The sequence below is a fragment of the Mandrillus leucophaeus genome, unplaced genomic scaffold, assembly GCF_000951045.1.
Source record: "Mandrillus leucophaeus isolate KB7577 unplaced genomic scaffold, Mleu.le_1.0 Scaffold108, whole genome shotgun sequence".
NCBI classification, from domain to species: Eukaryota; Metazoa; Chordata; class Mammalia; order Primates; family Cercopithecidae; genus Mandrillus; species Mandrillus leucophaeus.
Genome location: NW_012098987.1, coordinates 1170933 through 1306649, shown reverse-complemented (window position 1 = coordinate 1306649; position 135717 = coordinate 1170933). Strand labels below are relative to the sequence as shown.

Below are 135717 nucleotides of genomic sequence, written 5' to 3'. Positions count from 1 at the left end.
GCCAGGATGGTCTCGATCTCCTGACCTCGTGATCCGCCCGTCTCGGCCTCCCAAAGTGCTGGGATTACAGGCTTGAGCCACCGCGCCCAGCCTGACCCTGTTCTTTTTTATCGCTGAATACTATTCTATTGTGTGAATATACTACATTTTGTTTATCTCTTTACCTGATAATTGACATTTCGGTTGTTTCTAGTTTGGGACTATTGCAAATAAAGTTACTATGAAAATTTGTGTACAAGTCATTGTGTAGACATATGTTTTTGTTTCCCATGGGTAAGTATCTGACAGAATGGCTTATTATGGGTGAAACTGAGCATTTTAAATGCTCATTAAATGTCATTTTTTAATGTCATTTAAAATGTCATTTTTCTATCTTTTGTGATTATCCATTCATGTGTTTTGTCCATTTTCCTTTTTTTTTTTTGGAAACACTTTTTTTTCCAATTTTAGATTCAGGGGATGCATGCATAGGTTTATTACCTGGGTATACTGCATGATACTGAGGTGTGGGGTACATTTGATCCTGTCATTCAGGTAGTGAGCATAGTATTTAACAGTTACTTTTTCAGCTCTTGTCCTTATCCTTCCCTGCCCCTAGTAGTTCCCAGTTTCTACTGCTGTCATCTCTATGTCCATGAGTACCCCAATCTTTGGCTCCTACTTATAAATGAGAACATGTGGCATTTGGTTTTCTGTTCCTGCATTGATTTACTTAGGATAATGGCTTCCAGCTGCATCCATGTTGCTGCAAAGGACATGATTTTGCTCTCTTTTGATGGCTGTGTGGTATTACATGGTGTATAAGTACCACATTTTCTTTATCCAACTCATTTGTTGTTAGGCACCTAGGTTGACTCTGTATCTTTGCTATTGTGAACAGTGCCATGATGAACATGTGAGTGCATGTGTCTTTTTGGTAGGAAGATTTTTCATTTGGATATATACCTTATAAGAGGATTTCTGGGTTGAATAGTGGTTCTAAGTTCTTTGATAAATCTCCATAAGTGCTTTCCACAGTGGCTGAACTTATTTGCATTCCCGCCAACAGTGTATAAGAGTTCCCTTTTCTCTACAGCCTTGCCAGCATCTGTTGTTCTTTGACTTTTTAATAGACATTCAGACTGGTATGAAATGGTATCTCCTATAAAATCTTGTGATTTTGACTTGCATTTCTCTGATTAGTGATGTGGAGCATTTTTTCATGTGTTTGTTATTTTTCTGTAAGATTTTTCATCTTCTCTTTTTTAAAATTTATTTTTTTAGTTGAGAAGAGGTCTTGCTATGTGGCCCAGGCTGCTCTTAAACTCCTGGCCTCAAGTGATCCTCCCACATTGGCCCCGGTCTTCTCTATTTTTAAAACTCTTTCTGTATTAGGAACATTAGATCTTTATCTTGAAATGGTACAGATATTTTCCCCCAATTTTTCATTTGTATGTTAATTTTACTTAAAGTGTTTTTATGCACAATTTTAAATTCATTTGATGGCAAATGTATTGTTCTTAATGGTATCTGAATTTTCAATCATAGTTAGGAATCTTTTCCTTTTTTTTTTTTTTTTTGAGTGACAAGGCTGTTTATTTCATATTAATTAGGAATCCTTTCCTTCGGCCCACATTATGGAGAAATTTGCCTGTTTTCTTCTATTAGTATAGTTTTACCTTTTATGTTTAGATTTCTGATCATTTGAAGTTTACTCTGTGTATTATGAAGAAAGGATCTAATTTATCCTTTCTAAATGGGTAGCCGGTTGTACTGAGATCTCAAACGTTTATTTTTGTCCTAGTGATTGAAGAAATCACCTCTATGATTTACATATATATATACTGGAGACAGGGTCTCGTTCTGTTGCCCATGCTGGAGTGCAGTGGCACCGTTACAGCTTATTGCAACCTTGGACTCCTGGGCTCAAGTGATTCTCTTGCCTCAGCTTCTCAAGTAGCTGGCATTACAGGCTTATGCCACCATGCCTGGTTAATGTTATACTTTGTAGAGACAGGGCTCAAGCTATCCTCCCACCTTGGCCTCCTGAAGTGCTGGGATTACAGGCGTGAGCCACCAGGTCTGGCCATATGCCATATTACTATATGTTCTTTTTCTATTATATTTTATTTGTTGGTCTACTTCATGTTTTAGTACAACCTTGTTTTAAGTATAGAGGCTTTGTTGTATATTTTAATTATGTGGTAGGACTAGTCTCTCTCCCCTTCCCCTCAGTTCATCTTCCTTTTCACATTTTTAAGGTATTCTTGTATGTTTTTTTCTCTATATTAACTTTATCAACCTGTCTAGCTCCAAAAAAAATCTTGTTAGTATTTTTATTGAGATCATGTTAAATTTATAAGTTAACTTAGGGAGAACTGACATTTTGATGATTCGGTATTCTAACCAAGAACAAGGGATATCCTTCCATTTGTTAAAGTCTTCTTTTGTTAAATATATGTTGAGGTAAATATATTAAAAAACTGAACCAGAAATTACTTCCATGAGAGAGGTAAAAAACAAGTCGTTTATTTTGTTTGCTTTCCAATAAAGGAAAGCAACAACTTAAAAACAATAATAACATACTGCTTAATTATCTTTAATTGTGCTGAGGAATTACAGACATCTTGGTCTGCAGCATTCAAGTTTACTAGACAGCACTTCCTTAAGTGTGCTCTAGATAAATATGAAGGGTAGTTGCTTCTAGGTATAAAAAGCCTAGTCACAACAAGGCTTTTTTTGAAGTGGTCTTGGATCCTGTTGAGAACCTGAAAGCTATGGTTTGAAGTGTCTTGGATCCTGTTGAGAACCTGAAAGCTATGGACGATTTCCCTCAAAATACATAAGCTTACAATATTTTTTGCAGGGGAGCAGAGGGGGCAGAGACCCCCCCTTGAAACCAATACTTCGATACTAGTTTTGAACTCCTACACTGTGGGTTATATATTACAGTCTTATAAACCTAGAGAAGGGTAGGCAATAACTTTACACATGGACAATAATACATATTATTCATGCCTCCCTATTTCTTTTGAGGGGTTCGTAACCTAAATTTGTTGACAAGCAAATTTTAATTTGGTATGTAAAGTTTCACCAAGAAGATCATAGAGTTGTTCCTATAAAGAAAAAAAAAGTAGTAGAAAAGGGAATTAGCATCTACCTTCTTCCTCCAGTGATGGTCAATCTTTTCAGTTAATTTCATGTTAACAATCTAAATTTTAGATTTGAAAAACATATACATTGAAAATACAGTAGTTGATGGCATACCCATGCATATTCTGAGCATTAAGGAAAAAGAAGCTGTGTTATGATTAATCTTCAGGTTTGGAAATCTCACTCTAGAGCTGAAAAATCTAAGAGACAAAGGCAAGAAGGCAGAAGACTGAATTGCTGCTGATGCCACTAGTATCCTTCAGATTTCCGCAAGCACTAAATCCGAATGCTACAGTAAGGGCCAACAGTAAGACACGGGCATGGTGCTCCTCTGCAGGCTAACCTGGGCACATTCCCACTTGATATCACATTCTGAGGACTTGCACAGGATGCCTGCTGGGGAGATAAGGCTGGAGGGGGCAATATGTGTGGACAGATTATAAAAGGCCCTGTTTACTACCACAGAGTTTAGATTCTCCGAGACAAAAGGAACCCTCAAAATGGAATGGTATGATAAGATCTGGTTTTTCTGAATGAGTTACTCTGTTGGAGAGTGAAATGGGAGGGTGAAGAGGCCTTCTGAGGCAAGAAGACTTACTCAGGAAGCTGTACAAGAACAATAAAGGCCTTAAAAGGCTGTGCAGGCACAAGATAGGATTAAAAGGATTTGGAGATTGGACCAGGAGCAGGACCCATCAAGGATGACCACATTTACTTAACAAGGATGTGGGAATGTTGGAACTTGGAGGTCCCTTTCCTTCTAGCCAAATAATCTCCTTCAAAGCCATTTTTCCATCTCCTGCCTGACTACAACAGGAATAAAATGTTCTTCAGTCCCAACTGCCACCACTGTGAAGGCACAGACAAGAAAGAGGAGAGGAAGTAGAAAGTAGATAGTAAACAAAACAGGTACTGATGGTTAGGAGGCTAACCTTGTCACGGTACTCAGTGATTTCTGAGCCATTAGTGGCTTAACCTAGGTTTTTATTGGTCCGAGGCTGGGGCAAGCTTATGCTAGCACTGTGCATTTATGCAGTGCTTTTATTTCCAGTATCTGTACTTCTATTTTCATTCTCCATTTTATTCATCCAATAATAACTTTCTTATTTTCACTGAGTCAACTGGCAGTATGTTCTGGACTATATTAAAACCGTTTTCCAAAGTTTTGCCATGGCTCGAGTTTCCAAAATCACCACCACTTCAGCAAATTTGGCCACGTTTATTTATATTGTTTAGTGAGTAACAACATACAAATGGTAAATGAAGACAGTACAGTAATCTTAAGTGTGTAGCTTGAATTTTTACTTATGTATACATCTGTATAACCACCCTCTAGATAAAATTATACAACATTTTCTGTACTGCATGAGATTCTCTTGTGTACTTTTCAGTCTGTTCCTTGAAAGGTTAATCACTATTCTGACTTCTATAAACATCTTTTCGTTGTGCTTATTCTTAAACTTTGTATAAATGAGTCACACACTAGAACTTGTTTGTGTCTGATTTCTTTCACTCAACATGGTATCTCTATGTGATTTCTTCAACTTGTTGGAGCTGATTTTTTTTAATGTGCAATATTCCATTATGTAAATCTATTACAATTTATTTGAGCATTTGGATTGTTTCATCTTTTGGATATTATGAACAAAGCTGCTGTGAATATAATGTACAAATGAGAGAACATAGCACTAATTTCTTTTGAGTATAAAGAATGGAATTGCTGGATCATAAAGCAGATGCATGTTATCTCTAGTAGAAACTCAGTGGTTTTTCAAAACAATTGTATTATTGTGCATGTTCCCCCAGCTACGAATAAGAGTTCTACATCCTTGGGCCAGGCACGGTGGCTCATGCCTGTAATCCCAGCACTGTGGGAGGCCGAGGCAGGCGGATCACGAGCTCAGGAGATCGAGACCACCCTAGCTAACACAGTGAAACCCCATCTCTAATAAAAATAGAAAAGAAAATTAACCAGGTTGGGTGGCACATGCCTGTAGTCCCAGCTACTTGGGAAGCTGAGGCAAGAGAATCACTTGAATCCAGGAGGCAGAGGTTGCAGTGAGCCAAGATCACGCCATTGCACTCCAGCCTGGGCAACAGAGTGAGACTCCATCTCAAAAAAAAAAAAAGACAGAAAGAAAGAAAAGAATTCTACATCCTTGAAAACACTTAGGATTGTCAATCTTTTAAATTTGAGCCTTTCTGGGAGTGGTGGTAGTGGTTTCTTGTTGTGATTTTTAACTTGCGTCATCCTGACGAGTCATATGAAGCCCTGGTGAGCTTTATTTCATTATTTTGACCATTTGGATATCTATCTTTTCCAAGTTTCTGTTCAAGTCTTTGTCTAATTTTTTATTGGGCTGGTTGTCTTTTTCTTAATAATTTATAGAAATCTTTTTTTTTTTTTTTGTAATGGTAGTTCCGAATTGTTTGTTAGATATATGTATTGCAAGTATCCTCTAGTCTGGTTTGCAAACATTTATTTATAAGCAAATGTAACATTATGTTCTTAACCTAAAGGTTATAAGAAGACTGGGGAAAAAATTCTAAGGTATATTTTGTCATATTCTTGTGCATTAAGGAAGTGAGTCATGTTTCAGATAAATTTTTTAAAAAAGTATTTAGTTCATTTCAACTAGCCATTTATGAAGCATCTGTTCACATCTTCTAAGGATTCCAAGATATGTAAGATAGGTCCTCCCATGAGGTGTTACTGTGGAGAAAGAGAGGCAAGTGGGCAACCAAGACTGCTATAAGATGTGAAAAGCGGCGTATAACATGCTATAGGAGCAAGGATGAGGGAGAAACTCATTTGGCCTGAGACGGCAGTATTGGAAGAAGGGAAGTCTTTGAAGATGGAGCAAGAGTTTCCATGGTTGTTCAGGCTTTGCAGGAAAAGGGAACATAAGAAACAAATGCCCAGAGGAATGAAAGGGCCATATGCCAAGGAGCAGCGGGTGTGGTGGTCAGAACATAGGATAGGAGAAAGAAGGAATGATTTGTAACAAAGCAGAAAAAGCCAAGTGAAGATGGGAGAACCTTATTAGCATTGTTAGAATTTCAGACTTTTATCCTGTATGCTAGCCAGACACCTCAGGATTTTCAAATTATGGAAGTAATAAGATCAGGTCTGAATAGATTAAATATGATTAGAACATGGGTTTTTCATCTTTTCTGGCCTTGAACCCCTTTGGCTATCTGATAAGGCCCATGAATCCCTCAGAATATAATTTATATTAGGCTAAATATCATATATTTAATCTTTGTATAAATTAAAATACATAGGAATTAAAAGGAATTCAATAATTTTGAAATATAAAATAGTTCTTAATCGTGATACTTGCTCAATTATTAGCACATTTAAAAGAATCTAGGGGTAGGTCTAATCATAATTTCAAAGTAATGCATATAAATGATACCTTGAGATATGTGTCAACTTTAATCATGTTATGAAAATATCTAATTTCTGTTGGTGACAGTCACTGGTACTGCGGTTTGTTGCTTATGTTTATAAGCATAAAGGAAATGCTAAATTTCAGTTGGATGTAAATGAAAATAAAAGCAAACTTTTCTAGAATTCACAAGGTCACAGACCCAGTGAATCCTATGCATATATGCCAAGCTAGGACCCTCTGTAATGAGAAGGACACCCCAGCTGATAGGATAGACTGGAAGAGGGGGTAAGTGAAAGGCAGGGAGGCCAATTAGGAAGCTATTTCAATGATCCAGATAAGCCTGAATGGAGGCTGTTGTGGTTGGGTAGAGGGCAGTGGCTAGTATTTGGAAATAGAATCCAGGTGTGTATATTGCAGGGTGTGTAGGGGAATGGGTGGGGAAGCGGGAGGGAGGAATGGCTAGAGGAGTTCACTGAGGTTTCTAGCTTGGGTAAGACAGAGGATGGCACACTAAGCCACACTAGCTCTTACCTGGGTTGCAGGAATAGCCTACTGTTAGTTAGTTTCCATGTGTCTGCTCTTGCCCCACTATCATCTAATTTCAACAGAGCAGTCAGAGTGAACGTTTTAAACATAAGTAAGACCACATAATGTCTCTGCTCAAAGCCCTACAATGACCAGTCCTTATGATAGTCCCTAAAACCCCATGTAATCTAGGCCTCCATCCCCTCTCCAACCTCATTTTCTACTGTCTCCCCACCCACATTCATTGAGTTCCAGCTGCAATTGCTCTTCACAAGCATATAAGGGAATGCTCCTGCCTTGAGCCTTTGTGCTGACTGTCCCTTGGCCTGGAACAGTCTTCCTCTAGATAGCCACATGCTAACTCCCTTAACTCCTTCATGTCTTTGCTCAAACCTCTTCAAGTCTTTTCTCCCTTAACCTCCTTCCAATGATGCCTACCCTGACAACCCTATCTGGAAATGCCTTTCCCCAAATCCCACTTACTCTGCTCAATTTTTTCCTGCCTCTCATATCTCATACCATTTATTCATTTATTGTCCCTCTCAGTCTACATAGCAAATATGAGTCCCTGCACACTCATAGGTGCATGAGGACAAGATTATTTTTGTTCACTGTTCCAAATATCAACAACAGTGACTGGTGCAAAGTAGGTGCTCAATAGATATAGTAAGAATGAATAGGGAGGATTTTAATCACAAAGGAAGAAAAGGCAGGAGAGAAGTAGAAGCTCTCAGGGAAGAAAGAGAATGTTGTTGATTTAATATTGATTTGGAAGGATCTGTCAGTCATCCTGTAGATGTAGACAGCTGGGTAGCCTGGAGGGCAGGAAAGGATGGTTTATGCTAGAAATGTAGATTTGGAAGCTGATTGGCACAAGGGAGACAGATAAAGCGTGGACTTGTTCAGAGAGTACTTTAGCCTGAGCAATTTGGTGGTAAAATTAATATTTAAAAAGTAGTCAGGGCCAGGCATGGTGGCTCACATTTGTAATCCCAGCACTTTAGGAGACCAAGGTGGGTGGATTGCTTGAGACCAGGAGTTCAAGACCAGCCTGGCCAATGCTGTGAAACCCCATCTCTACTAAAAACACAAAAATTAGCCAGGCATGGTGATGCACACCTGTAATCCCAGCTTCTTGGGAGGCCGAGGCATGAGAATTGCCTGAACTCAGGAGGCAGAGGTTGCAGTGAGCCGGGATCACACCACTACACTCCAGCCTGGCCACAGGGTGAGACCCTGTCTCAAAAAAAACAAAACAAAAAACAGGAAAAAAAAAAAAAAAGAAAAAAAAAAAAACAAAGAATAATGGGGACAGTATGGTGATTGTCCCTGGGAAATCAGTGAGACAAAACATATTTTAAATTTAAATTTTAAAATGTGTAATAGATTTTTTTCTTAGTACTCTGGCAGCAGTGCTATTGTAAAACAGTGGAGTTCTATGTATATCACAAACATTCTATTTTGGCATTGTGTGTATTTTGTATTTTCTAGCTTATCTGATAATAGGGCATGAGGTCGAATTTTCATGAGTTCTTTTTTTTTAATTAAAAAACTAGAGATGGGGTCTGTCTATAGTCCAACTCCTGGGCTCAAGCAATTCTCTCACCTCGGCCTCCCAAAGTGGTGGGATTATGGTCGTGAGCCACCACACCCAGCAAATTTTGAGAAATTCTTGAGTCTCAAAGTAGAAATGGTAATTATTTGTTTTAATTCTGAGCAATCATATATTAAAATATACTCAGCAGGCCAGGAGCAGTGGCTCACGCCTGTAGTCCCAGCACTTTGGGAGGCCGAGGAGGGCAGATCACTAGAGTTCAGGAGTTTGAGACCAGCCTGACCAACATGGAGAAACCCCGTCTCTACTAAACATACAGAATTAGCCAGATGTGGTGGTGCATGCCTGTAATCCCAGCTACTCGGGAGGCTGAGACAGGAGAATCGTTTGAACCCAGGAGGTGGAGGTTGCAGTGAGCGGAGATCGTGCCATTGCACCCCAGCCTGGGCAACAAGAGCGAAACTTCATCTCGAAAAACAAACAAACAAAAACTCTCTCTCTCTCTCTATACACACACACACACACACACACACACACACACACTCAGCTGAGGGATTAAGTGGACCATGTAAAGAGATTCACATGAAACATTACAAAATTCTATGTTGTATATTTGGAGGAAATGTATAAAAATGCAAAGCAGTCACACCTTATGGTGCGCTTAACCCATTAATTTAGAGAACTTGAGCAAAAGAGAAGAGAGAGCGAGGTATCAGAGAGAACAATTTAAGTAGTTCAGACACACATATCTGCCATTCCACTCAACTATTGTCTTCTACATAAGTATGAGATGCAAGGCTAGAAGTGGTTTTTCTATTAAGTTGGTATTAGTTTTTATCTGTCTCTCTTAGAGTAAGCATTTCACTGTGCCAAGTGGAATTCTAGTATTCCACATAAATTTTTGGAATTAATTTGTTAAACTCCATTAGAAAATATTTTGGAAATCTTAACTGAGATTACGTTGACTTTATGGATTGAGAAAGGACAGACAAGATCTGTCTTCCAATTTATTTAGATCTTTTATGCCATTTTTCACAGGTCTTTAATGTTTTTTAATTAGGTTTATTTCTAAGTGATAGTATGGTTTTGTTTTTGTGAATAGACCCCATCCCTTAACATTTTCTACCCTGTGATGATATACTAGAAGCTATTAATTTGTAAAATGTTGGTCATATATCCAACCGCAGTACTAAATTCTATTAGTTCTGCTAATTTAACTATATTCTCCAAAATAGTTTTTTTTGTTTTGTTTTTTTGTTTTTTTTTTTTTGTTTTGTTTTGAGATAGAGTCTTGCTCTGTCACCCAGGCCGGAGTGAAGGAGCGTGATCTCGGCTCACTGCAACCTCTGCCTCCTGGGTTCAAGCAGTTCTCCTGCCTCAGCCTCCCGAGTAGCTGAGATTACAGGCATGCACCACCACGCCCGGCTAATTTTTGTAGTTTTGGTAGAGACAGGGTTTCTCCATGTTGGCCAGGCTGGTCTCAAACTCCTGACCTCAAGTGATCCACCCACCTCGGCCTCCCAAAGTGCTGAGATTACAGGGGTGAGCCACTGCACCATGCCCGAAATAGTTTTGTTTCAATCTTTCCATTTGTATGTCTCTTTTGCTGTTTTAGCATATTGACTAAAACCTAAAGTGGCAAAAGATATTCTTGTTCTTGACTTTCAAGAAATGCTTGCTTTGAATGTTTCACTATTAGGCGTGATATTTACTATAAGGTTTGGTAAATGCTCTATAAGAGAGTTTTGTGCCAGGCATGGTGGCTCATGTTTGCAATCCCAAGGTATGGGAGGCCAAAGCATAAGGATCACTTGAGGCCAGGAGTGCAAGGCCAGCCTGGTCAACAGAGTAAGACTCTATCTCTTAAAAAAAAAAATAAAGGCCCTGTGCTGTAACTCACACCTCAGGAGGCTGAGACAGGAGGATTGTTTGAGTCCAGGGGTTCCAAACTGCAGTGAGCCTGATTAAGCCACTGCACTCCAGCCTGATCAACAGAGTGAGACCCCATCTCTAAGAAGAAAAAGAGAAAGTTTTCAGGCTGGGTGCAGTGGCTTGTGCCTGTAATCCCAGCACTTTGGGGCCAAAGCAGGACAATGGCTTGAGCTCAGGAGTTTGAGACCAGCCTGGGCAATATGGTGAAACCATGTCGCTACAAAAAATACAAAAATTAGCTGGGCGTGGTTGTGCGTACCTAAAATCGCACTTACTCAGGAGGCTGAGGCGGGAGGGTTGCCTGAGTCTGGGAAGCAGAGGTTGCAGTGAGCAGGGATCACGCCACTGCACTCCAGTCTGGGTGATGGAGCAAAACCCTGTGTCAAAAGTTTTCCTTTCTTCTTAGCTCTCAAAAACATCTTAATAGGAATGAATATTAAATTTTGTCAAGTGTAGATTTTGGCATAAAACAATCATTTGCTTTCTATTTTCTTCACTCAGATAGTATGGCAATTTGTATTAATACATTTTATAATTTTGAAGCAGTCCTACATTCCTAGGATAAACTCTTGGTCATGATGTAATATTCCTTTAATACACTGCTGGATTCTGTGCTGATATTTCGTATTTTTCTTTCTATGTTTATAGTTGAGATTTATTTCTTATGTTTTTGGGGGGATGGAGGACTACTTTTCATTTTGGTTTATTAGGATTATGTTGATCTAAAATGAAATGGGAGACTCTTTATCCTTTTCCTTTGCTCTGGTCAGCTTATTTTAAAAAAAAAAGGCAAGATCTGCTCTTTGATGGTTTAGTAGAACTTTCTCAAACTCTTCTGGGCCTGGTATCTCTTCTTGGAGCAGATCTTTGACTCATTTTTCAATTTCTTTTTCTTTTCTTATTTATTTATTTTTGACACAGGTCTTGCTCTGTCTCCCAGGTTGGAGTACAGTGGCGTGATTAAGTCTCACTGCAGCCTTGACCACCCGGGCTCAAGTGATCCTCCCACCTCAGCCTCCTGAGTAGCTGGGACTACAGGTATGCACCACCATGCCTGGCTAATTTTTTAACTTGTTGTAGAGACGGAGTCTCACTATATTGCCTAGGCTGGTCTTGAAACCCTGGGCTCAAGCTACTCTCCTGTCTCAGCCTCCCAAATCTTTTCAGTTTCTTAGATGATGATCAATCTATTTGGGTTCTCTACCTATTCTTGATTCCATTTAATAGTTTATAGTTTCCTTAAGGCCATCTATTCATTTTAGTTTTCAAATTTGAATGTATAAAATTACATATAAACCTGATAATTAAAAGTTACCTGCTGTAGCCACAGTTATCTTTCTAATTTCCAATGTTGTTTGTGTTCCCAGAGAGTTGCAGACATTTAAACTGCAGCCTATTTAATTGAAGACAAGAAGAGAATTTCCACAGCAGTACTATAGCAACCAATAAGACTAAGTCTTGTAAAGCAATTAGAAGTTCAGGTGTTTAGGGATTTTGGGGTATCTTGGAAAGAAAGCCTAAAATGTTTGAATGATAAAATATAAGAGCATTTTTAGTCTCCTGATGCTCCACTAAAATAATAACTAAAGAGTCCTAGATGGATAAGCAGAGATTGACTAGGTAAAAAAAAAAAAAAAAGCCCTAGAAACTCAGAAGCGTTTAACAGGGCTCCCTCAACTCTCCACTCCCCCTGGGCCATCTTATCTCTACTGGGAAAGACATTCATTCTTAATTTTAGTTGGTCTAAGAAATATAACATTAAAATCCTTTGCTTGACTATTGAGTTACCAGCAGGATCATCACAGAATGCATCAATGTCAATTCCTTGACATTTCAATTTCACCAAGCCTCAGATTCTATCTTCTCCATTTTTCTTCATCTAGTTTAATGAATCACCTGTATCTTTATTTTCAGTCTGTTATCTTGGGCAATCCATGCCATTAATTTTCAGTTTATCTTTTACTTAGGATGAGGAAAAATGGCCAGCCTTTTTATTCCAGGATTCACTCCATTTACAGGTGGCACATTACCCCTGTTGCAAAATGCTAGCATATCAATGTCATCATTTTCTCCTCTTCTTCTGTTGGATTCTGCAAGTCTCATCTTGTTACAGTACTATACTTCTGGCTCTACTTAGGGGCCATGTTCTACTTAACAGTTTATGGTTTTGTCAACCTTCTTTCTGTTGTTCACTTTGTTTCAGATGTGCTAAATTTTAGAAAGCTCTGAACTAAGCTGTACTTTGATATAAATATCCTTAGATTAAAATGTTAACACATGGGTTTTAATGTTACATCCTTATTCATGTAATATATTCGGAAACCATGAATATTTAAAATGAAAGCAAACAAATGTAAATCACATGCTTCTGACATACATTAAGTTTAGGTTTCTCCGTATGTATTAAGACCCAAGGAGTCTAAATATTCCAGACTAGGCCATAGCACAATCCAGGCAGGAGTCATGTCAATCTTGTTCACTACTAAATTCCTAATGCTAGTACATGTCTGGCACATAGTAGGTTATCAGTACTTATTATTGATTAAGTAACTGACATAGATATAGGGAATCTAATTCAATAACGCATTAACTTCTTCACTCATGATTTGAAAGTGATGTAAAATTGTATTAGATATTTTCAAGTTTCAAGTATCAGAGATGTTTAGGTTGCCTTTGTTACAAACTTGTTTATTGGAAAGATTCACGGAGCCTTAAAAGGAACACAAAAAAATCTCAACAGGTATACAGTCAAGTTTCACAGAAAAATGGACCATCATTGCCATCATTCAGGACTGGCAGTACCTCCAGCAGCCTAACTATAGCTTTTGGCCTAGGAGTACTTGGTATCCATTCAGAACCCTCTGTTGTTCCTTTCTCCATTGCTCATTGTTAGGGAGGCTTCTGTGTCTGCTCCAGCTGCCACTAACTCTGCATGTCTGATGCACATCAGTACCCTCCCATCAGCACCATCATAAAGAATATGATTGGCCAATCACTAACCATTAGAATGTACTTCTTCCGTTGGGCTCAGTTCTCTAGCACTGAGCAACTTTGTAGGCTGCTTGCCAGCCTATAGAGTGTTGCCTTCAGGTCAGGTATCGATTGCTGGTTCAGCCACTTCTAGCAAGGGGAGTTAGGGTCACATGGCCAAAAGGGAGCCACAAATGAGGCAGGTACACTGAGGCACCTTTCATGGCCTAGTGCTACCTTACTATTAAAGGTAATAACCAGGGGCTGTCTTGTGTCAATAGCTAATCATCCAAATAGCTATACTGATTTTATTTCATATTCATGTTTCCATGTCTTCATAACATCTTTGCTATGTGAATTTCATTGGCTAGACAAGACATCAATACCCAGTCACGTTTCCAAGAATCATGGTACATTCTGATGAAGAGACAGAAATGAGCCATGATTTACTGAGAGGAAAATGTCATGTATATAGCACACTGCAAAGAAATTCAATACATGTATATTTTTGAATAAGAGCTAGGGACATTTTTTAGTTTTTCACATGTGACTGCCTACAAATCAAACATTTCTGAAGTATATTACTCTCAGAAAAACAATTTCTGCAAAACCTCTGCATGTTGGATTTTGCTGGCACACATCGAGATCATGGACAATGTTTTTTGGGGGGATATACTACAAACGATGTTGAATTCCCAAAATATGTGCCTGGGATAAAAACTAACTATTCTCAGAATTATATGTATCATAATAACCTGGTATGAAGTAAGGATTTGATTCAAAGCAATGGCACTGTGAATTTCCCAACTGTGGGTTATTTTCTGAACACACAGTGAGTTCAACTGGGCCCAGGCTACCTTTCTCCATCTGTAAAGTGTTTCAAAATTGTTCCTTCTCTTTTGGGTGACATGATTGCCAGATCAAAAAGATATTTCTCAGTCCTTGTCTTATTCGACTTTTCCACAACAGCCAACATAGCTAAACGCCCTTTCCTTCCTGATAGACCATGACACCAATATGTTCATCTACTCCCATGCAGCAGCCACCGTTTACAGGCTGATGGCTTCTGAGTACTATACCTTCAAATGAGACCTCATCCTGAAATCCCAGAGCAGAATCTTTTTCTGTCTTCAGAATGTCTGTCTAGATGCTATGGGTTTTCCAAACAAAATGCATCTGAAACTAAGTTCTTTTGGTCCTTTTCTCCCCCACCCCCATCTCTCAGTGGCCAATCTGATCATTCTCTTGTATTTTCTATCTTAAAGTACATGGTGACCTACCAACTATTCTGAGGAGGATTGATGACTGACCTCTCTTTCCCTACAGCCAGTCACCACCAGAGTTCTATCAATTCTACCTCCTAAAACTCTCTCCAGTCCATCTTCTCTGCTCCATCCTGCTGCCATTGCTTTAGTTCACATTTACATGAGCTTGAGGTTGGATCACTGGAATAACTTCTTTGCTACCACCTCCCCCACCATTCTCTTCCCATCTCCATCTTCTGTTGTTGAAGCAATCTTTCTGAAACAATCTATTTGTTAACCTTTTATAGCTTTCTGTCATCTACAAGAAATTCCAAATTCACTACTATAGTTACTTTGGTTTGCTGTTGCTGCAACAATGATGCATAACAAACCCTTCCAGAAATTAGCAGCTTTAAACAATAACTTATTCTTATGAATCTATGGGTCAGCCATGATGGTTCTGCTAATCAAAGTTGGGTTGATGTGTGAGTCAGTTCCAGTCCCTTCCATGTGTCTTATTCTCCTGGGAACAGCAGGTTAGCCCAGGCATCTGCTTTTCATGGTAATGGCAGAGACAACAACAGAGGAAATAGGCAAGATTTCTTAAGATTTAGCTCAGAGCTAGTATACTGTCCCTTCAGCCTCATTCTCTTCATTAGAGCAATTTATGTGGCTGAACCAAGAGCTGGGACATATACTCTGACCTATTAGTGGGAGGGACTGCAGTTACCTGCCAAAGGCATGGATGTGGGGAGGAATGAAGACTGGGGCTAATGCCAAAACACACACACACACACACACACACACACGCAAGTAAAACCTCTCTCTAATGCTGTACCTATTGCTTATGTTTAACCTTCTTGAAACTGACCTTCCAAAACGGCATCTTGATATGTTCTAACATGCCTCAGTGACATGCTGTTTCATCTGTGAAGAATAGCTTCCACCATCCTACCCCACTTTGCCTGTCAACCTCACTCTTTATTCTCCAAAATATAGTTAATATGTTCTTTTCTTTCCTTAGCAGCCTCCTCTCCTAGAGAGAATTAACTTTTCCTTCTTTGTGCCACGTGTTTTCCTTATGCATGAATATTTTTGCTGTTATCAAACGAAACTGCAATTATTTATTAACATGACTGCCTCCCTTCTAGATTGATAGAGCTTTTTGGGGTAAACACTTCCTTTTCTAGTCTCTGTATTTCTAGGGCCCAGCAAAGTATTTGCCATACAAAGTTCAATGAATACGGAATTGAATTAAACTTATATTATACAGAAATGACATTTTGGAAATAAAGACCAATTATTTTGAATTGCAGGTAAAGAATTTGCCTGTGCAATTTGAAATAAGAAGGCTAATGTTCTCTTTTCTCTGAAGCATGGCAGCATGAAATTATTGAGAGCCAGGCATAGCAGAGCTTGCCTTTAACCACGGCTACTAGGGAGGCTGAGGTAGGAGGACTGATTGAGCTCCCAGGAGTTAGAGACCAGTCTGGGAAACACTGCAAGACCCCATCTGAAAATGCAAAAGGAAAACTGAGATATATACAATCAGCAAATAAAGGAATAGCTCCTAGAATTCTCTATGCCTAATTGAGCTTTGAGGTTCTGATAGAAGCAGCAGAAACTGGATTTATCAAAAAGGTGCTACAGGTTGTTTTATCATGCTCTACTACATGTGAAGACTTTAGTCTCAATTATGAGTTTTCCCATTTGTGAAAAGGGGTTAGGGAATTTCTGTAGTTTTTATGCATTCTTACAAACCTTTTTCTTTTTTAAATTGAGACAGTAACCTTAGAAAATATTTCTCTTACAAATCTTTTTGAAGGGTAGAACTCTGTTCAAAAATCCTTTTCTGAAATACCTGATCAGTTTATATTGCACTTTTTGAAATGGAGATCACTGTTGCTGTTTATATCTACTTTTCAAGTCCAATGTATGAAATCTTTTTAACCATGGAAAGTACTATTGTGGAATTCTCATTAGGATGCAATGAACTGATATATTCTGATGAAAAGATGTAAAGGATCAGTAACTTCATTTATAATAAACAATATCTCTACCAGCTCATGAAGAGTGAAGCTGCTTAGAGTGAAGCCTGCCCATCACTGCTTCTGAAAATAGCTCACACTGTTTGGGTAGGTAGTTCTGTGTGGGACCCTCTAACAAGTATGAAGAGAAAATTAGTTTCTATGAAAACTCTACTGAACCTAAAGTGGGTGCTGTGGCTCATTTGTGTAATCCCGTGGGAGGCTGAGGTGGGAAGATCACTTGAGTGAGTCCAGGAGTTTGAGACCAGCCTGGGCAACATAGCAAGAACTCCTCTGCCCTACCCTGGCAAATAAGTTAAAAAATGAGCGGGCACAGTGGTGATGGTGGTGGGTGGCTATAGGCCTACCTCCTCCAGAGGCTGAGGCAGAAGGATAATTTGCCCACAGGAGTCCAAGGTTACAATGAGCTAAGATATTCCACTGCACTCCAGCCTGGGTGAGAGAGTGAGACCCTGTCTCTAAAAAACAAACACCTGTAATCCCAGCACTTTGTGAGGCCAAGGCCAGGCAGATCACTTGAGCCCAGCAGTTCAAGACCAGCCTGGGCAACATGGCAAAACTCCTTTTCAACAAAATACATAAAAATTAGCTGGGTGTGGTGGCATGTACCTTTAGTCCCAGCTACTCAGGAGGCTGAGGCAGGAGGATCATTTAAGCCTGGAAGGCAGAGGTTGCAGCAAGCCAGGATCATACCACTGCACTCCAGCCTGGGCAACAGAACAAGACGCTGTCTTAGAAAAACCAAAAAAAAAAACTCTACTGAATCTAGCCTGTTTTCAGAAGGGCTGTTCACCATTGTTCCTACTATATCTAGGTTGTGCCCTTACCATTTTGTGATGCATTCAAGTCTCATTAGGGTGCGCTGAACCCTTGATAAGATAGGGCAATTAAATGCCACATGACACATTTAAAAAAAAAAAAAAGAAGAAGAAAAGATTAGGTTAAGCAGCAAGTTTCCTTAGCCCAGAATTTGTACCATAAAAGGCATCACTTGGTTGAGGAACATGGCTGATTTTCACATAACTTCTGAGATGCTGGGTAAGCCACTGAGTCCCACAGCAAATAGAAATATTATGTAAGCTACATATGTAACTTTAAATTTTCCATTAGCCACATTTTGAAAAATTAAAAATAAAATATTTTTAATTTTTTGAATTATGAATTTGAATAATGAAAAATTAAAAAATAAATAAATTAATTAAAAATATTTCAAGTACTACCGTTTCAACATGTGATCAATATTTTGAAAGTATCAATAGGGATATTATACATTTTTTTCACACTGTCTTTGAAATCTGCTATATATTTTATACTCACAGCACATTTCAATTTGTAGGTTCAGTTCTCATTAGAAATACCTGATGTGGAGCTAGGCACAGTGGCTCCTGCCTATAATAACAACACTTTGGGAGGCGGAGGCAGGAGCTCTGCTTGAGCTAGGATCACACCACTGCACTCTAGCCCGAGTAACAGAGCAAGACCCTGTCTCTTGGAAGAACTTTAAAAATCTGGGGAAAAAAGAAAACCTGATCTGTATTTAGATTTCCTAAAATCTGCAGTTAAAAAATTAGATTCACTTCTTGGCCTTTTGGCTGAGATCAAGTGTAAAAAAAATTAGATTCATATACTCAGTTGTTCCAAGCATACTTAGCTTTAAAAATGAGTTCAATTATTGAAAATTTGTTTGTTTGTTTTTAGAGACAGGATCTTGCAGTGTTGCCTAGGTTGGAGTGCAGGGGCACAATCATAGCTCACTGCAGTCTTGAACTCCTGGGCTCAAGTGATCCTCCTGCCTCAGCTTCCTGAGTAGCTAGGACTACAGGCTCATGCCATCATGCCTGGCTAGCTTTCTAACATTTTTATAGAGACAATGGTCTCCCTATGTTGCCCAGGATGGTCTCAAATTCCTGACCTCAAGCAAGCCTCCCACCTGGGCCTCCTAAAGTGCCAGAATTACAGCCATGAGCTACCATGCCCAGCTGAAAAGTTATATTTAAATTAATTAAAATTAACAATTCAGTTTCTCAGTTTCACTAGTCACATTTCAAGCACTCAATAACCACAGATGACTATAGTTACTGTATAGGCCAGGGCAGTTCTAGAGAATAGTGACAGCCTTGAATCTTTGTGCCTAGGCTGGTGCTATTCAACAAGACAAAGGATTTGGAAGTCAGTCCATCTGCCCTTAAAATATAAAAGGAATATGCAGTTTTAAGATCATAAATATGTGTTCAGAAAAAAGACAGATGGTGTGTGTGAGTGTATGGGTTCTAAAAGACATTGTGAGGTGAGACTTTGGGCCCTGAAAGTCCAGAAGGGTTTCCATAGTAGTTGGGGGTGGGGATCTCGTGTAGGGCAGAAGCCCAGTGTCAGGAAGGTGCAGGGTTTGGGTGGAAAATGAAACTAAGAGACCTGTAACAAATAGTGGGTAAGAACATATGCTCTCAAGTCATGCTCACTAGGTATGAATCCTGACTCTGCTACTGCCTAACTGCTTAAACTTGGGCAAATTATTTAACTTGCCCTTTCCTGTTTATTTGGTTATAAAATAGGGATAATATTTCATAGGGATGTTGTATTAAATGGACTAATAAATATATAAATCATTCAGAATAGTGCTTATGACTTAAGTACAGCTGCTATTATCTGAGGATGACCATTTGCTCTTTGGGGTGTACATATAACAAACTAACCAGAGCTATTTGATTTAGAACTTATATCTTAAAGCACTAAGCCTAAGTGTATAGCAACCAATTTAAATTCTAAATGCAGAACCATTTCTCAACATTTCTGAGCCATAATTTACCCACTTGAAAATTTTGAAAATTATTTAACTTCTTTCAGAATATTATAGTAGAAATTAAATGAGCCTATTCAGGAAGCAGTTGCCTTCTACTTATTATGTATAGCTTTGGGAAAGTTACTTGTTTCTCTGAGCCTCAATTTCCTAATCTGAGAAATAGTTATCACCCTCTTTGGATCAAATACATAATATATGTAAAATGCTGAGCACAGTTACTGTCATGAAAAACGGCCATTATTATTCTTTAAAAAGACATTAAGTCTTGGTGGCTTAGAGACCTCCAGAAGCTTAGCAAAATGGTCAGATTAATTAAAGGTTTATCCACCTTGAAGTTTAGAGGCCCTTGTGTTTCTAAGCCCTAAGACACTTATGCAGGCTGGGACCAGAAAGAATACATTTTTACTTCCTTATACCTGTGGTTTTAGAGGGTAGACAAACAGGAACCTCAAAAAAGAATAAGCCAGACAACCAACTTATGTGAAGGTAGAGGGTTGTTTACAGAAGCCAATGCCTTAGCAATGACTCCATGATTTTTCTCTCTTAGAAATTAACTGTACTGAATTTAAGCGGATAATGAGAAACAATTTAGATATGGAAAAGATAGCTTGCATTTCATCTTGTTTCAACAGGTACTAAAAGTACACAGTTTGTTTTTTTATCTTTGCAAGAACAGATTTATTTATACATTTTAATTCTACTCATCTTTATTTCTACAAAATTTCATGGTGAATAAGATGTACTGATTACCATCTTTAAAATAATGTATCTTCATTTGATTCTCAACCACTTATTCATGATTATTCTCTAGCTGTGGGTCATAGAGTTGTTCTTTTAAGATACTAGAGAGATCTTAACACTTTTCACTCATTTACTGTAACTTTTACAGAATTAAAGATCTTCATGTTTGTGTAACCATTCAGAACCTCCATTCTCTTTCTTAGTCACATGGTCATCTTCCCTGTGTGTCTTCTGCCTTCAAACCTCTCCTTATCAGGACACTAGTCAATGGATTTGGAATCTACCCTAATGATCCACCTCATCTTAACTTCATTACTGTACATATATCTAAGTTTACATTCACAGATGGGGGATGAGAGTAGGACTGCAACATATCTTTTTTTTTTTTTTTTTTTTTTTTGAGGGGAGAACACATTTCAACCCACAATGGGTTGCTACTATTATGAGACAACATATAATGTATACATTGCCACATTGCCTCAAAAGTATAATGAAAATGTATCATTTACAAATGAAATTTGTGCTACCCACCAATTTCTCACCTCTAGCTTTATCCCACTAGGGAGAAAATGCCAGCCAGTATTAGACGTGCAGAAGATAGGCATGCACAAGAAAAGCATATTGGAGAATACAAAGGTTAACACTGAGCTCCTACTTTATATCCAGTTCTTTGGTAAGTGCTAGGGATACAAGAAAGAAAAAGGTACCAATCCCTGCTCTGGGGGAGCTCATCCTGGTAGTCTGGACTGGTTCCATGACTTTGGTCATAGTAACAGCCTTGTATTCATAAAGTGAGCAAACCAGTTATCCTCATCACCTTAATAAGTAAAAGAACTTAGAGACAGTCATTACAGATTGATCATACACCACCCATTTCAACAAAATCTGTAAAAGTTGAGGGGATGAGGATGAGTTGCCGAAGATGAATTAAGGTTTTTTGAAGTTAGTTACTCATATATGGCTTCGGAACCCTAGGGGAAAGCAAAATGGAAAGCAAATCAGATGAAAAGAGGGTAAGGTTCTTGCCAGCTATCTTGATTCCCTTGCTTACCCTTACCCTTCACCAACATTTGTTCTGCTTACGTGCTCTGAGGTGTGAACAGAGCACCTTAGAGTGAATTGCCATTTCAAGTCATTATTTCCAAACATTCTGAACATGTGTTACATAATCATAAGATAAAAGAAAGCAATAACTATTGTCAGAGTCTAAACACCTCAATTTTATAGGTGAAACAAAGATTTTAGAATATGACTCGATTAGGGCCATGTAACTGTAATAGTACTGTAAGCTCCTTGAGAGTAGTGACCCTATCTGGTTTTGGTGACGTTTATATTCTCAGAGACTTGTATGTGCCTAGCAGGTAGTATTCAGTAAATGCATATAATGGAATGAAACAATTTGAATAATGAGTCAGAAATACACCTTTTAAATACTTTTTCTACTGCCATGATGATTTCACATTTTTGAACAGGTTTAAGATTCTAAATTTTAAAAAAACTTCAGGTTAGTCTAAGAAATGTTGACATCATCATTTACACACGTGCTGTTAAAAATTATTTAAGAGAGAATAGTTTGTGCTACACACTAATAGTCTTGGCTTCTGCTCTCAACATTTCCTGATCTTTTTACCTCTTTTGCATTAGATAGAGGAAGAAAGAAGCTAAACCAGATTTTGCTGCCTGTTCACCCAGTAAGCCTTTTACAATAGCTGTTATTTGGTCCCAGCTGTTGTGCTAAATTTAGGTTTTTGGCTTATCTGTAACTGTTCTGTCTCCCATTACCAAGGTTAATTGCAAAGTGATTGTAGAACAAGTAAAACTTCAGTTCATTTTTTAAAAACTACATAATACAGTATTCAATAATATCAAAGTCAAATCCACTGGGATTTAATATTTGTAGCATTTTATAGATTAAAGAACTGTTGCCATTTGTCAGTTTCATCTTCATGATGCCAGAACATTTCAGAGAAAATGAAATGTTACCCTCCTGAATGTTCTCTCTGCTCTGATTAGATACAATCGTGGAGTTAAGGTTAACAATTTCAGTTGTACATGTTATTTTACTGTACATATCTAAGCAGTAGAAAATGTTGCTTTTTAAATATTTCATGCTTTTTTCATAAGAACTTTATCTGAGGCCCCCAAAAAAATAGAACTGTCAATCTTGCACTTTATAAAACTCTTCTGATGTGAAAATAATAGGCTCATTGTTAAAAAAAAAAAAAAAAAAGAAAGGCACAAATAAAATTGCCTTAGACTTGTCCTAGTACTTTCCTGTTGTGATCCTTTTATGCAAAATTATATCTAAAAAAAAACTTTTTCTAATGAAACCAAAGAGCCTTGCAAATTTTTACCTGTCTCCATTTGGGCTCATGCCCCAGATGTACTTTGTCTACAGATTGAGTAGCTAATAGCTGCAGCGCTTGTTAAGATTGGGTTTTTTTAAGTACAGCAGATTCTTGTCATCTGTTTGTGTTTAAATGACGACAACATCACAACACGAAATGTCATCATGTCACATTGCTATAGCACAACAACAAAATTACAGCTCCCCAACAATAACATGCTGTCAAAGTGTCCTCCTGCCCATGAGTCAGTGTTTTAGAAGTTATGAAGATTATTTTTAGCACAGCCAGTGTCTTGGAAGCTTGGGTTCTGAATCCTACTAAAATCCTTAGTGATTTGGGAAAATCTAGGGTGGGGGTGGGCTTCCTGTTCTTAAATTATCCCACTCCCTGACCCGCATAGCTGCCCACCCTCCTGTCCCGGCCACATTACACCCGGGTTCCATTATGCGCTGCAATCCACTTGGGGCTCGATCACAACTCTGCGCCAGCATCCCGTGTGGAGGAGGAGGAGGAGGAGACTATAATTATCCTCCACGTCTGGGGCAGGCCCTTGGATGACATCTCCCCAGTTACCCTGCGCTCTAATAGCGCAGCTCCTCCGATTCCTAGTCTCAGAATCCAGGCGCGCCTGGGCCGGCTGGGGGAGCAGCCGAAGTGCCTGGGACCTCTCAGGCTTCCCGTATTCCGCCGGTGCCTCCCGGCCGCCATCTCCAGCGCCGTCGCACCCGCCGAGCACCTGCACCGAAAACCCGGTCCCAAACTAGCGCCCCGGGGCGAGCGGCGGCATTGCCATAGCAACTGGGCGCCAGGGCCGCGGAGGCCGCCGGGGAGGAAGTGACGAGCGGAGTGGGTTGGCTGTTGTCGGGACACGTGACCCAGGCAGTGTTTTGACAGGGCAAACAGCAGAGAAAGAACTGGCCGAGCGAGGGGGACGGGGAGCCCGGGCGCCAGAGCTAGAGACAGCGGGCGGGCAAGGAGCTGGCAGAAGCTCTGGGCAAGAGGGCCGGCTGGAGATACGGGCGGGGGAAGCCCGGGGGCCGCGGGGCTCCGGTGCCAGTCAGGCAGGGCGAGGGGCTGAGCGTAGGGAGCGGAGCGAGGCGGTGGCTGAGGCGCGGGTGGATGGCCACAGGGGCGCCGGGGAGCCGCTTCGGGCTGGTCGTCTCGGGTCCCCACGGTCCCCTGAGGCAGCCCCTGGGGCCGCTGCGCTCCACACTCCGCTCCCGCCGGCCCTGCGCCTCTCGGAGCCTGAGGTCTGAGGTGGGAGTGTGATGTGAGCCGCTGGGCGAGCGGTGGAGAGAAGTGCCAAGAGGAGGCGGGATTGGGACGAGAGAGGAGAGCGAGTTAGTCAGCAGAGGTCGGCCGAGGGAGCCGAGGAGCCGGCCAGCCCGAGAGCGCCATGAAAACAACTCTCCGGCAGGGAGAGGGGCAGGCGCGGCGCTCGGTGCGGCGGGGCTGAAGGAAATCCGGGGCCGCGGCGGGACGGAAGGGGCTGCGCAGAGCAGGGGGCAAGCCCCCGGCTGTAAACACCTCCCCCGGAGCCGGCCGCGGAGGACTGGTTGGGAGTTGGTAGGGTCGCCCCGGGACAGCCCGGAAGAGTTCGTTTGGGGCTGGGGGCTGGGCAGGAGGAGGTGACTCGGGTTTCTGTGTAAACTTGGCCGCGGTTGCCGCAGGAAGGCTAGCCAGAGGGTAATTACACAGGTGAGGCCCGGCGGGGCGGGCGGAGCGCTCGGGAGGCGCAGGGGACTGGAAGAGTTGGCTGCGCCCAGGCACCAGGTGGAAGAATTTCCATACCAGCCCTGCGGAGGTGCCTCTGTTGCCAGAGGCGTTTTTGTACGAAGGGGTTAGTTTGTGTTGCTCGAATCTTTTTCTTCTTCTTGCCTGTACCTCCAGGTTATAAATAGATCCCGCTTTGGTTCAGAGACTGTGTGTCAGAGGACACATTGGCCTGGAGAGCACAGAGGCAGGGAAGAGGGTGCTCGATCCGGAGGAGATGGGGGAGGCGGTGCAAAGAGAGTTTTGCTTTTTTCAGACCAGCCGAGGGTGCTGTCACCGCAGTTGGTGCCAGGAAGAGGCCTAACTTAACAGTAGTTTACTTGCAAGGTCCGGGTATTAGAATAGGGCCAGATTAATTTTATTTTTATCTCTTTCAGCATTTTGAAAACGAAGCAGAAGCCGTAGAATCAGCGGCGAGCCTGTTGAAAGAACCCACACGTGCATTTCACAGCACTTTGGGTGAAAATTGGTTGTGAAAATGAAGCCAGACCGAGGTAAATTATTTAAGTAGGGCTTGTTCCCCCACCCCCTTCTTTTCTATGCCTCAATTTAGAAGTGTTAACCTAATTCTGCAGTAGGATCAACTATTTCTGTATCATATGTGATTATCTGTTTTTGTGACAGATTCCAGCTGGTGAGGTAGAGAAAGGCATATGGAAGAGAAGGTTAAGCTTTTTTAACAAAAGTGCTTCTGAAACCGTAGCTTCAAGAGAGATTCTAGTGTATCTCAAAATGAAAGTAAAGAACGGTATTTGTATCTGTTGCCACAATACAGGTATTTTAGAGTTGTACTTGCTCGTTTTTAGGCAGTCAATTAACTTCAGCTTTCAAGAAGTTCATAAGCTTTTTAAACTTGAATGTGAACTTGATAAAATGAAGAGAAAACTTAAGATTTTGAGTTGATAAGTATTATTTTATTACTACTTTGATTAGTTGATTTTTGTGCTTTAAGCAAACTCCAAAAGTTTGCAGAGTACTCCAGTATTCAGTATACCAGCATATGGACAGTTTGGGCCACTGAAATCCCTAGTGATAAGTAAATGTCACTTCCTTTTTAAACCTGTATTTTCAGGATTTGTAAGAATATTATATACACTGTTTTTCAAGGATTTCAAGGTAATTGTTTAATCAGTCTTCTGATTAATGGCAAGAACCAATTTTAGAAAATGTTAATATAATAATGGTTAGTAGTGAGAGCTTTTCCGTCAGATATGAGTTTGATTCCAAGGAACACTGTGAAGTGGGGATTATTTTATTTGGTAGGGGGCTGGACTAGATGACAGATTTCCTTCCAAATCCAAGTCTTTAGGATTGCAAATATTAATTTATCCAACGAATTAGATGCTTATTTTAAAATTTATATATATTAAACTGGTTATTTTTCCATATATTTTTTCAAAGTAATTACAAATTCTCTGGGTAAAATAGGTCTATTGAAATGCACCAGAAGGAATTGGAGAAAACCGTACTTAATTTAGTGAGTTAAATTAGTTTTAGGTGTTGGCTATGATATACAATTAGGCAGCAGCTATGTGTGTATCAAGTATTAGTAAGTGTATTGCTCATGAGCAGGTTCCTTGTGTAGAATATACCAAGTTTAGATTTTTAGATTACATCAATGACTTTGGAAAAATGGCACCAAGGTTAGTAATTGAATCTCAGAATAAACAAGCAAATAAAATCAAAGTCACTATTTATTTTGAATTGTTTTGAAAAGTTGCTTTACAGTCATAAGCAGTTTTTGAAATAGTATTTGCAGCCAAAACGAGTGTTAAACACAATAAAATGTTTAGTTGTGTACTGATACAGATTTTTAGGGCAAACAAATTTATTCATCAAGATTTCCAAAGAAGTTTTCACCTTAAAAATTATAGCTTTCTTTAGCATTCTCAGGTAAAGATGATGGGATTGTGAGTTTAGTATTGTGATTATATTCCATAATAATAACATAAACCTTTAGACCCATGGCTTTTTTTTTTCTTTTACTAAGACCTGTGTAAGTAATCTTTTACTTAGCAAACTAGTACAGAAATACTGAAATAAGCTTTTCACAAATGTACTTACCCTTACTGTGCGCAATGTAGTGTTGTATTTTCTATTCTGTTTTACGTTTTGAAAAATTGCTGCCACCACCCATTGAATTGATTTCTTCACCAATTAATGGGTCATGATGACCTGCAATTTGAAAGGCACAGTTATGGACAACTCTTAACAAGAAAACAGTTATACTTCATTTTTTTTTTTTAAACTACATTGGTATCTAAAGAACTATCCTATAGAAATTACTTTTCTGGATAATTGAAACTTTTTAAACGTCAAAATATTTTCAGTTGTAATCATGATATATGGAGACATTTTAAAAATGTTCATGCTTCTGGTTTGAGATTTTTTTTTGTCTCTAGTTTAAACTATCTCAGCCTATCTTTTTTATTCTGATTTTTATGTTCCCTGGATGTCAATAGTTTTTGTTAATATATTTATCCTTGCCACCTTTTAATTTTCCTGCTTTTAGTCTCTAAGCTAGAGAATTAGATAACTATACTTAACACTAAGTTTTCTATAAGATGAACATAAATAGGAGAACTTCTCAGCTACTCATTCAGAATGTGAGTAAAGTGTGAATTTTAATGTAGCGACTCAGATACTAGTTTCGTGGGACACAGCTGTACCTCAAAGAGTTAAAGTTTCTAAATAAATACAATAGCCTCTTATCCTACATGATTGAGTGTTATAGTTGGTTGGCTAACAGTAAAAGTCTAAGGTGGGGGTCAGGAAAAAAAGCTTAATTCTTTTTCTATTGACTGTCTGTTTTTATGGAAGGTATGGGGAGCATTGGTCAATTCTGCTCTCTATACCCTCCATAAAAACAAACTGATAGCCAATAGAAAAAATTATCTGAAGATCAGGAGTTTCTACTATATTTTCAAATAAGATGTTATGGTATAGCATGATAGCTACATTTCACAATAGTCAATAGTATTTCACTGTAAAGGTAAAAAATTTAATTTTAAACAATAATATAACATTACTTGGGTAACACTGCCAAAGATGAGTCTTAGATGTTGTCATTAGCACAAGCTTTTGTGTTTTTATCCTTGTTCCATTATTTGCTTGCTCTCTAATCTTCATCACATAACCTCTAAGGGTCTCAGTTTCCTTATCTGTAAAATGGGAATAATTCCAACTTCTCACAGTTAGAATGAAATATGACAGTGCTTGGCACATAGCAGATATTAAATAAATAATAGCATTTATTATGCTAAATAAACACTATAGATGCTTATATATTGGTCAGTTATAAGATACACTCAACAGAAGAAATAATGAAATGTTTAATAACCTAACGCTATTTTGTTTTGTTTTGCATTCATAGTGTTCAACCTGCTAAGGCTCGAGCAGATTAATAATTTTTCAATATATAGTTATCTGAGAAAATATAAAAGCTACAGAAGGATACTTGCAGTATATGTATAATGTGTTTCTTTATATTGTCATTTGCTATTACAGTTATGACTTCTATATGTCAAGGATGACATGGGTGGACTAAGCTTTCTGGAATAATTAGATTTTTAAGTGATGTTAACAGCTGACTAGAGCTGGGCAGCTGGAAAATTTAATGTTATTCCACCTTTGACTCAGGGATGTACAAGTTTGGACCTGGTTCTAGATCTGTGTGTATATTGAATAGCTGGTGTTTCAAGAGAAGTCTAAAGTGTGGTCCATGGCCTGTTGCGGTGACTCATGCCTGTAATCCCAGCACTTTGGGAGGCTGAGGCGGGTTGATAGCTTGAGCTTGAGACCGAGACCACCTTGAGTTCAAGACCACCCTGGGCAACATAACAAGACCCTATCTCTATTTAAAAATAAATGTGGTCTTAGTGTAGAAGTAATTAAAAACATATTAGGTTATGTTGTAAATGTATTTCTAATTTTGTATTTTTGATAGCTGAGCTTATCAAAACTGCTGTGAAGGATTAAGACCTGTAAAATAAATCATCAATAAATTAGTAATTTAAATCTACTGTTACAATTCATATTCAAAAACATTGTAGGCTATTGATCTTTAAGTTAAAACTATTAGTACAAAATGTGTTCCACAAACAAAACACCACACTATTTTGGGGTTTTTGTTTTTGAGGTTAAAACAGAGAAGTGCTTAGTTTTTTCCTCCATATTGGCTATATTACAAATTTAGACATTAGCGTTAGAATTCCAGTGGTTTATGAACTTAACTGTAGCATAATGCAACCCTGTTAACCTCAAACAATTCACTCCTAGGCAGGTGAAATAAGAGGAAAGAAGTGTTAAGGACTAGAAAAATGTAGCAAAGCAATTAGGTGCATTGCTTGCTAAGTATAGTTCATTGTTAGTTGATGTAAGTCAAACAAAAGAAATGGCAGATGTTGGAGAAGAAATATTGACTAGATTAAATAAAGCAGCCTTTTGCTAAATTCCCAGGTAGAGGTGGTGGTGATAGTATGAATAACAATAGCTAATACTTGTTCATACTATGTGCCAGGCACTGTCTTAAGTACTTCACATATATAACTCATTTAATCCTCACAGATACTCAAGGAAATAGATGCTGTTGTCATCTCTGTTTTATGGATAAATGAAACTGAGTCACAGAGAGAAGTTTGTTAACTTACCCAAGGTTACACAGCTAATAAAAGGGCATGCTCAGATGTGAAGTGAACTTGAGCATATGCTCTTAAGCTCCCTGACTGGTAGCAGTAACTAATGTTAAAATACTGTAAGATTTTGGGACCAAAGTGGTTTAAAAATACTTGAGGAAAACTCAAAACAGGTATTTGGTAAGTATTGTGATCTTGGAAAGCTGCGTATCCTCTCTGCCTCAGCTTTTATCTTTACAATAGGGAAAGTAATAGTACCTCAGCTCATGGTTATTTTGAGGATTAAATTAATGTATGTGATGTGCTTAAAACAGTGGCTGACACTTAGCATTCAAATATAAACTATTATTTTTGGACATTTTCTAAAGAAGAAGCCAGTCAGTTAGTGAAAGCTGAGGAAGACAAAAGAAGGGGGCTAATTCAGCTGCATGTTTTGTATATTCACTGTGATCTCAAGTTAAAAGCTGGCTACTGTTGGTCTTTCATCCATTTATGTTGATGAGTCTTGACATCAGTAGCTGTCAAATAATCACTGGCTTGATACAACTTCTGAGATTCAGATACTAAAGGGGTTGACATAGAAATACCCCGTCTGTGTTTTTGCCTGTCATCCAGTAAGAAGGAAATGATTCAGTGGACTAAACTCTGTCATTTCTTTGAAGAATGAGAAAAAAAGATAATTGGAAGGCAGAACTGAGAGGCAAATGTGTATATAAGGAGAGTGACTTAAAAATTGATTTTCTCTTCAAGAACTGAAGAAACCCATGGGGTCTGAGCATTCTGCGTTGTGAACAAATGTAGAAAAAAATTAGTTGTTAAAGAATATTTATATTTATTCTTTTGCCTTTCTCGCCTTTGGATCTAATTATGAAAATGTTTTCACCCTTTTTGAGGCTGGGGATTTTAAAAACTGGAAATATTAAACTCAGACTAATAATACTGATTTTTTTTTTCGATAATGAAAAGGCAAAATTGTAGTACTTGGGAACAGTACTTCTTAGTAGGTAAACCAAAGTCAATTTGTTAATAGTTAATTCTGTCTTGGCTCAAATAGGTGAAAAATCAGAATAGCTCTTCACGTAAGACTTTTTCTTTTTCATGAGGCAGGGTCTTACTCTGTCACTCAGACTGGAGTACAGTGGTGCAATCATAATTCACTGTAGCCTCCAACTCCTGGGATCAAGAGATCATCCTGCTTAAACCTCCAGAGTAGCTGGGACTACAGGTGCACACCACTATGCCTGGCTAATTGTCTTATTATTTATTTATTTATTTATTTATTTATTTAGAGAGATGGGGTCTCACTATGTTGCCCAGGCTGTTCTCACTCTTATGGGCTCAAGCAATCCTCCTGCCTTGGCCTCTCAAAGTGCTGGGATTACAGGTGTGTGGCATTGCACCTGGCCCAGACTCTTACTTAAGTAAAACAGGATGGAATAGGTAAAAAATGCCAGTTGATAATCAAAAATATTAGACTAAGAGCCCGTGTGTAATACCACAATTCCTAGTAATGATTTGAGTTGAGATTTCTCATATTTCCCTTTCCATGTAAAAGATACTCATCTCTTCCCCTTGTTTACCATATCCAGCCCCACTAACTGCCTTTTAGGTTTTTAATTACCACTCAGGATCTTGTATGCGCAATTCCTGCTGCCTAGAAAGCCTTTCTCCCCAGTCATCACATTGGCGGCTCCATGTCATTCTTTTGTTATAGAACTTAACTGTCATTTTTTCAGAGAGGTTTTCTGTCACTACCCTATCTAAAGTGCTCAGTGAATGTTAATTGCTGTAATTTATTAAATGAGATATCCCTTGTTATTCTGTGTCTGAGCAGCCTGTATTTCCTTCATAGCATTGACAACATTTTTAAATTTCTTTTGTTTATTGTCTGTCTCTACAGCTAGATTTTAAGTTTTGTGAGTCCAGAAACCTTGTCTCTTATTCACACCTGTATTCCCATCATTTAGTAAGCAGTCTTGTACATGGTAGGTGCATAGGTGTTTAATACATATTTGTTAAATGAAAGAAGACTTGTATGTCTCAGTGTTTGTGGAGCAGATAGGTAGGAGCAGCTGGGTAGCAATCTTTGACTGTTTTACTGATACCAGCTGAAATTCTGCCAGTTTAGGGATTGGTTTGAGTTAATGACTGTTAGGTTCTTATCACAATTTTATACACAATTTTTTGGAAATACATTGAAGGATACTGTCCATAACTTACTTAAATAAAGGTTATATTTCGCTAGGCGCGGTGGCTCACGCCTGTAATCCCAGCACTTTGGGAGGCCGAGGCGGGTGGATCATGAGGTCAGGAGATCGAGATTATCCTGGCTAACATGGTGAAACCCCATCTCTACTAAAAATAAAAAAAAAAATTAGCCAGGCATGGTGGCGGGCACCTATAGTCTCAGCTACTCAGGAGGCTGAGGCAGGTGAATGGAGTGAACCTGGGAGGCGGAGCTTGCTGTGAGCCGAGATCACGCCCCTGCACTCCAGCCTGGGCGACAGAGCAAGACTCAGTCTCAAAAAAAATAATAAAATAAAATAAAGATTATATTTCTTAATTAATCATATCTTATGGAATTAAAACACTATAAAATATCTTCAAAGTAGGCAAAAGCCGTTTGGTGACAATAGTTTCCAGTTTATATACATCTGACTAACAGATGATTCATGCACAAACATTTGCTAGAAGCTCTCTGACGTCCACCCCCTGTGCTGAATTTGCTCCTGTTGCTGTTTCTGAGAGAGAGGGAGAATGTCTGTATGTTCAAATTGGTAAACCTCAGGTTTATGAGTATAAGAAAGTACAAGTCGGATAGAGTAATAGGAAAAAAACTCAAAGGATTTATAGTTTAGATTTGGGACCCATTCTTGGACTAAGTCCCAAACCTGTTTTCTTATCTGGAAGATGTAGCTGGCCAGGGGTGTTGCTTGAGAGCTTCAACTAAGATAATGTGTCAAAGAACATAGTAAGCTGTGAAATGCTATATAAATGTGGACTAATTTACTCTGTGGGCAGGATTATTTGTATAGATGAGCAAAGGGCCAGGTCTTCTCAAACACAGCCAGCTGCATTTTAGTTGGTGCTATTCACACAGTATGAGGATTTTATAACTTTTAGTTTCCTCTTGCTATCCTGACAGAAATTATACCAAACTAGAGATTCACTTGGATTAATAAATGTATACTTAGTTATACATTTTTCAAGGATGGTTGAAATGATGGTCATATTTTAGTTTAAATGGTTTCCTTTTAGCAGCGTACTATAATGCAAGAAAAGTTAAGACACTAAGCTTTTAGGATCGGATTTAGATTGAAATTCTAACTTCGGCACTTACCAGCCAAATGACCTTGAAAAAATTACACAGCCTTTCTGAACAACGGTTTTGTCTTTTTGCTCTAATACCATCAACCTTAAGCCTTGTGGGAAAGGTAAACTGAGAACATATGGTTTGGCACTTAACATATGCCTAGCACTGGGTAGGGATTGCTGAGTGGTTTCCTCTGCTAACAAGAATACACAACTTGGAACAGCTGCACTGAGGAAATGAGTGTTTCAGAACTCCGTTTTGAAAACTAGTTGTAACAAGCATAAAAGATCAATGGACACTTATTATGTCACTTTCAACTTTGTCTTCTGAAATATACAACCACATAGAAAAAAATCAAAACCAGCATTGAACTACCCAATCTTTAATGCAAATGCAATGGGAGAGGGAAAGTAGGTAATTCGGAACACAACCCACTGTTTCTGGGTGATAGTAGACCATAATGAACAGTTTAGAGCAGCATCAGGGCGGAGAGTGAGGCAGAGGTGGGAACTAGAAAGAGGCTGATGGAAAATACAGAGCGGTGAGATGTTGCCCAAAATTGCTTTTTTCTTTATTTCAGAGTATTACCTAGGATTGATACAGTGCTTGGATCATGGGCCTTCTGCTTCTGTGACCCAGAATTTAGATTTGTTCCATGATGCTGCAAGATGGCCATTATAGGTTAAGAAACCTTTGGTAGACTCTTCTGGGAATCTAATCATAACTTATGTTGCTTGTCAGTAATATTTAAGCCTAAATAATGGTCAAACTTAAACATATCCCTTTTGGGAACATGACCAATCTGTATTTGGGAATAAACAAATTAATATTTAAAGTTTTCATATTTTTGTTTCCCACTCAACCAAATGTATATTCCTGAATGGAATTAATTTAGCATCAGTATCTGAAATTAGGTTATTTATAAAACTTTATCATAACATCTAGAAAATGCATTTACATTTTCCATCACATTAGCGATTTTCTTTTGTGAAGAGAGATCATGGTTTGTGAGAGAGATCATTATCTAGTTGGCCATTTCTACTTAAATTTTTAACAGTAAGAGAATGTACAATTTTAGCCCTTGATATTGACAAACTTCTTTTTGTTTGTTTTGGTCTTAAAATAACTTTAAAGGTCTGTATCATATTTGGTATGTTTGACAGAAGGATGCTGATATACAAAAAATTATTATTCATTTTATAAAAGAACTGACCATAGGATTTCTCTAAGTTACCATACTTTGCTTGCTTTACCATTATTATAATTAAAAATTTCAAACCCACTGAGGAGTTGAAATACTACGATTAACATCCATTTACCTTTTCATAGATTAATTGTTAACATTTTACAACTTTTGTTGTATCTCCATATAAGTAGGTGGGATAGGTGGGTGGGATGGATAGACATGGAGTTTTGTTGTCTATTTTTTCTATTTTTAATGCAAAGCCTTTTTGTTTATTATTTCAAACTGCTACTTTTTTCAGTTGACACATTGCAATTGTATATATTTATGAGGTCCAGTATGATGTTCCAATACATATATGTATTGTGTAATAATTAAATCAGGGTATTCAGCATATCTCTCACCTCATGCATTTATCATTTCCTTGTGGTGGGATAATTCAAAAGCCTCTTCTAGCTATTTTGTAATATACAATAGTTTAGGGTTATCCTCAGTCATCCTACTATGCAGTAGAGCACCAGAATTTATTCCTCCTATCTAATTATAACTTTGTATCTGTTGATCAACCTCTCTCTATTCTCTCCTTTGCCTTCCCGGTTTCTGGAAACCACTGTTCTACTCGCTGCTTCTATGATGACAGCTTTTTTTAAGATTCCACAAAAGTGAGATCTTGCAGTATTTGTCTTTCTGTGTCTGGCTGATTTCACTGAACACGATGTCCTCCAGGTTCATTTATGTTGTTGCAAATGACAGTATTTTATTCCTTTTGTGGCTCTATAGTATTCCATCATGTGTATGCACGTGTGTGTGTACCACATTTTCTTTATGGACAGAGATTGATTCCATATCTTGGCTATTGTGAATAGTACTGCAATAAACATGGGAGTACAGATATCTCTTCAACATGCTGATTTCATTTCCTTTGGATATACATGCCCAGTAGTGGAATTGCTGGATGATATGGTAGTTCTATCTCTGATATGTTGAGGAACCTCTGTCCTGTTTTCCGTAATGGCTGTCATAACTTACAGTCTCAACCGTGTGTAACTGTTCCCCTTTTCTCCACATCCTTGCCAACATTTGTTTTCTTTTGTCTCCAGCCGTTCTAACCTGAGTAAGGTTGTATCTCATTGTGGTTTTGATTTGCATTTCTCTGGTTATTAGTAATGTTGAACATATCTTCATATACCTGTTGGCCACTTGTGTAAGTTGCAGACATCTTGACGCTTCAGCCCCACATACTACATGTATCCAGCAGTATGCTAGAGCTGGCAGGTACTGGCTTGCAAAAGCTGATTGTGTACATTTCATTTCAACTCTACACCTAGTTGGTTACTTGAAATCAGCCATGGTAACGGTATTTATACCATGGAAATTAGCAGTGCTACAAACCAAGGCCTTTTTTCCTTTCTGAGCCAGTTGTTAAACATTTATCACCACACCACTGCATGTGTCTTCTAAAAATAAAAGTATTCTTCTGTATATCTGCAATACAGTTACTACATTCAAGAAATCTAATACTTTTCATAGTATTAATATCTAATGTACAGTCTATACTCATGTTTTCCTTGTTGTTCCAATAACATCTTTAGTCATATTGCCTTTTAAAATTGTGCATTGCTTCCTTTTACAGAAATTGAGTTAGACCCTGATGTTAGACAACATTTACAAAGTTTTGGAGTACACCATAAGAATATGATAAAAAATTAGATCATGTAAATAGAACAACTAAGTAATATTTTAGTAGATTTTTCCTCTAGCTTTTAAATATTATTTGGACAAAATGGATTAAAGAGAAAAGTGAATGTTGTTGAAATTCCAGATTTTATTCATCGATAATACATTAAAGAATTATATTTTTAAACCTAAAGTCTCAGGCTGACTGACCTCCTTTCCTAGTGATTTCCAAGGTTCCCTGCAGTCTAGCCATATTGGTCTTGTTATTCTTTAGTTACTACAAGCACATTTGACACCTTGAGGCCTTTATATTTGATGTCTTCTCTCAGAATATAAGTCTCATGGCTCCTTTTTTTTTTTTTTTTTAACTTGACTTTCTGCCATCAAGGAAGCCTTCTCAGACCATCCTTCGAAGAATAAAACTAATTTATTCTCCCTTTACTCTTCATTACTCTTCCTCATAGTTCTTAACATTGTTTAACCTGATATTCTGTTTCTTTTCCCCTCTCCCCAACAGGAATATAAGCTTCATGAGGGCAGGGAAGGGATTTAGTGGCATTTGTTCACTGCTGCATTTCCCCATACACAGACAGGTACCTGGCATTTAGAGGCTCTTCAATAAGTGTTTACTGTTGAATGAACACTTGCATGCATTTTAATATCTTTGTGGTGTAGCATAAAACTTATTACTTGACAACTTTATGCATTCTCTTTTCTGAGATGTGTTAGTTTAGTAACCCTAAGATCTAATTCTCCACTGTCAGTTTTTTGCTTCTAAATGGGAATGTTTATGCCCACTTCACAAGGTTATTGGGGGATCAAATGAGATGATGTACATGAACTCCCTATATACAAGATAGAGTGCTATGTAAATATAAGCAGCTGTTCATTCTCTAAGCATTTATGTTTACATATCAGCTATTGTGCGAGGTTCTGGAAACATACAGATGAATAAGTCATCAGGGTACTGTGTGTGAGTCTGGGGGGCAACTAGAAAAATTCTTGACTCCTTTGGCAATGTCTCTTGCTAATGTAGTGTTTGTGGTTTGAGGAATCATGACCTCAGATGTATTGCTTCCCTAAACTAAGACATTAACATCCTTCAGTCTTCTATCCTTTTAAAAATTACGCTAGTAATATGAGTCTGTCAAAGAAGTACAAAATATAGATAAGCTAAAAGAAAGGGACAAAATAATAGTAATGCTCCTATTCTGTGATTAGACAGTTCACGTTTTGGGGGTGTGAGTGTGTGTATCCTTCTAGTCTATAAATGTATGTACATATTAATAATATATTTTTTAATTAAACCATATATACTATTTAGCGAACTATTTTTTAGCTAATATAATTTGTGTATTTTCATGTCATTATTCTTCCATTATGGTATCTTTAATGGTTATATAGCTAACTTTTGCATGCCTGTGTTATTTGGCCAATTTATACTTCTTAATGTTTTAATTTTTAACTGTGGTAAAATGTAGGTAACATAAAATTTATCATCCTAACCATTTTCATGTGTACAATCTTTTTGTTGGATACTTAAGCTCCAAGTTTTGGCAAATACAAACAGCACTGTAACAAACATTCCTGTAGTTTAAATCCTGGTGTATTTCCTTATTTTTTCCAGACAAAGTTCTAAAAGTAGAATTACTTGATCACAGTATATACAAACATTTTTTGATTATTATAAAATCACACTTTTTGATTATGGTAAAAAAGTGCCAATTTTTGGTCACCAACAGTATATGAGAATAAAAATAGTTTTTCCCCTACCTGACACTCTTGTTAGCTTTAGTGTATGAGCAAAACTCACACAAACGATTCTAAATTTGATTTCACATTATAGATATTCTTGAAAGAAAATGGCTAATTACTATCTGATTTGTATCTTGTTTTCCTCCACGTACAAATAGTAGACATCTTTTCATTCTCCAACATTATATGCCCAACCTAAATTCTAACTGAAATCTTCAGTCTCCCCTCACCCCCGTAATTTCAACTTTTATTTTAGATTCAGGGGTTACACGTGCAGATTCATTACATAAGTGTATTTTGTGATGCTTGGGTTTTGGGATACAGATGATCCCATCACCCAGGTGGTGAGCATAGTACCCACAGGTAGTTTTTCAGTCTGCACCTGCCTCCCTCCGTTCCCCTTGTAGTCCCCAGTGTCTATTGTTCCCACTTCTATGTCCATGTATACTCAGTGTTTACTCCCACTTACAAGTGAGAACATGCAATATTTGGTTTTCTGTTCCAATAGATTTTTCTTTTGGTCAATTTCTGGCTGGTATTCCTTCCCCTGCACCCCCCTCCCCCACCCAGAGATTGGGTTTCACTCTGTTGCCCGAGCTGCAGTGCAGTGGCATGATCATAGGTCACTACACCCTTGAACTCCTGGGCTCAAGTAGTCCTTCCACCTCAGCCTCAGAGGCAACTAAAACTACAGGCGCAGACCACCCTGCCCAGGTAACTTTTAAATTTTTTATAGAGACAGGTCTTGTTATGTTGCCGAGGTCTGGAACTCCTGTCCTTAAGCAGTCCTCCTGCCTCAGCTTCCCCAAGTGCTGAGATTACAGGCGTGAGCCACCATGCCCACACTCTAGATGGTATTCTTGATTTGACTTTCAGGAATTGTTGTGTGGAGTTAGGGCAGTGGAAAGAACATGGGTTTGGAGTTGGACAACTCACTGTTCAAACATCAGCATCATTACTTACTAACTGGGTGAGTTTAGGAAAGTTGAACTCTCTATGTCTTAATTGCCCGGAAATCTGTAAAAATGGGAATAACAATTCTTTTCTCAAGGTTTCTGCGAGGATTGAAAGAAATAGTACATGTTAGCATCCAGCTCAGTGCCTGGGCACAAGGTGGGCACCAGCTTTCTATGAAAACAAGTTGTCACACTGAGGATACAGGGCCAGTATCCCCTAAATCTACTTTTTCCAACTAGGATTCTAGAACTGTAACTATAATAAAGTTTACTAACAGTAGTACTTACATCTAGAAAATCTGTGGGGGATAATGTCTAAAGTCTTTAGTGCTGTGTAATTATATGAGAATTTGCTGTCATGACAGTTGTGCTCAACTGCAGATGCTGTCAATCCATGGTTTCCTACTTTAGTAAGGAGCACAAGGCAGAGTGGCCTTCTGTGAAGTTAAACTCTGGTATCGATTTCCTTTGTTGTTGATTCAACAGTGTTTCAGCTTACTCTAATCTTGGATAAAAAGAGAAACATATGCCTGCTCTGGATGGATAGAATTCAAATTTGCTGTGCAATGAATTTGAATTTTTGTGGCATTCATTTTATGTAGATACGTGTGTCTATTTCAACTATAATATTTCCCAACTTCTTTGATATCTCACTAAGGAAAGTTTTGGTTACCGAGGTGGGAGGATTGCTTGAGCCTAGGAGTTCAAGACGAACCTGTATGACATAGGGAGACCCCATCTCTACAAAAAAAACTTAAAAATAAAAATTAGCTGGGCTTGTTGGTTCCAGCCTGTAGTCCCAGCTCTTGGGATGCTGAGATGGGAGGATCACTTGAGCTGAGGATTTAAGGCTGTAGTGAGCTATGATAAAGCCATTGCACTCTAGCCTGGGCGACAGAGTGAAACCGTGTCTCAAAAAAAAAAAGTTTTGATTAAATAGTTAAATTCATGTAATATGTGTCATCTTAACAATATGTACAACTCTTATTTTTAGTTTATCTTGCAACATTTAGGTAATCTGAAAAAAGTGATGGTTTTGTGCACATGATCATTGGGCTAAATTTTTTCTTTTCATTCAGTAGTATTTATTGATGAACCATTCTGTGGTATGACCTCTGAGATATGTATTATGTTCTCTGCCCTATAGAAAATGTAATCCAAGAAAGAAGATAAGTATAATGCAGGACATTTGAGAACTGAATGAATGATAAAAGTAATGTTTATCAAAGGTCATAGGGAATGATTAATTCCAGCTGGAGAAGTTAATTTAGGGCTGGGACTGTCTTAGCAGAGACAGTAGCTGAGTTGATCCTTAAAAAACTGGTATGATTTGGATAGATAAAAATGTAGAGATTGGGGCAGGGAAGGGAATGGAAGGAAGAACATTCTGATCAGAGGGAATGAGTTAAGGTGTGAAGATAGAATTCCGATGTTTAACGGATGACAGACAGACTAATGTGAATGGGAAGGGTTGCTTTGGAATAGGGAGAGATTAGAGTTTTGAATGTTAAGCTATAAGGAGTTTGAGCCTCATTCATTTGCTAGTATCAGACAGTCTTAAAATCAGTTTTTAGCTCTCAAAATTACATTATGGCCTACTGTTATAAAAAATACCTAACACACATCTACTGTTAGCTAAATCTTTTTCTTCTCCATTTATTTTTCCCTTTGCCACCATTCTTTGTTTATAATGTATGAAGGATTTGTGTTTTATTTTACAAAAATTCTTGGGAATGTTAACATGGTACACAATACTAACAATACTGTATCTATTGTTTTATAATACTCTTTTTGTCAGAGTAGTAAGCTGCACTATTTATTTTAAAATAGCTGTGTGTTATAACAAATGGAAGAAAAATACAGAGTAAAACTGGAGATTCCATTTCTCATTCCAGATAATTGCTGGCAGAAGTTTGAATTCTATTAGAGGCTTTCATACCCTTCAGCTTCATGTAAGGTCTGAGAATGAAGGAAGTCCCCGTGATACTGATAAGCTTTCCTAGCTGTGTTAGGAGTAGAGATGTATCTTCTTCTCTCCCCAACCAGATAAACACTTTCACACTAAAGCTTTAAAAAAAAAATGGTGATCGTAAGAGTGAGGTTTGTTCAGTATTTTGTGGTAGACAGAGCACTAAGAAGCAATCTCAGTTTCCTAGTCTTAGTTTGCCACTATCTGTGTGAATAATCACCAACCTCTTTGACCACCAGTTGCCTCATCTGATAAGAGATTAGATTAGATCATTTTGGAGGTTCCTTCTAGGTCTAAGGTTTGATCATTCATTACTCCTTTTTTTTTTTTGGCCTGGCTTGTAAGGTTTCTGATGGCATAACTCCTTTCTTAAATATTGTTTCTCTGAGCATGTGTGTCATTAAGTTGGCATACTAACTTTTCAGAAATTGAGGTAAAGAATATCCCTGTGCCTCTGAGTAGTTATTGTGTTGATTGAATGCAGGTTCTGCAGGCACACTTCTGTGGTTCAGGAGGTTGTAGTCTAACCCTGGCCTGTACCTTTTGTAGTAGCTTATGCTGCAGAATTTAGGTATTTACCAGGGTACTCTAAGTTGCTAACAACAACAACAAAATTCAGGTTACATAGTGGTACATATTAAATCCACTTTTAAAAGTTCAGGATGTGAAAATAATTTTGTTATTCTGAAATTACTCACAAAATCACTCTGTCACTAGAAACCACAGTTGGAAAGATCCTTAAAGTGTGTGAGTTTCTTTCATTTTTACAGTTGGGAAAACATACGACCCGAAGAAAAGCAACCTATCCAACTAAAAAAGTAAAACTCAAATTCCCTGCTAGTTGTTTTAGTATTTTCTGTATTTGGTATTACTTCTAGCCTCTAGCAGAGCACAGTTGCCTCTAGGTTCTGGCACCAGAAATGAAATAATGATCATCTGGCTTTTATCAGGAAACTGGAAAGGAACAGACTAGGTGATTATATTTTGACATTGTTCTCAAAGTAATACATGCATACTCTTAGAAGTAAGTCGAATGGTAATAAGTAGACTCAAAGTGAATAAGACATTTCATCCTTGAAACTAGGAAGCTAAGAAAGAGATGGATATAAAGAAATAAGAAATTAGAAATAATTGTCAAATTTAAAAATCAGGAAATAGTACAAACTAATTATTTAGAAATATAGAGGACAATATTTTTTCTTTAGTTTCAATGTATAAAAAATGAGGCTAGTGATAGTACCTACTTAAAGGGCTATTGTAATGAGGAAATGAGGTAGTCCGTATAAGGTGCTTAGAAAATAGTATTTGGGCCGGGCACAGTGGCTCATACCTGTAATCCCAGCACTTTGGGAGGCCGAGGTGGGCGGATCACCTGAGGTCAGGAGTTCGAGACCAGCCTTACCAACAAGGAGAAACCCCATTTCTACTAAAAATACAAAAAAATTAGCCGGGCATGGTGGCCCATGCTTGTCATCCCAGCTACTCGGGAGGCTGAGGCAGGAGAATTGCTTGAACCTGGGATGTGGAGGTTGCAATGAACCAAGATTGAGCCATTGCACTCCAGCGTGGGCAACAAAAGCAAAACTCCGTCTCAAAAAAACAAAACGAAACAAAATAGTATTTGATTCTGAATAAATACTCAATAAATTTGCCTATCATTGTTAATAAATTAGCATCTCTTCAATATGTAAGATAAACACATTCCAAGTGCGCTGAGAGAAATATACAAAGGCTAAGAGAGTGGCTAAGTGAGAGCAAGGAGAAGTCCTCTTTGGTTAGAATGGTTAGGTAAGGCCCCTGAGAAAATGAGCAAAGTATGAGAAGGCACCAGTTGTGTAAGGGGGAAGAACATCCCAGGCCAAAGGAATATGTGCAAAGGTCCTGAGTTTAGAAAGTCTGGCATGCTTTAGGAACTGCAAGAAGGCCAGCTACTATACGATAGTTTGTGCCTCCCTCATTTCTTCATTTTATACTGTCTCCTTCACTAGAATAATTGTTCTTCAAGGGCAGTGATGACATCTGACTTCTTCCCAGCTGTTTTCCTCACACCTGTGACAAGTTGACACAGAATTAGTATTTATTAGATGCTTGATAAAAAATTAAGTGCCTATTGCTTACTTAACAACTGTAAGTTCTAAGATACCATAATTTTATGTTTGGGCTTTTATCAGTGAGTTTCATGAAATATAAAATTCACGCTTAAAAAATTTAACGTATTTAACCGTTTTGTATCTCTAACTGTACCATTAAGTTCAAACTATTTTAATGGGCTGGGTTAAATGCTACATAGGATGGTCCTGGTTTATGCCTGTTGTCCCTGTGTCCAATCCTATTTCATAATGGTCTCCTTTCACTCTAAATGTGTTACCACTGTTTGGATCATGAATTTTACTCTTTAATTTTTTAATACATTTTTTTTTTCTTTTTGGAGACAAAGTCTTTCTATGTTGGCCAGGATGGTCTTGAACTCCTGGCCTCAAGCAAACCTCCCACCTCAGTGGACAATGAATTTTATGATAACCGTAATAGTCATTTTACTGTTCTGCTAGTTCACTCAAATCTTGTCTTTCATTAACTGGTATATCATTCTGTACTTAGATAGCTTAAATATAGATTAAAATAGCTGATTTGCCCCAGCTGTGTTTTGTAGGATATTGCATCTAATATTTTGTAATTTACATGGGCCCTTGTTTGAAATCAAGGGATTGACAACATGGGATGCTTGTTTTGATTTAGTACAAAACACTTGGATTTTGTTTTAGAAATGCTCTATTTCTAAAATATTTCTCCCAAACACCCATATTTTGACAAAATGTTCTTTTTAAAAGTGATATGAATTCTTACAAATATTTCCTTCTGCAATATAGTTGTGATTATATAGTCTTATTGGTTAAATATGACAACATTTTAGAATTTAACTGTTAGAAATAGTAAAACCATAGACATTTGGACCATTCTCCCTCTCTTGTTCACTGAAACAAGTATTCACCGAGCACTTTCAATGTGCCTGGCATATGTGCTGGAACTACTGTGATGAGCAAGAACTAACATGGCCTCTGCCCTCAGAAACTTGTAGTTTGAAAAAAAAAAACAAAAACAAAAAACAAAGTCCTTTCTTCCTGGGGCAACAGGTGAATCAGAAGCTGAGGTTACCCTGTGATGTTTTAGAAGAGGTGGGACTTGGGGGTAGAGGAGCTGGCCCAGAGGAATAAGAGAGTATCAGATGGCATGTACAAACTTACAGAAATTGTACACTCTACTCTCCCTTTCTTTTTTTGTTTATTGATACAGGTTCTTGCTCTGTTGCCCAGGCTGGAGTACAGTGACTTGATTGTGGCTCACTGCAACCTCCAATTCCTGGGTGCAAGCAATCCTCCTGCCTCAGTCCCTGAGAAGCTGGGACTACAGTGTGCACTACCATGCCCAGCTGATTTTTAATTTTTTTTTTTTTTTTTTTTAGAAACGAGGTCTCACTGTTGCCCAGCCTGGTCTTAAACTCTATCCTCAAGCAGTCCTCCTGTCTCAGCCTCCTAAAGTCTGGAATTATGAGCATGAGCCACCATGCCTGACCTCCACTATCCCTTTCTATTTGTGGTGGTCTCCAATATTTTGAGTTTGAATGGGAGGGGGGCATGTATGTTTGATGGTTTGTTTTGTTTTTGTGAATGAAGAATGAAAAATTATTCCCAGTAAGTGCAAGCTTCAGTTGAGGCGCTCAGTTTATGAGGTCTTACTGTTGTTTCCTCTCTTAGGTGCTGCAGTTAAAATCTTCCTGGTCTAAAATGGTAAAAACTATTGAGGTATTCAAATAAGTACTTTATAAACTGAAATTGCATTGAAAATGGAGAGCTCTTGTAGAAAGGTTGACTCTAGCATTTATATAAGGGAAAAGACAACTATTGTTTCCCTCTACACAGAAAGCTATATTCAGTAGTTATAGCATTTGTACATTGTGAATCCTTAGGGATCTCTGAACATCTGTGTCTTTAGTAGTGTCACCTCTAGTAAAAGAGGGCCTGTAGAATTGAGTGGTGATAGCCTGTGATGTATGTGAATTTTGGCTGTAAGTCTCTAGTGACTATTTTCTCCAACTCTATTTAGTACAATTCTACCTAATTTCAGCTGTTGTGCTTCCAAAGTCCATGTTTGTTGAATATATGATGAAAACCAGTATCTATTTGGAGACAGTGGGAGGAATGGGAGAGACAATGTCAGATGGAGCAATGGCCTTAGCATTTTTTTGACTGCAATCCACAATTAGACATTTCACATTGCTGCCCCATAACAACATCCCTATCAACCCCTGCCCCAAAACAAGTTATTTACCAATCTTACTATGAGCAATGATGACTGATTTTTTTTCTTTTCTCTACTTTATTTAAAAAGAAAATGATAGTCTCAACCCCTTATATTAATTTTATAGCACATTAATTATACAGATTGTTTTAGCACTTAGAACTAAAAGTGTTCAATATTTGATTTTGTTATCTTCTCTGTGTAAGCTTAAGTTGCTGACTTACTCTGAGTTGCCGTTTTATTGATTAAAACTGGGATAGTAATAGTATTTTACACTATTTTATAACTTTGTTAGAATGACATAACCTGAGTGAAGTGGTTGTGCCAAGCACTTACTAAACACACAGTCAATGAGTAGGTTCTCTCCAAAGTTTGTTAGCTTAGGGAATTGGGAGGATGTCACTGACAATAATGGTGACTCTTGTTCAGAGGAAAACTAATTCAGTTTTAGACATGCTGGAGTTTGAGGTAGCCAAAAGAGTTTAGTCATATCACTTGGAAGAAAACCAACGTAAAATAGTTTCAAATAAGCAAGTTTTTAAAAATGTTAAATGCAAAGCAAACAGTATTAAAGCTTCGGGGACTTAATGATTGAGTCTCCTTAAGCTACACAAGATTGACTAAATACACATACAGCTTTTTCACTCAACCAGATTTTTGTTAACATTCTCCAGAATTTAAACTGCAGAATCAGTCATTTGTATGACTGTTTGTCTCTGTTAGCAGACATAATGACATGTATCAGTAATAGTAATTGTGGAAAAAAACCACAGCACTTGGAATTAAACCTAGAGTAGGTGATTCTTACAAGGTACCTACCTCAATTTCTATGATTCAGTTTCTTCATCTACAAAATATTATTTCACAAAGTTGCAGTTGTCAAAGGGACAGGTAAATATGGGATCCATTATCTTCATGGAAAAACTTGTCATAAAATGTTATATTATTATAATACAAATGTATGATTGGTTTTCAATCTAAGATTGAATCAAACATAGCATTCTTTGTAATAGCAGGAGATTAACATCCCATAATATATCTTTAAAAGAAGTATGCATAAAGAAAAACCCATATGCACCTCTGCACACATTTTATGTAATGATGGTGATATTAATTTACAAAGTATATAGGAGATTAAAAGTGAATTCTTAATACGTGATCTTGATTCTTATTAAATCTGACTTATGTGTGTACAAGATATTATTAGACGAAGTGTTTGTCTAGTAGCTTAGCTTATAAATAACCCCTGTTCTAGCTCATTTTAAACAATGTAGTATGAATGATGCCAAAAAACAGGCTAGAACATTTTCTTCTTTCCAAGATCTTAGATTTTGTAAACAAGGCACTACTCCTGGAACTAATCTAGGTCATCATAACCCAAAATCTTTTGAAAGATGAGATCCTCAATTAAGTCTCTTAGGTACTTTTTAGCATTTTAATTTTAAGAATGTGTTTAACTCTTAAAACAGTATATTTGGGTTGCTGTTTGGCCATTTGGTTTATTTGTACTTTGTTATAATGAATACAAGTCAGTGGGTAATCATTGCAGCAAGTATGATTACTGGGAATCTCATGTAAATGGCAGTCACTATAATGTATGGTTTAATTTATCCCTGAAGTGACCTGAACATCATATTTTGTTTTTTAATAAAAACTGATTTAATGATGTCATAAATTTCTCTATTTTCCAAAACTGTTAATGTTAAATTTTAACTATTGCTTAGTCTTCATTACAAATTAGTTATTCAGCTGTTACATGTGTTGTTAGATGTGACATTATTTAAGAAACTTAAAAAAAAAATCAGCATCACAGAAATCTTTCTTTGGTCAAGAGTTGTCTCATTCCCGTTTTTATTAATACTGTATACAACTAATGTATGCTAATCTATTGCTGTTATTTGTTGTGTGCGTGTGTGTGTATGCAGACATATGGTTATGTCATGTAGACCTGATATCTGCAAAGGGAAAGAGGAGACTTCAGATTAAGAGCCCAAGTACTCACCTAGGTGGTTTATAGCACTTAGAGAAATGATTATTCCCACTTTTCAAAGAAATAGATTCAGACAGGTTAAATAATTTGGTAACACATCCTGTAAGTGGAAAGAGCTTGAATTTGTGGCTTTCCTCCTCCATTATGTCTTGCTGCTTTAAGGGGTCTTTCCAATCATGAGGTTGGATTTTGTACCAGTTTTAATCTGTGGGGATAACAACTACCTGAGGATCTGAGAAGAGTATGTAAAGGGATTAGCATCATGCCTGGCCCATGGGCCAGTAGGTAGTGGCTATTTAATATATATATATAATATATATTTAGTAATTATTTTTATGTGTATATGTGTAGTAGCTATTTAATCATTACCTTTGAAGGGCTCTTTTTTCTATCTGCAATAATTTTTTTTGTTTAGAAAGTCTCAAAGATAGCATGATTATCTCTTAAAGTATCTTACTATCAGTATATCTCAATTATTTCTGTTAACAGAAAGCATAGATGATCTGAAATAGTTATTTGAAATTTTTCCATTTTGTGTTTGGAATATATAGTTTTGTTTTTAAAACTTTTGTAAAAGATCTACTATCCTATTTGTTTCCCTGCAGGAGCATGATGTGTTTCCTGAACTGTCCATTTAGAAAACATACTTAACAACCATGCTAGGTGGGTTCTGGAGGAGTCGGGGAAGGAGGTTTGTCATGGTTGGGAATTGAGGATTGAGAATTTGGGACTAACACTTGTGTAGAAATTCATGTTATTCAGATTCTTAGTTTGTAGTCTTGAGATTTACAAAGTAGATAATGTGCCATCATTTTACAGCATACTCATTATTTAGTTTTGTTTACCAAGGTGAGCAAATTGGGGAAAAGCAAACTTTTTTCAAAAATATATGAAGTGCTGTTCTGAAATTTATTGGAAAACTAGCAACAGAGAGGGGAGCATTTCACTAAATAAAATACTGTCTCAGTTGGATTTAAGTTTTTTAAGGTGGCACATCTATTTGGAGTGTCTTTTATCATTTATAATTACATGTTGTGACTAAATACATTTAATGTTTTTTCTGTAAATTCTTTTTTTATATGACATCAATAGATTTATATTATAGATATATGATATCACTAGCCTTTAATTTTAAAGTTGAAGGATTATAACTGAAAGGACATATTCCAAAACAACCCTGGGATTATATATTATAGGAGATAGAAAAAGGTTGATTTTGAAATATAAATTTATTAATCCAAAAAATTTTTAAATTTGATTTCCTTTAACTTCTAGTTGTGACTTATAAATTTTATATTTAATTTCCTTATTTAAACAATGAAGATGGTCAAATAAGATGTTCTACTTGTACTAGTCACCTCCCATGATTGTGAAATCAAATCAAATACTGTATAAAATATAAATGAGGCATGGTGCTAGGTAAACAAGTAGACATAGTACCTACCTTTAAAGCACTTACAGTGTGATGGAGGAGACTCATTAAACCAGTCATTTTGTAAACAGCCTTTCTACATTCTATGAACTAAGTGTTAAGGAAAAAGTACAGTGGGCCTGTGACTAGTCTTGGATTAGGAGTTGTACAGATGAGGAAACTGAAGCTCATAATGGTGTAATAATCTTATATGTGGTCTCACTGTTAGTAATGGCAGATTCCTGTTTTGAACACAGGTTGGCCTACCTCCAAAATCCTTGCTCTGTCTACCATGCCATTCTTTCTCTGAGTCACCTACCTCAGGCTTATTGTGTTTCCAAACACGTCTTGTTATTTCTCAGGGGGCTTAGCAGCTCTCCCTCTGGCTAAATGTGGAGTGAGTGATCAGATTCTTTAAAGTAATGAGATTTCTTTAAAGCAATAAACCTCTTCCAGGTTGTGTTTCTTCTGTACTGTAGAACTCCAGGAATCCTAGAAGCTTCTTCAGGGGTAGAAATCTTATGGATTCTGGGTCTGAGATGAAATTGCGTGCTATTTGTGGCTTCGCACTTAAAAATAGCCTCATAGTGCTCATGGGGCACTTTAGTAACTCCAACATTTCCATCAGCCTCCACTCCCTAATGCCGAGACACTCAAGATAAACAAAGATCTGAGTAGTAAACGGCATGCTTCTGCTGCTGCCTCAGCCTACTCCCACAAACCTTTCCTGTATAGAAGTCCTAGAGCCACTACTGATAATGCATTTTATAGGAAGAATGCAAATAGAGAGTTCCATTGCTTTAAACGTTTGAAAACCACCATCCTAGTTGACGAGACATTCAGGGGAAATACTTCTAAAGTGAGAAATTTTTATAATTCATCACATCTGTTCCTCCCCTACTACTTTCATTGATTCTCCCAAACAACTTTGTAAGCTGGGGAGGGGTTTTTGCTGTTAAAGTTCGTAGAGACAGTATGAACTGGTAAACTGAAGCCCACTACTTGAAACCTGAAAAAAAGTCTATGCTTTTATATCTCTGGGTAATTTTATGATAACAAAAAGTAAATGAATTTAAGCTAAATGTCATTGTTCTATGCGTCCAGAGACATTTTACTATAAAGACCTAGTTAAATCTTGTATTGTCAGAGATTATTAAGTAACTGATAATTTTTCCTTTCTGAATCTTTTTCTAGTCAGTCTGGTAACCTGTTTCTTTAGCCCTCTTAAAAAGTACTGCATGCATTTGAGGAGAGACCATTTCAGGACCTATCCCATTTTAAATATGTAACAGGTTGTGCTTTTCTAGGAATTTGTGAAGTTTGTTGTAAAATACTTTCTAGTTCTAGATATATGGAGGTTAATGCTTTATTCTGATTATTGTAAAGTTTTTTATTTACACATTTTCACAGGGTTTCATTTGGTAGACCTGATTTAATTTAAATGTGAAGTAACTGATTCCCTCCACAACCCTTCTTTGTCTTCAGTTTCATTTATTTCACTAACTGAAATAAATTTTTGTCTCATGAATTTCTCTGTTTTAAAAGCAACTAAAGAAACACATTTTAGGGGTTTACACTAGAATACTTTGCATCGTCAGTCTTCTGTTCTTTCCTTTCAAGTTGCCTAAACACAGCTGAGTTCATAAGACGAGCAAAGAAAACATGACAGTGCTGCCAAGTAGACAGGAAGCTGTAGTGGACCTAGTGAGCAGGGGAGGTTGAGCACACCCTCTGTCCAATCAGCTGTGAGTGCTGTTGCTATGTGCGCTCTTACTCTGCTGCCTTTGTGAAAAACCTTGCACGGAGGGAAGCGGAATCAGCACCCAACGCTGAACATTTGTTTTAACCGCTGCAGACATCTGGATCCCTCAGTTACTGATAGTATAGCTATTGATAGCCAGAAGGCAACTTCTTTTATACAAGGATTCCAGTATGGTTTTCAGTGGAAACAAAGGGCTTCACAGAGAAGGTGTGTAGTGAAGTGTTTTTAACGGCTTTATTTTTAAGCTTCCAATTTTCTGTAGCTGTTTACCAGTTGGTTGTGGTGCTTGTTTTGCATGGATTTTTAATAAATAGGTCTAGGAAAATTATCTCACTTCGAAAACCATTGAACTTAGATAATTTTCTTTAGCTTCATATAGCCTGTTTTCTTTGAACAGCAGTACTGAAAAGATTATTAAAATGCTGAACTGAACAATGAATAGGAAGAAAAGAAACCAAATACAATGTGCTCACTTTAATGGGGAAAAAATGTGATAGAAATGAGAATACAAGGAAGAGAATGTGCATTAGCCAGAAGCATTAACTGTATATGGGGGCAGGAGGTGTTTTTTAAATTAAAGCTGTTAAGACAAACGTAGTTTAAATAAGCTGCCTATTTTTAATTGAATTCATGTTTCTGAATTTGACAAAGATTGTCAGAATTTAACTAAGTGAGATTTTTGACATAGTTTAAGTAATTGGTGTGCTAAAATCTTTTTATGAAGCGTTTCTGAAAATCCTACCTCAAATTGTGCAATCTCTTAATTATTTAATCCATGGACTAGTTCTGTGCAGTTCAGGTAAAGCGTCATAATTCAACCGCAAAGTCAGCGTAGTGTTCTATTAAACATCCATATAGAAAACTGAAAAATAAAGGATTTTGAAGGCAACATACAAGGTTAAGCTAGTATTTTAAAATTGAAGTAGACCTCCTAAATGTGATAATTGTATATCTGACTTAGTTAATACTTCAAATATAGTCAAGTCTTATTAAACTACACTAATATATGTGATAATTGAACAAAGTATAGGTTACCATTTGTTTATATAGGATCTGGAAAAATTGGTCTGTTCAACAGATTATAGGAAAGTTTTAAAGTGTTTTAATAAACAAAAGGTCTTTTTGTATCTTTCTCAAATACTGTGAAATTGAAGTTTACGTATGTGATTTAGCTAATGATTCTTTTAATTAAAGCAGAGCAGACTAATTAGCATATTGCCCATTTTACGAACAACCCGTATTGAGCTAATAACCAGTTTTTCCTTTGCTTTTTCGTTTTACGTGGCTAAGTGGCTTTTAATTCACTCAGTGATGTATGTCTGATGAGTAAAGTTAGTATAAGCTCAGAGTTAATATTAGGGCTTTGTTATCTCTACAAACTATATAGTTTGGAATAGGATGGGTTTGTTGTTCTTTTCAAAAAATACCTGTCATTAGAAAGTCTTAACAGTCAGTGTTAGCACTTCTGGTAAGGAGAGAAATTTCTTTTCTTTAAAAAGAACTCAAAATATATCCCATGCTTTTGTGCCTTTTGCTGATCTTTTTAACAATACTATGTATATAATATTTGTATTAAAAAGATTTCTAATAATTGGTGAAAATTTACAAAATAGCCCTTAAAGATTAAAAAAGTGTTTTACGTAGACCTATATGTGGCTGCAGTTTAAAAGACTGGCATTTCTTAGATTTTCAAGTTTGTAAGGTGCAGCCAAAAACTTGAATTTGAAAGAAGTTATAAAAATTATAGCAAAATAAAGTTATGTTATTTGGACTTGGTGGCCTCCACAATATAAAGCACTCAGTTCAAGAAGAGCAGCTGTGTGTAGAGGGGTAGGAGTATGACAGGGAGTTTGGAGTGAGAGGCAGACACAGGCAGAGAGGACTCAAGTTTGTTAAATATGACTAACCACATGAAGGTCAATCTAGTAATTTTCATTTTTTGAGCTGTAACTCTCATCAATTACTAATTTTATTTTCTAATTATAGAACCATAGCAACGAAAATTTTGCTTAAATTGGTTTGCTACCCATTTTGTGTTGGTTTATTTCGTAAAAATTAATAGAGCCTCCAAGAGAAAGGCTATTTCTCATTCATATGCTGCAAAAGATGGGGGAACATGAAATTGTAAAAAAGTTGAGTGTGCTGCTGTGTCACACAGAGGCTTTGCCATTGTGTTCAGGAGGAATATTATTGGCAGAATTCCAGACATTATTCCTGGGCTTAGCACCTAAAAATGTTTTATATAGTGGAGCATCTGAAAGTTCCTATTCAGTAGCAGAACTTCAGGGTAATTGAGCTTTATAATCTGGTCAATTATAATAACACTGCTAGCATATTTCAGTTTTTTTGTATTTGTCTATTATTTGACAATATAATTTTTATTGTCTTTGTCTATGTCATATTTTTAAATTGGCTATTTTGTGCTTATGGAAAAATACTTCAGTTCTCAAAAACAGTGATTTCTTTTTTGTTTTTGCCTCTTTATAAGGAATAGCAAATAGAAGTGCTACTATTTACTAGATGCAGTGATTGCTACAATTGGTTTTAAGTAAAACAGATTGTTTTTGATTATTTTGAAATCAGGCAATAATATATAAATGTTGTTTTGTTTACAGTTCTTTAAAACATCTGTAACGTAAAAACTCAGATTGGGAAGGGGTAACAATCTGAGTTTTTCTTTTTCTCTAAGTGTTCTGTGAAAATCTTTTGTTGCCGGGCACGGTGGCTCACGCCTGTAATCCCAGCACTTTGGGAGGCCGAGGCGGGCGGATCATGAGGTCAGGAGATCGAGACCATCCTGGCTAACACGGTGAAACCCCGTGTCTACTAAAAATACAAAAAATTAGCCAGGTGTGGTGGTGCATGCCTGTAATCCCAGTTACTCGGAGGCTGAGGCAGGAGAATAGCATGAACCCAGGAGGCGGAGCTTGCAGTGAGCTGTGATGGTGCCACTGCACTCCAGCCTGGGTGACAAAGCGAGACTCCGTCTCAAAAAAAAAAAAAAGAAAAGAAAATCTTTTGTTAAATCGTTCCTACTTCAGGTATTATCACAAATGTTTGATTTCTATATGTATGCCTTAAGTGCTATATGACACATGTTTTCCTTGAGTCTTCCTTGCAGAAATTTCATTACTTGTTCATAGTTTGAATCCAAGAAATACTCGCTTTTCATAGTCAGCAGGACCAAAAATTTGGTCTTGACAACTTTTTGTCAGGCATTTTCACATATCAACAGTGTTTTTGCATAAACTATATTGCTTTTGCAAGTATATAGTAAATCTTTTCTTTAATCTTCAGATGTTATAGTATCAAAAAATCAAAGACCTAAGTTTTTGTTTTTTGTTTTTTTGTTTTTTTTTTTGAGACGGAGGCTCACTCTGTCGCCCAGGCTGGAGTGCAGTGGCCGGATCTCAGCTCACTGCAAGCTCCTCCTCCCGGGTTTATGCCATTCTCCTGCCTCAGCCTCCCGAGTAGCTGGGACTACAGGCGCCCGCCACCTCGCCCGGCTAGTTTTTTGTATTTTTTTAGTAGAGACGGGGTTTCACTGTGTTAGCCAGGATAGTCTCGATCTCCTGACCTCGTGATCCGCCCGTCTCGGCCTCCCAAAGTGCTGGGATTACAGGCGTGAGCCACCGCGCCCAGCCAGACCTAAGTTTTAAAAATAAAATTGTTTGCAGTATTACTTGAATCTATGATATAATCCTTTGTGATGAGGCTCAGTTATAAAAGTGACAGCATGAGGACTATTGAGAAACTGGAAATATCTTTCTATTCTTTTCTTCACTGGATTCCTTGGTTTTACTCATTGAAAGGCTTCTGGACATCATAGGACTTGAAGAGAAGGTTTATAATAAGCCCAGGGATAGTAAAATTATAAATTTGAGGAAGTAGTCAAGATAATGTATAAAAAGTAATCAGCCCCTAAGGCTCATACACAGTTGGGCCTCAGATTTTGCTATAAGCTTCCTGTCATCTATAATATAATAGGGATACTATGTGAATCAGTTATGTATATTCCTATTCCTTAACATTGCTAAATATTTACCATTAAAATTTATGTTGGTTTCTATTTTCTTAATATTTTGAAGGTGTTTTGTTTTTTGAGGTTCAAATTTTGGGTGGTGGGTACAAACATACAGTCAGAAGAAACCAGTTCTATCATTCAACAATATGATAGGAAATTAAAGTTAATATTTATTGTATATTTCAAAATACCTAGAACAGAAGAATAGTAATGTTCCCAGCACAAAGAAAATATAACTGTTTGAGTGATGGATATTCCAGTTACCCTGATTTGATCATTACACATTGTATACGTGTGTTAAAATATCACGTGTACCCCCCAAAAACACATACAACTATGGTATATCAATAAATAAAAAGGAAAAACAATTTTGGGTGGATTGCCTGTATAATTTATTATTTAGCTGTGTAATATTGGGCATAGTTTCACCTTCCGAGCCTTAGTATCCCCCTCAGTATCATGAGATGTTAGGATGATTTGGGGATTTAAATGAAAGAATGTGCGAAACTACTTAGACTCATTACTACTTATTAATTATTTATTATAATAAAATGTGAGATTTTATTATAACTTTCCTTTTCTTTAAAATTATTGTACATTAGAAATGTGAATATGGTGAGTTTTCTCAGTGTTTTGAGAATTTTAAGCATAGTTTTTTAGACCTTTCCCTAAGATATACTTCTAGGTTTCTCAATTTCCTAAGATAACTTCATTAACTGGAAAGCCATGAAGATATGGGGATTGGGACAGAAAAAGAAGACAGGGTTCATGGGTAAGTGCATGGCTAAATATCTGAAGAAAGGTAATAGTCAGTAGTGATAAGGAAAGAATGAGTAAAATGAGAAGAGACATAGAAGGCAAAAGAAACATTTGTTCTGTTTGTAGTGTTTTGATAACATATTAATACAGTTTGATTATTGTAGTGTTATTTTGTTTCTGTTGTGTGTGTATGTACACTCGTGTGTGCTAACACCCCCAGATCTCCCCCACCCCTCTGACCCCCGCAAATGCTGAGCTGATTGACTAGACTTGCTAAATCCCTTGGTGATTTATTTACTGGGAAGTAACTTGTTTCTGACTTTTCTTTTGAATTCCTCAGCTAGAACTGAGCTAAAGGTGACATTGTAATTGCCTTCCATATTAATGACAAGGGACAAGCCAGCTGCCTGGAAGGCAGAAATTAAATATCACAGATATGAGTGTAATTGTCTTGAAATATTAAAATTTAAGACTAAAAATCTAATGGTGGTGTGAAAACTCAAACTTCAAAGCCAAAATGCTCTTTTTTCACTTTCATAATTACACAAAATTTCAACTTTTTTCAACTGACCACAGTATTTTCGTTGCTTTGAGCTGACATACGTTATTTTGGGAGAGAGGTTTAATCTGGGTTCCATTCTACTTTTCATATTTTCATTAAGGGTAAAATTTTTGTGATTTTTTTTTTTTACGTAAATTTATTTAGCCCTCCAATTTGCTGGAAGGTGCAGGTTAACTTATTGAAAGAGAACACACAAATATAAAACAAAACAAAAAGTATTTTCCAAGTATACTCCATTTTATCACTGTCATTGCGTCCAGTAATATTAACCAATCAGCTTCTGCATTGGGCCCAGAGACTACTTGCAATTGACAAAAGGGGAGGAGAACCCTTTTAGATATAGGTATCCTAATTTTAACTGACTACATTGCATTGGTGTATATGTTTTTGGGTAATGCATACTTACCTTAAATCACTTCTCTCAAAAATATCCATGTAGAAAAAGAATGATTGCTGTGTGTCAGCATCTTCTGCTGATCCTTTTGAGAATCTGCTTAATGCTATTAACCCCCTTGCTAGGGGGAAAAACACATCTGTGTTTATGTGCACATAATTTTGTGGAAAATACCAAAGAGGATCATAAATTACCTTAGGTTAAGAAATATTTTAAAACAAAATTTGTTTATAGTCAGAGTATAAAAGCATTAATACTTAAAAATTGAGGCTTAAAACGAACTGGATGTGACTTTCAGAATATATATGCAAGCAAAGTGTCACATGGTTTTGTTTTTTTTTTCCACTTCAAGGGATATGGTAAAATGTTCCCATATGTGCTCCATACATTAGTACCCTTGTAGATGGGTTTGCCCTGGACAGTACCCAGTATTCCTTCGCGGACTCCTACGTTCTAGATGGGCTTCTGATAGAAAACCTAGCACAAAAGGACCAGCCTGGAATGCGGTGTTCAGGTCTTCAAAACCTTCATGCCACATCTCTGAATTATAGACTGAGATTAGAGAAGACCTAATGACATCTCCTTTGGCCTTAGGCTGCCACCTGGAATCTCTTCCAGAAATCATTCTGCATGAGGAATGACAGGTCCACTGCTGTGAATGTCACCCAGTTCTATCTTTGTTCAAGAGAATCAAGCAGAACTGATCTGTGTGTGCCCAAGTTTCTCACCTCTTAATTAAAAAGATCTCTGTCTTCGTCCACTTTTTATTTCTCGAGGAGTTTTAGATTTCACACATATACACAGTGGGAAATAGGATGTTGAGAGTACTAGAAGTAGGGGTCATTCATATGGTTGGGAGAAGGAGGTTGAAAGGACAGAATGTATTTTGGGGGACCACCTATGTTGTAACCATTTTCCCATGAGGTAAAAATGTAAGACTAGGTTAAGTTTAAGGATAATTTTGGAAAGTTATGTGCCATTTATCTAGGATTAATGAAGCTGGGAAAAAATAAAAAAACAGCATTGGAATAGTGGATCGTTGCCTTTTAAACACAGAATATTCCTATAAGAGTATAGGTAAATCTAGAATTTAGTTTTGAGAGACAGGAGTTTGTTTCCTTTTGTTACAATGTTTTCTCAGATCTTTGTCTCAGAGTTCTTTCTGTATGGGGTGTGGAATGATAACAGCATATAATCAGGAATATTCCCACAAAGAATAGTGAAAAGGACAGTATTTTCTACTTGAGAGTCTTCAGGCCCTGAAACTATGATGAATTGTGTCTGATGGTTTACACAGAGCACGTAGAAATTAAATTGAATAGGATTAGTGCAGATAAGACAGAAATGAATTGAGGAAACCAGTAAGTTTTCTCGATAACACTGACTGGTTCTAAGTCATACATTTTAAATATCATACCCCCTGGGAGCTTTCTCTGATGTCCAAGATTGAGTTCCCTCCTAAATATTCCCATAGCACCTTGATCTACTCCTATTTTATTTGTTACTTATTTATTTATTTATTTATTTATTTATTTATTTATTTATTTATTTGAGATGGAGTCTTGCTTTGTCGCCCAGGCTGGAGTGCAGTGGCATAGCGTGATCTTGGCTCACTTCAGCCTCCGCCTCCCAGGTTCAAGCAATCCTACCACCTCAGCCTCCCAAGTTGCTGGGTTTACAAGCATGTGCCACCATGCCCAGCTAATTTTTGTATTTTTGGTAGAGATGGGATTTCACCATGTTTGCCAGGCTGGCCTCAAACACCTGACCTCAAGTGATGCACCCGCCTCGGCCTCCCAGAGAGCTGGGATTACAGGCGTGAGCCACTGCACCTGACCTCATTTATCACATCACCATGAATTAGGCTTATCTGTGCTCTTTCCATACGACTGCCCACTACTAGAAGGTAGCGACAGTAGCTTATTCTCCCATTGCCTCTGTAGAAGAGCTCAATCTCACTGACAGTTTTTAACACATAAATATCAAATACTCCTTTTTTCTACTCTTCTAGCCTTTCAAATTACTTATAATTTAGGGTTTTTTTGTATAGCTTGAGTTGCCCTCAACTGCTCACATAAGCATTCAGTAGGTTGCTGTGATCAATCTGTAATCCTTTAAATAACTGTTGAGGCCTATAAATTCTAGTAATCAATACAGAAATTAGAACTCAAAGTGTTCTCTACTTTTATTTTTTATTTTTGACAATTTTTGCCATTGATATAGAGATTTAGTGATTGCCTAATCACTTTAAACAAATATTTCCTTATCTCATTTAAGAGAATTACATTGATAAGATAGAAAAACAATTGGCAATTAAAATATGAAACCCAAGAGAAGAATAAAGTAATAGTTATCTGAGAAGGGTAACAATTAGCTTTCATCACTTTAACCAGAAATAAGCTGAAACTGAGAAGAAAACAGAATATGGTGAAACATTAAACATCCATTTGAGTGCCTACCTGTTCATGTCAAGCACTGTGCTAAGCAATAGTAAGAGAGTTGATCTTATTCTTATAAAGCTCAGATAATGACTTAATTTTATTTGTGCTAAATTCTAAGAAGGAAAAGTATAAGGTGTCACAGGCTCTTCTAACAATGATAAAAAGCCATGAAAGAGGGTAATGGGATCAGATGAGATGGATATAACGAAGAATTATGTATGTAAGCTGAAACAGAGATCATCTGATTGTTTCTTACCCTAATTTTTTAATCTGAAGAATTGGATGAAGAGGTAAAGTTAAATTTTTCCTCCATAAGAATAGAAATTATGTTAGAAAATGTAGGCCAGGCGCAGTGACTCATGACTGAAATCCCAGCACTTTGGGAGGCCGAGGTTGGAGGATTGCTTGAGGCCAGGAGTTCAAAACTGGCCTGGCAACATAGCAAGACCATATCTCCAAAACTTAAAAAAAAAAAAAAAATGCCTTTCACAAGAGTAACAAACATCTAATTTTGAATAAACTTAACAGATGTATTCAGGAACTTTATAAATATTTTTAAACTCTACCAAATATTTTTAAAGACTTTCATAAATGACAAGATTTAAACCTTTAAAATACAGGTTTTTTTTGTTGTTTGTTTGTTTGTTTGTTTGTTTTGAGACTGAGTCTCCGTCTGTCACCCAGGCTGGAGTGCAGTGGCGTGATCTCGGCTCACTGCAACTTCTGCCTCCCGGGTTCAAGTGATGCTCCTGCCTCAGCCTCCTGAGAAGCTGGGATTACAGGTGCGCACCACCACACCTGGCTAATTTTTGTATTTTCAGTAGAGACAGCGTTTTACCATGTTGGTTAAGCTGTTCTCGAACTCCTGACCTTGTGATCCACCTGCCTCGGCCTCCCAAAGTGCTGGGATTACAGGCATGAGCCACTCACCGCGCCTGGCTAAAATACAGTTTTTGAAAAGTTAGTTCCAAAAAAAAAGTTCAAGGCCAGGTACTGTGGCTTACACCTGGTAACTCCAGCACTTTGTGAGGCAGGAGGATCACTTGAGCTCAGGAGTTCAAGACCAGTCTGGGCAACATAGTAAGATGCTGTCTCTACAAAAAGAAAAAAAAAAAAAAAAAAAACAGCCAGGTGTGGTGGTACACGCCTGTAGTCCCAGCTACTCAGGAGGCTGAGGTGGGAGGATCCCTTGAGTACAGGAGTTCAAAGCTTCAGTGAGCTATGATTGTGCCACTGTACTCCAGCCTGGGCTACAGAGCAAGATGCTGGGTCAATTTTTTTTAAAAAGTTCAAGTGTTTTTTGAGTCACTAGCTGTAGTTTTTGGGAACAACCATTAAATCTGAAGATTGGAAAAGCAGAAAGCATGTTAAGAGAGTTAGAATATTCTCCTAATGCACAAAGTATGAATCACTTTCTGACCACAAAGTTTTTCCATGGTACGTCTTTATAAGGCCTGCTATGAGGGGAATTGTGGAAACAGGAGGAATTCTAGTGATTTAGTGGAATACAGAGGGTGGGGCATCTTGAGGCGGTCCTGGGAGAGAATGAGTTTGGCAGGTGTGATGGGAGCATATAAGGGAGTGATGGAAGGTGAAGTTAAAAAAAGTAGATAGGACTATGTGTGGAGGCTCACATCTGTAATCCCAGCAGTTTGGGAGGCCAAGGCGGGAAGATTGTTTGAGCCCAGGAGTTTGAGGTTACAGTGAGCTATGATCAAACTAAACTGTAGCCTGGGCGAGAGAGTGAGACCTTGTCACAAAAAAATAAATATGATCTTTTTTCACCTGTCTGTCATTACTCCCCTTTATGCATCTAATGTCTGGCCTGTCTGGGAATGGGTGAGGAGTCAGATATGGGAGGTTGCTGAAATAGCAGTCGGACTTTAACATTGATGGCTTATTGGGAATAAGTGAAAGAGAGGAGGCATAAGTGATTCTAAGATTTCAAGTCACAAAAAGCAAAACAGCTATAGTTGGAACAAGCTTTGTACTCTGACGAACACCCCCATGATTATTTTTAGTTTGTGGCAGGCTAAATGTAACAGAGTTAGTCTGTGCATGTGGCCAGACTGATACTAACAATAAATGGGATTGTAGTATTTTGTAATTTCAAAATTTGGCTTAAGTAGAATTAGATAATTGGAAGTGGAAGGGGCCATTTAGTTTCACATACCTTCATTTTACATGCGAGTTTGCTGAGGCTCACAGAGTTTAATTGGCTTTTCCCAAGGTTCTCAGGGCTAGTTTATTACGAAGATGAAATTAAAATCCAGGTCTTCTGGCTTCTAGTGCAGCAATTTTCATACTTTTTGCAAGTTGCTTCCTATTATTTTCATTTGATTTTTGTTTTATTGAGAGATCTGTGAATTTCAGGATATATTACAACTGTAAATGCTGATCTTTAAGATCTGTTATTTAGCTATCAAAATCTAGGAGATAGATCCAAGTTAAATATGGAATTTAAACAGATTGGCAAATTTATCTTCTAAACAGATGATTTCAGAATAACACAAAATAAGTAATTGCTTGATCATAATAGCTGTGCTTAGTTGACTACAGTTCTCGTTGTGTGAGAAGCGGCTGAACTAAAACCAGTTTAATCTGGCTCTGAGAAATATTCTATACTTGGCTACCTGAAATTAATGATAATAACCACAGAGTCATCCAATAAAACATTAATGAAAACATTACTTTAGTGTTAAATCCCACTACTTGATTGTTATCTTTATCAAATGATACTGCCTTTGGCAGAGTTACTATTTCAAAGAGGAAACAGAGCAATATGAAACTTACTTTGTGGGGAAAAAAATCAGAAAATGTGTTGTTTCTGTTCTTACCAACCTTATAACAAGGTGATATCTTTACAACTTCCATTTACAATTAAATTATAATTTTCTGTCTCAAATAATTGATCTTCCTGTATTTGCACAGAGAGTAATGAATGAATTCAGTCATACAAACAGTTACAAGAGTGGCATTGCCTGCCTCCTTCAACTGGTTAAATGACTGAAGGAACTGGTGGGTATTCTTTCTTGATGTGATTACATCATCTCACTTTCTTTTTGGCAAGCTATCATTCTCATACACTTCTGGTCCATCACCCCCTTTTTTAAAACTGACAATTTTCTACTTTCGTGGAACGTGGTCTCTACCCTCCCATCATTGCTCCTTCAAATGATAGATAAGCTTCTCTTGGGCTGATCAAGATGGGAGCAGTGGAAAGGAAGAGAAAGACCCCATGGCACTGTAGGTGGGCTCTTGGTTACTATTCACACAGAGAGTGAAGTCAAACAACTTTCAGCTCAGTGCCTTTTGGCAACCTTTCTCATAAAATATCCAGTGTTGATTCATCCCATTGTTTACAATACAGGTTTACTTGAACCAATCTTTATTAAACATACATTTTGATGGAAATATTTTTACTTTGATTAATGTACAAACTGACTAGAAATATGTAAGCATAAGTTACGAATACAGTTCTTATAAACAGCTGTACCTGTAGCTGTTTTATTTTTTCTTCAAATAAGAGGTTTGTGATAAATGGTTTCATTCTCCAAGACTGGATATCTTTTCAAAAGATGCTTAAAAGGACTGCAATAAACATGGTAGTACAGGTATCTCTTTGACGTACTGATTTCATTTCCTTTGAATATATATTCAATAATGGGATGCTGGATCATATGGTAGTTCTATTTTTAATTTTTTGATGAGCCTTCATAGTGTTTTCCATAACGGCTATACTATTTGATCATTATACAATGTATAAATGCATTGAAACATCACACTGTTACCCCATAAATATGTATAATTATGTCAGTTATAAATAAAAATTTAAAAGAAGCTGAAAATCATTCAAATAGTTTACTCACTTTGTTTTCAGATCTAGTAGTATATATTGCATTTAAATCAAAATCTGATAAAACTGATAATTTTAGGATAATCATATTTAGTTTATTTTAAAATGTACATAGTCTACATATTAAATCTCTGATGTAAGATTGCTGCTTTTTTGTTTTTTTGAGACTGAGTCTTGCTCTGTTGCCCAGGCTGGAGTTCAGTGGCAGGATCTCGGCTCACTTCAACCTCCACCTCCCAGGTTCAGGTGATTGTCATGCCTCAGCCTCCCAAGTAGCTGGGGTTACAGGTGCCCTCCACCACACCCGGCTAATTTTTGTATTTTTAGTAGAGATGGGTTTTCACCATGTTGGCCAGGCTCTTCTCGAACTCCTAACCTCAGCCTGCCAAAGTGCTGAGATTACAGGTGTGAGCCACCTCACCTGGCCCACACTATAGTTTAATTGGAAGCTTTTTTGTTAGTAAAAGATAAAAGAGTAATGTCTTAAAATTGACACTTTAGATTTGATTAGTTAGTTAACAATAGTAATTATACATGAATGACTGTTATGTATATGATGGGCCTATTCCTGGAAGTACAGTGTGATGGTTAATATGTGGGCTTTGGGCAAGTATCTTAACTTTTACTGTATTCTAAGTATTTTGTGAAGATTAAATAAGAAAAAATATTCATCGTCTAGGCATGGTGGCTCACACCTGTAATCCCAACACTTTAGAAAGCTGAGGCTGGCGGATCACGAGATCAGGAGTTCAAGACCAGGCTGGCCAACATGGCGAAACCCCATCTCTACTAAAAATACCACACACAAAAAAAATTAGCTGGGTGTGGTGGCGGGTGCCTGTAATCCCAGCTACTTGGGAGGCTGAGGCAGGAGAACCCCTTGAACCCAGAAGGCAGAGGTTGTAGTAAGCCGAGATTATGCCATTGCACTCCAGCCTGGGCCACAAGACCAAGACTCTGTCTCAAAAAAGTAAATAAATATTCATCACAGAATCTGGCATATAGTAAGAGCCTAAGAAGTGTTAGCCATTATGATAACATTATAACAGTGTTAAAACTGCACGATTGATCCACAGTTACAAACCAGAGAGCAGTTACCAGCAGTCTTCGATGTAAATGAAATAATTCAGCTGTCTTTTCAGCTATTTTCTATAGATAAGACCTTTTATAAACAGAAACCTGACTGGCACTAAATTGCTATTTCCCAGACTATTGTATTTATAGAATGCTAAAATCTGTCATTGTACAATATATTATACTACTCATTAGAGACTCTTATTCTGGCATATCTCTAAAATATAGAAACCTGATACAAATATTCAGTAGTCTAGTCCAGGGAAATTTTGTCCAAGAAACCCAGCACCAGAGATTATATGAGAAACAAGGTTATTGTCAGTAGACTTTGAGAATGTCAGTTACTATGAGAACTGTGCTTCCCTTAACCACTTAACAGTTTTTTTGCTTGTAGCACAAGTTCAGGAACAGATGATATTACAGAATTAGCACTTATCCCTTCTAGTAACTAATCTAGTCTGATTTTCAGGCCCTGAAGACTTGTAAATATATTCATACTTATCAGATAGTAAAATACTTAATATAAAAGATAAACTTTTAATTTAAGCCTATTTGGGTGGACATCTTTTTTTTTTTTTGGGGGGGGGGACAAAAAAGACTCATCTGAGCTTTGATACTTTTCTTTTTTTGCTTGAAGTCACTTTCAAGTCGCTTTCTCCAGTAATTTTTGGTTTTTTTCCTTCATAATCTATGCTTCCCAAGGGAGGCTTCTTAAATACAATTTTAGAATAAGTGAATAGATTATTTTTATTTCTTTTCTGGCCTTTATAGAAGGTAATTTTTTAAAATTAGTAATAAGATTTGTTTTTAGAATAGTTTTATGTTCACAGCAAAACTCTGAAGAACTTTCCCATATATCCTCTGTCTCCACATGCACACAACCTTCCCGTTACTGATATCCACTCACCCCAGTGGTACTTTTTTTTTTTTTTTTTTTTTTTTTTTGAGGCAGAGTCTCACTCACTGTCACCCAGGCTGGAGTGCAGTGGTGCGATCTTGGCTCACTGCAACTTCCGCCTCCCGGGTTCAAGTGATTCCCCTTCCTCCACCTCCCAAGTAGCTGGGATTACAGGTGCTCACCACCACGCTCAGCTAATTTTTGTATTTTTTGTAGAGTTGGGGCTTCACCATGTTGGGCAGGCTGGTCTCAAACTCTTGACCTCAGGTGATCTGCCCATCTCAGCCTCCCAAAGTGCTGGGAGCCACCGTGCCCGGCCCACAGTGGTACTCTTTTTTTAACACCATCACCCAGAGTCCATAGTTTACATTAGGGTTTACTCTTGGTAAATAGGATATGTATTTTTTCTGGCATGTTATAGAAGATAGGTATTTTTAAATATATGGCTGTCTCTTAAATAAGAAATAATTTGAAAAATGGCATATTCTTCAGCAAACAAGTTTGTTGCTTTAAAATTTCTTCGGCACTCATGGTTCATTCTAAATTAAGTGAAAAATAAAATTTCCTTGAGAAATTTATATCACATGCTATTCAACAAACCAAGATAACCTTATAAACCTTCTCAACCTGATAAAGAACATCTTTGAAAATCTATACCTAATATACTTCAGTGGTGAAATATTGAATATTTTCTTACTGAGATCAGAAAGAAGACACTCAAGCTGCTTTTATACCACATTGTATAGCTAGCCATTACAATAAGGCAAGAAAAAGAAGTAGAAACATAAAGACTGGAAAGAAGTAACATTACATTACAGTGATATGATTGTTTATGTAGAAAATCCTAATATTCAGGATACAGGAGTGACTGGGAGAGCTTCCTTCTTATAGGAAGTCACTGGTTATTAGCTGTAATAGCAATACTATAATAATAAATGTCTGCCTGAGAGAGTAAGGGAGGCTTCACCTCTGTTTCTACTAAGTGGCTTTTAAACTGCTTTAAAAAGTGTAAGAGTTTGGGCTCTTATTAGTATATAGTGGGGTCCATTATGGAGATTTAATCCAGTATAATCATATTTACATTTTATAGAATTCTAACAAGAGAGGTAAAGATGGGAAGGGTGTGAGATGAGATGCAGAGAGACCAATGAAAGAGATGATGGCCTTAGTAGCATTGGCAGTGAGGACTAAACTTGGCTAGAGCTATTAGGAGGTACAATTTATAAGACCCAATTACTAAGTTTTTGGCTTGGGTGATTGAGCATGGATAATGGTAAATAGGAAGCTTCAGAGGAGGGGCAAATTTGGGGTTGGGAGAGCAGGGGTAGGAGTACAAAATGATGTTGGACTTCATGAATGCTACGTGTATGTATCATTTTCCTTTTCCCTTTATTCCTCATTCTTTTTGTCTTAATTTTCTCCCTTTTTCTCCTGTCCCCCAACTTGACTTCACCATGCCATAGAACAGAAGATTTTTTTTTCTCTTTTGGGGTAAGATTGATAATTCAGTGTTTGATATACTTCACTTCTAATCATCATAACAATTAAAGCCATAGGACTTTGATGTTTAACAGCAAACAAAAATGATAAATACATGTAGCATTCACGAAGTCCAACATTTCCTACTCCTACCCCTGATCTCCCAATCCCAAATTTATTCTTCCTCTTAAGTTTCCCTTAGTAAGGTGGTTGGATAGTTACTGTAATTGCTGGGAATTCAAGGTACCATTTCTCCAAATGAGTGCCAACCAGAAGTACATACACACAATAATTGGTAGTGGAATACAGTACCACACTATTAATCTGAGCATGCATCCCCAGATTCCCCAAGTGTAAGACTTCTGGAAACCCCAGTTTATTCCTGGTACTTTAACTCCCTCTTTATTAACTGAGAACACCTGGCTCTAGGTGCAGGCCCCACCATGCCTTATCCAGGAATCTAGAGCTAAAGGCAAGACCACTTCCCCTGAGTTTCAGGAAGGAACAGGAAAACTCCCTCTTTATTAACTGAGAACACCTAGCTCTAGGTGCAGGCCCCATCATACCTTATCCAGGAATCTAGAGCTAAGGGCAAGACTATTTCCCCTGAGTTTCAGGAAGGAACAGGAAATATGGAGTCAAATTCCTGGCTTTTATTTAGCCTTGGTATATTAATCAGCTCAGGCTGCCGTAACAAAATACGATAGACTGGGTAACTTAAACAACAGAATTTTATTTTATCATAGTTCTGGAGTTTGGGAAGCCAAAGAGCAAGATGCCAGCTGATTTTATTCTGGTGAAGCACTCTTACTGGCTTGCTCGCATGGCCTTTATGTGAGCCTTCATCTTTTAAGAGAATATAAAGAACATAATATTCCTTTGTATTCTCAGTTGTACGGGATTAGGACCCTGTTGGTATAACCCCATTTAATCTTAATTACCTCCTAAAAGCCCTGTCTCCAAGTACAGTCCCCTTGAGGGTTAGGGCTTCAACATATGAATTTTGGAAGGGACACAGTTTAGCCCATAGCACTTGGTAACCTCATTTCAGAGTTAAGAGTGGTGCAATGACTATCAAAATCACCAGTCATTTAGTTTCCAAATATTTTGAGATTTTCCAGATATCTCTTTTTGATTTCTAATTTAATTCCATTGTGGTTGGAAAACACTTTATGATTTAAATCCTTATTTTTATTTTTATTTATTTATTTATTTATTTTTGAGATAGATTCTCACTCTGTCACCCAGGCTGGAATGCAGTGGTACGATTTCGGCTCACTGCAACCTCCCCTGCCCCCAGGGTTCAAGCGATTCTCCTGCCTCAGCCTCCTGAGTAGCTGGGATTACAGGCGCCTGCCACCGCACCCGGCTAATTTTTGTATTTTTAGTGGAGATGGAGTTTCACCATCTTGGCCAGGCTGATCTTGAGCTCCTGACCTCGTGATCCACCTGCCTTGGCCACCAAAGTGCTGGGATTACAGGCATGAGCCACTGTGCCCGGCCGATTTTAATTCTCACTGTGTTGCCCAGGCAGAAGTGCAGAGGCACAGTCGTAGCTCACTGCAGCTGCATACTCTCAGGCCCAAGCTGTGGTCCCACCTCGGCCTCCCAAGTAGCTGGGACTGCAGGCTCACATCACTGGCTAATTTTGTGTGTGTGTGTGTGTGTGAGCCTGGCTAATTGTGTGTGTGTGTGTGTGTAGAGACAGGTATCGCATTTTGTTGTCCAGGTTGTGCTTGAACTCCTGAGCTCAAGTGATCCTCCCACTTCAGCCTTCCGAAGTGTTGACATTACAGGTGTGAGCCACTGCACCTCGTCTAAATTCTTTTGAATTTATTGAGACTTGTTCCATGTCCCAGAATATGATCTATCATGGTAAATGTTTTGTGTGCATCTGGTAAGAATCTACATTCTGCTTTTGATGGTGGAGTGTTTTATAAGTGTCAAATTTTCTATATTTTTAGTGATACTTTGTTAATTGTTCTATTGATTATTATTGAAACAGGGTATGTTGAAATCTCCAAATAAAATTGTGGGTGTTTCTATTTTTCCCTACAGTTCTGTTGGTGTTTGCTTCATATATTTTGAAGCTATGTTGTTAGGTGCATAAATGTTTAGGGCTGTTACACACTCTTGGTGATTGGCTTTTTTATCATTATGAAATAGACCTTATCACTAGCAATATCACTTTTTTCTGAAATCGATTTAATCTGATATTAATATAACCACTCCAGCTTTCTTTTGATTAGTGTTAGCATGGTATATATTTTTTTAACACTTAACTTTTAACCTATTATTTCTTTATATTCAAAATTGACATATGGCCAGCCACCGTGGCTCACACCTATAATCCCAGCAGTTTGGGAGGCCAAGACGAGCGAATCACCTGATGTCAGGAGTTTGAGAGCAGCCTGACCAACATGGTGAAACCCTGTCTCTACCAAAAATAAAATAATTAGCTAGGTGTGGTGGCATGTGCCTGTAATCCCAGCTACTCAGGAGGCTGAGGCAGGAGAATTGCTTGAACCCGGGAGGCAGAGGTTGCAGTGAGCCAAGATCATGCCACTGCACTCCAGCCTGGGCAACAGAGCAAGACTTTTTCTCAAAAAAAAAAAAAAAAAAGAAAGAAAGAAAGATAGAAAAAGAAAGAAAAATTGACATCTTGTAAGTAGCATATAGTTGTGTCTGGCTTTTTAAAAAAAAAAATCTAATCTCACAACCTCTGCCTTTTAATAAGACGCTTATACCATTCACATTTAAGGTGATTGTTGATATAGATGGGCTTAAATCCACTATCTTACAATTTCATTTGTCCCATCTTTCTTTGTGCCTTTTTCTTTCTTTTTCTTTTTTACTCACTTTGTTGCCCAGGCTGGAGTGCAGTGGTGCAATCTTGGCTAGCGAGTCTCCTGCCTCAGACTCCCAAGTAGCTGGGATTACAGGCTTACGCCACCATGCCTGACTAATTTTCGTATTTTTAGTAGAGACAGTTTCAACATGTTGGCCAGGCTGGTCTCGAACTCCTGACCTCAGGTGATCCGCCCGGCCTGGCCTCCCAAAGTGGTGGGATTACAGGCGTGAACCACTGTGCCTGGCCCCTTTTTCACTCTTTTTCTGAGCTCTTTGGATTTTTTTTTAATTCTATTTTATCTCATTTGTTAACTTCTTAGTTATACCTCTTGGGTTTTGTTTTGTTTTTTACTACTAGTTACTTTAGGGTGCACATTATTTTTAACTTGTTATAGGCTACCTCCAAGCAATAATATGCCACTTTGTGTATAGTGTAAGAACTTTCCATTTCACTTTCTTTGGGCCTTTATGCTATCGTTACGCATTTTATATCTAGACTGTTATAAATCCCACAATGCATTATGATTATTTTTCCTTTAAATAATTATATTTAAAAGTGATTTTAAAACTTAGAAAAAATTATATTTACCTACATGATTTTGTGATTTCCGGTGCTCTTTGTGTAGATAATGTTATTTTCCTTCTGTCAGAAGAACTTCCTTGATAGTGCGGGTCTGCTGATAGTGATTTTTTTTCGGTGTTTTGATGTCTAAAAAGGTATTCTGCTTTGTTTTTTAAAATCTAATTGATGGGATTTTTTTCTTTCACTGCTCTCCATTTCTCTGGAGCTTGCTTTCTGTGTGCTACTCTCTCCTCTTTGGTGCTTTAACTGCTTAGAAGCTTCCCTTCTCATTCTTTTGCCATCAATTTAGGGAGACTGCTGGCCTCTGTGTGGCTTTCCCAGTGCTTCAGTCTGGAAACTTGCTCCAGACAGTAAGGTGGGGCAGTTGTTGGGCTCACCCGTTTATTTCCCCATCTGGGATAACAGTCCTGTCCTGTCTGCTGGTCAGTGTCTGAAAACAGTTCTTTTATGTATTTTGAGTGGTTTAAAGTGTGAGAATAAATTAGATCTGTTACTCTGTCCTGGCTGAAAACAGCCCAGTGATTTTCACAGTCAGTTAGCCACCCCACCAGCCTTGTGGAAAAATTCATAAAAGGAGTGAGTATAGAAATCAGGTTTTCCCTCCAGCCTATCACCTAGTAGGAAGATAAGGCTTATGGTAAAGTCCTGACCTCTCTATGTAAATAGGCCCAACCTGAATAAAGAGAAAAGGTTCCCTTCTCCCCTAACACATATCATTCCCATTTCATAAATGAAGAAATGAACTAACATGCCTGAACTTGCTCAGATTGAACTTACTGGATCTTACTCCCTTCTTTGTAAAATTGAATTCTACAGTAAATGTTTTACTTACCACAGTTACAAAATAGTTATTAAAGGACAATTTTATTTTCAAATCTTTTGTATGAATTTTAGTTATCACTTCTCCTTGGCCATCAGTTATGTTACATATAATCCCATTTCATTTCTTTTTTTTTTTTTTTTTGAGACGGAGTCTCGCTCTGTCGCCCAGGCTGGAGGGCGGTGGCCGGATCTCAGCTCACTGCAAGCTCCGCCTCCCGGGTTCACGCCATTCTCCTGCCTCAGCCTCCCCAGTAGCTGGGACTACAGGCGCCCGCCACCTCGCCCGGCTAGTTTTTTGTATTTTTTTTAGTAGAGACGGGGTTTCACCGTGTTAGCCAGGATGGTCTCGATGTCCTGACCTCGTGATCCACCCGTCTCGGCCTCCCAAAGTGCTGGGATTACAGGCGTGAGCCACCGCGCCCGGCCCCATTTCATTTCTTAAGGGGGGAAGATTTTATGCTTCATGACATTCCTTGAATAAAATATATTATGAATGAAATACTTCATGAAATCAGTAGTTTCTTAATTTATATTCTGGTCCTTTGTATAAAAGCTTTGCTAAGAATATCTTCTGACTGTATGGAGCAGTAGGTTTATAGTCAGTTTTAAAATAAATACTTGTCAGCTACACTGGGCTTGCTATTTAAAGGTCAAATATTAACTGAAAACTAATCTGATAATTCCTATCATAGCAAAGTGTGCCAAAAATCAAAGGGCAGAGTTTTTTTTCCCCATAAATTTCTCAGGGGCAAGAATTATTATTTCACCTTTCCCAGAGTTACTCGGTATTTGGATTTATGCCTACTTGATCAAAAAAGCCTATTCTTTTCTCCTAGTTATGCTACAGTGTTTCACCGTCACAGTTCCATAGAAAAGTATCAGATTTCAATATTTCAGGTATAAGATTAGTTATAATTTTGGAATCTTATTTAACCCTTAGTAAAATTAACCTTTATGGTGTTATTAAACAAACAGAAGAAATTATTATAAGCAACATGGTTCTCAAGCAATAGATCATCTCTTACTAGAGAAATAAGGATTAAGAGAACTACTTGCTTAAGTTGTAGTCAATATTTTATGCTCACTAAATTGAGGCACTGTAACTTTTGAACAGTATCATGAACTAAAATTCAGATGAAATTAGTCTTTTCCACTTTAAGATGTTTTTAGTCAATGGGTATACAGCTACCTTCCTATAATGAAGGGAAAATTATTTAAGAAGTACTGTCTGGTCAGGTGCAATGTATTCCCAGCACTGTCAGCCTATACCTGTAATCCCAGCACTTTGGGAGGCTGAAGCTGAAGGATCACTTGAGGCCAGGAGTTTGAGACCAACCTGGGCAACATAGCAAGGCTCCTGTCTCTACAGAAAAGTTTAAAAAAATAGCTGGGCATGATGGCACATTCCTGTAGTCCTTTCTACTTGGGAGGCTGAGGTAAGAGGATCGCTTGAGTCTAGGAGTTTGAGGTTACAATGGGCTATGATTGTTCTACTGCACTGCAGCCTAGGCAACAGAGCAAGACTCTGTCTCCAAAAAAAAGAAAAACAAAAAGAAAATACCATCATTATTCTTGGCTAGGTGTAGTATTGATTTATATAGCTAGCTTCCTCATAATGTAGAATTAATCACTTCCACAAATATTTCTGAGTGCCTATCATGTACCAGTCATAGTTTCCAGATGTTAGATCTGTGTTAGTCAGCAGAACTGACCAAAATCTCTGCCCCTGTGGAATTTACAGAAAGCAGATGGGTAATAACCATATTAAATAAGTAAATAATAACAGTTTGTAAAAAGGATTCACTTGCCAATAGAATTGATTTAAATTCTGCCACAAACAAGGAAGTCCATGACTTCTAGAGAACTACATTACACAATGCAGGTAATACCCCAGTGAAACAAGTGATAATTGTACAACTTTATGATGGAATAGGTCTATTGCATATTTACTGACATTTATCCCCAAAGTAAATATTATGCTCACGTAAGTAAAGGACTGCCTATTCAATTTCAAAACACATTTTGGACTATGCAATTTATTGGGTCAGCATTGTGTTTTAGAACATTTTAGTTATTTGTCCTGCCAACAAGGAAATCTAACTTTTTGTCTGTAGCTTTCAGTTTGGGTGTTCAATTTGAGATATGTTGCTTGCTTTAAAACTTGTTTCTTACATTAAAAAATATAAAATGCTTTCTAGAAATTATATATATATGGCAAACTAATTTACCATAACACACAGGCTTAGGTGTTTGTCTTATTACTTGGATCTATCAGCTTTGTATCCTATGGAAAGTTAAACAATATTATAAGTTGAATATTATCTTTTTTCCCTTTATACCATAATTCTTCACCTTAATATTTTCATCAACTCATAAAATCTTAAAGTTGGAAGATTTTTTTTAAGAAGTGGTGTACTTCGATGGTTAAAGAAACGTAGAACAAAAGAGGTTAATAGGGAGAATGTGGACCTCATGAAATCCAGCACAGTGATTATTTTTCACTAACTAGTACTGCCTTACAAACAGTGAGACCTTGGCAAGAGTGAGATGTTGTGCAGAATTCCCAGACTTCAGTTTTCCATATACATGCTGAAATTTTAAAAACAGGTTTATTTTGTCATACGTGAGACAATGTAAATTTTTTAAAATTATGAAGCATATCATACCTACAAAGGTCTTCGTTTTTATTTCAATTCTTAGTTACTTATCCTTCTAGTCTTTTCTGTTTTTTTATTTTTTAATTTTTTTAGAGTCTTGCTCTGTTGCCCAGGCTGGAATGCAGTGGCGCAATCTCATCTCATTGCAACCTCTGCCTTCCGGGTTTAAGCGATTCTCCTGCCTCAGCCTCTCGAGTAGCCAGGATTAGAGGCGCCCGCCACCAAACCCAGGTAATTTTTTTATTTTTGGTAGAGACGGGGTTTCACCATGTTGGCCAGGCTGGTCTCGAACTCCTGATCTCATGATCGCCCGCCTCAGCCTCCCAAAGTGCTGGGATTACAGGCATGAGCCACCATGCCTGGCTTTTTTTTTTTTTTAACTACCCTTACCTCCACTGAGGCTTTTAGGGCATGAAAGGATTCTGTATGATACTATCATGGTGGATACATGTCATTAACATTTTTCCAAACCCAGAAAATATATGACATCCTGAGTGAACCCCAACATAAACTATGGACTTTGAGTGATTATGATGTGTCAGTGTAGGTTCATCAAGTGTAACAAATGTACCACTCTTTTGGGGTTGTTCATAATGGAGGAGGCCATACAGGTGTTGGGGAGCGGGTGTAATCTCTGTACTTGCCACTCAGTTTTGCTGTAAACTTAAAACTGCTCTTAAAACGTCTTTATATGACCTCTAACATGATACTGAATTTTTTAAAAAACCTTTAGTTAAAAGCAAACCAAAAAAACCCTTACCAATGACTTACGTTTGAATTGTTAAACAGCCAGGAAGGGAATGTGGACAGCACTTACAGATTGAAGACTTTCTATAATTAAGAATTTGAATTGGCGAGGGGAAGACGTTTGTTATGGCAGCCAATTTTAGTTTTCTGGGAAGAGAATGGCCTTTCAGGATTATATAAAGGAGGAGATTTACCTTCCTTAGCTTCAGATTTTTGTGGTCTAGAAAATATATTTGTTAACAATTGAGTGAAAAATTAAGTAGTTGCATGAAATAGATTGAAATTTATTTAATGAAGTCATCAATTGTACTATTATTGAAATAGAGTTTTTGTTTCGTGTTATACTTTCATAGCAATTTAAGTAGTTAAAATTATTTTAATGGAAGATACATAAAAACTAATCACATGACATTCATTTCTTTGTCATGTAAGCTTTTAATCTATTCATAATATCATTTGAGGAGTTTAAATAACATTAAAAATATGCCTTTTTAAAAGTTTTGCTGTATCTAGGATAGTGTTTTTCAAAAACGATACCACATTGTAGTTGTTAAATTACTGTAGTAAATAGTTATGGTAACAAATTCAGATTGACAAGTAATTACTGTTTTACGTTTTGCAGTATTTACAAAAGTAAGAAAGGTATTAGTACCCATTTTATTACTTAGCTGTAATTGACTTAGAGAACGTCACAGAAAATCAGTGTGGCCTGAGTTCTGAGTACACAGCCCTGGCATGGCTCATATCAGAGGAGCATCTTCTGTGTTTCCAGAATTCTCTTAGGTTCTTTTTAAGTCTTTTGTCTAGAAATACTTGGATTTTAACGTTACTTAGATTCGTTGTTCCAAGAAGCTCAAAGAGCTTTATAAAATACTATTAATCTTAAAATATCTAAAAATCATTGAGTGAATATTTTATATTGATTTTGTTCGTAATCATCTTAAGAGTGTGTGTGGGCCTGATAGAATGTCTGCAGACATGAAGAACAGCATTAGATATATCTAAGAGACATTTTAGAGCACTGGAAAGAATTAAATTCCAAATTCCCGCATGTCTTGTCAGTCACCAAGCCTGCTTTTCTTTCCTTCATTTCCATTGGTGATTCTAGTTGTCATAATTATTCACAATCGAGAATTAGCAATTAGAGAATTAGCCAAAGATTTTTCCTTTGGCTTCTGTGAGATTTAGTGTGATGAAAATTACTTGAGGTTGAAAGGGACCTACTTTTAGCATTTTGTTGAAGACACTATCAGATGGCAGAATTGGCTATTAAGTGGCATTATAAATTCTCTTGAGATGCTGATGGCTGAGGCCCAGGAACATACATGAATGTAATCATTTCAGTCCTGTGTGTGTTAACAACTCTTTATTAAAATCGGTGTGAATAAGTTAAATTCTGTTTTTAAAAATCATAGTAAAATAAAAGCAAAAGGACTTCTTATGTGTTCTGACCACCTTCAATCTGACATTTTTTCTCCCTTAATGTAGGGCTAATAATCTGAGTTTGCCTGTCTTATAATGTGTGAATTCTTCAGCTGGTCATACTTCAGGATAGATCACTTGATTTACAAGTGCTAGTGCCTTTCAATAAGCTAAGCTAAATCACTACACTTTTATGCCTGCTTTCATTTTGCTTGTATATTTACTGAGTACTTCCTATGTGTCAAGCAGTGTCCTAGGCACTGGTAATAAAATGATGAATATTTAGACCTGGCCTCTTTGCTCATAGAGTTTATAGTCGAGTTAGAGGCAAACAGGCTATTACAATAAGATAATTGAAATTACCTGAAATCAGTGATTAGAAGTTGGCAAATTTTCAGTTTCTTCATTGAAAAATGTGCAGTTTGTGACAGGGTACTCTTCAGTTAAGTTGTCTACCCTTCTCCTTCCCTTCCCTCTTAGATATTTTCTAACTCATTCACAGACCTTCTTTTGCAACTTTGAAAGTATCAGATTTAGAATTTGGGTGACTCTGGCAAACAGGAGTCTATCAAATATGGTTGACATTGAGGAAACACAACTAATGTTATGTCTCATTGACAAAAATAGGAGTCAGAAGGGTTGCATGGGCAGAGAAACAAAGCATTCTGGCAGGAAAGCAGAATAGAGAACTGGAAAACCTAGTTAGAATTCATAGGAAAACTAGGATTGGGAATTAAATACCAACATGTTTTACAGTAAGGACACCGATCAAACATCAAGAGGCTGAATAACTAGTACAGAATAGGCAACAAGAATGACCTTGACAGTAAACCAACAAATACCTAAAGCTTCATGTTCTCTCTGAACTCTTTCCATAATTCTTCCCTGAGCCAGAACTGGAGTTGAACTAATAACAGGGGGTGGAGTTTGGCACACTGAATGAGATTTGGAAATAAATCCCCAAATTTCTGACATTTTCCCTACATGAGAGACATAGGTTTAAGGCCCCCTTTACATTATGTTGCTGTGTATGCCTGAGCAAGTCACTTTACCTCTCTGAAGTCCAATTTCCTCACCTGTAAATTAATGAAAATATATCCTGAATTCTACAAAAAAAAAAAAAAAAAAACCTCTTGGCCTTTCTCTCTCTCTCTCTCTTTTTTTTTTTTTCAGCTTTCCCTTATCTTTTCTCCCACAGAAGCTGCTTATTTCCCTTTGATGATAAAGGGACTAAGCTTAGTTTTAATTAACTCTAGGTGTTTTTTAATGCACAAAGCAGAACATTAAAACACTTTATATATAACCAGATGTAATTGTACTGTTTTGCCATGCATTATAAGGATAATGTTTCTAAGTTGGATGTCCTCTTGTTTCTGGAACCACATGATCTAGACTTTTCCCATAGTACTTACATTGAGAGCTTTAGAAAGGGGAGACATGCGGAACAAAAGGAGTAACTGTCTGAATTCATGTAATACCAATGGGCTTCAAGATGATCCTCCACTTACTGGTAAAGTGTGTGGCCTTGGGCAAATGATTTTATAAATTTAGGATTCTCATCTGTAAAATGGGGAAAGATGTGTATCATAGCATTTAGTTTTATTTTAAATTTAACAAACACATGCAGCATTCTAAAAGTTACATAAATAATAATCCTTGTAACTGCCCTCTGAAAGTTGATACTATTATCCCCATTTAATTAGGTGAAATACTGAGGAAAGAGATGTTGTGTAAAATCCAAACAACTAGGAAGTAGCAGAGCTGGTTGACAGACTTCAGACAGACTTCAGAGTTGAGCCCTTTACTGCTGCTCTATGCTGCTTCATGAGCTCTAACTTGATAAAACAATTCACAACTCAGGTTGATGGGGATCATCTTTGTTTAATTGAATGTTTGGGTTTTACATGACAATGAATTTAATAGCCAATTTTCAAAGAGCTAGATTACTGTAAAAACATATAACTTTTTTTTTTAGATGGCACCTTATGATATTACAGTGTTTTAGTCATAATTTTGAACTTTGGTGGTTATTGTGTAGGTGTAGAGCAGGTTTAGATTCAACTTGGTTGAATCTAAACAAACCATGCTCAAGTTCAGAAAACTGCTTTTAAAAGTCAGTCTGTGATAAATTTGTTATTTATCATAGTTGATAAGTTGATCACTTGTCTTTTTTCATAATAGAGTGCTGAGGATTAAAATAAATAAATTTTGTTGTGGATTAACAAGACCAAGAACAGAGAGCATTTTCATATTAGAAAATACTGTTCTGTAGATGAGAATATTTATGTATAACTAATAATAAAATAATAGTGTACACATAAAATTGCTGTTTCACTTATAGCCGTGGCCACTGTTTTTCACACTTGTCACTAATGTCAGCTTTGCCTCTTATTCTCTGCTTGAAGACTTTTCATGTTATATAAAATGACTTGTACTAGGTATTGAGAAACTTGAATTGTAGTTCGCTGTTGCCTGGTTTTTAGTATATTATTGAAGCAAGGAAGTTGATGTCTTTGTACCTTATTTTCCTCATCTGGAAGTAAAGTAGGTTAGGCTAAGATGATTTCTAAGATCCTTTACAATTCTCACTTAAAACAGGTACACATGACCAGGTGCAGTGGCTCATACCTGTAATCCCAGCACTTTGGGAGGCCAAGATGAGTGGATCACGTGAGGTTAGGAGTTTGAGACCAGCCTGACCAACATGGTAAAACCCCATCTCTACTAAAAATAAAAAAAATTAGCTGGGTATGGTGGCAGGTGCCTGTAATCCCAGCTACTCTGGAGGCTGAGACAGGAAACTTCACTTGAACCCAGGAGGCAGAGGTTGCAGTGAGCCAAGATCGCACCGCTGCACTCCAGCCTGGGTGACAGAACAAGACTCTGTCTCAAAAAAAAAAAAAAAAAAAACCAGGTACACATAACATATTCCTTTGAGACTGGAACACATAAAGGAGAAGCCAAAAATATTTCAGTGATTGTGAAATTGAACCCATTAGTAGATATATGTCCATAACATGTTAAGAAAATTCTAAAAAAATGAATAGGTTGATATAACTATAGAGCTGTCAAATCATGCTGAATTTTTCCTGAAGTGTGGTTCATTTGCACTGATATGTCCTTTCCTTTTTCATGGTCACATTTGTGAATAATGCCCTGAGTTTTGGAGAAGTTTGGCTGAAGTTAACAGTACAGTCTGTCCGTGGAACAGAGTGAAATTTACCCATGAGAAGGTGAAATTCATGACCTTTGGTTGGTATACCAACACCTGACAGTAACCATTTATAGCCTAGATGGCTTCTATAAATTCTGGGGAAGAGTACAAAGTAAGTCAAAGATCAGTGTGGAAAGGAGTTAGGAATGGGTTTTTTCATGGAAAAGAGTGGGAGTGCGGAAAACTTTGAGTTCGTGGGAAGGAGAGGAGGAAGTCATGCTTGATAGGTTAAAAAAAACAAAACCAAAAACATTTAAGCTTGAGAGGATTGTAATGGAATGGCTTTTTGGGAAGATTAATCTGCATTAGGATTCAAGATGGATAAGGAGGTGCCTAGAGTCCTAGACAATAGCTAGGAAACTTGTAGTAATTCAGGTATAAATTAATAAGAACCTAACTAGGTAACTGTTTTCAGGATAAAAAGGAAGAGTTTAATTCCGAGAAAAATTTAAAACAAATTAAAATTTAGTAATTTCAGGATTATACAGGAGAATCTCCTACCACCTGTGCCATAGACTTAGAAGGGAAGCAGTTAAAACTTCTTTTAGTCTCATTTTGAGATTTGGAAATAATTTTCTTTGAGTGATGATATTGCATATTTAATACTTTTCTAGAAAGGGCTATTGTATTATATGAATGCCCATTGTGTTAAGAGAGGACTAAGAAAGTAGACTTTTGCATTTATCATATATACTCTGCAGAATAATAGACAGTGTATGTCACATTTGTCTAATCTTCCATCATCACCGCCTACTGAGCTCACTATTTTCAAAGTCACCAGTGACTTCCTTATTGTCAAATTCAATGGTCACTTCTTTGTTTATATTTTATTAAACTTCACCAGTGTTTGAGACCATTGATCATGCACTCCTGGAAACTTTCTGTTCTCTCGAGGCTTCCATTATACCATACCTGACAGCTCGTTTTGTTGTTCCTCGTCTTCTCTAATTGTTGCAGTGCTCCCAGGGCTCTGTCATGAGTTCCCTGCTCTCCTCTATCTACATACTCCTCTAGGTAACTCTTGATTCTAAATACTATCTGAATGCCAGTGATCCCCAAAGCTATACCTACAACCCCAGACAACTATAATAACCTCCTAATTAGTATAGCTACTTTCATTCTTTCCCCCTATTCTTTTATCCACATAGCAGCCAGGGTGATCATTTTAAATGTAAATCGGATCATGCATTTCTCTAGTTAAAACCCTCTAATGGCTCCGCATTCCATTTGGAATAAAATCTAAACTTTTTACCCTATTTTCAAAATCCTTTATGATCTAGTCCCTGACCGCCTTTCTAAACTTTTTTTTTTTGACACAGAGTCTCGCTCTGTTGCCCAGGTAGGAGTACAGTGGTGCAATCATAGTTCACTGCAGCCTTGAACTCCTGGGCTCAAGCAGTCCTTTTGCCTCAACCTCGCAAGTAGCTGGAACCACAGGCACATGTTACCACACCTGGCTTTATTTATTGTTTTGTTATGTTATGTTATGTTATGTTATGTTATGTTATGTTATGTTATGTTATGTTATGTTATTTTAAATAGAGACAGGGTCTCACTGTGTTGCCCAGGCTGGTCTCAAACTCCTGGGCTTAAGCAATCCACCCACCTTGGTTTCCCAAAGTGTTGGGTTTATGGGTGTGAGCCACCCTGCCTAGCTAAATGTCCATCTCTTACTGCTTTCCCTCTCTCCCCACTGCAATTTCAGCCTCATTCACCTTCTAGTTTCTGGGATTTGACCCATTCGTTCCCACCTTTGTCATTGCTCAGAATGCTCTTTCCCCTAATTTTTGAATGGTTAGCTCCTTGTCATTTAGATCTCAGCTGAAATGTTACCTGCTTCAAAAAGCCCTCCCTAACCACCTGATAGAAAGCATTGCCAGAATCATTCTCATATCACATCATCCTTTTTATAATTATTGCATAGTACTTAGCATCTGATATTTTATTAATTTGTTTTTGTTTTTCTGTGCCATCACAACAATATAAGCTCCAAGCCCCATTGTCTACAAAAGTGCCTGGAACCTGGTACTTTTATGGTATTTGTTGAATAAATGAAGTCTTAGTACCTACATAATGGTTATGTTAACTGAGAGTCCCATTCTTTGAGCATAACCTCTTCCACTAATTCTTAATATCCATTCTCAGGTGCCTCATCTCATTTCCATATGTTTCTCATATGGAATCTCACTGACATTCCAGTTCTTACCTAATTTTTTTAAACATTTGTTTTTAAAAAGAAAAAGTGTTTCAGATACTAAGTTCCAGTTTCTCAATACCAGAACCAGTATACTGTTACCTGTGTGTGTCTTCACAAATGCCAGTATTAAGTAACCAAACTATGACCTACTTTAAGAAATAGTAGGCCTGGTGCAGTGGCTCATGCCTGTAATCCAGCACTTTGGGAGGCCAAGGTTGGTAGATCACTTGAGGTCAGGAGTTTGAGACCACCCTGGCCAATATAATGAAACCTCATCTCTACTAAAAATACAAAAATTAGCCGGACATGGTGAAGCGCACCTGTGATCCCTACTCAGGAGGCTGAAGCAAGAGAATTGCTTGAACCCCAGAGGCAGAGGTTGCAGTGAGCCAAGGTCATGTCATTGCACTGCAGCCGGGGTGATAGAACGAGACTCTGTCTCAAAAAAAAAGAAAGAAAGAAAAGAAATAGTAAGTGTATTCGTGTATTCTCATGCTGCTAATAAAGACATACCTAAGACTGAATAATTTATAAAGAAAAAAAGGTTTAATGGACTCACAGTTCCACATGGCTGGAGAGGCCTCACAATCATGGCGGAGGGTGAAAGGCACATCTTAAGTGGCAGCAGGCAAGAGAGAGTATATGCAGGGGAACTCCCCTTTATAAAACCATCAGATCTCATGAGACTTAGGAGACTATCACAAGAACAGAATGGAAAAACCCACCCCCATGATTCAGTTACCTCCCACTGGGACCCTCCCATGACAGGTGGGGATTATTACAATTCAAGGTAAGATTTGTACAGAGCCAAACCATATCAGTAGGGGTTACAAAAAGTAGTAACTCATTAATTAAAAATATATGACACTGGGACTGCTTTTATTGCATATTATTTTTCAGTTAATAGGAGTTACTTACCTAATGCTAGTCAGAGAATAGTGATTTATTTACAATTTAGTATATGGGATTATGTGTTTGCTTTATGGGACTGATAATATTTTGTTGTATATATGTCTGTCTGTGCTTATATATGCTTGTGATTCCGCAGATACATAATCCTAACATTGTTCTTAAACATTAGGTTTTTACTTACATTGTAGATATGTTTCCTGTCAAAAGTAGATATGTCATTATTTTAGATCTAACTGAATCACAGTATATTTAACCAGTCTCATATTGTTGAATATTTAGGTTGATGCCAATTTTTTTAAGTTGGTATAAACGTTTTCATAAACATCCTTGGACATTTGGCTTGGTGTACTTCTTCCATTATTTTCTGGGGATAAATTCATAGAAGGAGAATTTTTATTCGCAATACTCAGTTGTACATCATGAAGTAAAAAGGACACTTTTTATTTTTATTTTATTTTTTGAGACAGAGTCTCGCTCTCTTGCCCAGGTTAGAGTGCAGTGGCATAATCCCAGCTCACTGCAGCCTCAACCTCCAGGCTCAAGTGATCCTCCCTCATCTGCCTTCCGAGCAGCTGCAGGCACGTGCCACCACATCGGCTGATTTTTGTAGAGATGGGGTTTAGCCAGGTTGCCAGGCTGATTTTGAATTCCTGAGCTCAAGCAATCAGTGTGCCTGAGCCTCCCAATGTGCTGGGATTACAGGCATGAACCACTGCCCCTGGCTGGACATTATTTTTAGATAAACTTTCTTAGCAGCAATTCCCCAGGCTGTTCCCAGGCCTCCTTTTCCATGTTAATTCATGGCATAAGAGGCCTAGGCTCCTTCTCCTTCCCTGGCAGGCCTTAGGGAAAAAACAGCGTATATAACAGCCTAGCAGTGGGAAAGACACTCTTCTTTCACTCCCATTGAAGTAGCTTTGAGCCATCCTGGTTTGTTTGTTTGTTTGTTTTCCTAAATCAAGAAGTATGTGTATATAATGAGTAGTGCTTCAGCTGGGCTCCTGGTTAGAGTCTCTCAAGAAGGAGTTAGTGGTTCTGGTCTCTCTCCTGTGGTTTTTCTGAAGAGCAAAGCACCATAAATTCTCAGAGTTGGACAAAACCTGAGAACAAGCCTAATTGAGCCACTCGCTTACATAAATCTCTTCAGCCACACCCTGGCAAGTGTTTATGAAACTTTCCTTGAACACCTCTAGCAATGAAGAATTTACTTCTTAGTCTGTTTCGTCTACGGATCACTCCAGTTGTTCAAAGTTTTCCCAATGGCTAAGTTGTTCACTTTTCTCGATGGACAGAACAGGTGGGGAATTTTAAGAAGCTGCTACACTACAGAACCAGGAGAGCATGCAAAAGCAGTCAGTCTGATCATAGCTCCCAGACAGCCTAGTGCAAGCACAATCCTCATTGAGGTCTTAGGTAGAGGGACCCCCAGAACTGTGTTTTCATTGGTTAATCACTGGTGTCCAGTGATCTGTCCTTCATAGCATGTGAAAATTTATAACATACTTTCTGTTCTCTTCAATATTACATTTTATGTCCAATAATTTATTTTTCTTTTCTTTTTTTTTTTTTTTTAGACAGTCTCTCTCTGTCCCTCAGGCTGGAGTGCAGTGGTGCAATCTCAGTTCACTGCAACCTCCACCTCCTGGGTTCAAGTGATCCTCCCATCTCAGCCTCCCAAGTAGCTGGGATTACAAACATGCACCACCATGCCTGGCGAATTTTTGTATTTTTAGTAGAGACAGGGTTTCACCATGTTGGTCAGGCTGGTCTCAAACCCCTGACCTCAAGTGATCCACCTCCAGGAGTGAGCTACAGGAGTAAGCCACCGCACCTGGCCAAATAATTTATTTCTTCTAACATGCGAAACTGGTAAGAAGGCCTAGCAGTTCATATTAGTCTAGATTTGAAACATTTTTTTTTTGTAAAAGTAGACTTTTTCAGGTGCTCTAAAATCAAACTTTATTTCTAGTGTGAGCTGTGTCCTCAGAATATCAAATTAGATCTATTGAATTCTCTTTAGTCCGACATATTTCGCAATTATTGGTCATATTCTTCAGTAAACTCTGCTGTTGTGTTTAGAGGTTGACATTATAAAAATTTTAATGATGTAACTTTTCTTTAAAAAAATTTTTTACTGCCAATTTTCAAGGACAATCTATAACAATGTAACTGTTCTGAGGACTACTATGATTTAGTATTCTCATTTATTAAAGTTAGACATTCTTGACAAATTTCTAAAAGTTGTCATCACATATCACTTGTACTTAGGTAATATTTTATGTGTTTCAAAATACCATTGTATAATCCATAGTATTCCTTTCAATACTTATGTAATAGTTACACCAGTAATTAACAGATAACTAGTATCATCTCTAATCTTTGTTTCAGATTTTTCATTTAAACATTTAACACCCTTGCTGGGCGCCCGGGCTCACGCCTGTAATCCCAGCACTTTGGGAGGCTAAGGCGGGCGAATCACGGGGTCAGGAGATCAAGACCATCCTGGCTAACACGGTGAAACCCCATCTCTACTAAAAATACAAAAAATTAGCCGGGCGTGGTGGCAGGCGTCTGTAATCCCAGCTACTCGGGAGGCTGAGGCAGGAGAATGGCATGAACCCAGGAGGCGGAGTTTGCAGTGATCTTAGATCGCACCACTGCACTCCAGCCTGAGTGACAGAGCAAGACTCTATCTCAAAAAAAAAAAACATTTAACACCCTAAGTTCAGTAAGTCATCTGAGGGATTGCAAACTCCAGTCATGGTTTTGAAGTTTGTTTAGTTTGTCCCCTACAGAGACAATGACCAAAGCAACCAAATTTTAGTCCAATGTTACATTATTTAAAAGTGGCTTGGGGCAGTGGCTCACATCTGTAATCCCAGCACTTTGGGAGGCCAAGGTGGGAGAATTGCTTGAGGCCAGGAGTTTGAGGTTAAAGTGAGCCATGGTCACGCCACTGCACTCCACCCTGGGCCACAAAGCAAGACCCTGTCTCTAAAACAAAAAAGAAGAAGAAGAAAATACTCTTTTGTAACAGTTCAGTGTTTATCACTTTAAACTTGATAATTCCTACTGCAAGAGTTAGCCACTCCATTCTAGGAGCTTTGGAAATGTATTGCAGTTTTGCAGGCATAAGGATAACAAGTCATAGAGTCCTGGTAACATCTATCTTTCTTTCAGTCATTGCACTTTCTCCACCTTCTTCCCCACTTTGTATGTCCTTTCCTAATCTAACCTGTTAGTTTTGCAGAATTTTATCTCTGCAGAAATGATCAGGTGCTCTTTAGGATATGTATAGTGGTAGTGGTAGTGTTTAAAAAGTAGTTTTAAGAGACATCCTTGTTAAGAGTGAAGAAAAATTGGGCTGAGTGCGGTGGCTCACACCTGTAATCCCAGCACTTTGGGAGGCCGAGATGGGCGGATCACAAAATCAGGAGACTGAGACCATCCTGGCTAACACAGTGAAACCCCATGTCTACTAAAAATACAAAAAAGTTAGCCGGGCATGGTGGTGGGTGCTTGTAGCCCCAGCTGCTCGGGAGGCTAAGGCCAGAGAATGGCATGAACATGAACCTGGGAGACAGAGTATGCAGTGAGCCAGTAATGTGCCACTGCACTCCAACCTGGGTGACAGAGCAAGACTCTGTCTCAAAAAAAAAAAAAAAAAAAAAAAAGAGTGAAGAAAAATAGATGAGGGCAATGATGAGTTTTTAGCCAGGCTTTGGTATACAGTATTTGGGGAGATCATATACATTAATGCTCTGGGTAGAGGCCTGCAGATGAGTCATGCTTGATACCAAGGTGATAATGCAGAGGTAGTCAGTCAATTACGTGTTACAATTATGTGGATTTGGTTTTAAAAGAATTATGGGCTTTCTTACAAATTTTACATATTTATTTATTTATTTTAAATAATATTTATTCAGAAGTGGAGACTATGTAATGTGATGTGAAAAATAAGATTAAAAGCTACATTGTATGAACCTAAGTTTGTTTTAAAAGTTGTATATATGCGGCCGGGCGCGGTGGCTCAAGCCTGTAATTCCAGCACTTTGGGAGGCCCAGACGGGCAGATCATGAGGTCAGGAGATCGAGACCATCCTGGCTAAAACAGTGAAACCCCGTCTCTACTAAAAAATACAAAAAACTAGCCGGGCGCGGTGGCGGGCGCCTGTAGTCCCAGCTACTCGGGAGGCTGAGGCAGGAGAATGGCGTAAACCCGGGAGGCGGAGCTTGCAGTGAGCTGAGATCCGGCCACTGCACTCCAGCCTGGGCGACAGAGCGAGACTCCGTCTCAAAAAAAAAAAAAAAAAAAAAAAGTTGTATATATGCTTAAAACAAGGCTATTAAGTTAACAATAGATATCTCTGAAAAATGAGTTATTTTTGTCTTACTCTCTGAATTTTATAAATTTCTCAGTAAATGTGTTACTTTTTAGTTAGAAAATCATTATTTAAATTTTGAAATAGTCACATTTTTGGAAAGTTTTATTTTCCTCAATGTTTTAGTGTGCTCAGGCTGCCATAAAATACCATAGACTTGGGCGGCTTAAACAACAGAAATTTATTTTCTCACATTTCCGAAGGCTGGAAGTCCAAGATCAGGGTTCCAGCATGTTCAGGTCCTGGTGAGAGCTCTCTTCCTGGCTCACAGACAGCTGCCTTCTCCCTGTGTGCTCATGTGGCCTTTCCTTGAAGAGAAAGAAAGCGAGAGGGAGACACATGCGGGCTGTGGGAGGTGGGGGAAAGCAGGGAGAGAGGAGGTCACTTTCTCTTCTTTTAAAGCTACCTGCATTACCACCCTTATGACCTCATTTAACTGTAATTACCTCCTAAAAGCCTTATTTCCAAATAGAGTCACAGTGCCGGCTAAGGCTTCAACATATGAATTTCGATTCAGCCCATCACTCAGTTCTCATTTATAGACTAGCAATTTTTTTATTTTTGATGATTATCTTCTCTAATTTCATAACTATATTTTAGTTACTAGTCAAGGTGCTTTTGATTACAAATAATTCACTCAACAAGCTTAAAGGAATTGATTGCTAGGGATACAGAGTTCTCTCTCAGTAGGTTTATGAGGGACTGGAACATTGTCAGGAATCAGGCAACTACTTTTTCTGGCTTTCTATGGCTACAAAGTCTCCTTTCTCTCTCATTCACTATGTAGCTTATTTCATTCTCTTATTTTCTGTTCCATGCCCATGGCAGTCTATGGTCATTATATAGCTCCTGGGTGTACGTTGCCTCAGTTTAAGTCATAGCAGATAGGGACAAACTAACATCTCTGAATCCTAACTCCAGTGTCTTGGGAAATAGACTGACCCAGGATGGGTCAAGTGCCCACTTTGAATCAATTGGCTTTGGTGGGGTTGGGAAACAGGGTCACACTTTTTTGTATATATAGTAGAGACAGGGTCTCCCTGTGTTGCCCAAGCTGGTCTCGAACTCCTGGGCTCAATGGATTCTCTTGCCTCAGCCTCCCAAAATGCTAGGGTTATAGGCATGAACCATCACTTCCAACCAGGGGTCACACAACTTAAAGAAGGCTGCCGGTGTTCACTCTTGACAATGGCCACTGTTAAAATCTTGCTCTATGTGATCTTCCTAAAGCTCTTTCAGACAACTAGGCAGATGTTACCCTCATTTAATGGAAGAAAACAGTAAGTGACTTGTCTCAAGCAACACGTCACTACTGTAGAACCCTTCCTCACCACTGTCTTCACCACATACCCCTTAGAACCTTTCCTCACCACTGTCTTCCACCACATACCCCTACCCAACTACTGGCCACCAGTCTGTGCTCTTATAGATTGCTAATGTCTGTACGAGTGGTTATCACAGTATGGTATGTATTTGGTTGTTGTGTCTGCTGCTCTGAGAATTTTTAAAGTGTATGATCCATATATTTTTTAACCTGGGGATGTATGATAAACTGAATGAATTGACTGGGAATAGAACTAGAGCCCAAGTTCTGGAGCTAAACTGTCCAGCTTCCAAATTCAACTTTGCTACTTCCTAATTGATGATCTTGGGCAAGTTACTTAACCTTTCCATGCTTCATTTATCTGAAAAATAGAAGTAATAGTCCTCACCTTCTAGAGCTGCTCCGAGGATTAAATGAGTTAATGTGTAGAAAGTACTTCGAACCGACAGTGATAAATTACCAAATGTTGGCTGTCATTTTATATGTTCCAAATGGTCACTTTAGAGAAACTTTTCTGAATGGTCTTAAAATGCCAGTTCAATAAAGTTTACTTTAAGGCTTCTTCCTTTTCTGATAAGCCTTCCTGAAGCTAGAAAAGAGCATTCTTCATCATACTCTTCAAAGCTATTCATAATCTGGCTCCAGTCCTTCTTTTTGCATACTTTTCTCTATAAGAAATCTCTGCTCAAATTCACCTTCTCTCTTCCCATTTCATGCTGCATTGTTCTGTTTGTTTTTAAAATTCTTTGAATTGTAAAGGTTTCAAAACTAGGAACTATGTGCATATGACTCTGTGTCCCCCTATTACCTGAGGTATAATAGGCACTTGAAATATTTGTTGCTTAATTGGCAGAGATAAGAGCAATTTTTTGTACAACAAATTATACAACAAATTGAATAGTATGTGCACTTTTATGTATGAACAACTTGTATAGCGGGTTAACAGTTTTTAAAATTAACTGTTAAAAAACTAGGAGCACGCGTGAGAAATATTTAAATTACCATAACTACATGAAAAAAAAATCTACAGATTAGATTGTTTGAAACTGTAATAACCAAAATAACACATTCCACATATTGCAAATCAGGCTTTGTGCCGCTGCTGGATAAGTATAGCATTTCTTCCTTAGCAATTGTTACTACTATATAGTAAAAGCACAGAGGACCCCATGACTATGAATTTTCATGTCACAGAATTAGTGCTGTGAAACTAAGGAACTAGTAAAGGAAGGGAGGGGGAGAGAAAGAGAAACATGCAGTGGATCTGTATCTTTTTCTAATATGTAAATAATAGCAATAGAACATCTTAGCTAAAAATACGACATAAGACATTTTAACCTTTTAGCTATTAGTGATTATTTGTGTGCAAAAACTATTGTACCTGACATCCAAAAATATAATTTTTTTTTTTTTTTTTTTCTGAGACAAGAGTCTTGCTCTGTTGCCTAGGCTGGAGTGCAATGGGGCGATCTTGGCTCACTGCAACTTCCACCTCCCGGGTTCAAGCGATTCTCCTGCCTCAGCCTCCTAAGTAGTTGGGATTACAGGCATGCACCACTGCACCCAGCTGATTTTTGTATTTTTAGTAGAGACTGGGTTTCGCCATGTTGGTCAGGCTGGTCTCGAACTCCCACCCTCGGGTAATCTGCCCACCTCAGCCTCCCAAAGTGCTGGGATTACAGGCATGAGCCACCACACCTGACCCAAAAATATAATTATTATAGGCTATAAAGTTAAAATAGATATCTCTGAAAAATGAGTTATTTTTGTCTTACTCTCTGAATTTTATAAATTTCTCAGAAAATGTGTTACTTTTTAATTAGAAAAGTAAGCCACCACACCTGACCCAAAAATATAATTATTATAGGCCAGGCGCAGTGGCTCATGCCTGTAATCCCAACACTATGGGAGGCTTAGGCGGGCAGATCACCGGAGGTCGGGAGTTCGAGACCAGCCTGACCAACATGGCAAAACCCCGTCTCTACTAAAAATACAAAAATTAGCCATTCATGGTGGTACATGCCTATAATCCCAGCTACTTGGGAGGCTGAGGCAGGAGAATCGCTTGAACCCAGGAGGTGGAGGTTGCGGTGAGCCAGATTGTGCCATTGCACTCCAGCTTGGACAAAAAGAATGTAACTCTGTCTCAAAAAAATAATAATTATTATTATTATCATAGGATGATAAATGTATTTCTAAACCTTCAGTGTTTTAACTAATGTTTATATAAAAACAATTCCATAATTTTAACCAGTTCAACTAGAATTTGGAATTATCCATCATCTCCTCACTTCTGTATAGTTTGTGAATCAAGAGTTTAGTATATTTTGATTGTCTTGATTTTATTATTTTCACTCTTTGTTAAATGAATATTCTTAAATGTGTAATGTGACATTAGTTATTTTAGGCAGACCAGATGAGTTCTTACTAAGAGTACATTAAATTGAGGACCCTTTGCCCCTTTTTTTATATCAGATACTCTGGATGAATATTTTGAATATGATGCAGAGGAGTTCTTGGTCTCTTTGGCCTTGCTGATAACAGAAGGACGAACACCTGAATGTTCTGTAAAAGGTCGAACAGAAAGCTTTCATTGCCCTCCAGCACAGTCTTGTTACCCAGTAACTACCAAACATGAATGTAGTGACAAGCTGGCCCAGGTGAGAATCTTGTGTTGAATGCTTTATATCTTTTATATAAACTAGTTTATGTTCATCATCACCTTTATTTCATTACAATTATAATTATCACATTTCAATGTAAAATTGATCATAATCATAAAGAGAAAAAAATCCAAATCCTGGACCATAGCTAATAAACTTAGCTCTCAAATAAGGCTCTTGAAGGCATTGCAGGTAGTTTTGCTGATCAGTGGGGAGGTGGGCACCCAGTTTCATACCGGCCATCTCATAAGCTGGATTTAAGACTATCTATGCTGTTGGATTTTACTTTGTTTATTTATTTATTTATTGGAGATGGAGTCTTGCTCTGTCGCCCAGGCTGGAGTGCAGTGGCGCAATGTTGTCTCACTGCAACCTCTACCTCCTGGGTTCAAGCAATTCTTCTGCCTCAGCCTGCTGAGTAGTTGGGACTACAGGTGCGTGCCACCACACCCGGCTAATTTTTGTATTTTCCGTAGAGATGGGGTTTCACCATATTTGCCAGACTGGTCTCCAATTCCTGACCTCGTGATCCGCCCTCCTCAGCCTCCCAAAGTGCTGGGATTACAGGCATGAACCATGATGCCCGGCCTGCTTTATTTTTAGAATCTCAACCCTGGCTCTTCCACTTTGTATTGTTATTCATTTGGTAAATTGATGTTGTTATGATTATTTTCCCCACATTAACCAATTTCCCTTTTGTATTCCTTTTTTTTAATGGTAAGATTTTTGTGTAACATTGTTCAAAATATTTTGGTGTAGGTAGCAAACAATTTGCTTTAAGAATTTTTCTCCCACTTATTAGTTTCTCAAATGTGATCCAAAATTTTAAACTTTAAAAATCTTGTCTATTTTGAGGCCAGGCGTAGTGGTTGGCCTGGCCAACACGGTGAAACCTCATCTCTACTAAAAATACAAAACATAGCTGGGCGTGGTGGTGGGTGCCTGTAATCTCAGCTACTCAGGAGGCTGAGGCAGGAGAATTGCTTGAACCCGGGAGGCAGAGGTTGCAGTGAGCCAAGATCATGCCATTGCACTCCAGCCTGGTCAACAAGAGTGAGACTCCATCTCAAAAAAAAAAGATCTTGTTTATTTTGAGTGTTTAATGAAAATGAGTTTTTAATATTTTCGTGTTCAGATTTAAGAAGTAATCTTTCCTGTGAAATGATGAAATGAATAAAGTAGTCAAGGCTGGGCCAACTCAGAGGCCTGTCAGACATTGGATATAGCAGTTCTTTTTCCACAAGGTAGAGCAAAGATACACTCCTGAAGAAAATTTGCATTACAAATGTTCAATACAGCCGGGGCACAGTGGCTCATGCCTGTAATCCCAGCACTTTGGGAGGCCAAGGTAGGCAGATCACCTGAGGTTAGGAGTTTGAGATCAGCCTGGCCATCATGGAGAAGCCCTGTCTCTACTAAAAGTACAAAAATTAGCCCGGCATGCTGGCGGGCGCCTGTGATCCCAGCTAATTGAGAGGCTGAGGCAGGAGAATCGCTTGAACCCGGGAGGCGGTGGTTGCAGTGAGCTGAGATCGTACCACTGCACTCCAGCTTGAACGACAGAGTGAGTCTCAGTCGCAAAAAAATAAAATAAAATAAATGTTCAGTACTAATCATTGCACTCTAGAGCTCACTAGCATAGATCCATTATTAAATGAGGAAACCTAGATAGCATTCTGAGCAAAAGCTCTACAATAGATGACTCATTTCTCATACAAATGTCTACTTTACAATTATAATTTTCTATAATACAAAATTAGGTGGGTTTTTGAGACATTTTGCTTATATTCATTTTCTCTAAGTGCCGCCAAGCCAGACGAACTAGGTCTGAGGTCACGTTGTTGTGGAAGAATAACCTTCCAGTCATGGTGGAAATGATGCTACTACCAGACTGCTGCTACAGCGATGATGGGCCCACCACAGAGGGAATTGATCTAAATGATCCTGCAATTAAGCAAGATGCATTATTATTAGAAAGATGGATCTTGGAGCCGGTTCCTCGACAGTAAGTTGTTGAACGTTAGTTCAGAGTTGTTCTTGGTAAATCACGTTTGCCATTACTTCCTATAAATTATTTTAATGTATCATGTCTTTTAATTCCTCTGTTTATGTAATAAAATTGAGATAGTATTTATATTTGGCACTAAATATGAGTAAATGTAGTACTTACATTTAGTAGTTGTGACTTCAAGTGACATCGTAAGTGCATTCCTATGCTCTTCAAAGCACAAATCCTGAGTGATAAGTTTATGGATATCAGCTTCTGCCATTCTAAAATTCAGTCATTTTGTACGTGCTTACATTTAAATTATGCTTTGTTACTTCCCTTAGGAATGGTGACCGATTTATTGAAGAGAAGACACTTCTGTTGGCTGTCCGCTCATTTGTGTTTTTTTCTCAGTTAAGTGCGTGGCTGAGTGTTTCTCATGGTGCTATTCCACGAAATATTCTCTACAGGTATGTCTAGGGCCAAAAAAAAAAAAAAGGACAGTGCATATTCAAACACCTTGGTTAGCAACCGAATGGTATTTTACCTTTTAAATGGATTATTTCCTGCAATTCTAAATATAAATGGATAAAATTTACTGAGGTTTTTCAAAACAAGTTAGAGAGATTTAGATTGAATCAGTATAAATTTTGTTTGTTGTATTAAATTTGATATAGAATAATATCAAGAGAACTTTTAAGCTTACTTTAGAGAACCAATGGACTTAATGCTACTATTATAAAGTAGAAAAGTTTTCTGGGCTGCTGAATTTCTGTGTTTTACTTAATTTTTGGCATCTTGGATAATGTTAACAGGCTGTTAGCAATTAGCTGTTTAGCTAATTGGCTTTTTAGGCAAATGGCCATGAGATAGGGTGTCTCTTAATCACCTTGCACAATAAAATTAGCTGAATCCATTTATGTACTAGTAATTACAAAGTCCTTTTTTTCTGTTTTAACAAATATTTTTAAATTATAATATTCTTGAGCTTTAATGCTTAAGTGATCTGTGTTCTTAAAAAGGTCATCTCTTCCAAGCATAAGCTATTGTATTACTTACATTGGTTTTATCAGAATTATATGCATGGTAATATGGCTAAAAGTAAACCTCAGTGGTAATTAATGCAAACAAAAATAAGTGTATGACTGCTTTACATTTACAATAATATGCAATAATAAGGATATAACCTTTGTAATCCATTAATACAGTATTTTTCTGTGTGATTCTAGAATCAGTGCTGCTGATGTAGACCTACAGTGGAATTTTTCACAGACTCCAATTGAGCATGTGTTTCCTGTTCCTAATGTTTCTCACAATGTTGCCTTGAAAGTCAGTGTTCAGTCCTTGCCCAGACAATCTAATTACCCAGTTTTGACCTGCAGTATTCACACTAATATTGGCCTTTATGAGAAAAGAATTCAACAACATAAACTTAAAACCCATCAGCACCATAATCCAAATGAAGCAGAACAATGTGGTACAAACAGTTCACAGCGTCTGTGTAGCAAACAAACTTGGACCATGGCACCTGAAAGTGTATTACATGCAAAAAGTGGCCCAAGTCCAGAATATACTGCAGCTGTCAAAAACGTCAAACTATATCCAGGCACTGGCAGTAAATCTGACCATGGGACATCTCAAGCCAATATTCTGGGCTTTAGTGGTATAGGCGATATAAAATCACATGAAACATCAGTGAGAACTTTAAAATCATTTTCAATGGTTGATTCCAGTGTCTCTAACCGCCAGAGTTTCTGGCAGTCAGCTGGTGAGACTAACCCTTTAATAGGCTCTTTAATTCAGGAGCGGCAAGAAATCATTGCAAGAATTGCCCAGCATTTGATTCATTGTGATCCAAGCACTTCACATGTTTCTGGACATCCATTTAATACTCAAGAGTCTAGTTCACTCCATTCAAAACTTTCCCGTGTTTCACAAGAAAATGAGAATGTGGGAAAAGGTAAAGAAACTTTCTCCATGTCTTTTGGTAATCCAGAGTTTACCTCCCCAGAAGACAGCAATGAGGGGAAAATTCGACTAAAACCAGAAACTCCTCGAAGTGAAACTTGTATTTCTAATGACTTTTCTTCTCATATGCCTGTTGGAGAGACTAATCCTTTGATAGGCTCTTTACTCCAGGAGCGGCAAGATGTTATTGCAAGGATTGCTCAACACTTGGAGCACATTGATCCAACAGCATCACATATCCCCCGGCCGTCATTCAACATGCATGACTCCAGTTCAGTTGCATCTAAAGTGTTTAGGAGTTCATATGAAGACAAAAATTTGTTGAAGAAAAATAAGGATAAGTCCTCAGTTTCCATTTCTCACACAAAATGTTCCTTGTTAGGAGACACCAGTGATGGGAAAAACTTAGTATCTAATAAATGTTTTACTTCTTTTAAAAATAATAGTAAAGAAAAGTGTTCTTTGAAACGTCAAACAAGAAATCAATGTCAGAACAATCCTAGTGAAATCATCCAAAGTACATATCAGGAAACACGGAACAAAAGTTCTAGTTTGTCGACTTCCTCAATTTTGTCTCAGCACAAAGAAAATAACTTAGATTTGACAAACAGATTTAAGGAGCAAGAAATGAGCAATGGAACTGATAAGCAGTATTCAAATTGCAGCAGTATTGACAAACAGATTTGTACAAATAAGTATAAGGAAAAAATAATAAATGAGAACTATAATCCAAAATTCTTTGGCAATCTTCAATCTGATGATTCAAAGAAAAATGACTCAAAAATAAAAGTTACTGTGTTGGAAATGTCTGAATATTTGAACAAATATGAAAGCATGTCCTCAAATAAAGACTCAAAAAGGCCTAAGACATGTGAGCAAAATACTCAACTTAATAGCATAGAGAATTATCTCAATAAAGATAATGAAGGTTTCAAATGTAAAAAGTCAGACCAATTAAAAAATGAACAGGATAAGAAAGAAGATCCAACTAATGAAAAATCCCAAAACTATTCTCAGAGAAGTATACAAGACTGTTTGTCTACGTGTGAGCAACCAAAAAATACAGAGGTATTGGTAAGTAACATCTAATATGTCAAATATAATTCTGAAATATTTGTTATGATTTAAATTTTGTTCACAGGAGATCTAGTTATAAAGTCCCAAGGTTCCATTATCTATAGGACACACAATCTGATACAGCAATAAACCTACAGAACTAGTATTAACATCCTTGCAAATAACCCACTCTCTTAAGAACAAAAAGTAAATGGAGGAAATAAAGATCAGGCTGTTTAAAAACTAGGAAGTGGTACCTTTTTTTAAAGCTATTAATAGGACAGTAATTGTTTTCATGAGGTGTTAACGTCTGTTATTTAGGTCTTTTAGCTCTGTTCTCCGCCTGCTCCCCCATCTTAAAGGCCTCTTTTTCTTCTAGTCAGAAGCACCCAGGCCAGGCACAGTGACTCACAGCCTATAATCCCAACACTTTGGGAGGCCAAGGCAGAAGATCGCTTGAGCTCAGGAGTTGGAGACCAGCCTGGGCAACATAATGAGACCCTATCTCTACAAAAAAAAAAAAAAATTAAAAATTAGCTAGGCATGGTGGTACATGCCTGTAGGCCTAGCTATTTGAGAGGCTGAGGTGTGGGAATCACTTGAGCCCAGGAGTTCAAGGTTGCAGTGAGCTATGATTGTCCCATTGCATTCCAGCCTGGGTGACAGAGTGAGACCCTGTCTCAAAAAAACAAAAACAGAAAAAAACCAACCAACCAAAAAAAAACACAGAAGCACTCAGCTTTTTAATATTTGATCTGTAATGTCAAGAGAATACTATATAATATTTATAAAATATTACTAGGATTTTGTATGTTGCTTGTATATAACGTTCAGTTATATTACATATTAGGTTTCTGCAAAAGTAATTGAAGTTTTTGCCACTGAAAGGAGTGGCAAACCTCAATTGCTTTTGCATGAACCTAATAGGATACTTGGTTCTTTGTGGTACTTCACCATATGGGACAGGTAGGACAGTTATGAGGAAACTGGGACTCAAAGAGAATAACTGACATACCAGTAGCTGTACAAAGTCCTTAGTGATTCAACTGGCACCCTCACCCCAGTCTCTTGACTCCGAATCCAGGCTCCTTTCTACTACCTGACAATAATCAAGGACAAATTTGTGGACTATACAAGTCCTTGGTTCATCCCTCCTGTTGAGAAAACAAATTAATCCCTCCTGCTGCCCTTTTTTGTTTATTTCAGCACTTACAAACAATTCTTGGAGTGTAAACAAGAGTCAGAAATCAAATTTGTATTAGCTTAATGTATTATTTGTTAGCAGGTCCGACCCAATATTAGCGGTGTACCGATTGTGCTATGCCATTGGTCAGTTAATGACTTTCAAATTGTCTATAGGGAAATCACCAAGCTACTGGTCAAAACACCTGAGTTCTAGTCCTGGCTTCACAGTTTAGTCCTTGAGTGACTATAAATAAGTCATATTACTTCTAAAAACCTGTTTCCTCAATTTTACAAGACTCATGATTAATATCTTTTGCCTTAGAGCAGTGATAAACAATTTATAAATATTTTGTAGTCCTTAATGTACTATATACATAAAAGATATTTTAAGTTATTTTCATTTTATTTGATTTCCTACCGAACTACCTTTTAATTTCTAAAAATCATTAGGCTTCACTTTCCTTTACTTTTCCAAGCAGTATCTCAATTATATGGAAAACTTCTTCTTAAGTACCTTGATCCAAGTCTAAATGACCTTGGTTTGTCTTTTTTATCACTCAAATTCGTTTTTCTGGACATTTCAAAATTATGCCATGTTTCCAGTTTATATTTTTCTTCAGAAGATCTCGCCCTAACATGGGGTTTAATCAAATGGTAGTTTCCAATTTTCTAAAAGCATAATTGTCACAAAAACCTACACTGGCCTTAAGAATATTCGGTTCTTTTGATCCTGTTGTCTAATAGGGAGGCTTAACCCTGGCCATGGTATTTTTCAAGCCCACTAAAATTCATTTTTTTCATGTACCTGTTTTAAATATAATAAACAGTTTACTGTGTGCCCCATCTGAATATTTTACACATGTTGACTTACTTAATCCCTCTCACTTTGATATGAGATTAAGTGATTTTACTAACTCCAGTTTACAAATGAGGACCTTGAGCTAGGGAAATTACATAACTTGCCCAGGTCACAAACTAATAAATGGTAGAGCCAAGACCCAGAATAGTATTTTATAATTTTTATTCATGTAATTTTTATGAATTTCTGATCTTTGGGTATAAACTTGTCCAGTCCTTAAGAATTAACCTATTTCTTGTATCACATCAAAAACATAGTGCTGTGACTGCATTATATATAATTTTAAATTTACAGTGTTTCTTATATTTCTGTATGATGTTCCACCAAATTATATCATCTGAAAATGGTTTTAATATTGACATAGTTTTATATTTTTCATTATACTAGTATTTATATAATATACTAACATTATACTAATTTTTCCTGTGAGTACAGTAGTCACCCCTTATCCATGGTTTCCTTTCCATGGTTTCAGTTTACTCATGGTCAACCAGGTCAGAAAATAGGTGAATACAGTACAATAAGATACTTTGAAAGAGAGAAAGACTACATTCACACATAACTTTTATTACATCATATTATTATAATTGTATTTTATTATTACTAATCTCTTATTGTACCTAATTTATAAATTAAACTTTAGGATAGGTATGTATAGGAAAATATATATATATTGTTTGGTACTACACGTGATTTCAGGCATCCACTGGGGTTCATGGGATATATCCCCTGAGCATAAGAGGGGACTACCATAGTAGTTTTTTCACAAATTGAAATAATCAAATATTAGCTTGCTAGATGATAAATTCTGAACAAACATGAACATATAAGGCATTTATATTTGGACATGTTTTCTTTAGAACTTAATTCAACATATTACAATAACCATTTTAGACATTATTTTCCAACTGAAATATATATATTGTGTGTAAACATAAGATGTAGATATACAGGTTGAGCATCCCAAATTTGAAATGTTCCAAAATCCCAAACTTTTTAATTGCTGACAAGGTGCTCAAAGGAAATTTTCATTGGAACGTTTCAGATTTGGGATTTTTGCATTTGGGGTGCTTAACGGGTAAAGTATATAGGATGCAAGTATTCCAAAATTAGAAAAAAAATCCGAACTTCTAAACACTTCTAGTCCCCAAGTATTTTGGATAAGGGATATCCCACTTGTATATCACCAAGTTCACCAGCAATACCTCAGAATGTATTAGGCACGAGTCTAAAAATGAAAAAGCTGTCCACATTCTTTAAATGGTATTTAAATATTACAATTAAAATCTAATTATTTTCCTAACAGAGGACTACACTGAAACATTCAAATGTCTGGCGAAAACATAATTTTCATTCCTTGGATGGAACTTCAACCAGAGCCTTTCATCCTCAAACTGGTTTGCCTCTTCTTTCAAGCCCTGTAAGCTTTTTTTTTTTCTTATCTCATGCTTAGAACTTGCACACATCTGAAAGGTTTACAAATAATTTCATTCGAATTTTAATTGAAAAAAATTTAAATATCTTTAAATTTCCAGTTATGAAACATTTTATTTTTTGATCACACATTTAACAGCTATGTGATAATACAGGGAAAGACAAAAATGTGAATAAAAATGAAATGTATTAGAGTTATAAAATTTCTCTGAAATTCTTTTGCCTAACATTTTAACTGTTACTAGATGTGAAAAAAGCAAAAACCATCAAGTGGATTTGTATCTTACTGATACCACTAACTGGGTCATCTGCAAGTTAAATCTATTGCTGTTTTTGATTTGGAATCCCTTCACTTAATCATCTTGAGACATATAAATCTGTCCACTCCTCAATTACAAATAGATTTACAGATCTGAGTGCAGTGGTTAAAAGCATCACTTTGGAGTCACATTGACTTCCCCCTAGTTATGCGACACAATCTCTTGGAGTCTTAGTTTCCTCATATGTAAATCAGGATGATAATGTCTACCTTAGTGTTGTGAGGATGGTTAGTATCATCCCTCTTTCATGTAAGCAGTCAGTAGTTAGTTGGTATGGCTACCATTTCAGTTAAACTTGAGGTAAGCAGTAAATTGTGTAGCAGAACTAAAAATCCTTTTAATTTGCTACAAACGTATTTTTAGTTGTGTGTGTTCTTTAGTAACTAGAAAAATACAGTATCTTGTGTATGTTCAAAAAATAATTATTGGACAATAGATGCAGAATTTAAATGTATAACGTGGACCTCAGGCTTCTATTTTAGAAAAATTAAAGTCCAAACAACTTTTAAAAAATTCCAAATGGTTTTTGCTGTTTTTTTTTAAAAAAATCTTATGGGTACATAATAGTTGTATGTATTTATAGGGTACGTGTGATGTTTTGATACGGGCATACAATGTGTAATGATCAATTCGGGGTAAATGGATTATCCATCACTTCAAGCCTTTATCATTTCTTTATGTTAGGAACCTTCCTATTTCACTCTTATTTTTAAATATACAATAAATTATTGTTAACTATAGTCACCCTGTTATGCTACCAAATACTAGATCTTATTCATTGTATCCAACAGTGTTTTTGAACCTATTAACCATTCCCACTGTATCCCTGCTTCCTCACAACTCTTCCAAGCCTCTGGCAACCATCCTTATACCCTTTATCTTCGTTAGTTCAATTGTTTTTGTTAAGCTCCCCCATATGAGTGAGAACATGGAATATCTGTCTTTCTTGCCTGGCCTATTTCACTTAGCATAATGTCCTTCAGCTTCGTTCATATTGTTGCAAATGACAGGATTTCATTCCTTGTGTGGCTGAATAATATTCCATTGTGTATATACTACATTTTCTTTATTCATTCATCTATTGATGGACACTTAGGTTGCTTCCATATCTTGGCTGTTGCAAATGGTGCTGCAGTAAACATTGGAGTGCAGCTCTCTCTTTAATATACTAATTTCCCTTTTTTTTCCTTAAGATATATGCCCAGCAGTGGGATTGCTGGGTCATATGGTAGTTCTGTTTTTCATTTTTTGAGGAACTTCCATAGTCTTCTCCACAGCGGCTATACTAATTTACATTCCCACTAATAGTGTATGAGGGTTTCCCTTTTGTTCCATTCTTGCCAGCATCCATTGTTGTCTGTCTTTTGGATAAGAGTCATTGTAACTGGAGTGAGACAACATCTCGTTATGGTTTTAATATGCATTTCTCTGGTTAGTGGCATTGAGCATTTTTTTATATACCTGTTGGCCATTTCCATGTTGTCTTTTTTTTTTTTTTTGAGACGGAGTCTCGCTCTCTTGTCCAGGCTGGAGTGCAGTGGCCGGATCTCAGCTCACTGCAAGCTCCGCCTCCCGGGTTCACGCCATTCTCCGGCCTCAGCATCCCGAGTAGCTGGGACTACAGGCGCCCGCCACCTCGCCTGGCTAGTTTTTTGTATTTCTTAGTAGAGACGGGGTTTCACCGTGTTAGCCAGGAAGGTCTCGATCTCCTGACCTCGTGATCCACCCGTCTCAGCCTCCCAAAGTGCTGGGATTACAGGCTTGAGCCACCGCGCCCGGCCATTCCATGTTGTCTTTTGAGAAACGTCTGTTCAGATTTTTTTTGTCCATTTTAAAATAAAAACTCCAAATGTTTGACCTACCTGTGTGGTGATTTAAAATGCCCAAGAGATCAGGGAAAAAATTTTCAGCGTCTTGCTAGTGTAAAAAGCACTACAGACTTCTGGTCAATATGGTGGACTGAGTCAATATAGGAAGACACTTGCCCCTTCCCCCCACAGAGATTCTAGAAGAGGTATAATAACTTCCAAATGCACAACGTTGTGTAAGAGCAAGAAAGAAAAATTCCCAAGGAATAACCTGGGTCAAATTTTGCTCCGCTAGGATATTTGAACCTAAAATAGCACTAGGGTTCAATGCCCCTGCTGAGACAGGAGTCAAGGTTGCAAGTCTGTGACAATCTTAGCTGAGACCAGATTCTTCATAAAGCCAGGCACAGGGAAGACTGGCCTTCTCTAAATGAGAGAGGGGGAAAAAATATCCATCTATTTACTCAGGGGTGGAGTACATGGGAGGAAAGGAAGCACCCGAAAGAAATTGTACCTAAATCTAAGCCACACATAGTAGGGGTTCTGAATTTATGCTACCTGTGAGATTCAGAGATGTCTAGCTAAGAAATAGCCATAAAAACTAAAGAACCCATGAAATCCATTTAGTATTAGTAGGGGAAACATGAAACTATCCCACATCTGTAACCCAGGGCAGCAAAGATTTATTTTTATGGAAGATACCTCTTACTGAAGATGATCTTAGAGGAAAAAAAAATTACAGAGCACCTTAAAAGAATCAGCAGGAGCAAGAAATGGAAGGATGCACGTATAGGAACTCTGTTACCAGAGCAACTTGAGAGTTAAAAACTCTTTTAAGTGTTCTGGGAGAGAAATGAAGGCAAAGATAGGGAATTTAGATGAAAGAACATGAATTTGAACTAAATAGAAATTCTAGATATGAAAAATACATGAAGTGTATACACACACTTGCATACGCATACAGATGAATTAAACAGCAGACTAGGATCAACTCAATAGAGATTTTGTGAGTGGACCGACAAATATTTAGGAAGCACCTAGAATGAAGCACAAAAAGGAAGAGAAATAGTAAAACACGAAAAAGCCATAAAGAAAAGAGAATGAGATGTTCAATGTAAGTCTGGTAGAAGTTTAAAAGGAAAGACTAAATAGAATAAGAAAATGCAATATTAGAAATGAAGGTAGAGAACTTTGCAGAATTGAAGACATGAGGATTTAGATTGAAAATTTCACAATTAAGTTCTGACTACAGTAAATAACATGGTGCACTTGTACAGCTCTCCAAAATGTTGAGGTGGTTTAAATTTTCAGTGTCATCTGTCTCTTCAGTCACCAATTAGACCAGAGAGTCAGGTACACATATTTAATATTCTAGAAACAAAACTGTCTAACTTGTATGTTGTATATGATTTTACCTTTAATTAACATTTAGGTATTTTATTTTAGGATATTTTGAGCTAGGTGGTGTTTTGCTTTAAATGTAATCTGGTATACAATGATGGTTGAAAACCTAGGAGTGTAGTACTTTTCAAATCTATTCTCTGTAAAACATAGGATTCTTGGAAATGTTGCAGTAGGTGGAATGGGCAAAGAGTGGGCAGTGCTGGCGGGACCTCAGGCTCCTATCTGTATTTTTGTTTTTTTGTTTTTTTTCCTTTTTATTTTAAAGTTGGAAGTGTTTTCCACCTCCCCAAAAAATAGAGAAGTATATAAAAAAGCAAAATATTCTTTATACTATCTATTGGAATTCCATGCAATTTTTTCCATGTTTTTCCAAACAGGTTTTGGAAAAAACTGTTTCTGCTTCTTAAAAAATCAAAACATAGTAAAAGTGCTTTTATTAATCATCTGTTTTTTCAACACTAGTTAATAAAGTAAAAATAAGAACAATATGTAATGAACAGCATGATTTTAAATAAGCTATTATAGGAGAAGTTGTAGTATTTCAAAGATATGCTTAAATTTCATTTAAAAACTCTTTTATCAATTTGAGAAAGAAATTACGGGTTTTTTTTAATATCACAAATGATCATTTTGACTTTAGGTTCCTCAGAGAAAAACACAATCAGGTTGCTTTGATCTGGATTCTTCATTACTGCATCTGAAAAGCTTCTCATCTAAAAGGTATTTATCTCAAAATTCATTTGTGTGTTTCAAACAGAATTTCACAAAATTCTGGTCTTTAACAATAAATAATGTTGATTCTAAAAATCAGAATTGTAACAGGATTCTTATTTACAGCATGATACCATGTACACACACAGTTATTAGGGATGAGTGTGGAAGAAATTAAGGCAGTGAGTAGCAACTATATAGTGGTCATCATAATGAACTCTTACATTGGTTTTAACATGTAAGTGGTTTTATATATTTCTAGTTACTAACCTCTACTACCTTTCACTCTTTCAGGGGGGAAAAAAAAACAACCCTGGCCATTTTTTTCCCTGTTGGCAAATAATACTCTGATTATATTCTTTAGTGACAAAATTTTGCCCTTGTATTCTCATACTTAAAATAAGATTGATATAGAAGTCTGAATTATTATTTATTTCCAGTAGATGCCACTATGTGATATGTTCTAAATTCCACCTCGAAATCCTTTAGGATATGTGTATGTGTGTTTATAAAATATTGTAACAAAGATAAAATCTGATTGGGAATTTTAAACTTGAAATTTTATATTGTAAAATTTGGTAACATTAATATGGTAGTTTGAGTAGGATTGTTCAGATTTTCCTAATTTTGTACATAATATTATGTACAAAGTAATAATATTGTGCCTTGGCTTGGTGGCTCACACCTGTAATCCCCAGCACTTTGGGAGGCTGAGGCAGGACCATTGCCTGAAGCCAGGAGTTTGAGGCTGTAATGAGCTATGATGGTGCCACTGTACTCCAGCCTGGGTAACAGAGTGAGACCCTGTGTCAAGATTTAAAAAATAAAGTATTGTGGCTAATGTGTTCTTTTGCTGATTTGTTTTTCTAATAGTCCTCGACCATGTTTAAACATTGAAGATGATCCAGATATTCATGAAAAACCATTTTTGAGTTCTAGTGCTCCACCTATAACAAGTCTTAGTCTCCTAGGAAATTTTGAGGTAATGTGCTTTGAAACTGTTTTTTAAATGAAAATTTTATACCCTAGGTTCCAGGATGTCATTTTATGTCTTTAACTTTGGTTGTGAAAAAGAAATAAATAATTGTCTTTTTTCAAGCCTTGAAATCTTTTTACTTTATTTTCACAAGAAGGGAAGTCAGAATTGTTGGCACTGACATCTTAGATTTGGGTAGCTGGTAGTGGAGAAGAGAAGACCTGGTGAAATTAGGTTGGATTGAGGAATCTCGTACTGAAGCCAGGAGGATAGATTTGGCTACATCGTCCTACGTGGTAAAATTGGGTCTAGGACCCAGAGAAAATAATGGGGGACTATTAGCAGCCTCTTCATAATCAGGAAAGTTGATTTACAAAACCAAACGGTTCTCTGTACTTTATTTGCAACTTCTTTGTAAATCTACAGCTATTCTAAAGTAACAAGGTTATTTTTTAAAAATTCAAATAAAGATTTCTGATGTGTTTACTCCCAATATTTTACTTGGGGTCAAGTAGAAATCATGGGTTTCAATTGTCTGTAATTAGAAATCAGCTTAACCTTAAACATGAACGTGTAAATGACATTTTTGAAGTGATTTTAACTGGTGAGTTTTTTTAGGGGAAAAGAATTAAAATTTTGTGTTTTTAAGATAGTTTTACAGGAGTTGTGTTTTGATATATTAACCATTTGCTTTATAACTATTTTACTAGTGAAGCTATCTTTCAAAGTTTTAGTGGGAATGAAAAGATATTTCATGGTAAGTAAGTCTTTTCCATGTCACTTCCAAGGTATCAGTTCAAAGATGTCAAGCTTTCTATTCCTCTTTGTCATCAAATTAAAAGTGCATAGGCCATTGTGAGGGTCGGGTGGCTCTGCAGCCTTTGTACTACAAGAAATTTTTTTTATTGCTCCTCTTGAGGCATGCATGTACTACAAAAAATGTATAAGGGAAAAAGAAAGCAGTCTGATATGTGAAAAGTTTAGAAAAGGGAGTGTATTAGGCTGTTTTTGCATTGCTATAAAGAAATGCCAGAGGCTGGATAATTTTTAAGAAAAGAGGTTTATTGGCTCACAGTTCTGCAGGCTTTACATGAAGCATGGTGCTGGCATCTGCTTCTGATGAGGCCTCGGGGAGCTTTTACTTATGGTAGTAGGCACAGCGGGAGCAGGCAAATCATATGGTGAGAGCAGGAGCAAGAGAGCGAGGGGGGAGGTGCCATATGCTTTTAAACAACCAGATCTTGTAAGAACCTACTATTGCAAGGACGGAACCAAGCCGTTCTTGAAGGATCCACCTCCGTGACCGAAATAGCTCCTACCAGGCCTCCACCTTCAACATTGGGGATTACATTTCAACATGAGATTTGAAGGAGACAATATGCAAACCATATCAGGGAAGATAGTTAAAAATCAGTACACAGTTTTTTTCAGAGGATTCTATTTGTGCAGATATACATACATTTTTCAGGTGACTTAAGGAAGAAATAGAGATGCTCTGAGACTGTCCAACCCATAGGTCTTATTTATAATGAATTTGATGTTTTCTTAAGTAAATTACAGAAGATATTTCCTCAGCTTAGTGAATTTGACATTCTGTGCAATAAAAGATGGGGTTAGACTTGAGTCACTAAAATGACACATTAGACTTGTTTAGTGAAAACAGGGAAAGTCTTATCCCTGTAATGTTGTTGGGGGAAATCATCATCCTTAGACATTATTTGTGGGGCATTAGGTGGAGTCTGGAAATACATGGACACAGAATAACACCCAAATAGTCTAATAGCTAATAGTCACCTTTTCTTGCCACCATTTAGAGCAAGCTTGTCCAGCTTGGGGCCTAGGACAGCTTTGAATGCAGCCCGACACAAATTCATAAACTTTCTTAAAATGTTGTTAGATTTTTTTTGTGATTTTTATTAGGCTCATCAGCTATTGTTAATGTGTGGGTATATGTATCTACCTATCTATATATATAGAGAGAGAGAGAGATTTTTTTTTTTTTCTTTTTGAGGCAGTCTCACTCTGTTCCCCAGGTCTGGGTGCAATGGCGCAACCTTGGCCCACTGCAACCTCTGTCTCCCAGGTTCAAGCAGTTCTCCTGCCTCAGCCTCCCAAGTAACTGGGATTACAGGAACACACCACCATGCCCAGCTAATTTTTGTATTTTCAGTAGAGACGAGTTTCACCATGCTGGTCAGGCTGGTCTCGAACTCTTGACCTCAGGTGATCCACCTGCCTCAGCCTCCCAAAGTGCTGGGATTACAGGCATAAGCCACCATGCCCAACCAGTGTTAGTATATTTTACATGTGGCCCAAGACAATTCATATTTTACATATGCCCCAAGTCAATTCTTCTTCCAGTGTGGCCCAGGGAAGCCAAAAGATTGGACACCCCTGATTTAGAGTTTTCTACTGCAAAACCTTGTCATCATCCATTCAATTCATCTGTCCTGTGATTTTCTTCAGTCAGTTCAGTCAAGCATAATACAACCATTGGAAATGAGTTATTTTTCCTATATGAGGGAATCTTAGTGCTTTCTGTCAGTATAAAATAGCTTGTATATTCTAGAATTTTATATAAATACAGTCACATAGTATGTACTCTTAGGGGGGTGGCTTGTGGATTTATTTAACTCAGTGTCATTTTTTTAAGATAATCCGTGTTGTCCTGTGTATCAAGAGTTCATTCATTTTTAATGCTGTTGTATGGATAGACCACAGTTTGTTTATTCATTCACCTGATTTTAGACATTTGGGTTGTCACCAGTTTGGGGTTATTAAAAATAAAGCTGCTATAAACATTTGTGTATGAATTTTTATGTGAACATAAATTTTCATTTCACTTGGGTAATTACCCAGAATAGGAGAGGAGAGGAGAGGAGAGGAGAGAATAGAATAGAGTAGAGTAGAGTAGAGTAGAGTAGAGTAGAGTAGAATAGAGTAGAGTAGAATAGGTAATAGGATAGATGTATGTTTAACTCTTAAGAAACTGCCAAGCTATTTTCAAAAGTGATTATACCATTTTAATTTGCATCAGCATTGTATGAGAGTTCTAGTTCTTCCACATCCTTGCCAGTGTTTGCAATGATCACTCGTTTTCACCTTAATTATTGTGGTTTTAATTTGTATTTCCCTAATGACTATTGATGTTGAGCCTCTTTTCCTGCAGTTATTTGCCAAATAAGCATATATGTTTTCCAAGTCTGAAGTTTGGCTGTACATTTTTGTGACAGTGTCTTTATAAGAGTAAAAGATTTTAGGGTTTTTGATGTCTAATTTAGTAACATTTTCTTTAATGAATCTTACTTTGTGATGTTGAATCTAAAAAAACATTGCCTAGCCCAAGGCTTCTTTACACTAGTACTGTTGACATTTGAGTTAGATAATTCTTCTGAAGGGCTGTTTGTGCTTTGTGGGGTGTTTAGCAGAATCTCTGGCCTCTACCCACTTGATTCCAATAGTACCCCCGTTTCCAGTTCTAGTAACCAAAAATGTCTTCATATATTACCATATATCCCCTGGGTGAGAACCACTGGCTCAACCCAAGGTCACAAAGCTTTTTTTCTGTTTTCTTCTGAAGGTTTGTGTTAGCTCATATGTTTAGATCTGTGATCTATTTTGAGTTGATTTTTACATGATAGGAGGTGTGCAGTCAAGGTTCCCTTTTTTATGCATATGGATGTTCAATTTTCTAGTCTTGAAATCAGGTAATGTGAGTCCTAACTTTATTGTTTTTTCTCAGAATTGCTTAAACCATTTTAGCTCCTTTGTTTTTTCATATAAATTAGAATCAGCTTGTCTATTTCCACAAAACAGCCTGCTGAGATTTTGTTTGGCTTACTTTAATATAGATCAATTGGAGGAAAATTGACATCTTAAAAATATAAAGTCTTTCAGTCCATGAAATCTGTTTATTTAGATATTCTTTTATTTCTTTCATCAGTGTTTTATAGATTTTAGCATGCATATCTCAGACATCTTTTTTTAAAAAATAGGGGTAGGGACTTTTCTCTGTTACCCAGGCTGGAGTGTAGCTGCGTGATCATACCTCATTGCAACCTCGATCTCCTGGGTTGAAGCATTCGTCCCATATCAGCCTCCCGAATAGCTAGGACTCCACACTTGCACCAACACACCCAGCTAAAATTTTTGTAGAAATAGGACCTTGCTGTGTTTGCACAGGCTTTTCATAAACTCCTGGCCTCAAGCAGTCTGCTCACCTCAGTCTCCCCAGCTGCTGGGATTACAGGCGTGTGCCACCACGCCTAGCCCAGATTTTTGATATATTTTTGTAGATGTATACCTAAGTATTTCATGTTTTCTGGGATATTGTAACTTAAAAATTGTCAATTGTTCATTGCTAGTATTTTTAAATGAATGTATGTGTGTGTGTTATCTATAAAAAATCAGTGATCTTGTTCAACTGATTAATTTCAGTAGATTTTTAAAAATAATCCTTGGGATTTTTCTACACAGATAGTCTTGTCCTCTATAAATAGGGATAGTTTTGGCTTTTTATTTTCATGCCTTTTTTTTTTTTTTCTTGTCATACTGCACTGAGTGGGGCCTAGCATATATGCTTGTATATTAAATTTACAAAAATCTAAATTATCTCAGATAGAGTCAGCAACTAATATTGGTCATTTGCCTTAATCCATAAACATTTTTGTATGTGCCTCTCCTACGAAAATTTTTTGCATCTTCAGAATGGACTTCTTATTTAGGACACATTAGTTGAGTACTTACTATATGCTAGGAATACAAAGTTTAAATGATAAAGTTCCTGCCTTAGAGACGTTTATTGTCTACTGGAGAAGGTGGGCATATAATTTACCCAGATGGGTAAATAATTTATAAACTCAAGTAATTAGCATTGTAATAGAAGTTTCCTAGTACTTGTATATCTACTGTCTCTGCTAAAAAGGGATTGAGGAAAGCTTTACTGAGGAACTGTCATTTGAGCTTGGTCACAAAAGATGAGAAGGAATTTGCCGAGTAAATTTGTGCAGGAATCAGAGATTCTAGACAAAGGGAACTACATGTGTAAAGGCACATGTGCAAATGTAAAAGAGCATGGCGATGCTGGAAAGGATCAAACTGGAGCTGGAGCATGGGACTCTGTACATGTTGGGAGAGATGAAACAAGAGGCATGGTGGAGCTTAAGTGCTGTGCTATGAATGTTGACCTCATTCTATAGACAGCAGGAAACAAAGTTTTTAAGTGGTAGATGATACTATAAGCCTTTAAAAAAAAAAAAAAGAACTCTGGCAGTACTACAGAGGATACACTACAGATAGAAAGACTAATTAGAAGATGTAGCGTTAATTTAGAGGAGAGGTTATGAGGATCACCTAGGTCACTAGGATAGTGGTGGTGGTGGGGATGGAGATGAGGCCATGAGACTGAGAGGTAAAATCAACAGGATATGGATGGGATTGATTAGAGGGCAAAAAGGAGATATAGAAGGTTGATTGTGACCCAGGTCATTTGGCTTTATCTTTTTGATCAGGAGATTAGAATTGCTGATATGTCACTGTTTCGCATTTAGACTACACAAACTTTTAGAATCATGAGGCTTTGTAACCTTTCTTTTCAAAGAATTGAAGGAATGCTACTCACGTTTCATGATGTATGCATATATGTGTTGATATATGTATATAAAATAAAGCTTGTGAAAAGTTTTATATGTTTCTCATAACTGGGAAGATAACCACTAAATTGTTAAAAGTAGTTATCTCACTAAGTGACCTCGGGGGAGGGATGGATAAGGGCTTCTGTACTATTTCTGTACTTTTAACTTTTTATAAATGCATGTTTTTATGTTTTAAATTAAACGAAATAAAACTTGTCACATACTACAGTATTTATAAGAGAAGCAATTATTTCTTGGTTAGAATTATAAGTGCTTGACTTCATCTTTTAATGGAACTTCCATATATAACCTGTTAGGTTTTCAACTGTTTCTCTGTGCCTAGCACCATGAATAGGCACTGCGAGGGATAAATACCTGCTCTGATAGAGCATATTTTTAAATTTACAGATATAAAAACAACGTAGTAAATAGGCCTAACTAATGCTGAAGTTGCAGGAGAATTCAGTGTGAGTTGGAATAGTGAGAGAAGACCAAACTGTTGTAGGATGGTAGAAGACTGATGGGAGATGGAGTTGACTTCAAGTCAGATGAAAAGCAGAAATAAGGACATGGCAATGGTAACAACCACTGTTCTAGTGCTAGAAAGCATAGTAATATATTTCTTGTTATCACTTCTCTGCCTTTAGGCTAAGTGTATATTTCTTTAAACAGAAAAAAAATGAATGTGTTAGCTTTTTAAATTGAGTTATAAAAATTATTTTGTCTTCCAGGAATCTGTCTTGAACTATCGTTTAGATCCTCTCGGCATTGTTGATGGTTTTACTGCCGAGGTAGGGGCAAGTGGTGCTTTCTGCCCCACACATTTGACTCTTCCAGTTGAAGTGTCATTCTACAGTGTTTCAGATGACAATGCTCCCTCTCCTTATATGGCAAGTATTTTTTATATTGTGTGTTTTCCTGCCAAATCAACCGACTTAATAACAAATTTCTTTAAGTGCTTTGGTACAATTCTTGAAAGTATAAATCACTTCCTAAGAGCTGAATATAAACTAACATGCCAAAGTATTACCTCACGACTTCTTTCTAAGCTAGTTCAAACAACAGATAACCTCTTTTACATTTAAGGATGGTACTAAAAACGTACTTGTTTCTCTTTGTCTTGAAAAAATGGTAAAAATTGATTAGTGACACTGTAATTCCATCGTGCTGAGTTCACACACATTCTCAAATGCTTACTGTGCACTCGGCCCTCTAGTCCTACAAGGCTTTGGTGACATAAGGCTTCTGTAGGGCCCTTTTACTCCTTTTTCTCCTGTTTGGTTTGGTTTGTCTTTGGGCCTATTCTTTTCTAATCCTAGGGTTCTTTTTTTTTTTTTTTTTTTTTTTGGATAAGCTCTCACTCTGTTGCCTAGGCTGGAGTGCAGTGGTACAGTCATAGCCCACTGCAGCCTCAAACTTCTGGCCTCAAACCATCCTCCTGCGTTGGAGCTCCTAAGTAGCTGGGTCTGCAGATATGCGCCACCATGCCTAGCTCATTTTTATGTTTTGTAGAGGCAGGGCCTCCCTATGTTGCCCAGGCTGGTCTTGAACTCCTGGCCTCAAGCAGACCTCCCACTTTGGCCTTCCAAGTGTTGGAATTACAGGCATGAGCCACCACAACTGGCCTAATCCTAGAGTTCTTTAGGATACTAGCTACTTCAGACTCATGCTAATGTCTTAATGGAGAGTGAAATAACTAAGAGGAGTTAGAGCAAGCTTGTCCGGCCTACAGCCCACATGCAACCCAGGAAGGCTTTGAATGTAACCCAACACAAATTTGTAAACATTCTTAAAACATTATGATATTTTTTGTGTGATTTTTTTCTTTTTTTAGCTCATCAGCTATTGTTAGTGTTAGTATATTTTATGTGTGACCCAAGACAATTATTCTTCTGCCAATGTGGCCCAGGGAAGCCAAAGATGGGACACCTCTGAGTTATAGTGTTGAGCCTTAAGATCAATTTATGATTTCACCTTTCTGATTTTTTTTTATTCCAATGGCTTGTGGATAATATAAGCATTCATTTGCAAAAACGATACTGAGTACTAGTATATGATTAGTATCAGCCCTCTTCCAAAAGACAAAGAGAGGTAAGTAGCTAGCCATGCAGGTCTGTAAAAAGTTGACAGTGATGGTATCAAATATGGAGTCAAATCTGGGTTTTCATGTTAGGTGTTACTTTTGAGAAATGCAGATTACTGTAGGCATTGAACATTATAGCCTAGTCTTGCTGCTTGAATTTCCTAACTTACTACCTGGCCCAACTGCTTCCTCTCCTAACATGCCTGTCTCCAACCTTCTAGGTTTTCAAGGACATTAGTAACAATGACTTTTGTTATTAAATAAAAGCTGTAAAAAGGGACATCTATATAATTGAGAAACAACAGACAGGAAAGGAAGCTACTCTTAGGAACCTATATGTGACCTACTCATTATTGGCCCAGTTTCCTCAAGGAAAGCTTACTCCATTCTAAGGGTGAAGATTTTAGTCAAGAGCTTGATTAGTGTTTCACACTTTGATAGAAAAAGCATAGTGGTGTCTGCTTGTTTATTCAAAATTTTCTTTTCCCAACAACATTCATATCTGTGGGTCATAAGCGTGAAGATGCCCAGCACAGGTTATTATCGAATGAAGAGGCCCCCCTTCACAAACCTGCCCAGTTATTACATATGCTACCTGTTCATTTACCATAGAAAGATGTACCCACTTTCCCAGAATTATTTTGGAAAAAATAATTTTGGACAATTAATGAAATGGAAAGTACCACTGAGATAAGTTTAATACCAGAATAAATGCGTATCATACTCAAATACTTACAATATGAGAGTATATCTACAGCCTGTTTGCCTTACCAGGACATCAAGAATCTCATCAGTTTCACACCTTTTATTGGCATGTAGTAATAGAGGATGGAAAGATAAGGTCTAAAATACTGTGATCTGGCCGTGTGCAGTGGCTCATGCCTGAATCCCAGCATTTTGGGAGGCTGAGGCGGGCAGATCACCTGAGACTGGCAGATCACCTAAGGCCAAGAGTTCAAGACCAGCCTGGTCAACATGGTGAAACCCTGTCTCTACTAACAATACAAAAAATTAGCTGGGCATGGTGGCACACGCCTATAATCCCAGCTACTTGGGAGGCTAAGGCAGGAGAATAGCTTGAATCCAGGAGGCAGAGGTTGCAGTGAGCCCAGATCGCATCATTGCACTCCAGCCTGGGCTACAAGAGCAAAACTCTGTCTCAAAATAAATAAAATAAAATACTGTGATCTGTCATTAGTGAACAGAGTCCCTGTTGGCCATTAGGATGGCTTGGAAACAAGATAAAAGGGTAAACTGGCTGAAAATCAGCTCAAATAAATATCTTTGATGGAAATTAATGAGCAAAAGGTAATTTGAACTATGCTTTTAAAAAGCAAAACGCATTAATCTTTCACCTTAGTTGATGTCTAAAAAATGAAGGATTGAGAGATAAAAGATTTTATCACTCCAGAAAGTACTAGAGATGTACACACAGATGATTGCAGATCGTTAAATAGATATTGGCAAGGGTATGAATCAGGTTACTGAATTTAATCTATCCTTTTGAGAATCTCTGATTTTCTTTTCTCTGATAACATTCTTCAGTCAACTATCCCGTTTATATTTTTCCTATGAAAAAATTAGAATATTTTCAAAAAATAGTCTGTATTTTTCTATTAAAAGTTTACTTATTAGGAATGCATTCTTTTTGCAAATGACCCAGTCCCAGTGTTTCCTGCTATGGATTAATTTTGTTCCTCAGGGAATATTCTCTATACTTTTGTAGTTGAGTCTGTTTTCAAAGAACTGATTATGTTTTGGTAAAACTATGCATATCACAGACCAGCAGGGCGAAGACATAAAACTCCTATTTGTTACTCTTATAATAACCTTGTTACTCTGATGATAATTTTGGGACCTCTTATCACAGATTATAGAAATGACTCACACGGGTAAAATTTTAGCACAGAAAATCCTATCTTTGTGGTATAGAGGTGGTATAGGATTTCTCATTAAATGATTCCTTAAAGATTAACTCAAAGCCATATAATATTATTCTCTGGTTGGGAGTCAGTGGTAAAAATGTTCTCCAAGTGTTATATGACAACACTTAGCTGTCTAGAAACTGTTGTATTGTGAAACTAGGCAGAAATATCTAAGGCAGGTGTGCCAGTGGCAAATTTATAATATGACTTTCATTATAATATTATCAGGGCCACGTATGATTTCCTTTCATTTGTAATTAACCAGATCAAGATATATTTCTTTCAGTTTTCCACTTATTTGTGCATATTTACTATTCCATAATAATTTGAGGAATTTTTGTATAAGATTTTGACCATATTTATTTTAACCCTACTATTCCATTTTAAAATCCCAGAAGAAAGGCCAGGCATGGTGGCTCACACCTGTAATCCCAGCACTTTGGGAGGCTGGGGCAGGCGGATGTCTTGAGGTCAGGAGTTCAAGACCAGCCTGGCCAACATGGTAGAACCCCATCTCTACTAAAAGCACAAAAATTAGCTGGGTGTGGTGGTGGGTGCCTGCAATACCAGCTACTCGGGAGGCTGAGGCACAAGAATCGCTTGAACCCAGGAGGCAGAGGTTGCACTAAGCCCAAGATTGTGCCACTGCACTCCAGTCTTTATGACCGAATGAGGCTCCATCTCAAAAAAAAGAAAAGCAAAAATGCCAGAAGAAAATGTGTTTTTCGGCTGGGCGCGGTGGCTCAAGCCTGTAATCCCAGCACTTTGGGAGGCCGAGAAGGGCGGATCACAAGGTCAGGAGATCGAGACCATCCTGGCTAACACGGTGAAACCCCGTCTCTACTAAAAAATACAAAAAACTAGCCGGGCGAGGTGGCGGGCGCCTGTAGTCCCAGCTACTTGGGAGGCTGAGGCAGGAGAATGGCGTGAACCCGGGAGGCGGAGCTTGCAGTGAGCTGAGATCCGGCCACTGCACTCCAGCCTGGGCGACAGAGCGAGACTCTGTCTCAAAAAAAAAAAAAAGAAAATGTGTTTTTCTCTTTTGTGTTAAATATGGTAACTTTTCGTAGGTATTAATATGCTGATCAGTTAAAATGATGAAATTATTACAATAATGATGAATAATAGTAAAATTCCAAATAATTTCCCAGTCCCTTTCTAAAATTCCTAACTTGCCAATGCTACTAGTCTTAACATTGCTTACAAATTGTTTTAAATTGTTGCCTTAAACTTTATGGTTTTTTTCAAAAAGCTATTTTTTTAAATAAATTGATTTAGTTACTGTTACTGTGTTCTAAAAACTATTGGAATTGAATGTATTAAAGGAAACAAGCATAAACTTGGTAGTAGTTGCCTTACCACTTTTACTGTATGTATTTGGTGGGGAGGCCGATGGCTGTCAAGGAAGAACGGTAGTATATTACATGTAGTTATGTGATTTTAAAGATAGCTATTATTTAGGTATATTTTACTTTTTTTTCTGAAACTAGGAAGAAGACGCGTATAATATTCCATACCTTTTTCATGTAGAGTTAATAGCCACACTGTGCTCATTAAAAAAATGTGGTATACAGAGTACCTCATTAGGCATGTAGGGCAGATTGTAAGAGATAAATTGTTTAAGTTTCATTGCTGTTTTGGTTAGGGTTGCGGTTTGTTGATGTGCTTTTTTCATGCTTTAAATAACCACTTGACAAATCTGATTTGTCAAGAACCACGTATGTGTTAACCTTAATGTGTTAATTTAATAATCTGATGTCAAGTGTTGTTCACTTGACGTTGAGGAATCCATATGTCAGAATGTGGCTTTCCCTTTTACCTTTATCCACTCCTTTTTACTTTCTAACCCTGGAACCCAACAGAGAGATGTCACCTAATAGGACAGTCCTGTTTTATATTTGCTTTTACATAAGTTTGGCATGTACAATGTATAATAATGGAATCATGAAATGTAGAACATACAGTTCTCCTTAACTACCTTAACTGCTTGAAAGAAAAGTATTATCCCAGTTAACATAAATGCATCAGCATTCATTTTTTAAAGCTCTTAAGTATCACAGGCTGGGCACGGTGGGTCACGCCTGTAATCCTAGCACTTTGGGTGGCAGAGGCGGGTGGATCACCTGAGGTCAGGAGTTCAAGACCAGCCTGGACAACATTGTGGAACCCCCCCGCTGCCATCTCTACTAAAAATACAAAAATTAGCTGGGTGTGATGGTGAGTGCCTGTAGTCCCAGCTACTTGGGCGGCTGAGACGGAAGAATCGCTTGAACCTGGGAGGCAAGGGTTGCAGTGAGCCGAGATCACACCACTGCACTCCAGCCTCGGTGACAGAGTGAGACAGCGTCTCAAAAAAAAAAAAAAAGTATCGCAATTACCACCAACAGTCATTTGGTTATCCTAGTTATTGATCATCCTGGTTATTGAGAAACTTCTACACATTCCGTTTGAACTTACCTTGTTTTAACAAATACGCTTTTACCCCATTGATTGGATTTTGCAGTAATGAGAACATCCTGAGAAAAACTACTTCATATACTGGAGCAGGGCTCCCAAACCTTAATGTAAATTGATATCATCTGGAGAATCTTGTTAAAATGTATATTTGACTTCATAAGGTCTGGGAAGAGGCCAGACATTTCACAGTCCTAACGAGTTCACAGGTGATGCTGATGATGCTCATCTGAGGATTGTTCTTTGAGTACCAGAACAACTGGAGGACTCCTAATGTCCTCTTTTAGACTTCTCTAATGAAATGACCCTCATTTAGCTTTAACCTTGACTCAAATCAGCTCTCAATCCATTGTGTTCTGATTTAGAATCAGTTTGGATTCTTAGATTCCTTAACAAGTAAATGACCAAACAAAAGCAAAATACCTTAATAATATCAAGATTAAAACACAACATGATATAAGGTTGTTTCTGAAGAAATATTTAATTTTAGGAAAGTGAGATTTTATAGCTTTACTATAGAACATTCCACAGCCTGAAAGTTATTGGTTTAACTTTCATTTTCCACATTTTGTCTTAAACATCTCTTATCCCATAAAGTAGTACCAGGCAGGAATTACAGACTTCCAAATTCCTTTTTTATTTTTTTTCTGTCTTTATTCGGAAATCCAGATATGTAACTTAACTCCCAGACGGAAGAATTGACTTTATTTTGGGCCAAGACTTACTTTCCTACACTTGTGACTTTTTACATGCCCAAAGACCAATAAATTACTTGCTTCTTCATTTCCCCTCTCCCTCAAGATACATGGAAAGGGTCCTGTTACCTTCCTTCATTTCCTTTTTAGTTAGGAACTCTTTACTTTTATTCCTATATCTTAATAGTAATTTTGAGTGCTGTGGCCATTGATGTTATATATTCTTTATAGTGACATCACCAGGAAGAACAGTAAAGTGTTTCCTTAGGGGTAGAAACATAGAATGTATCTCTATTAATTCAATATGAATGTTTTTCCATAGAAATAGAATTCTGAAATTTTAATAAATTACATGAGTTATTTTAGTCTTTTATGTACATATGCATCAGTTTGTACTCAATTTGTCTTCTTTTATTTAAAGGGTGTGATTACTTTAGAGTCCCTTGGTAAAAGGGGTTATCGAGTACCTCCTTCAGGAACAATACAAGTGGTATGTGTTTTATAGCCTACAATTGCAATAATCATTCTCTCACATACATATAGAACTTAGCCCTTTCTCCTGCTACTGCTGCTGCAACAACTTTGGTAAGTAACAGTGGGGCTGCAGCTTTGTTTGGAGTTTCCCTGCTCTGCCCCAGGAATGACCATTTGGGGACCTCCATAAAAGGAAAGCATTAATAAGCTAATCAAGGTGAATACTTAAGAAAAATAGCATATGACAGTTTGCATAACTTCAATAGGGCTCTTTTCAATATATTTAGAACCTAATATTACTGGTGCCTTCTTTTTAATAAATCAGATTGAAATGAACCTATTTAAAAGGAGACCCCAAATATTAGAATTGCTTTGGCAGGAAAACTTGGGAAACAAAATTATTTCTAATAATTTCTAAAATTGATTTAATGAGATGACCACACAAAGCAGAAATATAGTCTGACAGATGTCAGGGCAGAGAAGGCATCATTCCTTTTGGTGTAGGCATTGATCTCGTTTTGGCTCAGGAGAGTCCTCCTATCTCAGAACAGTCTTTCATCATCCCTGGTCTAGAGTTCTGAGAAGAATAATCTGATATTAAGGCCAGCTTGAAATTGAGTTCACTCTAGATCTGACCCAGCATAATCCTGCAAGCCCTCAAATCTATTACAGAGTTTGCAGACTGAAAGAGAGTCTAGCTAAGGCTTGCTCCTCATTCCCAGGATTTGATCTAATCCAGCAAGCCTTTTTATGACCTTTGACCTCACTGTGTTCAGTACTTTGTCAGATCACTTTTACTCATCATCATTGTTCCAATACTGCAAGGAGTCTGTACGTTTGTTTATTTCCTATCACACAGGAATGAAACAGAACTATGTAATATGTGTACGTGTGTATATATATATACACACACATACATAGTAATACATATTTATATAAGTTTTGCTGAGGAGGAATTACCACAAGAATACCACAAGTAAACCGATTTCTTGAAGTAAAGGAGTGACAGTGTTCTCTTGCCTTTGGCTATGTAGCTCGTGAGAAAGTGTGGGTCAGCAGAAAGCTAGCTGTCAGTTGTGATCATAGTGAAGCATAAACTCGGAGGTAACACATTCACCTCTTGTTTGGACACTGCCAACTTTAGTGGTTAATTATAAGTATGAAATGTGGGTATGTCTTCTATCCTGTGTACAGTTTAACTGTGTATAAACATGATTTGAACTCCTGGCTTATGAGGTGTGGTTGTTGAATGTATTAGCCTTAATCTTAAGACTCACTAGATTTCAAAAATTGGATTATGATATTGATATATTTCTCATTTTGATTCAGTGAGTGATGTCCAGTGCCACGGATGAGCTTCTGAAAGCATGGGTACCAAGTTACCTATTGATGTGTTGGTAATTTGGTTAAAGTCAGATCAGCAGCTTGGGGTTTTGTTTAAAAATGAGTACTTTAAAAATAATATTCCTTCAATTATTCATAACCAAGCAACAATTGAATTTAATTCAGTCGTCACCATGGATACATATTTTGGTCTATAATGATATTGAGGATTTTTTTTAAAGCTTAGTTTTGCTACAGATTTTGAAATGATTCCATGTATGAGTAAATGAAGTATTAAGCCTACTTTAGATCTAATATTAATAGATCTAGTGAGCTTTGTTTTCTAAACTTGGGGAAATGTTCAGATAGGAAAAAGTCTCTTCTTTGAGCACCTATTTTAAATTTTATAATAATCATATGTCCTTAAGACATCAAACATGCTAATTTTACTGAGCTTGTATTTTTATTTGAAATATTCTATTTGGTATTAAAATGTGAGAAAAATTAAAACTCAATTTTGAGAAGTTTGAAGTTGATACTCTTTAGCAAAGCTATTATGTTTGAAATAATTGAACTGGAATATTTTAACCCAATAAGGGTGTATTTTGCTTAAGCTAGTAGAACTATTCCTTAAAGTTACTCCTCTGAACAAGGAGTAAAATTTATACATATGAAATTTGTGACTAAAGATTTTGATTTTTACTGGACCTTATATTATTATAAAACAAAAAATTGAACCTTTTAAAAAATACTGAATATTATTTCATAAACTTTTGAAATTATGTAAATTTTAGTCCCTGAAACTGAATTATATTCAGTAGTATTACCTTGTTGTTTAAAATCTTGTTTGATTATTGGCACAATCATTCTGAGTCACAACAAATCACTATTTTTAAGGAATAATTTCTATATTGTTTCTTCAGACCTTATTTAATCCTAATAAGACTGTGGTGAAGATGTTTGTTGTGATATATGATTTACGAGATATGCCAGCCAATCATCAGACATTCCTACGACAAAGAACTTTTTCTGTACCTGTTAAACAAGAAGTGAAGAGAAGTGTTAATAAAGAGAACATCCGACACACAGAAGAACGGTTATTACGCTACCTCATACATCTGAGGTAATGCTTCAAATTAATATGAAAATGTTACTTTAGAACAACTCTGAAGTTTTTAGTTTTTTTTTTTTAAACTGTGACTCTAACTAGACCAGTGTCCCTTGGGACTTTGCTTAGCTTGGGGACTCTTGATGATGTGCCAAGATGCCGAAAGTACATGACATACCTTCCTGTGGTTATTACTTGTTGAATTAAGGAAGTTTTCATTTATAGCTGTTTAATATAAAATATTTTATGCCAAAACAAATGCATCTGGGGCAATGAAACACATTTTCTAAACAAATACTATTTTAAAATGTAATACGAGGGCCGGGTGCAGTGGCTCACACCTGCAATTCCAGCACTTTGGGAGGCCGAGGTGGGCGGATCATCTTCAGGAGTTTGAGACCAGCCTGGCCAACATAGTGAAACCCTGTCTGTACTAAAAATACAGAAATTACCTGGGCGTGGTGGTGGGCTCCTGTAATCCCAGCTACTCAGGAGGCTGAGGCAAGAGAATCGCTTGAACCCGGGAGGTGGAGGTTGCAGTGAGCTAAGATCACACCATTGGACTCCAGCCTGGGTGACAAGAGTGAGACTCCATCTCGAAAAAAAAAAAAAAAAAAAAAGTAATGCGAGCCGTATAAATCATTCTATATTTTTCTTTTTCTTTTTTTTTTTTTTCCCCCGAGACGGAGTCTTACTCCATTGCCAGGCTGGAGTACAGTGGCGCAATCTTGGCTCACTGCAACCTCCGCCTCCTGGGTTCAAGTGATTCTCCTGCCTTAGTCTCCCGAGTAGCTGGGACTACAGGTGCCCACCACCACACTCAGCTAAATTTTTGTATTTTTAGTAGACACGGGGTTTCACTATGTTGGCCAGGATGGTCTCAATCTCTTGACATCATGATCCACCCGCCTCCGCCTCCCAAAGTGCTAGGATTACAGGCGTGAGTCACCACGCCCAGCCAAATCATTCTATATTTTTCAATAGCCATGTTTAAAAAGTAATAAACAGGTAAATTATATGTTTTATTTAGCTCAACCTATCCAAATTTTACCATTTGAATATATAACTGATATAAAAATTATCAATGAGATATTTAATATCACTAACTCCTTGAAATCAAGTATGTATTTTACACTTAAATTTGAGCTAGCTACATTTCAAATGCTCAATAACCACATATGGCTAATGGCTACTGTATTGGAAAGAGAAGTTCTTAAACTTCATTCATTTCTTCAACTGATGTTTATGGGCCAGGCGTGCTTCTAGACACTAGCAAAACAGCAGTGACAAAAATCTGCTCTCGTAGAGCTTATACTCTAGTCCTTCCATTATAAATATCTTTCCCTCTAACTTTTACTACCCAACTCATGGTTCAAGGTTGTGAGAAGCCACTTGTTTGCTCTTGAGGTCAAAGTTGTCAGTATACCAGGGTAAGGTTTTCAGCCCTGAAATCCTAGTTTAGCTCTCAGGATCAATGAGCGAATTGATTGGTTAAAAGAGGGCTCAGTAGACTTTTGCCTGGAACTCTGTTTCTAATAATTGTCTGATCCCTTCCATAGAAAGTCCTCAGTCACATCAGTGATGTTTATCTTAGACTAACTCCTTACAGTAAGGAGCGTTACTCATCAGGAGGAGTCAACTTTCATCTCAGGTCCAGGCAGAAGACTTCTTCAACCTGTTATTGCTGATGGTGACCACCTGCTATCTTTCTTTTTTTTTTTTTTTTTTTTGAGATGGAGTCTCGCTCTGTCGCCCAGGCTGGCTCACTGCAAGCTCTGCCTCCCGGGTTTATGCCATTCTCCTGCCTCAGCCTCCCGAGTAGCTGGGACTACAGGTGTCCGCCACCTCGCCCGGCTAGTTTTTTGTATTTTTAGTAGAGACGGGGTTTCACCATGTTAGCCAGGATGGTCTCGATCTCCTGACCTTGTGATCCGCCCTTCTCGGCCTCCCAAAGTGCTGGAATTACAGGCTTGAGCCACTGCGCCCGGCCCTATCTTTCTTTATATATGCCTTGCAGTGGTGATCTAGAGTGAAAAAGCAGCGAGCTGTACACTCAAGTCCCATACATGAAAGTCTGTTAATTATTCTTCCCAAAGCACTATTTAATTAGTTCTTTCATCTCAGTCTTCTGCCTGTTGTTCTGTATGCAAAAGACATGTTCAGCCAGCATATTTAAACCAAACCTGATACTACCTGATGTAAGCCACATGAGAAATGTTACACAGATTGTGGGAATGAAAAATCTATGAAAAACAGACTTGGAAAACTTTTTTTAAAAGACATGGTATGGCCAGGCGCGATGGCTCACACCTATAATCCCAGCGCTCTGGGAGGCCGAGGCGGGCGATCACCTGAGGTCAGGAGCTTAAGACCAACCTGGCCAACATGGTGAAACCTCATCTCTACTAAAAATACAAAAATTAGTCAGGCGTGGTGGTGGACGCCTGTAATCCTAGCTCCTCAGGAAGCTGAGGCAGGAGAATTACTTGAACCTGGGAGGCAGAAGTTGTAGTGAGCTGAGATCGCGCCACTGCACTCCAGCGTGAGCAAAGGAGCAAGACTCTGTCTCATAAATGAATGAGTGAATAAATGAATGACATGGTATGAAATTGCAGACTATGAGAATACCTCCCAACCTAGAAAAAGATTCAACCCTCTCTGGTTAAACTTGCATTTGACACCATTCCTCTTGAAGTTTAACAACCATAGCTAATTGTAACCAATACTGGCCAGAGTAAAAATCAGCCACCTTAGCTTTTATAATCTCCACATAAGGCCGGGCGCGGTGGCTCAAGCCTGTAATCCCAGCACTTTGGGAGGCCGAGACGGGCGGATCACGAGGTCAGGAGATCGAGACCATCCTGGCTAACACAGTGAAACCCCGTCTCTACTAAAATATACAAAAAACTAGCCGGGCGAGGAGACGGGCGCCTGTAGTCCCAGCTACTCAGGAGGCTGAGGCAGGAGAATGGCGTGAACCCGGGAGGCGGAGCTTGCAGTGAGCTGAGATCCGGCCACTGCACTCCAGCCTGGGCGACAGCGAGACTCCGTCTCAAAAAAAAAATAAATAAATAAATAAATAAAAATATAATCTCCACATAATGACAGGACATTTTAAAGAAACCTTTTTAGGGAAAACGGTATACTTCCCAAAGAATGTTCTCCTTCAGTTTGGGAAGGTGAAAAACTTCAGAGAGGAGGGAAGAGTAAGCCCAGTCAGAGCCAGTCTGCTTTAACATACAGAGCTGTAACCACTACATCTTTCAGCTAGTTCAGGAGTAAAATCCACAAACCCAGAGAGTATTTATGCTATGCCAAGGGAAAAACAAAGAGAAGTTAACACTACAGGGTATGTTTGTCTGTTTGGTAGGTAAGTTAATGTGAGTGAAGATTCCAAATCCCTGCACTGTATTACAGATATTGGCAGTGGATAGAAACAGTTTCATATACGGTTTTGATAGCCATTTTCATTTTACTGCTAACTTTTCTCTTGACTTTTGATGGTGGCTGGGTTTTACTTAGCCTAGCCACTGTTGATTACAGTTTTTTATCAACTGCCCCAAATCATGGGAGGCTAAGTTGTGTGAAATGGGTCTATGGAGCTAGAAGATGCCAGGGCTACAGAGCCCAAATGTAATGTTATTGAGTAATGTGAGTGAACTGCCATGTGAACCTGCAGATGAGGAAAGGTGCGTGTACTGTGGAGTCAGGGAGGAAAAGTAAGATTCTATTTGACACTCAAGATTTACAGGAAGAAGCATCTCAGGCATTGAGGGAAGGAAAAGGAGTATGAGGTATTTAGGGAATGGTAAGAGAGCACGTTTAAATAAAAGCATATGCTTTGGTCTTTAGAAAAGACCTTAAATATCACGTTAAAGAGTTAGTGTTGACCTAATATTGTAGCAAGATTAGTTGTTCCTGCTTTCAAATTTTAATTATTCTAGTTTATTTTAAAGACTCATTCTCTGAAATGTTTTATATTTTGTTTATTTGTTTAGGTTCCAGAGTTCTAAATCTGGAAAGATCTACCTCCATAGAGATGTACGGCTCCTGTTCTCTAGAAAGTCAATGGAGGTTGATAGCGGTGCTGCATATGAACTCAAATCTTACACTGAATCGCCAACAAACCCTCAGTTTTCACCAAGATGTTGATAAGGAGTGATGATTTAAAGTATTTACTCAGTACCCAAGTTTGCAAGTAAAAATTAGCATAGAATGGAGTGTACCAAATTAACAATCAGGAGAGTGGATCCTCTCCCGTTATCCTGGACCAGTTTTTATGAAAGGATTCCTGAAATGAAATCCATATATTCCATGTAGACTGGAAAAACTCATGTCCTAATACTTTTTGTACTGTTGAAACCACTTCATTGGACGTGTTGCAATAGCAAAACCCCCAGTTAGATTAGTGTTTACACATTTTATTTCTCAGTTATTTAATATTTAATGTTTTCCTTAATACTCAAGTGATGTTTGTCTCTAGTGTTCTAATGTAGCACAAATCCTATGTAAAATCATACTATGTATTTTTGACATTAATGTTGAAATCTGAAATATATGCACAAGTCTTTAATTTTGTGTGATGTGTTAAGTGCTGTTCATTTAAGTTATTGAAAATGAGAATAAAATGTTGAGCTTCTTTAAAATTAACACACTATGCAAGCATGTGTACTTCTTATATCTCTCATGTTTAGTTTTTATAACACCATATCCAGGTTGCTATCTCACGCAGTAGCCCTTTAACGTATTGTATTAGCAGTGCAATGTGGACTAAGCTGCTTCACATTCCCTTTGCAAGTTCAGATCATCATGCCCATTCATAGCCAGGATTCCTTATCCCCCAAACAGTTCTATTTTTCCTTAATCACTACTATAGAGTCTTTACATTAAATTACTGTCCTATGCTAGATAATTTTCTCAAACTGTTAAAAGAATATGTACTTTGGAAACAAATTAGTATTTATATTGTAAATATATGCAAAAAAAACTAAGACACGTGTACTTGGCTTTTATTTGTAGATGAGACATTTATGTGATTGAGTGAATTAGCCATTAGGCATTTTCATTCTAGCTCTACAGCTGCAAAGAGGAAGGGGGAAGATGTCTTGAGTCTTGTTCCCAGTTTATCACTAAGCACATCAGAAGTCTCTCTTCCAACACCCTTGGAAAAAACAGGGTGGTTTTTAGATGTTCGTGCTCAGACAGTGGGCAACAGCAGATTAAATAACAAGGCAAAAATACTAGGAATGCTGGTGGAAATCTATGACTGCAAGTTAAAAAAACATACCACTCAAGTAGGCCAGACCCAGGAGACCTGGGAATCTAGAACCTGGTAAGCAGTCTGGAATTGGGAAAGGGGAAAGTCTACTTTCGGACCCAGGCATTAGACAGACTGCTTAAGAGAATCTATCTGTCCAGGTGATGAGTATGTGGCTGCAGGCCAGCAGACTGTGGAATGGCAAGCAGATACCTCTTAATGTATTTCTTTTAAAATATCAGTTTAAAAAGGCTATTTATATTCCATAAAACTAAAAAAATATATTTCAGTGGTGCAAATTTATGAAGATTGTTTTCAATCTTTAGACTGTGTGGAAAACAGATGGGACAAGGACCCAAAGGTTTGGACTGTAGTCCCAGCTCTAATGGTATCTAATGGAACTGACTCCAGGAATCCCCTAATGTTTCCAGGTCTGTGTGATTGAGAAAATGTGACGAGAGTATGATTAATGTGCCTTCTCTTCTTAAATTCTGTTATCTAATTCTTGAAATAAGTATTTCAATATATAAATCTAAATATGCATGTGGTAAAAGTCAATATTGATAATTTTATATAAAACTTGGAAAACATCAAAAACATTTTTAAATTTCTTTTTTGACCTCTCCAGTAAAGTTTACCCAAAAAATAGTCACATACTTGTGTGCAGGTGTCTTTTTGCATGGATACCACACTGCAGTCTTTCCGGAATTCTTTCTAGTACATGGTCTTCCAACCTTTCTGAGCAGTTTTTAGAAACTTTGAAGTTGAATGGAACACCTGGGTACATCCTGTGCTTTCTTCCTGGTAAGTTTGTGCAGAGCAAGCACGTGCTGACCTTTTGCTCCTCTACTTCTTAGGGCCTTTTTCACTTATGTTTTTCCTCTGTGAGGTAAAATTACCCAGCGTCTGTTCTCACTTGCCCTGGCATTATCTCTATCACACTGGTTCTCTTTCTACCCTTGTGTAGTTATAGGCCAAGGCATTACCACATCTCTATTATCTGTATTCAATTATATCACTAGATTATATAACAGTTGAGTGTTGGCATGCACAGAAGGACACCAGCAGACAACCAACATTGTTACCTATGATAGATACTAGAGATCTTACTGCAGGCCCAGTTGGCAGTGTTGCAGATCAATAAAATGAGTCATAACTGATAACTAACTCCCTTTAAAAAGGAACTACGGTTGGGAGGCCGAGGCGGGCAGATCCTGATGTCAGGAGATCGAGACCATCCTGGCCAACATGGTGAAACCCCATCTCTACTAAAAAAAAAAAAAAAAAAAACCACAAAAAATTAGCCAGGCGTGGTGACGCATGCCTGTAGTCCCAGTTACTCTGGAGGCTGAGGCAGGAGAATGGCGTGAACCCGGGAGGCGGAGCTTGCAGTGAGCCGAGATCGCCCCACTGAACTCCAGTCTGGGAGACGGAGCGGGACTTCGTCTCAAAAAAAAAAAAAGGAACTATGGATCACAAATAACCTGTGGAGATTTTCTTCGATTACAATGCTAAAATCTGTCATGAGAATTTAAAAAATCGAAGTGATGAAATGAGGTCTAGCTGGAAAATACCCAACAGAAGGTTCTCCCCTCTTGCCATTTTCCCTCACCAGAGCTGTCATTCCCTGAGGGCTAACGAAGGGGAAAATTTCTCCTTCAAAGGCTTCATCTTTGAAATCCTCACTCTTTCCTAATTAACTTTATGAATAAAGTGGTGATTCTTTTCTGACTTAATTTATAAAATACATGTCTATTATAAAAAATGTTCACACCATATAAGTATATAAAGTAAATGAAAAAGTCCCCTCCCTCAAGTTGATCTTTGCAGCTACTGCTTTAACAGGGCTGGTGACTGCTGAAAATTTGGTATGTGATACACCATATGGTTTACTAGACCTAGGAAAATAGGATCAATCTAAATGGAAGTAGGCTTTTCATATTGGTGAGCATTAACTCTAAATCCCTAGACTATCCCTATATAGCACTGGAATCAGCCCATTCTACTCCATCATAGGCTATCTGTGGGAGATACGGCAAAAATGTGGACATGGGGAGAAGGAAGAGAACATATGAATGCTTGCAATGTGCTAGGCATTGTACAGGCAGTTTATATGTCACTGAGTCCTTAAAAACCATGCTTCAGAAAAAGAGTGAAAATTCTACAGTTATTCTCCAGTTAAAAGGGGGTTTGAAGCTTGCCCAAGGTCATACTGGCAATAAGTAGAAGAACTAGAATTCAAATCTGAGTTAAAGAGTGTCTTTTTCACTCTACTACACTGATATTTTGCCTTTTTTCCTCATTTCCATTGTATTTTTCCACCAGAAATATACTTTCCATCAATAGTCTTGGAAGTAAAGATAATAACTTTCCACGTGGTAAGTGAGGTACAGTAAGGAAATGCCTACCTCAAGTGTCCAATTTTTTTAAAACCTACAACTTTGGGAATGAATATCCTAATGCAACTCAGAGGCTATTCAACGTAGTATACTGTCAGGAGGCATGAGGTAAAGACTCAGTTTTTCAGGTCTCTTCCAGATCCCCTTTTACCCTATTGTTCACTGTATTGTTTTGGTTTGGTTTTGGTTTTTGAGATGGAGTCACGCTCTGTCACCCAGGCTGGAGTGCAGTGGCATGATCTTGGCTCACTACAACCTCCGCCTCGCAGGTTCAGTTGATTCTTCTGCCTCCACCTCCTGAGTAGCTGGGCACTGCCACCACGCCCAGCTAATTTTTGTATTTTTAATGGAGACAGGGTTTCACCATGTTGGCCAGGCTGGTCTCAAACTCCTAACCTCAAGTGATCCACTCACCTCTGCCTCCCAAAGTGCTGGGATTACAGGCGTGAGCCACCACACCCAGCCCTTTATTTTTAATTTATTCAAAATTTTCCTGTTCCAACCACTAAGTCTAGAGAAGTGGGATCATCCACTTTCTAAGTTCCACTTTCAACACGCAAGTTGTTGAAACTGCTGTTTAGAGTTATCTGACCTGTTTATTCAGTTAATAATCTCTGGGCTTTGCTCACAGAAATCACCATTCATCCCAGGATTTTTGGTGTTCAGTATCTCACTTGGTTTCCCTGAGTTGATTTTCCAGTCTCTTCCTCTCATTCAAAATGTGTTCTGTTCTTGGTGTTTGCTACACTCTGATGATGCAGGTGGACTTCCTCTCTCAATTGTTTGAGGATTGAATGGAGGGAGACATTACTTCATCTCCTTACTCCTATAAACTCTTGAACTAGGCCAACTAAACCTCAAAAGGAACCCTGTTCTTTTTAAAGCTTTTATACACCTATCAAGTTCCAAATCAAAAAAATATTTTGTGCGTGTATGCATCAGAATCACCAGGGGAACTTTGGTTAAACATCAATTCTTGGACCTTGCCCCAAACTTAATGAGAATCTCTGTCTAAAGGGTCACTCTGTGATTCTATTCCCTATGGCTAATAGAATTAATTAAAAATTCAATTCCTTGGTTGGCCTCGTTACATTTCAAATGCTCAATAGTCATATGTAGCTAGTGGCTACTGTATTTGAGAGCACACATATAGAACAGTTCCATCACACAAAGTGCTATGAGACAGCACTAATCTAGAATACACACATACCTTGGAGATGTTGCAGGTTTGGTTCCAGACCACAGCAATAAAGTAAGTCATACACATTTTTTTATTTCCAGTGCATATAAAAGTTACATTTGGCTGAGCGCAGTGGCGCACTCTGTAATCCCAGCACTTTGGGAGGCTGAGACAGGTGGATCACCTGAGGTCAGGAGTTCAAGACCAGCCTGACTAACATGGTGAAACCCCATCTCTACTAAATACAAAAAATAAGGCATGGTGGCGCATGCCTGTAATCCCAGCTACTTGGGAGGTTGAGGCAGGAGAATCAGTTGAACCCGACAGGCGGAGCTTGCAGTGAGCTGAGATCATGCCATTGCACTCCAGCCTGGGCAACAAGAGTGAAACTCCCCTCAAAATAATAATTTTTAAAAGTTCTGTTTATACTATATTATACCTTAGAAGTGTGCAATAGCATCATGTCTAAAAAGTGTGCAATAGCATCATGTCTAAAAACACACCCTAAACAAAAAACAGATGATGGGGCTGGGCATGGCGGTTCACACCTGTAATCCAAGCACTTTGGGAAGCTGAGACAGGTAAATCACTTGACGCCAAGAGTTTGAGGTTACAGTGAGCCAAGATCACTCCAGCCTTGGTGACAAGTGAGACCCTGTCTCTAAAAGAAATAAAAATAAAAAATAGTTTATTGTCACTTGAGCCCAGGAGTTCAAGGTTACAGTGGCCTATGATGGCACCTCTGAACTCCAGCCTGGGTGACAATGTGAGACCTTGTCTCAAAAAAAAAAAAAAAAAAATTAATCTATTGCTAAAAAATACTAACAATCATCTGAGCCCTCAAGAAGTCATAATCTTTGCTGGTGGAGGATCTTGCCTTGATGTTGATGGCTGCCAACTGGTCAGGGTAGTGGTTGCTGAAGGTTGGAGTGGCTGTGGGAATTTCTTAAAATAGACATCAATGAAGTTTCTCATCAATTGACTCTTCCTTTCACACAAGATTTCTCTGTAGCATGCAATGCTGTTTGATAGCATTTTACCTACCCACAATAGAACTTGTTTCAAAATTGGAGTCAGTCCTCTCAAACCTGGCCACTGCTTTATGAGCTAAGTTTATATAATATTTTAAAACCTTTTGTTGTAGCAATCAATCTGAAAACAAAAGCAATTACATTTACAATAGTTACAAAAAAAGTAAAATACCTAGGAATAAATTTAAGCAAAGAAGTGAAAGACCTCTATGAGGAAATTTATAAAACACTGATGAAAGAAATTGAAGAGAACACACCATGAGCTATCCCTTGCTCATGGATTGGAACAGTGAATATTGTTAAAATGTCTATACTACCCAAATTGTGCTACAAAACTATAGTAACCAAAACAGAATAGTAGTGGCATAAAAACAGACACGTAGACCAAAGGAACAGAAGAGAGAACCCAGAAACAAATACACAGCCAACCCATTTTTGACAAAGATTCCCAGAACATACACTGGGGAAAGGACAGTTTCTCTAGTAAATGGTGCTGGGAAAATGATATCCATATGTAGAAGAATGAAATTAAATCCTTATCATTTACCATATACAAGAATCAAGTCAAAATGGATTAGAGATTTAAATGTAAGACCTAAAACTACTAAAAAAACACATTGGGTAAATGCTCCAGGACGTTGGTCTGGGCAAAGACTTTTTAGGTAACACCTCAACAGGTGTTGCACAGGCAACAGGCCGGGCGCAGTGGCTCATGCCTGTAATCCCAGCACATTGGCAGGCCGTGGTGGGCGGATCACCTGAGGTCAGGAGTTCAAGACCTGTCTGACCAACATGGTGAAACTCCATCTCTACTGAAAATACAAAAATTAGCCAGGCACGGTGGCTCATGCCTGTAATCCCAGCTACTGGGAAGGCTGAGGCAGGAGAATTGCTTGAACCCGAGAGGCAGAGGTTGCAGTGAGCTGAGATCGCACTATGGCACTCCAGCCTGGGCGACACAGCGAGGCCCTATCTCTAAAAGAAACAAACAAAAAAAGCACAGGCAACAAAAGCAAAAATAGACAAGTGGGATTACATCAAGCTAAAAATCTTCTGCATAGCAGAGAAAACAAATGAAGACAAGAGAAGCTACAAACTTTGCAAACTTCCATCAAACAAGAGACTGAATATATAAGGAACTCAAACAATAGCAAAAAAAAAAAAAAACCAAATAATTCAATTTTAAAATGCACAAAAGACCTGACTGGACATTTCTCAAAAGAAGACATATGGTTGTGTCCAGTGGCTCACGCCTATAATCCCGGCACTTTGGGAGGCCAAGGTGGGCAGATCACTTGAGCTCAGAGTTCAAAACCAGCCTGGACACCACAGTGAGAATCTGTCTACAAAAAACTACAAAATTAGCTATGCATGGTGGCACACACTTGTAATCCCAGCTACTTGGGAGGATGAGGCGGGAGGATTGTTTGAACCTGGGAGGCGGAGGTTGTAGTGAGCCAAGATCACACCACTGCACTCCAGCCTGGACAACCAAGTAAGACTCTGTCTCAAAAAAAAAAAAAAAAAAAAAAAAAACTTTTTAGTTAAAAAAAAAAAAAAAGGAAAGAATTCAGATCCTTGGCCAAGTACAGTGACTCATACCTGTAATCTCAGCACTTTGGGAGGACAAGGTAGGTGGATCACTTGAGGTCATCAGGAGTTCGAGACCAGCCTGGTGAAACCCTGTCTAAAAATTAATCAGGTGTGGTGGTGCATCCTGTAATCCCAGTTACTCAGGAGGCTGAGGCACGAGAATCGCTTGAACCCAGGAGGCCCAGGTTGCAGTAAGCCACTGCATTCCAGCCTGGGTTGGCAGAGTGAGACTTTGTCTCAAAAACAAAAGGAAGAAGCAGAAGCAGAAGCAGAAGCAGAAGCAGGGGAAGCAGGGGAGGCAGGGGAGGCAGGGGAAGCAGGGGAAGCAGGGGAAGCAGGGGAAGAAGGGGAAGGAAGAAGGGGAAGAAGGAGAAGAAGGAGAAGAAGAAGAAGGAGAAGAAGGAGAAGAAGGAGAAGAAGGAGAAGAAGGAGAAGAAGGAGAAGAAGGAGAAGAAGGAGAAGAAGAAGAAGAAGAAGAAGAAGAAGAAGAAGAAGAAGAAGAAGAAGAAGAAGAAGAAGAAGAAGAAGAAGAAGAAGAAGAAGAAGAAGGGGAAGAAGGGGAAGGAAGAAGGGGAAGAAGGAGAAGAAGGAGAAGAAGAAGAAGAAGAAGAGGAGGAGAAAGGAAATCAGTGTGTCAAACAGATATCTGCACTCCCATGTTTACTGCAGCACTATTCACAATAGCCAAGATATGGAGTCAACCTAGGTGTACATCAATGGATGAATAGGTATAGAAAATGTAGTATACATACATAATGGAATATTATTCAGCCATAAAAAAGAATGAAATTCTGTCATTTGCAGCAACTGGATGGAATTTGGGGTCATTATATTCAGTGAAATAAAACAGACAGAGGAAGTCAAATGTAGCATATTCTTATTCATATGGGAGCTAAAAAGAAAAAAAAGTGGATCTCATGGAGGTAGAGAGAGGAATGGTGATTACCAGAAGCTGCAAAGGAAGTGGGGAGAGGAGGATGAAGAGAGGTTGGTAATGAGTACGAATGAAGTTTTTGTTGTCATTTCAACAACATTCACTGCATCTTCATCAGGAGTAAATTCCATCTCAAGAAACCAGTTACTTTGCTCATCCATAAGAAGCAACTCTTCATCCATTCAAATTTTATCATGATATTGCAGTAATTCAGTCACATTGTCAAGTTCCACTTGTAGTTCTCTTGCTCTTTTTGTCACATCCGCAGTTACTTCCTCCACTGAAGTCTTGAATACCTCAAAGTCATCCATGAGGGTTGGAATTAACTTCTTCCAACTTTCTGTTAATGTTGATACAATGACCTGCTCCCTTGAATCACAAATGTTCTTAATAGCATCTAGAATGGTGAATTCTTTCCAGAAGGTTTTCAGTTTAGTTTTCCCACATCTATAAGACGAATCACTGTATATGACAGCTATAGCTTTACAAAATGGATTTCCCATTAAGACTTGAAGCATTTTGGGAGGCCAAGACAGGCGGATCACCTAAGTAAGGTCAAGAGTTCGAAACCAGTCTGGTCAACATGGCAAAACCCCGTCTCTACTAAAAATTAAAAAATTAGCCAGGCGTGGTGGCAAGTGCCTGCAAATCCCAGCTACCCAGGAGGCTGAGGCAGGAGAATCGCTGGAACCCAAGAGGCAGAGGCTGCAGTAAGCTGAGATTGCACCCACTGCACTCCAGCCTGGGCAACAGAGCAAGACTGCATCTCAAAGAAAAAAAAAATAGACTTGAAAGTTGAAATTATTCCTTGATCTATGGGCCACAAGATGGATGTTGTGTTAGAACGCATGAAAACACATTAATCTCCTTGTACACCTCCTTTGGGGCTCTTAGAAAAGTGCATTGTTAATGAGCTATAATATTTTGAAAGGATTTTTTTTCTTTCTGAGCAGTAGGTCTCAATAGTGAGCTTAAAATATTAACTAAACCAAACTAAACCATGTTCTAAACAGGTGTGCTGTCATCCAGGCTTTGTGGTTCCATTTACAGAACACAGGTAGAGCAGATTTAGAACCCTAGGATTTTCAGAATAGTAAATGAGCATTGGCTTCAGCTTAAAGTCACCAGCTGCAATAGCCCCTAAGGAGACAGTCAGCCTGTCTTTTGAAGCTTCGAAGTCAGGCATTGACTTCTCTCTGGTATGAAAGTCCTGGATGACATTTTCCAACAGAAGGTCATTTTGTCCACACTGAAAATCTGTTGCTCACTGTAGCCCCCTTCGTCAATTAGCTTAGCTAGATCTTCTGGATAACTTGCTGCAGCTTCTCCATCAGCACTTTCTACTTTACCTTATACTTTTATGTTATGAAGATGGCTTCTTTCTTTAAACTTCACGAACTCACCTCTGCTAGCTTCATACTTTTCTTCTGCAGCTTCCTCACCTCTCTGAGACTTCATAGAATTGAAGACAGTTAAGCCCTTGCTCTGGATTAGGCTTTGGCTTAAAGGAATGTTGTGGCTGGTTTGCTCTCTATACAGATCACTAAAACTTGGACTATATCAGCAATAAGGCTGTCTCGTTTTCATATCATTCATGTGTTCACAGGAGTAGCACTTTCAATTTCCTTCAATAACTTTTCCTTTGCATTCGTAACTTGGCTAACTCTTCAGCACAAAAGGCCTAGTTTTTGGCTGTCTCAGCTTTTGACATGCTTTCCTCACTAAGCTTAATCATTTCCAGCTTTTAAAAAAATTTTAATCTATTTATTTGTTTATTTAGAGATCAGGTTATGAGACTGGCTAATTTTTGTATTTTTGGTAGAGATGAAGTTTACCATATTGCCAAGGCTGGTTTCAAACTCCTGGACCCAAGCAATCCACCAGCCCCAGCCTTTCAAAATGCCGGGATTACAGGCATGAGCCACCGCACCTGGCCATTTCTAGCCTTTGATTTAAAGGAAGAGATATGCAACTCTTCCTTTCACTTGAACACTGAGAGGCCATTGTAGGCTTACTATTTGGCCTAATTTCAATATCGTTGTGTCTCAGGAGGGGATAGGGAGGCCCAAGGAGAGACAGACAGGGGAATGCTGGTTGGTGGAGCAGTCAGAGCATACACATTTGTCGGTTATGTTCACTGTCTTATTTGGGAGCGGTTTGTGGTACTCCCCCAAAATTACAATAGTAATATCAAAGATAACTGATCACAGATCACTATAATACATGTAATAATAATGAAAAAGTTTGAAATATTGCAAGAATTACCCAAATGTTACACACAGACACAAAGTGAGCCCATGGTCTTGGAGAAATGGCGCCTATAGAGGTTGGAGGCAGGGTTGCCAGAAACCTTCAATTTGTGAAAAACGCAGTATCTAGAAGTACAATAAAATGAAGCCCCAAAAAAGAAGGTATCCCTAGATGGCAGTTGAAACTATGAATGTCCAGTGGGCCCAGTGGCTCAAGTCTGTAATCCCAGCACTTCGGGAGGCTGAGGCAGGCGGAGCACTTGAGGCCAGGAGTTTGAGACCAGCCTGGCCAAGAAAGCAACACCCCGTCTTTACAAATTATTATTAGTAGTATTATTTGAGACAGTTTCGCTCTTATCGCCCAGGCTGGAGTGCAGTGATGTGATCTCAGCTCACTGCAACCTCCACTTCCTAAGTTTGAGCAATTCTCCTGCCTCAGCCTCCCGAGTAGCTGGGATTACAGGTGCCCACCACCACAACCAGCTAATTTTTGTATTTTTAGTAGAGACAGGGTTTTACCATGTTGGCCAGGCTGGTCTCGAACCCCTGACCTCATGTGATCCACCCACCTCAGCCTCCCAAAGTGCTGGGATTACAGGTGTGAGCCACCACACCTGGCCTACAATTACTAAAAATACAAAAATTAGGCAGGCATGGTGGCATGTGCCTGTGGTCCCAGCTACTTGGGAAGCTGAGGCAGGAGAATCACTTGAACCTAGGAGGCAGATTACAGTGAGCTGAGATCATGCCACTGCACCCCAGCCTGGGTGGCAGAGTGACACTTTGTCTCAAAAAAGAAAAAAAGCTATGAAGGTGGAAGTTATTTCCTGGAGGCTGTATAAACCTAGAAGAGAAGGGGATCCAAGTACAGAACTGTTAGAATCCTCCCATTAAGAGGCAGGTTAAGATTCAACAGAGAGGTCAAGTAGGAGGAAATCCATGAGACAATAGTATCCTGGAGATCAAGAGAAGGGAGTTTTGAGAAACAGGGTGCTGGGGACCAGTGTGCAGTTTTACACATTAAGGTTCATAATGATGCAGAGTGGTGTTAGTTGGGAAAGAATGACTTTCCAGGCAGTCCTCATAGTGGAGCGTTGCCCATGGTGAATTCTCCATTTGACCAAAGTCTGCCCTCCAGAAATTCAAACTTCCCCTCCTGCAAGTGTCACTATCAGAAACAGATTCTTTTTATCCAAGGTCACATAGCCAATTAAAAAAAAAGACCAGGTGTGGTGGCTCACGCCTATAATCCCAGCACTTTGGGAGGCCAAGGTGGGTGGATCACTTGAGGCCAGGAGTTCGAGACCAGCCTGAACAACACGGCGAAACCCTGTCTCTACTAAAAATGCAAAAAATTATCTGGGTGTGATAGTGGGCAACTGTAATCCCAGCTACTTGGGAGGCTGAGGCAGAATTGCTCGAACCCAGGAGGCAGAGGTTGTAGTGAGCCGAGATTGCACCATTGCACTCCAGCCTGGGTGATCTGTCTGAAAAAGAAAAAGAAAAAAAAAAACCTTTTTTTTTTTTCTTTTTGTAGAGACAGAGATTCGCCATGTTGGCCAGGCTGGTCTTGAACTCCTGAGCTCAAGTGATTTGCCCACCTTGGCCTCCCAAAGTGCTGGGATTACGAGTGAGCCACTGTGCCTGGCCACAGCAATTTTCTTGAGGCTGCATTTCATCATAAGTGTATGTCTATCAGATTTTAACCTAAGTTCACAAATACATTGATATAGGACATATACTAGAATGCCAGTCAATTTATTAATAAAAATACAATTGTTAAATGCTCCAGTTGGCCTAACTAGTGCATTCTTCTTTCTCTCTGCAGTTCTGCTTAAGGGAAAGGCAAATTTTCAGTATATTACTTTGTGAGTATAGAATGAGAACAAATATGTCGTTGATCTTATAGTTTCTCAGCTAGCCCAGCGTGAGACATTCTTAAGGGGTATCTTTGTCAAACAGTTGGCCTGTTGAACCATTTTACTTTCAGTACTTCCTTGGCTGACAAACACCTTCCTTCGTTTCTCCAAAAGGAGTGCAATATTAACTCTTTTTGTTTTTCTAGTTGCAATTCTAGTGCAATTCTTCCTGTCTGAGATTCTACATCCTGGTTGAGTTTCGATGGTTTCCAAACTTCTTATCCAAATTGCATTCATTTTCTGTGGTTTTTTACTAGTGTAACTCTTTGAGGGCAATCTTATTTCCAAGTTTCTGAAGGACATTTTGTTGGAACCGACAAACATTGCCAGTAAATTCAGATATCAAGTAGAATGAGGATTCAATATGAAGCCGCAGGACTTGGCAAATGAAAGTGTCATTGGGGGAGCTCAATGCTAGCAGTTTGGGTAAGCTTGTGGGAGTGGACCTCCTGGGAGTGGACAAATGAATCTGAATTCCTTCGTTAGGTATCTTGGAAGTGCTGGACCCTCAGAGTAAAATATAAATAATTACAGACGAGATCCCTGCCCTGGTGTGGCTTATCTGAGCAGGAAAGGTGACCTAAAGTCACGACAATTGTCTAATGATACAGTTCGTGTTGTTGAGGAACTGTACAGAGCTGTGACGGCCTTTAAGAGGTGGCCTAGTGTAGAGGTTTAGGAAGGAAAAGTTCTGAGGCGGAGACGTAGGACTGGAGATGTGAAGGCGTGGCAGAATGGAGGAAGGAGCTTTGGCGTGCCCAAAAGACAGCCTGTGTGGCTACAGAGCGGAGAGCGAGGAGAACGGAACTAGGCGAGGCTGGTTAAATAGAAAGAGTAAAGTAAAAAGCTCCTAGAACGAGGGGGCCAGAGTGAGCAGGAAAGGGCGGGGAGAGGCGGTTCCACTTAGAAACTACAATTCCCAGGAAGCATTAGGCAGCCACAGACGGATGTGAGGTGAAGCGGGAGCGGCGACCTTTGAAGGAAAAAAGGAAGTGTTTGAACGACAGCGAGCGGGAGAAGCGGGGTCAAGTAGGTAGGGGCGCGGTGCTGGAGGGGCAGGCGGGCTCCGGCGTGCGAGGGCCT

General features: G+C 38.0%; 2 protein-coding genes across 7 annotated transcripts in view; both read left to right on the top strand.

Annotated features, from left to right (window-relative positions):
- The first annotated feature begins 23587 nt into the window (after positions 1-23587).
- On the top strand, positions 23588-123063 carry FAM214A (family with sequence similarity 214, member A). 4 transcript variants are annotated; one of them, XM_011986420.1, is made up of 13 exons: positions 23588-24131; positions 24841-24957; positions 88482-88666; positions 90472-90674; positions 91001-91126; positions 91886-93698; positions 97031-97144; positions 101331-101410; positions 102275-102383; positions 108742-108900; positions 115589-115657; positions 117888-118087; positions 122071-123063. In XM_011986420.1, the coding sequence occupies exons 2-13, from the start codon at positions 24942-24944 to the stop codon at positions 122222-122224; spliced, it is 3228 nt and encodes a 1075-aa protein (XP_011841810.1). In that variant the 5' UTR covers positions 23588-24131; positions 24841-24941; the 3' UTR covers positions 122225-123063. The 4 variants fall into 4 exon arrangements, 3 of the variants coding, with proteins under 3 accessions (XP_011841810.1, XP_011841802.1, XP_011841793.1); XR_001006720.1 differs by lacking the exon at positions 23588-24131 and adding an exon at positions 24206-24530 and having other exon boundaries at positions 115589-115752; XM_011986412.1 differs by lacking the exon at positions 23588-24131 and adding an exon at positions 24326-24388.
- Positions 123064-135572: 12509 nt separating this feature from the next.
- ARPP19 (cAMP-regulated phosphoprotein, 19kDa) overlaps positions 135573-135717 on the top strand; it is a 22251-nt gene continuing 22106 nt past the window's right edge. The window contains exon 1 of one of the 3 annotated variants that reach the window (XM_011986393.1): positions 135573-135663. The gene's annotated coding sequence lies outside the window, so the exon portion shown is untranslated. Of the gene's footprint in view, positions 135668-135717 lie in introns of all 3 variants that reach the window. The other 2 variants (XM_011986384.1, XM_011986388.1) reach the window with 2 other exon arrangements.

Coding starts and splice junctions, on each gene's coding strand:
- FAM214A (XM_011986403.1), top strand. CDS start 49,580: ATGGTTTTCAGTGGAAACAAAGGGCTTCACAGAGAAG. Junction 91,127..91,885: donor CCACGAAATATTCTCTACAG/GTATGTCTAGGG, acceptor GTGTGATTCTAG/AATCAGTGCTGCTGATGTAG. Junction 97,145..101,330: donor TGCCTCTTCTTTCAAGCCCT/GTAAGCTTTTTT, acceptor TTTTGACTTTAG/GTTCCTCAGAGAAAAACACA.